Below are 144,179 nucleotides of genomic sequence, written 5' to 3'. Positions count from 1 at the left end.
AAAACTTATTTGCATATGGCTGGGTCCAAACTGGAATGGCATGGTGAGCAAAAAAAACAATGGATTTAGGCCCAGATCTCTGTCCTGGGGTGAATGTATGACATTGTTCTGCATTGTGTTCATCAACAGTTCTTTTTGCATTTGTCACCCCGAGTGGGACGGGTATGCTCAGACGTGAGTCCCGTGCTCTCCATGCCACTGGAATCAAGCTTTCCTGGCTGAACAGGGGTTAAACCCCGAAACCGGTCCTAGGATGCTTGTTTCCAGTACAGGGAGTACCTAGCCTGGCAGTTCGGGCTGGACTGTTTCCATAGGGCACAGGGTCAAGACTGATTTGCACATGGGTGGGTCCAAACTGGAATGGCATGGTGAGCAAAAAAACGATGGATTTAGGCCCAGATCTCTGTACTGGGGTGAATGTATGACTTTGTTCTGCATTCTGTCCATCAACAGATCTTTTTGCATTTGTCACCCTGAGTGGGACGGGTATGCTCAGACGTGAGTCCCGTGCTCTCCATGCCACTGGAATCAAGCTATCCTGGCTGAAGATGGGTGAAACCCTGAAACCGGTCCTAGGATGCTTGTTTCCAGTACAGGGAGTACCTGGCCTGGCAGTTCGGGCTGGACTGTTTCCACAGGGCACAGGGTCAAGACTGATTTGCATATGGCTGGGTCCAAACTGGAATGGCATGGTAAGCAAAAAAATGATGGACTTAGGCCCAGATCTCTGTACTGGGGTGAATGTATGACATTGTTCTGCATTCTGTCCATCAACAGTTCTTTTTGCATTTGTCACCCGAGTGGGACGGGTATGCTCAGACGTGAGTCCCGTGCTCTCCATGCCACTGGAATCAAGCTATCCTGGTTGAAGAGGGGTGAAACCCCGAAACCGGTCCTAGGATGCTTGTTTCCAGTCCAGGGAGTACCTGGCCTGGCAGTTCGGGCTGGACTGTTCCCACAGGGCACAGGGTCAAGACTGATTTGCATATGGCTGGGTCCAAACTGGAATGGCATGGTGAGCAAAACAAACAATGGATTTAGGCCCAGATCTCTGTACTGGGGTGAATGTATGACATTGTTCTGCATTCTGTTCATCAACAGTTCTTTTTGCATTTGTCACCCCGAGTGGGACGGGTATGCTCAGACGTGAGTCCCGTGCTCTCCATGCCACTGGAATCAAGCTATCCTGGCTGAAGAGGGGTGAAACCCCGAAACCGGTCCTAGGATGCTTGTTTCCAGTCCAGGGAGTACCTGGCCTGGCAGTTCGGGCTGGACTGTTCCCATAGGGCACAGGGTCAAGACTGATTTGCATATGGCTGGGTCGAAACTGGAATGGCATGGTGAGCAAAAAAGTGATGGATGTAGGCCCAGATCTCTGTACTGGGGTGAATGTATGACATTGTTCTGCATTCTGTCCATCAACAGTTCTTTTTGCATTTGTCACCCCGAGTGGGACGGGTATGCTCAGACGTGAGTCCCGTGCTCTCCATGCCACTGGAATCAAGCTATCCTGGCTGAAGAGGGGTGGCGCCCTGAAACAGGTCCTAGGATGCTTGTTTCCAGTACAGGGAGTACCTGGCCTGGCAGTTCGGGCTGGACTGTTGCCATAGGGCACAGGGTCAAGACTGATTTGCATATGGCTGGGTCCAAACTGGAATGGCATGGTGAGCAAACAAATGATGGATTTAGGCCCAGATCTCTGTACTGGGGTGAATGTATGCCATTGTTCTGCATTCTGTCCATCAACAGATCTTTTTGCATTTGTCACCCTGAGTGGGACGGGTATGCTCAGACGTGAGTCCCGTGCTCTCCATGCCACTGGAATCAAGCTATCCTGGCTGAAGAGGGGTGAAACCCCGAAACCGGTCCTAGGATGCTTGTTTCCAGTCCAGGGAGTACCTGGCCTGGCAGTTTGGGCTGGACTGTTCCCATAGGGCACAGGGTCAAGACTGATTTGCATATGGGTGGGTCCAAACTGGAATGGCATGGTGAGCAAAAAAACGATGGATGTAGGCCCAGATCTCTGTACTGGGGTGAATGTATGACTTTGTTCTGCATTCTGTCCATCAACAGATCTTTTTGCATTTGTCACCCTGAGTGGGACGGGTATGCTCAGACGTGAGTCCCGTGCTCTCCATGCCACTGGAATCAAGCTATCCTGGCTGAAGAGGGGTGAAACCCTGAAACCGGTCCTAGGATGCTTGTCTCCAGTCCAGGGAGTACCTGGCCTGGCAGTTCGGGCTGGACTGTTCCCACAGGGCACAGGGTCAAGACTGATTTGCATATGGCTGGGTCCAAACTGGAATGGCATGGTGAGCAAAAAAACGATGGATGTAGGCCCAGATCTCTGTACTGGGGTGAATGTATGACTTTGTTCTGCATTCTGTCCATCAACAGATCTTTTTGCATTTGTCACCCTGAGTGGGACGGGTATGCTCAGACGTGAGTCCCGTGCTCTCCATGCCACTGGAATCAAGCTAAACTGGCTGAAGAGGGGTGAAACCCTGAAACCGGTCCTAGGATGCTTGTTTCCAGTCCAGGGAGTACCTGGCCTGGCAGTTCGGGCTGGACTGTTCCCACAGGGCACAGAGTCAAGACTGATTTGCATATGGGTGGGTCCAAACTGGAATGGCATGGTGAGCAAAAAAACGATGGATTTAGGCACAGATCTCTGTACTGGGGTGACTGTATGACATTGTTCTGCATTCTGTCCATCAACAGATCTTTTTGCATTTGTCACCCTGAGTGGGACGGGTATGCTCAGACGTGAGTCCCGTGATCTCCATGCCACTGGAATCAAGCTATCCTGGCTGAAGAGTGGTGAAACCCTGAAACCGGTCCTAGGATGCTTGTTTCCAGTACAGGGAGTACCTGGCCTAGCAGTTCGGGCTGGACTGTTCCCACAGGGCACAGGGTCAAGACTGATTTGCATATGGCTGGGTCCAAACTGGAATGGCATGGTGAGAAAAAAAACGATGGATTTAGGCCCAGATCTCTGTTCTGGGGTGAATGTATGACATTGTTCTGCATTCTGTCCATCAACAGTCCTTTTTGCATTTGTCACCAGAGTGGGACTTGTATGCTCATACGTGTGTCCTGTGCTCTCCATGCCATTGGAATCAAGCTATCCTGGCTGAAGAGGGGTGAAACCCCTAAACCAGTCCTAGGATGCTTGTTTCCAGTTCAGGGAGTACCTGGCCTGGCAGTTCCGGCTAGACTGTTGCCATAGGGCACAGGGTCAAGACTGATTTGCATATGGGTGGGTCCAAACTGGAATGGCATGGTGAGCAAAAAAACGATGGATGTAGGCCCAGATCTCTGTACTGGGGTGAATGTATGACATTGTTCTGCATTCTGTCCATCAACAGATCTTTTTGCATTTGTCACCCTGAGTGGGACGGGTATGCTCAGACGTGAGTCCCGTGCTCTCCATGCCACTGGAATCAAGCTATCCTGGCTGAAGAGGGGTGAAACCCCGAAACCGGTCCTAGGATGCTTGTTTCCAGTCCAGGGAGTACCTGGCCTGGCAGTTCGGGCAGAACTGTTCCCATAGGGCACAGGATCAAGACTGATTTGCATTTGGCTGGGTCCAAACTGGAATGGCATGGTGAGCAAACAAACGATGGATTTAGGCCCAGATCTCTGTACTGGGGTGAATGTATGCCATTGTTCTGCATTCTGTCCATCAACAGATCTTTTTGCATTTGTCACCCTGAGTGGGACGGGTATGATCAGACGTGAGTCCCGTGCTCTCCATGCCACTGGAATCAAGCTATCCTGGCTTTGGAGGGGTGGAACCCCGAAACCGGTCCAAGGATGCTTGTTTCCAGTCCAGGGAGTACCTGGCCTGGCAGTTCGGGCTGGACTGTTGCCATAGGGCACAGGGTCAAGACTGATTTGCATAAGGCTGGGTCCAAACTGGAATGGCATTGTGAGCAAAAAAACGATGGACTTAGGCCCAGATCTCTGTACTGGGGTGAATGTATGACATTGTTCTGCATTCTGTCCATCAACAGTTCTTTTTGCATTTGTCACCCCGAGTGGGACGGGTATGCTCAGACGTGAGTCCCGTGCTCTCCATGCCACTGGAATCAAGCTATCCTGGTTGAAGAGGGGTGAAACCCCGAAACCGGTCCTAGGATGCTTGTTTCCAGTTAAGGGAGTACCTGGCCTGGCAGTTCGGGCTGGACAGTTCCCATAGGGCACAGGATCAAGACTGATTTGCATATGGCTGGGTCCAAACTGGAATGGCATGGTGAGCAAACAAATGATGGATTTAGGCCCAGATCTCTGTACTGGGGTGAATGTATGCCATTGTTCTGCATTCTGTCCATCAACAGATCTTTTTGCATTTGTCACCCTGAGTGGGACGGGTATGCTCAGACGTGAGTCCCGTGCTCTCCATGCCACTGGAATCAAGCTATCCTGGCTGAAGAGGGGTGAAACCCCGAAACCGGTCCTAGGATGCTTGTTTCCAGTCCAGGGAGTACCTGGCCTGGCAGTTTGGGCTGGACTGTTCCCATAGGGCACAGGGTCAAGACTGATTTGCATATGGGTGGGTCCAAACTGGAATGGCATGGTGAGCAAAAAAACGATGGATGTAGGCCCAGATCTCTGTACTGGGGTGAATGTATGACTTTGTTCTGCATTCTGTCCATCAACAGATCTTTTTGCATTTGTCACCCTGAGTGGGACGGGTATGCTCAGACGTGAGTCCCGTGCTCTCCATGCCACTGGAATCAAGCTATCCTGGCTGAAGAGGGGTGAAACCCTGAAACCGGTCCTAGGATGCTTGTCTCCAGTCCAGGGAGTACCTGGCCTGGCAGTTCGGGCTGGACTGTTCCCACAGGGCACAGGGTCAAGACTGATTTGCATATGGCTGGGTCCAAACTGGAATGGCATGGTGAGCAAAAAAACGATGGATGTAGGCCCAGATCTCTGTACTGGGGTGAATGTATGACTTTGTTCTGCATTCTGTCCATCAACAGATCTTTTTGCATTTGTCACCCTGAGTGGGACGGGCATGCTCAGACGTGAGTCCCGTGCTCTCCATGCCACTGGAATCAAGCTATCCTGGTTGAAGAGGGGTGAAACCCCGAAACCGGTCCTAGGATGCTTGTTACCAGTTAAGGGAGTACCTGGCCTGGCAGTTCGGGCTGGACAGTTCCCATAGGGCAAAGGATCAAGACTGATTTGCATATGGCTGGGTCCAAACTGGAATGGCATGGTGAGCAAACAAATGATGGATTTAGGCCCAGATCTCTGTACTGGGGTGAATGTATGCCATTGTTCTGCATTCTGTCCATCAACAGATCTTTTTGCATTTGTCACCCTGAGTGGGACGGGTATGCTCAGACGTGAGTCCCGTGCTCTCCATGCCACTGGAATCAAGCTATCCTGGCTGAAGAGGGGTGAAACCCCGAAACCGGTCCTAGGATGCTTGTTTCCAGTCCAGGGAGTACCTGGCCTGGCAGTTTGGGCTGGACTGTTCCCATAGGGCACAGGGTCAAGACTGATTTGCATATGGGTGGGTCCAAACTGGAATGGCATGGTGAGCAAAAAAACGATGGATGTAGGCCCAGATCTCTGTACTGGGGTGAATGTATGACTTTGTTCTGCATTCTGTCCATCAACAGATCTTTTTGCATTTGTCACCCTGAGTGGGACGGGTATGCTCAGACGTGAGTCCCGTGCTCTCCATGCCACTGGAATCAAGCTATCCTGGCTGAAGAGGGGTGAAACCCTGAAACCGGTCCTAGGATGCTTGTCTCCAGTCCAGGGAGTACCTGGCCTGGCAGTTCGGGCTGGACTGTTCCCACAGGGCACAGGGTCAAAACTTATTTGCATATGGCTGGGTCCAAACTGGAATGGCATGGTGAGCAAAAAAAACAATGGATTTAGGCCCAGATCTCTGTCCTGGGGTGAATGTATGACATTGTTCTGCATTGTGTTTATCAACAGTTGTTTTTGCATTTGTCACCCCGAGTGGGACGGGTATGCTCAGACGTGAGTCCCGTGCTCTCCATGCCACTGGAATCAAGCTTTCCTGGCTGAAGAGGGGTGAAACCCCGAAACCGATCCTAGGATGCTTGTTTCCAGTACAGGGAGTACCTAGCCTGGCAGTTCGGGCTGGACTGTTCCCATAGGGCACAGGGTCAAGACTGATTTGCACATGGGTGGGTCCAAACTGGAATGGCATGGTGAGCAAAAAAATGATGGATTTAGGCCCAGATCTCTGTACTGGGGTGAATGTATGACTTTGTTCTGCATTCTGTCCATCAACAGATCTTTTTGCATTTGTCACCCTGAGTGGGACGGGTATGCTCAGACGTGAGTCCCGTGCTCTCCATGCCACTGAAATCAAGCTATCCTGGCTGAAGATGGGTGAAACCCTGAAACCGGTCCTAGGATGCTTGTTTCCAGTACAGGGAGTACCTGGCCTGGCAGTTCGGGCTGGACTGTTTCCACAGGGCACAGGATCAAGACTGATTTGCATATGGCTGGGTCCAAACTGGAATGGCATGGTGAGCAAAAAAATGATGGACTTAGGCCCAGATCTCTGTACTGGGGTGAATGTATGACATTGTTCTGCATTCTGTCCATCAATAGTTCTTTTTGCATTTGTCACCCCGAGTGGGACGGGTATGCTCAGACGTGAGTCCCATGCTCTCCATGCCACTGGAATCAAGCTATCCTGGTTGAAGAGGGGTGAAACCCCGAAACCGGTCCTAGGATGCTTGTTTCCAGTTAAGGGAGTACCTGGCCTGGCAGTTCGGGCTGGACAGTTCCCATAGGGCACAGGATCAAGACTGATTTGCATATGGCTGGGTTCAAACTGGAATGGCATGGTGAGCAAACAAATGATGGATGTAGGCCCAGATCTCTGTACTGGGGTGAATGTATGACTTTGTTCTGCATTCTGTCTATCAACAGATCTTTTTGCATTTGTCACCCTGAGTGGGACGGGTATGCTCAGATGTGAGTCCCGTGCTCTCCATGCCACTGGAATCAAGCTAAACTGGCTGAAGAGGGGTGAAACCCTGAAACCGGTCCTAGGATGCTTGTTTCCAGTCCAGGGAGTACCTGGCCTGGCAGTTCGGGCTGGACTGTTCCCACAGGGCACAGGGTAAAAACTTATTTGCATATGGCTGGGTCCAAACTGGAATGGCATGGTGAGCAAAAAAAACAATGGATTTAGGCCCAGATCTCTGTCCTGGGGTGAATGTATGACATTGTTCTGCATTGTGTTCATCAACAGTTCTTTTTGCATTTGTCACCCCGAGTGGGACGGGTATGCTCAGACGTGAGTCCCGTGCTCTCCATGCCACTGGAATCAAGCTTTCCTGGCTGAACAGGGGTTAAACCCCGAAACCGGTCCTAGGATGCTTGTTTCCAGTACAGGGAGTACCTAGCCTGGCAGTTCGGGCTGGACTGTTTCCATAGGGCACAGGGTCAAGACTGATTTGCACATGGGTGGGTCCAAACTGGAATGGCATGGTGAGCAAAAAAACGATGGATTTAGGCCCAGATCTCTGTACTGGGGTGAATGTATGACTTTGTTCTGCATTCTGTCCATCAACAGATCTTTTTGCATTTGTCACCCTGAGTGGGACGGGTATGCTCAGACGTGAGTCCCGTGCTCTCCATGCCACTGGAATCAAGCTATCCTGGCTGAAGATGGGTGAAACCCTGAAACCGGTCCTAGGATGCTTGTTTCCAGTACAGGGAGTACCTGGCCTGGCAGTTCGGGCTGGACTGTTTCCACAGGGCACAGGGTCAAGACTGATTTGCATATGGCTGGGTCCAAACTGGAATGGCATGGTAAGCAAAAAAATGATGGACTTAGGCCCAGATCTCTGTACTGGGGTGAATGTATGACATTGTTCTGCATTCTGTCCATCAACAGTTCTTTTTGCATTTGTCACCCGAGTGGGACGGGTATGCTCAGACGTGAGTCCCGTGCTCTCCATGCCACTGGAATCAAGCTATCCTGGTTGAAGAGGGGTGAAACCCCGAAACCGGTCCTAGGATGCTTGTTTCCAGTCCAGGGAGTACCTGGCCTGGCAGTTCGGGCTGGACTGTTCCCACAGGGCACAGGGTCAAGACTGATTTGCATATGGCTGGGTCCAAACTGGAATGGCATGGTGAGCAAAACAAACAATGGATTTAGGCCCAGATCTCTGTACTGGGGTGAATGTATGACATTGTTCTGCATTCTGTTCATCAACAGTTCTTTTTGCATTTGTCACCCCGAGTGGGACGGGTATGCTCAGACGTGAGTCCCGTGCTCTCCATGCCACTGGAATCAAGCTATCCTGGCTGAAGAGGGGTGAAACCCCGAAACCGGTCCTAGGATGCTTGTTTCCAGTCCAGGGAGTACCTGGCCTGGCAGTTCGGGCTGGACTGTTCCCATAGGGCACAGGGTCAAGACTGATTTGCATATGGCTGGGTCGAAACTGGAATGGCATGGTGAGCAAAAAAGTGATGGATGTAGGCCCAGATCTCTGTACTGGGGTGAATGTATGACATTGTTCTGCATTCTGTCCATCAACAGTTCTTTTTGCATTTGTCACCCCGAGTGGGACGGGTATGCTCAGACGTGAGTCCCGTGCTCTCCATGCCACTGGAATCAAGCTATCCTGGCTGAAGAGGGGTGGCGCCCTGAAACAGGTCCTAGGATGCTTGTTTCCAGTACAGGGAGTACCTGGCCTGGCAGTTCGGGCTGGACTGTTGCCATAGGGCACAGGGTCAAGACTGATTTGCACATGGGTGGGTCCAAACTGGAATGGCATGGTGAGCAAAAAAACGATGGATTTAGGCCCAGATCTCTGTACTGGGGTGAATGTATGACTTTGTTCTGCATTCTGTCCATCAACAGATCTTTTTGCATTTGTCACCCTGAGTGGGACGGGTATGCTCAGACGTGAGTCCCGTGCTCTCCATGCCACTGGAATCAAGCTATCCTGGCTGAAGATGGGTGAAACCCTGAAACTGGTCCTAGGATTCTTGTTTCCAGTACAGGGAGTACCTGACCTGGCAGTTCGGGCTTGACTGTTTCAACAGGGCACAGGGTCAAGACTGATTTGCATATGGCTGGGTCCAAACTGGAATGGCATGGTGAGCAAAAAAATGATGGACTTAGGCCCAGATCTCTGTACTGGGGTGAATGTATGACATTGTTCTGCATTCTGTCCATCAACAGTTCTTTTTGCATTTGTCACCCGAGTGGGACGGGTATGCTCAGACGTCAGTCCCGTGCTCTCCATGCCACTGGAATCAAGCTATCCTGGTTGAAGAGGGGTGAAACCCCGAAACCGGTCCTAGGATGCTTGTTTCCAGTCCAGGGAGTACCTGGCCTGGCAGTTCGGGCTGGACTGTTCCCATAGGGCACAGGGTCAAGACTGATTTGCATATGGGTAAGTCCAAACTGGAATGGCATGGTGAGCAAAAAAACAATAGATGTAGGCCCAGATCTCTGTACTGGGGTGAATGTATGACTTGGTTCTGCATTCTGTCCATTAACAGATCTTTTTGCATTTGTCACCCTGAGTGGGACGGGTATGCTCAGACGTGAGTCCCGTGCTCTCCATGCCACTGGAATCAAGCTATCCTGGCTGAAGAGGGGTGAAACCCCGAAACCGGTCCTAGGATGCTTGTTTCCAGTCCAGGGAGTACCTGGCCTGGCAGTTCGGGCTGGACTGTTCCCACAGGGCACAGGGTCAAGACTGATTTGCATATGGCTGGGTCCAAACTGGAATGGCATGGTGAGCAAAACAAACAATGGATTTAGGCCCAGATCTCTGTACTGGGATGAATGTATGACATTGTTCTGCATTCTGTTCATCAACAGTTCTTTTTGCATTTGTCACCCCGAGTGGGACGGGTATGCTCAGACGTGAGTCCCGTGCTCTCCATGCCACTGGAATCAAGCTATCCTGGCTGAAGAGGGGTGAAACCCCGAAACCGGTCCTAGGATGCTTGTTTCCAGTACAGGGAGTACCTGGCCTGGCAGTTCGGGCTGGACTGTTCCCATAGGGCACAGGGTCAAGACTGATTTGCATATGGCTGGGTCGAAACTGGAATGGCATGGTGAGCAAAAAAGTGATGGATGTAGGCCCAGATCTCTGTACTGGGGTGAATGTATGACATTGTTCTGCATTCTGTCCATCAACAGTTCTTTTTGCATTTGTCACCCCGAGTGGGACGGGTATGCTCAGACGTGAGTCCCGTGCTCTCCATGCCACTGGAATCAAGCTATCCTGGCTAAAGAGGGGTAGCGCCCCGAAACCGGTCCTAGGATGCTTGTTTCCAGTCCAGGTAGTACCTGGCCTGGCAGTTCCGGCTGGACTGTTCCCATAGGGCACAGGGTCAAGACTGATTTGCATATGGCTGGGTCCAAACTGGAATGGCATGGTGAGCAAAAAAACAATGGATTTAGGCCCAGATCTCTATACTGGGGTGAATGTATGACATTGTTCTGCATTCTGTCCATCACCAGTGCTTTTTGCATTTGTCACCCCGAGTGGGACGGGTATGCTCAGACGTGAGTCCCGTACTCTCCATGCCACTGGAATCAAGCTATCCTGGCTGAAGAGGGGTGAGACCCCGAAACCGGTCCTAGGATGCTTCTTTCCAGTCCAGGGAGTACCTGGCCTGGCAGTTCGGGCTGGACTGTTCCCAGAGGGCACAGGGTCAAGACTGATTTGCATATGGCTGGGTCCAAACTGGAATGGCATGGTGAGCAAAAACACAATGGATTTAGTCCCAGATCTCTGTACTGGGGTGAATGTATGACATTGTTCTGCATTCTGTCTATCAACAGTCCTTTTTGCATTTGTCACCCCGAGTGGGACAGGTATGCTCAGACGTGAGTCCCGTGCTCTCCATGTCACTGGAATCAAGCTATCCTGGCTGAAGAGGGGGTGAAACCCCGAAACCGGTCCTAGGCAGCTTGTTTCCAGTCCAGGGAGTACCTGGCCTGCCAGTTCGGGCTGGACTGTTCCCATAGGGCACAGGGTCAAGACTGATTTGCATATGGCTGGGTTCAAACTGGAATGGCATGGTGAGCAAAAAAACGATGGATTTAGGCCCAGATCTCTGTACTGGGGTGAATGTATGACATTGTTCTGCATTCTGTCCATCAACAGTTCTTTTTGCATTTGTCACCCCGAGTGGGACGGGTATGCTCAGACGTGAGTCCCGTTCTCTCCATGCCACTGGAATCAAGCTATCCTGGCTGAAGAGGGGTGAAACCCCGAAACCGGTCCTAGGATGCTTGTTTCCAGTCCAGGGAGTACCTGGCCTGGCAGTTCGGGCTGGACTGTTCCCACAGGGCACAGAGTCAAGACTGATTTGCATATGGCTGGGTCCAAACTGGAATGGCATGGTGAGCAAAACAAACAATGGATTTAGGCCCAGATCTCTGTACTGGGGTGAATGAATGACATTGTTCTGCATTCTGTTCATCAACAGTTCTTTTTGCATTTGTCACCCCGAGTGGGACGGGTATGCTCAGACGTGAGTCCCGTGCTCTCCATGCCACTGGAATCAAGCTATCCTGGCTGAAGAGGGGTGAAACCCCAAAACCGGTCCTAGGATGCTTGTTTCCAGTACAGGGAGTACCTGGCCTGGCAGTTCGGGCTGGACTGTTCCCATAGGGCACAGGGTCAAGACTGATTTGCATATGGCTGGGTCGAAACTGGAATGGCATGGTGAGCAAAAAAGTGATGGATGTAGGCCCAGATCTCTGTACTGGGGTGAATGTATGACATTGTCCTGCATTCTGTCCATCAACAGTTCTTTTTGCATTTGTCACCCCGAGTGGGACGGGTATGCTCAGACGTGAGTCCCGTGCTCTCCATGCCACTGGAATCAAGCTATCCTGGCTGAAGAGGGGTGGCGCCCCGAAACCGGTCCTAGGATGCTTGTTTCCAGTACAGGGAGTACCTGGCCTGGCAGTTCGGGCTGGACTGTTGCCATAGGGCACAGGGTCAAGACTGATTTGCATATGGCTGGGTCCAAACTGGAATGGCATGGTGAGCAAACAAACGATGGATTTAGGCCCAGATCTCTGTACTGGGGTGAATGTATGCCATTGTTCTGCATTCTGTCCGTCAACAGATCTTTTTGCATTTGTCACCCTGAGTGGGACGGTTATGCTCAGACGTGAGTCCCGTGCTCTCCATGCCACTGGAATTAAGCTATCCTGGCTGAAGAGGGGTGAAACCCCAAAACCGGTCCTAGGATGCTTGTTTCCAGTCCAGGGAGTACCTGGCCTGGCAGTTCCGGCTGGACTGTTCCCATAGGGCACAGGGTCAAGACTGATTTGCATATAGCTGGGTCCAAACTGGAATGGCATGGTGAGCAAAAAAACAATGGATTTAGGCCCAGATCTCTATACTGGGGTGAATGTATGACATTGTTCTGCATTCTGTCGATCACCAGTTCTTTTTGCATTTGTCACCCCGAGTGGGACGGGTATGCTCAGACGTGAGTCCCGTACTCTCCATGCCACTGGAATCAAGCTATCCTGGCTGAAGAGGGGTGAGACCCCGAAACCGGTCCTAGGATGCTTGTTTCCAGTCCAGGGAGTACCTGGCCTGGCAGTTCGGGATGGACTGTTCCTAGAGGGCACAGGGTCAAGACTGATTTGCATATGGCTGGGTCCAAACTGGAATGGCATGGCGAGCAAAAACACAATGGATTTAGTCCCAGATCTCTGTACTGGGGTGAATGTATGACATTGTTCTGCATTCTGTCCATCAACAGTCCTTTTTGCATTTGTCACCCCGAGTGGGACGGGTATGCTCAGACGTGAGTCCCGTACTCTCCATGTCACTGGAATCAAGCTATCCTGGCTGAAGAGGGGGTGAAACCCCGAAACCGGTCCTAGGCGGCTTGTTTCCAGTCCAGGGAGTACCTGGCCTGCCAGTTCGGGCTGGACTGTTCCCATAGGGCACAGGGTCAAGACTGATTTGCATATGGCTGGGTTCAAACTGGAATGGCATGGTGAGCAAAAAAACGATGGATTTAGGCCCAGATCTCTGTACTGGGTTGAATGTATGACATTGTTCTGCATTCTGTCCATCAACAGTTCTTTTTGCATTTGTCACCCCGAGTGGGACGGGTATGCTCAGACGTGAGTCCCGTGCTCTCCATGCCACTGGAATCAAGCTATCCTGGCTGAAGAGGGGTGAAACCCCGAAACCGGTCCTAGGATGCTTCTTTCCAGTCCAGGGAGTACCTGGCCTGCCAGTTCGGGCTGGACTGTTCCCATAGGGCACAGGGTCAAGACTGATTTGCATATGGCTGGGTTCAAACTGGAATGGCATGGTGAGCAAAAAAACGATGGATTTAGGCCCAGATCTCTGTACTGGGGTGAATGTATGACATTGTTCTGCATTCTGTCCATCAACAGTTCTTTTTGCATTTGTCACCTCGAGTGGGACAGGTATGCTCAGACTTGAGTCCCGTGCTCTCCATGCCACTGGAATCAAGCTATCCTGGCTGAAGAGGGGTGAAACCCCAAAACCAGTCCTAGGATGCTTGTTTCCAGTCCAGGGAGTACCTGGCCAGGCAGTTCGGGCTGGACTGTTCCCATAGGGCACAGGGTCAAGACTGATTTGCATATGGGTGGGTCCAAACTGGAACGGCATGGTGAGCAAAAAACTATGGATTTAGGCACAGATCTCTGTACTGGGGTGAATGTATGACTTTTTCTGCATTCTGTCCATCAACAGATCTTTTTGCATTTGACACCCTGAGTGGGACGGGTATGCTCAGACGTGAGTCCCGTGCTCTCCATGCCACTGGAATCAAGCTATCCTGGCTGAAGAGGGGTGAAACCCTGAAACCGGTCCTAGGATGCTTGTTTCCAGTACAGGGAGTACCTGGCCTGGCAGTTCGGGCTGGACTGTTCCCACAGGGCACAGGGTCAAGACTGATTTGCATATGGCTGGGTCCAAACTGGAATGGCATGGTGAGCAAAAAAACGATGGACTTAGGCCCAGATCTCTGTACTGGGGTGAATGTATGACATTGTTCTGCATTCTGTCCATCAACAGATCTTTTTGCATTTGACACCCTGAGTGGGACGGGTATGCTCAGACGTGAGTCCTGTGCTCTCCATGCCACTGGAATCAAGCTATCCTGGCTGAAGCGGGGTGAAACCTCGAAACCGGTCCTAGGATGCTTGTTTCCAGTTTAGGGAGTACCTGGCCTGGCAGTTCGGGCTGGACAGTTCCCACAGGGCACAGGATCAAGACTGATTTGCATATGGCTGGGTCCAAACTGGAATGGCATGGTGAGCAAACAAACGATGGATTTAGGCCCAGATCTCTGTACTGGGGTGAATGTATGCCATTGTTCTGCATTCTGTCCATCAACAGATCTTTTTGCATTTGTCACCCTGAGTGGGACGGGTATGCTCAGACGTGAGTCCCGTGTTCTCCATGCCACTGGAATCAAGCTATCCTGGCTGAAGAGGGGTGAAACCCCGAAACCGGTCCTAGGATGCTTGTTTCCAGACCAGGGAGTACCTGGCCTGGCAGTTTGGGCTGGACTGTTCCCATAGGGCACAGGGTCAAGACTGATTTGCATATGGGTGGGTCCAAACTGGAATGGCATGGTGAGCAAAAAAACGATGGATGTAGGCCCAGATCTCTGTACTGGGGTGAATGTATGACTTTGTTCTGCATTCTGTCCATCAACAGATCTTTTTGCATTTGTCACCCTGAGTGGGATGGGTATGCTCAGACGTGAGTCCCATGCTCTCCATGCCACTGGAATCAAGCTATCCTGGCTGAAGAGGGGTGAAACCCTGAAACCGGTCCTAGGATGCTTGTTTCCAGTCCAGGGAGTACCCTGCCTGGCAGTTCGGGCTGGACTGTTCCCACAGGGCACAGGGTCAAAACTGATTTGCATATGGCTGGGTCCAAACTGGAATGGCATGGTGAGCAAACAAACAATGGATTTAGGCCCAGATCTCTGTACTGGGGTGAATGTATGCCATTGTTCTGCATTCTGTCCATCAACAGATCTTTTTGCATTTGTCACCCTTAGTGGGACGGGTATGCTCAGACGTGAGTCCCGTGCTCTCCATGCCACTGGAATCAAGCTATCCTGGCTGAAGAGGGGTGAAACCCTGAAACCAGTCCTAGGATGCTTGTTTCCAGTCCAGGGAGTACCTGGCCTGGCAGTTCGGGATGGACTGTTCCCATAGGGCACAGGGTCAAGACTGATTTGCATATGGCTGGGTCGAAACTGGAATGGCATGGTGAGCAAAAAAGTGATGGATGTAGGCCCAGATCTCTGTACTGGGGTGAATGTATGACATTGTTCTGCATTCTGTCCATCAACAGTTCTTTTTGCATTTGTCACCCCGAGTGGGACGGGTATGCTCAGACGTGAGTCCCGTGCTCTCCATGCCACTGGAATCAAGCTATCCTGGCTGAAGAGGGGTGGCGCCCCGAAACAGGTCCTAGGATGCTTGTTTCCAGTACAGGGAGTACCTGGCCTGGCAGTTCGGGCTGGACTGTTGCCATAGGGCACAGGGTCAAGACTGATTTGCATATGGCTGGGTCCAAACTGGAATGGCATGGTGAGCAAACAAACGATGGATTTAGGCCCAGATCTCTGTACTGGGGTGAATGTATGCCATTGTTCTGCATTCTGTCCATCAACAGATCTTTTTGCATTTGTCACCCTGAGTGGGACGGTTATGCTCAGACGTGAGTCTCGTGCTCTCCATGCCACTGGAATTAAGCTATCCTGTCTGAAGAGGGGTGAAACCCCAAAACCGGTCCTAGGATGCTTGTTTCCAGTCCAGGGAGTACCTGGCCTGGCAGTTCCGGCTGGACTGTTCCCATAGGGCACAGGGTCAAGACTGATTTGCACATGGGTGGGTCCAAACTGGAATGGCATGGTGAGCAAAAAAATGATGGACTTAGGCCCAGATCTCTGTACTGGGGTGAATGTATGACATTGTTCTGCATTCTGTCTATCAACAGTTCTTTTTGCATTTGTCACCCGAGTGGGACGGGTATGCTCAGACGTGAGTCCCGTGCTCTCCATGCCACTGGAATCAAGCTATCCTGGTTGAAGAGGGGTGAAACCCCGAAACCGGTCCTAGGATGCTTGTTTCCAGTCCAGGGAGTACCTGGCCTAGCAGTTCGGGCTGGACTGTTCCCATAGGGCACAGGGTCAAGACTGATTTGCATATGGGTGCGTCCAAACTGGAATGGCATGGTGAGCAAAAAAACAATGGATGTAGGCCCAGATCTCTGTACTGGGGTGAATGTATGACTTTGTTCTGCATTCTGTCCATCAACAGATCTTTTTGCATTTGTCACCCTGAGTGGGACGGGTATGCTCAGACGTGAGTCCCGTGCTCTCCATGCCACTGGAATCAAGCTATCCTGGCTGAAGAGGGGAGAAACCCCAAAACCGGTCCTAGGATGCTTGTTTCCAGTCCAGGGAGTACCTGGCCTAACAGTTCGGGCTGGACTGTTCCCACAGGGCACAGGGTCAAGACTGATTTGCATATGGCTGGGTCCAAACTGGAATGGCATGGTGAGCAAAACAAACAATGGATTTAGGCCCAGATCTCTGTACTGGGATGAATGTATGACATTGTTCTGCATTCTGTTCATCAACAGTTCTTTTTGCATTTGTCACCCCGAGTGGGACGGGTATGCTCAGACGTGAGTCCCGTGCTCTCCATGCCACTGGAATCAAGCTATCCTGGCTGAAGAGGGGTGAAACCCCGAAACCGGTCCTAGGATGCTTGTTTCCAGTACAGGGAGTACCTGGCCTGGCAGTTCGGGCTGGACTGTTCCCATAGGGCACAGGGTCAAGACTGATTTGCATATGGCTGGGTCGAAACTGGAATGGCATGGTGAGCAAAAAAGTGATGGATGTAGGCCCAGATCTCTGTACTGGGGTGAATGTATGACATTGTTCTGCATTCTGTCCATCAACAGTTCTTTTTGCGTTTGTCACCCCGAGTGGGACGGGTATGCTCAGACGTGAGTCCCGTGCTCTCCATGCCACTGGAATCAAGCTATCCTGGCTGAAGAGGGGTGGCGCCCCGAAACCGGTCCTAGGATGCTTGTTTCCAGTCCAGGTAGTACCTGGCCTGGCAGTTCCGGCTGGACTGTTCCCATAGGGCACAGGGTCAAGACTGATTTGCATATGGCTGGGTCCAAACTGGAATGGCATGGTGAGCAAAAAAACAATGGATTTAGGCCCAGATCTCTATACTGGGGTGAATGTATGACATTGTTCTGCATTCTGTCCATCACCAGTTCTTTTTGCATTTGTCACCCCGAGTGGGACGGGTATGCTCAGACGTGAGTCCCGTACTCTCCATGCCACTGGAATCAAGCTATCCTGGCTGAAGAGGGGTGAGACCCCGAAACCGGTCCTGGGATGCTTGTTTCCAGTCCAGGGAGTACCTGGCCTGGCAGTTCGGGCTGGACTGTTCCCAGAGGGCACAGGGTCAAGACTGATTTGCATATGGCTGGGTTCAAACTGGAATGGCATGGTGAGCAAAAAAACGATGGATATAGGCCCAGATCTCTGTACTGGGGTGAATGTATGACATTGTTCTGCATTCTGTCCATCAACAGTTCCTTTTGCATTTGTCCCCCCGAGTGGGACGGGTATGCTCAGACGTGAGTCCCGTGCTCTCCATGCCACTGGAATCAAGCTATCCTGGCTGAAGAGGGGTGGCGCCCCAAAACCGGTCCTAGGATGCTTGTTTCCAGTACAGGGAGTACCTGGCCTGGCAGTTCGGGCTGGACTGTTGCCATAGGGCACAGGGTCAAGACTGATTTGCATATGGCTGGGTCCAAACTGGAATGGCATGGTGAGCAAACAAACGATGGATTTAGGCCCAGATCTCTGTACTGGGGTGAATGTATGCCATTGTTCTGCATTCTGTCCATCAACAGATCTTTTTGCATTTGTCACCCTGAGTGGGACGGTTATGCTCAGACGTGAGTCCCGTGCTCTCCATGCCACTGGAATTAAGCTATCCTAGCTGAAGAGGGGTGAAACCCCAAAACCGGTCCTAGGATGCTTGTTTCCAGTCCAGGGAGTACCTGGCCTGGCAGTTCCGGCTGGACTGTTCCCATAGGGCACAGGGTCAAGACTGATTTGCATATGGCTGGGTCCAAACTGGAATGGCATGGTGAGCAAAAAAATAATGGATTTAGGCCCAGATCTCTATACTGGGGTGAATGTATGACATTGTTCTGCATTCTGTCGATCACCAGTTCTTTTTGCATTTGTCACCCCGAGTGGGACGGGTATGCTCAGACGTGAGTCCCGTACTCTCCATGCCACTGGAATCAAGCTATCCTGGCTGAAGAGGGGTGAGACCCCGAAACCGGTCCTAGGATGCTTGTTTCCAGTCCAGGGAGTACCTGGCCTGGCAGTTCGGGCTGGACTGTTCCCAGAGGGCACAGGGTCAAGACTGATTTGCATATGGCTGGGTCCAAACTGGAATGGCATGGTGAGCAAAAACACAATGGATTTAGTCCCAGATCTCTGTACTGGGGTGAATGTATGACATTGTTCTGCATTCTGTCCATCAACAGTCCTTTTTGCATTTGTCACCCCGAGTGGGACGGGTATACTCAGACGTGAGTCCCGTACTCTCCATGTCACTGGAATCAAGCTATCCTGGCTGAAGAGGGGGTGAAACCCCGAAACCGGTCCTAGGCGGCTTGTTTTCAGTCCAGGGAGTACCTGGCCTGCCAGTTCGGGCTGGACTGTTCCCATAGGGCACAGGGTCAAGACTGATTTGCATATGGCTGGGTTCAAACTGGAATGGCATGGTGAGCAAAAAAACGATGGATTTAGGCCCAGATCTCTGTACTGGGGTGAATGTATGACATTGTTCTGCATTCTGTCCATCAACAGTTCTTTTTGCATTTGTCACCCCGAGTGGGATGGGTATGCTCAGACGTGAGTCCCGTGCTCTCCATGCCACTGGAATCAAGCTATCCTGGCTGAAGAGGGGTGAAACCCCGAAACCGGTCCTAGGATGCTTCTTTCCAGTCCAGGGAGTACCTGGCCTGCCAGTTCGGGCTGGACTGTTCCCATAGGGCACAGGGTCAAGACTGATTTGCATATGGCTGGGTTCAAACTGGAATGGCATGGTGAGCAAAAAAATGATGGATTTAGGCCCAGATCTCTGTACTGGGGTGAATGTATGACATTGTTCTGCATTCTGTCCATCAACAGTTCTTTTTGCATTTGTCACCTCGAGTGGGACAGGTATGCTCAGACTTGATTCCCGTGCTCTCCATGCCACTGGAATCAAGCTATCCTGGCTGAAGAGGGGTGAAACCCCAAAACCAGTCCTAGGATGCTTGTTTCCAGTCCAGGGAGTACCTGGCCAGGCAGTTCGGGCTGGACTGTTCCCATAGGGCACAGGGTCAAGACTGATTTGCATATGGGTGGGTCCAAACTGGAATGGCATGGTGAGCAAAAAACTATGGATTTAGGCACAGATCTCTGTACTGGGGTGAATGTATGACTTTTTTCTGCATTCTGTCCATCAACAGATCTTTTTGCATTTGACACCCTGAGTGGGACGGGTATGCTCAGACGTGAGTCCCGTGCTCTCCATGCCACTGGAATCAAGCTATCCTGGCTGAAGAGGGGTGAAACCCTGAAACCGGTCCTAGGATGCTTGTTTCCAGTACAGGGAGTACCTGGCCTGGCAGTTCGGGCTGGACTGTTCCCACAGGGCACAGGGTCAAGACTGATTTGCATATGGCTGGGTCCAAACTGGAATGGCATGGTGAGCAAAAAAACGATGGACTTAGGCCCAGATCTCTGTACTGGGGTGAATGTATGACATTGTTCTGCATTCTGTCCATCAACAGATCTTTTTGCATTTGACACCCTGAGTGGGACGGGTATGCTCAGACGTGAGTCCTGTGCTCTCCATGCCACTGGAATCAAGCTATCCTGGCTGAAGAGGGGTGAAACCTCAAAACCGGTCCTAGGATGCTTGTTTCCAGTTTAGGGAGTACCTGGCCTGGCAGTTCGGGCTGGACAGTTCCCATAGGGCACAGGATCAAGACTGATTTGCATATGGCTGGGTCCAAACTGGAATGGCATGGTGAGCAAACAAACGATGGATTTAGGCCCAGATCTCTGTACTGGGGTGAATGTATGCCATTGTTCTGCATTCTGTCCATCAACAGATCTTTTTGCATTTGTCACCCTGAGTGGGACGGGTATGCTCAGACGTGAGTCCCGTGCTCTCCATGCCACTGGAATCAAGCTATCCTGGCTGAAGAGGGGTGAAACCCCGAAACCGGTCCATGAAAGCTTGTTTCCAGTCCAGGGAGTACCTGGCCTGGCAGTTTGGGATGGACTGTTCCCATAGGGCACAGGGTCAAGACTGATTTGCATATGGGTGGGTCCAAACTGGAATGGCATGGTGAGCAAAAAAACGATGGATGTAGGCCCAGATCTCTGTACTGGGGTGAATGTATGACTTTGTTCTGCATTCTGTCCATCAACAGATCTTTTTGCATTTGTCACCCTGAGTGGGACGGGTATGCTCAGACGTGAGTCCCATGCTCTCCATGCCACTGGAATCAAGCTATCCTGGCTGAAGAGGGGTGAAACCCTGAAACCGGTCCTAGGATGCTTGTTTCCAGTCCAGGGAGTACCTGGCCTGGCAGTTCGGGCTGGACTGTTCCCACAGGGCACAGGGTCAAAACTGATTTGCATATGGCTGGGTCCAAACTGGAATGGCATGGTGAGCAAAAAAAACAATGGATTTAGGCCCAGATCTCTGTACTGGGGTGAATGTATGACTTTGTTCTGCATTCTGTCCATCAACAGATCTTTTTGCATTTGTCACCCTGAGTGGGACGGGTATGCTCAGACGTGAGTCCCATGCTCTCCATGCCACTGGAATCAAGCTATCCTGGCTGAAGAGGGGTGAAACCCTGAAACCGGTCCTAGGATGCTTGTTTCCAGTCCAGGGAGTACCTGGCCTGGCAGTTCGGGCTGGACTGTTCCCACAGGGCACAGGGTCAAAACTGATTTGCATATGGCTGGGTCCAAACTGGAATGGCATGGTGAGCAAAAAAAACAATGGATTTAGGCCCAGATCTCTGTACTGGGGTGAATGTATGACATTGTTCTGCATTGTGTTCATCAACAGTTCTTTTTGCATTTGTCACCCCGAGTGGGACGGGTATGCTCAGACGTGAGTCCCGTGCTCTCCATGCCACTGGAATCAATCTTTCCTGGCTGAAGAGGGGTGAAACCCTGAAACCGGTCCTAGGATGCTTGTTTCCAGTACAGGGAGTACCTGGCCTGGCAGTTCGGGCTGGACTGTTCCCATAGGGCACAGGGTCAAGACTGATTTGCATATGGGTGGGTCCAAACTGGAATGGCATGGTGAGCAAAAAAATGATGGATTTAGGCCCAGATCTCTGTACTGGGGTGAATGTATGACTTTGCTCTGCATTCTGTCCATCAACAGATCTTTTTGCATTTGTCACCCTGAGTGGGACGGGTATGCTCAGACGTGAGTCCCGTGCTCTCCATGCCACTGGAATCAAGCTATCCTGGCTGAAGATGGGTGAAACCCTGAAACCGGTCCTAGGATGCTTGTTTCCAGTACAGGGAGTACCTGGCCTGGCAGTTCGGGCTGGACTGTTTCTACAGGGCACAGGGTCAAGACTGATTTGCATATGGCTGGGTCCAAACTGGAATGGCATGGTGAGCAAAAAAATGATGGACTTAGGCCCAGATCTCTGTACTGGGGTGAATGTATGACATTGTTCTGCATTCTGTCCATCAACAGTTCTTTTTGCATTTGTCACCCCGAGTGGGACGGGTATGCTCAGACGTGAGTCCCGTGCTCTCCATGCCGCTGGAATCAAGCTATCCTGGTTCAAGAGGGGTGAAACCCCGAAACCGGTCCTAGGATGCTTGTTTCCAGTCCAGGGAGTACCTGGCCTGGCAGTTCGGGCTGGACTGTTCCCATAGGGCACAGGGTCAAGACTGATTTGCATATGGGTGGGTCCAAACTGGAATGGCATGGTGAGCAAAAAAACGATGGAAGTAGGCCCAGATCTCTGTACTGGGGTGAATGTATGACTTTGTTCTGCATTCTGTCCATCAACAGATCTTTTTGCATTTGTCACCCTGAGTGGGACGGGTATGCTCAGACGTGAGTCCCGTGCTCTCCATGCCACTGGAATCAAGCTATCCTGGCTGAAGAGGGGTGAAACCCCGAAACTGGTCCTAGGATGCTTGTTTCCAGTCCAGGGAGTACCTGGCCTGGCAGTTCGGGCTGGACTGTTCCCACAGGGCACAGGGTCAAGACTGATTTGCATATGGCTGGGTCCAAACGGGAATGGCATGGTGAGCAAAAAAAACAATGGATTTAGGCCCAGATCTCTGTACTGGGGTGAAAGTATGACATTGTTCTGCATTCTGTCCATCAACAGATCTTTTTGCATTTGACACCCTGAGTGGGACAGGTATGCTCAGACGTGAGTCCTGTGCTCTCCATGCCACTGGAATCAAGCTATCCTGGCTGAAGAGGGGTGAAACCCCGAAACCGGTCCTAGGATGCTTGTTTCCAGTTTAGGGAGTACCTGGCCTGGCAGTTCGGGCTGGACAGTTCCCATAGGGCACAGGATCAAGACTGATTTGCATATGGCTGGGTCCAAACTGGAATGGCATAGTGAGCAAACAAACAATGGATTTAGGCCCAGATCTCTGTACTGGGGTGAATGTATGCCATTGTTCTGCATTCTGTCCATCAACAGATCTTTTTGCATTTGTCACCCTGAGTGGGATGGGTATGCTCAGACGTGAGTCCCGTGCTCTCCATGCCACTGGAATCAAGCTATCCTGGCTGAAGAGGGGTGAAACCCCGAAACCGGTCCTAGGATGCTTGTTTCCAATCCAGGGAGTACCTGGCCTGGCAGTTTGGGCTGGACTGTTCCCATAGGGCACGGGGTCAAGACTGATTTGCATATGGGTGGGTCCAAACTGGAATGGCATGGTGAGCAAAAAAACGATGGATGTAGGCCCAGATCTCTGTACTGGGGTGAATGTATGACTTTGTTCTGCATTCTGTCCATCAACAGATCTTTTTGCATTTGTCACCCTGAGTGGGACGGGTATGCTCAGACGTGAGTCCCATGCTCTCCATGCCACTGGAATCAAGCTATCCTGGCTGAAGAGGGGTGAAACCCTGAAACCGGTCCTAGGATGCTTGTTTCCAGTCCAGGGAGTACCTGGCCTGGCAGTTCGGGCTGGACTGTTCCCACAGGGCACAGGGTCAAAACTGATTTGCATATGGATGGGTCCAAACTGGAATGGCATGGTGAGCAAAAAAAACAATGGATTTAGGCCCAGATCTCTGTACTGGGGTTAATGTATGACATTGTTCTGCATTGTGTTCATCAACAGTTCTTTTTGCATTTGTCACCCCGAGTGGGACGGGTATGCTCAGACGTGAGTCCCGTGCTCTCCATGCCACTGGAATCAAGCTTTCCTGGCTGAAGAGGGGTGAAACCCCGAAACCGGCCCTAGGATGCTTGTTTCCAGTACAGGGAGTACCTGGCCTGGCAGTTCGGGCTGGACTGTTGCCATAGGGCACAGGGTCAAGACTGATTTGCATATGGGTGGGTCCAAACTGGAATGGCATGGTGAGCAAAAAAACGATGGACTTAGGCCCAGATCTCTGTACTGGGGTGAATGTATGACTTTGTTCTGCATTCTGTCCATCAACAGATCTTTTTGCATTTGTCACCCTGAGTGGGACGGGTATGCTCAGACGTGAGTCCTGTGCTCTCCATGCTACTGGAATCAAGCTATCCTGGCTGAAGAGGGGTGAAACCCCGAAACCGGTCCTAGGATGCTTGTTTCCAGTACAGGGAGTACCTGACCTGGCAGTTCGGGCTGAACTGTTGCCATAGGGCACAGGGTCAAGACTGATTTGCATATGGCTGGGTCCAAACTGGAATGGCATGGTGAGCAAAAAAACGATTGACTAAGGCCCAGATCTCTGTACTGGGGTGAATGTATGACATTGTTCTGCATTCTGTCCATCAACAGTTCTTTTTGCATTTGTCACCCCGAGTGGGACGGGTATGCTCAGATGTGAGTCCCGTGCTCTCCATGCCACTGGAATCAAGCTATCCTGGCTGAAGATGGGTGAAACCCTGAAACTGGTCCTAGGATGCTTGTTTCCAGTACAGGGAGTACCTGGCCTGGCAGTTCGGGCTGGACTGTTTCCACAGGGCACAGGGTCAAGACTGATTTGCATATGGCTGGGTCCAAACTGGAATGGCATGGTGAGCAAAAAAATGATGGACTTAGGCCCAGATCTCTGTACTGGGGTGAATGTATGACATTGTTCTGCATTCTGTCCATCAACAGTTCTTTTTGCATTTGTCACCCGAGTGGGACGGGTATGCTCAGACGTGAGTCCCGTGCTCTCCATGCCACTGGAATCAAGCTATCCTGGTTGAAGAGGGGTGAAACCCCGAAACCGGTCCTAGGATGCTTGTTTCCAGTCCAGGGAGTACCTGGCCTAGCAGTTCGGGCTGGACAGTTCCCATAGGGCACAGGGTCAAGACTGATTTGCATATGGCTGGGTCGAAACTGGAATGGCATGGTGAGCAAAAAAGTGATGGATGTAGGCCCAGATCTCTGTACTGGGGTGAATGTATGACATTGTTCTGCATTCTGTCCATCAACAGTTCTTTTTGCATTTGTCACCCCGAGTGGGACGGGTATGCTCAGACGTGAGTCCCGTGCTCTCCATGCCACTGGAATCAAGCTATCCTGGCTGAAGAGGGGTGGCGCCCCGAAACCGGTCCTAGGATGCTTGTTTCCAGTCCAGGTAGTACCTGGCCTGGCAGTTCCGGCTGGACTGTTCCCATGGGGCACAGGGTCAAGACTGATTTGCATATGGCTGGGTCCAAACTGGAATGGCATGGTGAGCAAAAAAACAATGGATTTAGGCCCAGATCTCTATACTGGGGTGAATGTATGACATTGTTCTGCATTCTGTCCATCACCAGTTCTTTTTGCATTTGTCACCCCGAGTGGGACGGGTATGCTCAGACGTGAGTCCCGTACTCTCCATGCCACTGGAATCAAGCTATCCTGGCTGAAGAGGGGTGAGACCCCGAAACCGGTCCTAGGATGCTTGTTTCCAGTCCAGGGAGTACCTGGCCTGGCAGTTCGGGCTGGACTGTTCCCAGAGGGCACAGGGTCAAGACTGATTTGCATATGGCTGGGTCCAAACTGGAATGGCATGGTGAGCAGAAACACAATGGATTTAGTCCCAGATCTCTGTACTGGGGTGAATGTATGACATTGTTCTGCATTCTGTCCATCAACAGTCCTTTTTGCATTTGTCACCCCGAGTGGGACGGGTATGCTCAGACGTGAGTCCCGTGCTCTCCATGTCACTGGAATCAAGCTATCCTGGCTGAAGAGGGGGTGAAACCCCGAAACCGGTCCTAGGCGGCTTGTTTCCAGTCCAGGGAGTACCTGCCCTGCCAGTTCGGGCTGGACTGTTCCCATATGGCAATGGGTCAAGACTGATTTGCATATGGCTGGGTTCAAACTGGAATGGCATGGTGAGCAAAAAAACGATGGATTTAGGGCCAGATCTCTGTACTGGGGTGAATGTATGACATTGTTCTGCATTCTGTCCATCAACAGTTCTTTTTGCATTTGTCACCCCGAGTGGGACGGGTATGCTCAGACGTGAGTCCCGTGCTCTCCATGCCACTGGAATCAAGCTATCCTGGCTGAAGAGGGGTGAAACCCCGAAACCGGTCCTAGGATGCTTGTTTCCAGTCCAGGGAGTACCTGGCCTGGCAGTTCGGGCTGGACTGTTCCCACAGGGCACAGAGTCAAGACTGATTTGCATATGGCTGGGTCCAAACTGGAATGGCATGGTGAGCAAAACAAACAATGGATTTAGGCCCAGATCTCTGTACTGGGGTGAATGTATGACATTGTTCTGCATTGTGTTCATCAACAGTTCTTTTTGCATTTGTCACCCCGAGTGGGACGGGTATGCTCAGACGTGAGTCCCGTGCTCTCCATGCCACTGGAATCAAGCTTTCCTGGCTGAAGAGGGGTGAAACCCTGAAACCGGTCCTAAGATGCTTGTTTCCAGTACAGGGAGTACCTGGCCTGGCAGTTCGGGCTGGACTGATCCCTTAGGGCACAGGGTCAAGACTGATTTGCATATGGGTGGGTCCAAACTGGAATGGCATGGTGAGCAAAAAAATGATGGATTTAGGCCCAGATCTCTGTACTGGGGTGAATGTATGACTTTGCTCTGCATTCTGTCCATCAACAGATCTTTTTGCATTTGTCACCCTGAGTGGGACGGGTATGCTCAGACGTGAGTCCCGTGCTCTCCATGCCACTGGAATCAAGCTATCCTGGCTGAAGATGGGTGAAACCCTGAAACCGGTCCTAGGATGCTTGTTTCCAGTACAGGGAGTACCTGGCCTGGCAGTTCGGGCTGGACTGTTTCCACAGGGCACAGGGTCAAGACTGATTTGCATATGGCTGGGTCCAAACTGGAATGCCATGGTGAGCAAAAAAATGATGGACTTAGGCCCAGATCTCTGTACTGGGGTGAATGTATGACATTGTTCTGCATTCTGTCCATCAACAGTTCTTTTTGCATTTGTCACCCCGAGTGGGACGGGTATGCTCAGACGTGAGTCCCGTGCTCTCCATGCCACTGGAATCAAGCTATCCTGGTTGAAGAGGGGTGAAACCCCGAAACCGGTCCTAGGATGCTTGTTTCCAGTCCAGGGAGTACCTGGCCTGGCAGTTCGGGCTGGACTGTTCCCATAGGGCACAGGGTCAAGACTGATTTGCATATGGGTGGGTCCAAACTGGAATGGCATGGTGAGCAAAAAAACGATGGAAGTAGGCCCAGATCTCTGTACTGGGGTGAATGTATGACTTTGTTCTGCATTCTGTCCATCAACAGATCTTTTTGCATTTGTCACCCTGAGTGGGACGGGTATGCTCAGACGTGAGTCCCGTGCTCTCCATGCCACTGGAATCAAGCTATCCTGGCTGAAGAGGGGTGAAACCCCAAAACCGGTCCTAGGATGCTTGTTTCCAGTCCAGGGAGTACCTGGCCTGGCAGTTCGGGCTGGACTGTTCCCACAGGGCACAGGGTCAAGACTGATTTGCATATGGCTGGGTCCAAACGGGAATGGCATGGTGAGCAAAAAAAACAATGGATTTAGGCCCAGATCTCTGTACTGGGGTGAATGTATGACATTGTTCTGCATTCTGTCCATCAACAGATCTTTTTGCATTTGACACCCTGAGTGGGACAGGTATGCTCAGACGTGAGTCCTGTGCTCTCCATGCCACTGGAATCAAGCTATCCTGGCTGAAGAGGGGTGAAACCCCGAAACCGGTCCTAGGATGCTTGTTTCCAGTTTAGGGAGTACCTGGCCTGGCAGTTCGGGCTGGACAGTTCCCATAGGGCACAGGATCAAGACTGATTTGCATATGGCTGGGTCCAAACTGGAATGGCATAGTGAGCAAACAAACAATGGATTTAGGCCCAGATCTCTGTACTGGGGTGAATGTATGCCATTGTTCTGCATTCTGTCCATCAACAGATCTTTTTGCATTTGTCACCCTGAGTGGGATGGGTATGCTCAGACGTGAGTCCCGTGCTCTCCATGCCACTGGAATCAAGCTATCCTGGCTGAAGAGGGGTGAAACCCCGAAACCGGTCCTAGGATGCTTGTTTCCAGTCCAGGGAGTACCTGGCCTGGCAGTTCGGGCTGGACTGTTCCCAGAGGGCACAGGGTCAAGACTGATTTGCATATGGCTGGGTCCAAACTGGAATGGCATGGTGAGCAAAAACACAATGGATTTAGTCCCAGATCTCTGTACTGGGGTGAATGTATGACATTGTTCTGCATTCTGTCCATCAACAGTCCTTTTTGCATTTGTCACCCCGAGTGGGACGGGTATGCTCAGACGTGAGTCCCGTACTCTCCATGTCACTGGAATCAAGCTATCCTGGCTGAAGAGGGGGTGAAACCCCGAAACCGGTCCTAGGCGGCTTGTTTTCAGTCCAGGGAGTACCTGGCCTGCCAGTTCGGGCTGGACTGTTCCCATAGGGCACAGGGTCAAGACTGATTTGCATATGGCTGGGTTCAAACTGGAATGGCATGGTGAGCAAAAAAATGATGGATTTAGGCCCAGATCTCTGTACTGGGGTGAATGTATGACATTGTTCTGCATTCTGTCCATCAACAGTTCTTTTTGCATTTGTCACCTCGAGTGGGACAGGTATGCTCAGACTTGAGTCCCGTGCTCTCCATGCCACTGGAATCAAGCTATCCTGGCTGAAGAGGGGTGAAACCCCAAAACCAGTCCTAGGATGCTTGTTTCCAGTCCAGGGAGTACCTGGCCAGGCAGTTCGGGCTGGACTGTTCCCATAGGGCACAGGGTCAAGACTGATTTGCATATGGGTGGGTCCAAACTGGAATGGCATGGTGAGCAAAAAACTATGGATTTAGGCACAGATCTCTGTACTGGGGTGAATGTATGACTTTTTTCTGCATTCTGTCCATCAACAGATCTTTTTGCATTTGACACCCTGAGTGGGACGGGTATGCTCAGACGTGAGTCCCGTGCTCTCCATGCCACTGGAATCAAGCTATCCTGGCTGAAGAGGGGTGAAACCCTGAAACCGGTCCTAGGATGCTTGTTTCCAGTACAGGGAGTACCTGGCCTGGCAGTTCGGGCTGGACTGTTCCCACAGGGCACAGGGTCAAGACTGATTTGCATATGGCTGGGTCCAAACTGGAATGGCATGGTGAGCAATAAAACGATGGACTTAGGCCCAGATCTCTGTACTGGGGTGAATGTATGACATTGTTCTGCATTCTGTCCATCAACAGATCTTTTTGCATTTGACACCCTGAGTGGGACGGGTATGCTCAGACGTGAGTCCTGTGCTCTCCATGCCACTGGAATCAAGCTATCCTGGCTGAAGAGGGGTGAAACCTCAAAACCGGTCCTAGGATGCTTGTTTCCAGTTTAGGGAGTACCTGGCCTGGCAGTTCGGGCTGGACAGTTCCCATAGGGCACAGGATCAAGACTGATTTGCATATGGCTGGGTCCAAACTGGAATGGCATGGTGAGCAAACAAACGATGGATTTAGGCCCAGATCTCTGTACTGGGGTGAATGTATGCCATTGTTCTGCATTCTGTCCATCAACAGATCTTTTTGCATTTGTCACCCTGAGTGGGACGGGTATGCTCAGACGTGAGTCCCGTGCTCTCCATGCCACTGGAATCAAGCTATCCTGGCTGAAGAGGGGTGAAACCCCGAAACCGGTCCTAGGATGCTTGTTTCCAGTCCAGGGAGTACCTGGCCTGGCAGTTTGGGCTGGACTGTTCCCATAGGGCACAGGGTCAAGACTGATTTGCATATGGGTGGGTCCAAACTGGAATGGCATGGTGAGCAAAAAAACGATGGATGTAGGCCCAGATCTCTGTACTGGGGTGAATGTATGACTTTGTTCTGCATTCTGTCCATCAACAGATCTTTTTGCATTTGTCACCCTGAGTGGGACGGGTATGCTCAGACGTGAGTCCCATGCTCTCCATGCCACTGGAATCAAGCTATCCTGGCTGAAGAGGGGTGAAACCCTGAAACCGGTCCTAGGATGCTTGTTTCCAGTCCAGGGAGTACCTGGCCTGGCAGTTCGGGCTGGACTGTTCCCACAGGGCACAGGGTCAAAACTGATTTGCATATGGCTGGGTCCAAACTGGAATGGCATGGTGAGCAAAAAAAACAATGGATTTAGGCCCAGATCTCTGTACTGGGGTGAATGTATGACTTTGTTCTGCATTCTGTCCATCAACAGATCTTTTTGCATTTGTCACCCTGAGTGGGACGGGTATGCTCAGACGTGAGTCCCATGCTCTCCATGCCACTGGAATCAAGCTATCCTGGCTGAAGAGGGGTGAAACCCTGAAACCGGTCCTAGGATGCTTGTTTCCAGTCCAGGGAGTACCTGGCCTGGCAGTTCGGGCTGGACTGTTCCCACAGGGCACAGGGTCAAAACTGATTTGCATATGGCTGGGTCCAAACTGGAATGGCATGGTGAGCAAAAAAAACAATGGATTTAGGCCCAGATCTCTGTACTGGGGTGAATGTATGACATTGTTCTGCATTGTGTTCATCAACAGTTCTTTTTGCATTTGTCACCCCGAGTGGGACGGGTATGCTCAGACGTGAGTCCCGTGCTCTCCATGCCACTGGAATCAATCTTTCCTGGCTGAAGAGGGGTGAAACCCTGAAACCGGTCCTAGGATGCTTGTTTCCAGTACAGGGAGTACCTGGCCTGGCAGTTCGGGCTGGACTGTTCCCATAGGGCACAGGGTCAAGACTGATTTGCATATGGGTGGGTCCAAACTGGAATGGCATGGTGAGCAAAAAAATGATGGATTTAGGCCCAGATCTCTGTACTGGGGTGAATGTATGACTTTGCTCTGCATTCTGTCCATCAACAGATCTTTTTGCATTTGTCACCCTGAGTGGGACGGGTATGCTCAGACGTGAGTCCCGTGCTCTCCATGCCACTGGAATCAAGCTATCCTGGCTGAAGATGGGTGAAACCCTGAAACCGGTCCTAGGATGCTTGTTTCCAGTACAGGGAGTACCTGGCCTGGCAGTTCGGGCTGGACTGTTTCCACAGGGCACAGGGTCAAGACTGATTTGCATATGGCTGGGTCCAAACTGGAATGGCATGGTGAGCAAAAAAATGATGGACTTAGGCCCAGATCTCTGTACTGGGGTGAATGTATGACATTGTTCTGCATTCTGTCCATCAACAGTTCTTTTTGCATTTGTCACCCCGAGTGGGACGGGTATGCTCAGACGTGAGTCCCGTGCTCTCCATGCCGCTGGAATCAAGCTATCCTGGTTGAAGAGGGGTGAAACCCCGAAACCGGTCCTAGGATGCTTGTTTCCAGTCCAGGGAGTACCTGGCCTGGCAGTTCGGGCTGGACTGTTCCCATAGGGCACAGGGTCAAGACTGATTTGCATATGGGTGGGTCCAAACTGGAATGGCATGGTGAGCAAAAAAACGATGGAAGTAGGCCCAGATCTCTGTACTGGGGTGAATGTATGACTTTGTTCTGCATTCTGTCCATCAACAGATCTTTTTGCATTTGTCACCCTGAGTGGGACGGGTATGCTCAGACGTGAGTCCCGTGCTCTCCATGCCACTGGAATCAAGCTATCCTGGCTGAAGAGGGGTGAAACCCCGAAACCGGTCCTAGGATGCTTGTTTCCAGTCCAGGGAGTACCTGGCCTGGCAGTTCGGGCTGGACTGTTCCCACAGGGCACAGGGTCAAGACTGATTTGCATATGGCTGGGTCCAAACGGGAATGGCATGGTGAGCAAAAAAAACAATGGATTTAGGCCCAGATCTCTGTACTGGGGTGAATGTATGACATTGTTCTGCATTCTGTCCATCAACAGATCTTTTTGCATTTGACACCCTGAGTGGGACAGGTATGCTCAGACGTGAGTCCTGTGCTCTCCATGCCACTGGAATCAAGCTATCCTGGCTGAAGAGGGGTGAAACCCCGAAACCGGTCCTAGGATGCTTGTTTCCAGTTTAGGGAGTACCTGGCCTGGCAGTTCGGGCTGGACAGTTCCCATAGGGCACAGGATCAAGACTGATTTGCATATGGCTGGGTCCAAACTGGAATGGCATAGTGAGCAAACAAACAATGGATTTAGGCCCATATCTCTGTACTGGGGTGAATGTATGCCATTGTTCTGCATTCTGTCCATCAACAGATCTTTTTGCATTTGTCACCCTGAGTGGGATGGGTATGCTCAGACGTGAGTCCCATGCTCTCCATGCCACTGGAATCAAGCTATCCTGGCTGAAGAGGGGTGAAACCCCGAAACCGGTCCTAGGATGCTTGTTTCCAATCCAGGGAGTACCTGGCCTGGCAGTTTGGGCTGGACTGTTCCCATAGGGCACGGGGTCAAGACTGATTTGCATATGGGTGGGTCCAAACTGGAATGGCATGGTGAGCAAAAAAACGATGGATGTAGGCCCAGATCTCTGTACTGGGGTGAATGTATGACTTTGTTCTGCATTCTGTCCATCAACAGATCTTTTTGCATTTGTCACCCTGAGTGGGACGGGTATGCTCAGACGTGAGTCCCATGCTCTCCATGCCACTGGAATCAAGCTATCCTGGCTGAAGAGGGGTGAAACCCTGAAACCGGTCCTAGGATGCTTGTTTCCAGTCCAGGGAGTACCTGGCCTGGCAGTTCGGGCTGGACTGTTCCCACAGGGCACAGGGTCAAAACTGATTTGCATATGGATGGGTCCAAACTGGAATGGCATGGTGAGCAAAAAAAACAATGGATTTAGGCCCAGATCTCTGTACTGGGGTTAATGTATGACATTGTTCTGCATTGTGTTCATCAACAGTTCTTTTTTCATTTGTCACCCCGAGTGGGACGGGTATGCTCAGACGTGAGTCCCGTGCTCTCCATGCCACTGGAATCAAGCTTTCCTGGCTGAAGAGGGGTGAAACCCCGAAACCGGTCCTAGGATGCTTGTTTCCAGTACAGGGAGTACCTGGCCTGGCAGTTCGGGCTGGACTGTTGCCATAGGGCACAGGGTCAAGACTGATTTGCATATGGGTGGGTCCAAACTGGAATGGCATGGTGAGCAAAAAAACGATGGACTTAGGCCCAGATCTCTGTACTGGGGTGAATGTATGACTTTGTTCTGCATTCTGTCCATCAACAGATCTTTTTGCATTTGTCACCCCGAGTGGGACGGGTATGCTCAGACGTGAGTCCTGTGCTCTCCATGCCACTGGAATCAAGCTATCCTGGCTGAAGAGGGGTGAAACCCCGAAACCGGTCCTAGGATGCTTGTTTCCAGTACAGGGAGTACCTGACCTGGCAGTTCGGGCTGAACTGTTGCCATAGGGCACAGGGTCAAGACTGATTTGCATATGGCTGGGTCCAAACTGGAATGGCATGGTGAGCAAAAAAACGATTGACTAAGGCCCAGATCTCTGTACTGGGGTGAATGTATGACATTGTTCTGCATTCTGTCCATCAACAGTTCTTTTTGCATTTGTCACCCCGAGTGGGACGGGTATGCTCAGATGTGAGTCCCGTGCTCTCCATGCCACTGGAATCAAGCTATCCTGGCTGAAGATGGGTGAAACCCTGAAACTGGTCCTAGGATGCTTGTTTCCAGTACAGGGAGTACCTGGCCTGGCAGTTCGGGCTGGACTGTTTCCACAGGGCACAGGGTCAAGACTGATTTGCATATGGCTGGGTCCAAACTGGAATGGCATGGTGAGCAAAAAAATGATGGACTTAGGCCCAGATCTCTGTACTGGGGTGAATGTATGACATTGTTCTGCATTCTGTCCATCAACAGTTCTTTTTGCATTTGTCACCCGAGTGGGACGGGTATGCTCAGACGTGAGTCCCGTGCTCTCCATGCCACTGGAATCAAGCTATCCTGGTTGAAGAGGGGTGAAACCCCGAAACCGGTCCTAGGATGCTTGTTTCCAGTACAGGGAGTACCTGGCCTAGCAGTTCGGGCTGGACAGTTCCCATAGGGCACAGGGTCAAGACTGATTTGCATATGGCTGGGTCGAAACTGGAATGGCATGGTGAGCAAAAAAGTGATGGATGTAGGCCCAGATCTCTGTACTGGGGTGAATGTATGACATTGTTCTGCATTCTGTCCATCAACAGTTCTTTTTGCATTTGTCACCCCGAGTGGGACGGGTATGCTCAGACGTGAGTCCCGTGCTCTCCATGCCACTGGAATCAAGCTATCCTGGCTGAAGAGGGGTGGCGCCCCGAAACCGGTCCTAGGATGCTTGTTTCCAGTCCAGGTAGTACCTGGCCTGGCAGTTCCGGCTGGACTGTTCCCATGGGGCACAGGGTCAAGACTGATTTGCATATGGCTGGGTCCAAACTGGAATGGCATGGTGAGCAAAAAAACAATGGATTTAGGCCCAGATCTCTATACTGGGGTGAATGTATGACATTGTTCTGCATTCTGTCCATCACCAGTTCTTTTTGCATTTGTCACCCCGAGTGGGACGGGTATGCTCAGACGTGAGTCCCGTACTCTCCATGCCACTGGAATCAAGCTATCCTGGCTGAAGAGGGGTGAGACCCCGAAACCGGTCCTAGGATGCTTGTTTCCAGTCCAGGGAGTACCTGGCCTGGCAGTTCGGGCTGGACTGTTCCCAGAGGGCACAGGGTCAAGACTGATTTGCATATGGCTGGGTCCAAACTGGAATGGCATGGTGAGCAGAAACACAATGGATTTAGTCCCAGATCTCTGTACTGGGGTGAATGTATGACATTGTTCTGCATTCTGTCCATCAACAGTCCTTTTTGCATTTGTCACCCCGAGTGGGACGGGTATGCTCAGACGTGAGTCCCGTGCTCTCCATGTCACTGGAATCAAGCTATCCTGGCTGAAGAGGGGGTGAAACCCCGAAACCGGTCCTAGGCGGCTTGTTTCCAGTCCAGGGAGTACCTGCCCTGCCAGTTCGGGCTGGACTGTTCCCATATGGCACAGGGTCAAGACTGATTTGCATATGGCTGGGTTCAAACTGGAATGGCATGGTGAGCAAAAAAACGATGGATTTAGGGCCAGATCTCTGTACTGGGGTGAATGTATGACATTGTTCTGCATTCTGTCCATCAACAGTTCTTTTTGCATTTGTCACCCCGAGTGGGACGGGTATGCTCAGACGTGAGTCCCGTGCTCTCCATGCCACTGGAATCAAGCTATCCTGGCTGAAGAGGGGTGAAACCCCGAAACCGGTCCTAGGATGCTTGTTTCCAGTCCAGGGAGTACCTGGCCTGGCAGTTCGGGCTGGACTGTTCCCACAGGGCACAGAGTCAAGACTGATTTGCATATGGCTGGGTCCAAACTGGAATGGCATGGTGAGCAAAACAAACAATGGATTTAGGCCCAGATCTCTGTTCTGGGGTGAATGTATGACATTGTTCTGCATTGTGTTCATCAACAGTTCTTTTTGCATTTGTCACCCCGAGTGGGACGGGTATGCTCAGACGTGAGTCCCGTGCTCTCCATGCCACTGGAATCAAGCTTTCCTGGCTGAAGAGGGGTGAAACCCTGAAACCGGTCCTAAGATGCTTGTTTCCAGTACAGGGAGTACCTGGCCTGGCAGTTCGGGCTGGACTGTTCCCTTAGGGCACAGGGTCAAGACTGATTTGCATATGGGTGGGTCCAAACTGGAATGGCATGGTGAGCAAAAAAATGATGGATTTAGGCCCAGATCTCTGTACTGGGGTGAATGTATGACTTTGCTCTGCATTCTGTCCATCAACAGTTCTTTTTGCATTTGTCACCCCGAGTGGGACGGGTATGCTCAGACGTGAGTCCCGTGCTCTCCATGCCACTGGAATCAAGCTATCCTGGTTGAAGAGGGGTGAAACCCCGAAACCGGTCCTAGGATGCTTGTTTCCAGTCCAGGGAGTACCTGGCCTGGCAGTTCGGGCTGGACTGTTCCCATAGGGCACAGGGTCAAGACTGATTTGCATATGGGTGGGTCCAAACTGGAATGGCATGGTGAGCAAAAAAACGATGGAAGTAGGCCCAGATCTCTGTACTGGGGTGAATGTATGACTTTGTTCTGCATTCTGTCCATCAACAGATCTTTTTGCATTTGTCACCCTGAGTGGGACGGGTATGCTCAGACGTGAGTCCCGTGCTCTCCATGCCACTGGAATCAAGCTATCCTGGCTGAAGAGGGGTGAAACCCCAAAACCGGTCCTAGGATGCTTGTTTCCAGTCCAGGGAGTACCTGGCCTGGCAGTTCGGGCTGGACTGTTCCCACAGGGCACAGGGTCAAGACTGATTTGCATATGGCTGGGTCCAAACGGGAATGGCATGGTGAGCAAAAAAAACAATGGATTTAGGCCCAGATCTCTGTACTGGGGTGAATGTATGACATTGTTCTGCATTCTGTCCATCAACAGATCTTTTTGCATTTGACACCCTGAGTGGGACAGGTATGCTCAGACGTGAGTCCTGTGTTCTCCATGCCACTGGAATCAAGCTATCCTGGCTGAAGAGGGGTGAAACCCCGAAACCGGTCCTAGGATGCTTGTTTCCAGTTTAGGGAGTACCTGGCCTGGCAGTTCGGGCTGGACAGTTCCCATAGGGCACAGGATCAAGACTGATTTGCATATGGCTGGGTCCAAACTGGAATGGCATAGTGAGCAAACAAACAATGGATTTAGGCCCAGATCTCTGTACTGGGGTGAATGTATGCCATTGTTCTGCATTCTGTCCATCAACAGATCTTTTTGCATTTGTCACCCTGAGTGGGATGGGTATGCTCAGACGTGAGTCCCGTGCTCTCCATGCCACTGGAATCAAGCTATCCTGGCTGAAGAGGGGTGAAACCCCGAAACCGGTCCTAGGATGCTTGTTTCCAGTCCAGGGAGTACCTGGCCTGGCAGTTTGGGATGGACTGTTCCCATAGGGCACGGGGTCAAGACTGATTTGCATATGGGTGGGTCCAAACTGGAATGGCATGGTGAGCAAAAAAACGATGGATGTAGGCCCAGATCTCTGTACTGGGGTGAATGTATGACTTTGTTCTGCATTCTGTCCATCAACAGATCTTTTTGCATTTGTCACCCTGAGTGGGACGGGTATGCTCAGACGTGAGTCCCATGCTCTCCATGCCACTGGAATCAAGCTATCCTGGCTGAAGAGGGGTGAAACCCTGAAACCGGTCCTAGGATGCTTGTTTCCAGTCCAGGGAGTACCTGGCCTGGCAGTTCGGGCTGGACTGTTCCCACAGGGCACAGGGTCAAAACTGATTTGCATATGGCTGGGTCCAAACTGGAATGGCATGGTGAGCAAAAAAAACAATGGATTTAGGCCCAGATCTCTGTACTGGGGTTAATGTATGACATTGTTCTGCATTGTGTTCATCAACAGTTCTTTTTGCATTTGTCACCCCGAGTGGGACGGGTATGCTCAGACGTGAGTCCCGTGCTCTCCATGCCACTGGAATCAAGCTTTCCTGGCTGAAGAGGGGTGAAACCCCGAAACCGGTCCTAGGATGCTTGTTTCCAGTACAGGGAGTACCTGGCCTGGCAGTTCGGGCTGGACTGTTGCCATAGGGCACAGGGTCAAGACTGATTTGCATATGGGTGGGTCCAAACTGGAATGGCATGGTGAGCAAAAAAACGATGGACTTAGGCCCAGATCTCTGTACTGGGGTGAATGTATGACTTTGTTCTGCATTCTGTCCATCAACAGATCTTTTTGCATTTGTCACCCTGAGTGGGACGGGTATGCTCAGATGTGAGTCCTGTGCTCTCCATGCCACTGGAATCAAGCTATCCTGGCTGAAGAGGGGTGAAACCCCGAAACCGGTCCTAGGATGCTTGTTTCCAGTACAGGGAGTACCTGACCTGGCAGTTCGGGCTGGACTGTTGCCATAGGGCACAGGGTCAAGACTGATTTGCATATGGCTGGGTCCAAACTGGAATGGCATGGTGAGCAAAAAAACGATGGACTAAGGCCCAGATCTCTGTACTGGGGTGAATGTATGACATTGTTCTGCATTCTGTCCATCAACAGTTCTTTTTGCATTTGTCACCCCGAGTGGGACGGGTATGCTCAGATGTGAGTCCCGTGCTCTCCATGCCACTGGAATCAAGCTATCCTGGCTGAAGATGGGTGAAACCCTGAAACTGGTCCTAGGATGCTTGTTTCCAGTACAGGGAGTACCTGGCCTGGCAGTTCGGGCTGGACTGTTTCCACAGGGCACAGGGTCAAGACTGATTTGCATATGGCTGGGTCCAAACTGGAATGGCATGGTGAGCAAAAAAATGATGGACTTAGGCCCAGATCTCTGTACTGGGGTGAATGTATGACATTGTTCTGCATTCTGTCCATCAACAGTTCTTTTTGCATTTGTCACCCGAGTGGGACGGGTATGCTCAGACGTGAGTCCCGTGCTCTCCATGCCACTGGAATCAAGCTATCCTGGTTGAAGAGGGGTGAAACCCCGAAACCGGTCCTAGGATGCTTGTTTCCAGTCCAGGGAGTACCTGGCCTAGCAGTTTGGGCTGGACTGTTCCCATAGGGCACAGGGTCAAGACTGATTTGCATATGGCTGGGTCGAAACTGGAATGGCATGGTGAGCAAAAAAGTGATGGATGTAGGCCCAGATCTCTGTACTGGGGTGAATGTATGACATTGTTCTGCATTCTGTCCATCAACAGTTCTTTTTGCATTTGTCACCCCGAGTGGGACGGGTATGCTCAGACGTGAGTCCCGTGCTCTCCATGCCACTGGAATCAAGCTATCCTGGCTGAAGAGGGGTGGCGCCCCGAAACCGGTCCTAGGATGCTTGTTTCCAGTCCAGGTAGTACCTGGCCTGGCAGTTCCGGCTGGACTGTTCCCATAGGGCACAGGGTCAAGACTGATTTGCATATGGCTGGGTCCAAACTGGAATGGCATGGTGAGCAAAAAATCAATGGATTTAGGCCCAGATCTCTATACTGGGGTGAATGTATGACATTGTTCTGCATTCTGTCCATCACCAGTTCTTTTTGCATTTGTCACCCCGAGTGGGACGGGTATGCTCAGACGTGAGTCCCGTACTCTCCATGCCACTGGAATCAAGCTATCCTGGCTGAAGAGGGGTGAGACCCCGAAACCGGTCCTAGGATGCTTGTTTCCAGTCCAGGGAGTACCTGGCCTGGCAGTTCGGGCTGGACTGTTCCCAGAGGGCACAGGGTCAAGACTGATTTGCATATGGCTGGGTCCAAACTGGAATGGCATGGTGAGCAAAAACACAATGGATTTAGTCCCAGATCTCTGTACTGGGGTGAATGTATGACATTGTTCTGCATTCTGTCCATCAACAGTCCTTTTTGCATTTGTCACCCCGAGTGGGACGGGTATGCTCAGACGTGAGTCCCGTGCTCTCCATGTCACTGGAATCAAGCTATCCTGGCTGAAGAGGGGGTGAAACCCCGAAACCGGTCCTAGGCGGCTTGTTTCCAGTCCAGGGAGTACCTGCCCTGCCAGTTCGGGCTGGACTGTTCCCATATGGCACAGGGTCAAGACTGATTTGCATATGGCTGGGTTCAAACTGGAATGGCATGGTGAGCAAAAAAACGATGGATTTAGGCCCAGATCTCTGTACTGGGGTGAATGTATGACATTGTTCTGCATTCTGTCCATCAACAGTTCTTTTTGCATTTGTCACCCCGAGTGGGACGGGTATGCTCAGATGTGATTCCCGTGCTCTCCATGCCACTGGAATCAAGCTATCCTGGCTGAAGAGGGGTGAAACCCCGAAACCGGTCCTAGGATGCTTGTTTCCAGTCCAGGGAGTACCTGGCCTGGCAGTTCGGGCTGGACTGTTCCCACAGGGCACAGAGTCAAGACTGATTTGCATATGGCTGGGTCCAAACTGGAATGGCATGGTGAGCAAAACAAACAATGGATTTAGGCCCAGATCTCTGTACTGGGGTGAATGTATGACATTGTTCTGCATTCTGTTCATCAACAGTTCTTTTTGCATTTGTCACCCCGAGTGGGACGGGTATGCTCAGACGTGAGTCCCGTGCTCTCCATGCCACTGGAATCAAGCTATCCTGGCTGAAGAGGGGTGAAACCCCAAAACCGGTCCTAGGATGCTTGTTTCCACTACAGGGAGTACCTGGCCTGGCAGTTCGGGCTGGACTGTTCCCATAGGGCACAGGGTCAAGATTTATTTGCATATGGCTGGGTCGAAACTGGAATGGCATGGTGAGCAAAAAAGTGATGGATGTAGGCCCAGATCTCTGTACTGGGGTGAATGTATGACATTGTTCTGCATTCTGTCCATCAACAGTTCCTTTTGCATTTGTCACCCCGAGTGGGACGGGTATGCTCAGACGTGAGTCCCGTGCTCTCCATGCCACTGGAATCAAGCTATCCTGGCTGAAGAGGGGTGGCGCCCCGAAACCGGTCCTAGGATGCTTGTTTCCAGTACAGGGAGTACCTGGCCTGGCAGTTCGGGCTGGACTGTTGCCATAGGGCACAGGGTCAAGACTGATTTGCATATGGCTGGGTCCAAACTGGAATGGCATGGTGAGCAAACAAACGATGGATTTAGGCCCAGATCTCTGTACTGGGGTGAATGTATGCCATTGTTCTGCATTCTGTCCATCAACATATCTTTTTGCATTTGTCACCCTGAGTGGGACGGTTATGCTCAGACGTGAGTCCCGTGCTCTTTATGCCACTGGAATTAAGCTATCCTGGCTGAAGAGGGGTGAAACCCCAAAACCGGTCCTAGGATGCTTGTTTCCAGTCCAGGGAGTACCTGGCCTGGCAGTTTAGGCTGGACTGTTCCCATAGGGCACAGGGTCAAGACTGATTTGCATATGGCTGGGTCCAAACTGGAATGGCATGGTGAGCAAAAAAACAATGGATTTAGGCCCAGATCTCTATACTGGGGTGAATGTATGACATTGTTCTGCATTCTGTCGATCACCAGTTCTTTTTGCATTTGTCACCCCGAGTGGGACGGGTATGCTCAGACGTGAGTCCCGTACTCTCCATGCCACTGGAATCAAGCTATCCTGGCTGAAGAGGGGTGAGACCCCGAAACCAGTCCTAGGATGCTTGTTTCCAGTCCAGGGAGTACCTGGCCTGGCAGTTCGGGCTGGACTGTTCCCAGAGGGCACAGGGTCAAGACTGATTTGCATATGGCTGGGTCCAAACTGGAATGGCATGGTGAGCAAAAACACAATGGATTTAGTCCCAGATCTCTGTACTGGGGTGAATGTATGACATTGTTCTGCATTCTGTCCATCAACAGTCCTTTTTGCATTTGTCACCCCGAGTGGGACGGGTATGCTCAGACGTGAGTCCCGTACTCTCCATGTCACTGGAATCAAGCTATCCTTGCTGAAGAGGGGGTGAAACCCCGAAACCGGTCCTAGGCGGCTTGTTTTCAGTCCAGGGAGTACCTGGCCTGCCAGTTCGGGCTGGACTGTTCCCATAGGGCACAGGGTCAAGACTGATTTGCATATGGCTGGGTTCAAACTGGAATGGCGAGCAAAAAAACGATGGATTTAGGCCCAGATCTCTGTACTGGGGTGAATGTATGACATTGTTCTGCATTCTGTCCATCAACAGTTCTTTTTGCATTTGTCACCCCGAGTGGGATGGGTATGCTCAGACGTGAGTCCCGTGCTCTCCATGCCACTGGAATCAAGCTATCCTGGCTGAAGAGGGGTGAAACCCCGAAACCGGTCCCAGGATGCTTCTTTCCAGTCCAGGGAGTACCTGGCCTGCCAGTTCGGGCTGGACTGTTCCCATAGGGCACAGGGTCAAGACTGATTTGCATATGGCTGGGTTCAAACTGGAATGGCATGGTGAGCAAAAAAATGATGGATTTAGGCCCAGATCTCTGTACTGGGGTGAATGTATGACATTGTTCTGCATTCTGTCCATCAACAGTTCTTTTTGCATTTGTCACCTCGAGTGGGACAGGTATGCTCAGACTTGAGTCCCGTGCTCTCCATGCCACTGGAATCAAGCTATCCTGGCTGAAGAGGGGTGAAACCCCAAAACCAGTCCTAGGATGCTTGTTTCCAGTCCAGGGAGTACCTGGCCAGGCAGTTCGGGCTGGACTGTTCCCATAGGGCACAGGGTCAAGACTGATTTGCATATGGGTGGGTCCAAACTGGAATGGCATGGTGAGCAAAAAACTATGGATTTAGGCACAGATCTCTGTACTGGGGTGAATGTATGACTTTTTTCTGCATTCTGTCCATCAACAGATCTTTTTGCATTTGACACCCTGAGTGGGACGGGTATGCTCAGACGTGAGTCCCGTGCTCTCCATGCCACTGGAATCAAGCTATCCTGGCTGAAGAGGGGTGAAACCCTGAAACCGGTCCTAGGATGCTTGTTTCCAGTACAGGGAGTACCTGGCCTGGCAGTTCGGGCTGGACTGTTCCCACAGGGCACAGGGTCAAGACTGATTTGCATATGGCTGGGTCCAAACTGGAATGGCATGGTGAGCAAAAAAACGATGGACTTAGGCCCAGATCTCTGTACTGGGGTGAATGTATGACATTGTTCTGCATTCTGTCCATCAACAGATCTTTTTGCATTTGACACCCTGAGTGGGACGGGTATGCTCAGACGTGAGTCCTGTGCTCTCCATGCCACTGGAATCAAGCTATCCTGGCTGAAGAGGGGTGAAACCTCAAAACCGGTCCTAGGATGCTTGTTTCCAGTTTAGGGAGTACCTGGCCTGGCAGTTCGGGCTGGACAGTTCCCATAGGGCACAGGATCAAGACTGATTTGCATATGGCTGGGTCCAAACTGGAATGGCATGGTGAGCAAACAAACGATGGATTTAGGCCCAGATCTCTGTACTGGGGTGAATGTATGCCATTGTTCTGCATTCTGTCCATCAACAGATCTTTTTGCATTTGTCACCCTGAGTGGGACGGGTATGCTCAGACGTGAGTCCCGTGCTCTCCATGCCACTGGAATCAAGCTATCCTGGCTGAAGAGGGGTGAAACCCCGAAACCGGTCCTAGGATGATTGTTTCCAGTCCAGGGAGTACCTGGCCTTGCAGTTTGGGCTGGACTGTTCCCATAGGGCACAGGGTCAAGACTGATTTGCATATGGGTGGGTCCAAACTGGAATGGCATGGTGAGCAAAAAAACGATGGATGTAGGCCCAGATCTCTGTACTGGGGTGAATGTATGACTTTGTTCTGCATTCTGTCCATCAACAGATCTTTTTGCATTTGTCACCCTGAGTGGGACGGGTATGCTCAGACGTGAGTCCCATGCTCTCCATGCCACTGGAATCAAGCTATCCTGGCTGAAGAGGGGTGAAACCCTGAAACCGGTCCTAGGATGCTTGTTTCCAGTCCAGGGAGTACCTGGCCTGGCAGTTCGGGCTGGACTGTTCCCACAGGGCACAGGGTCAAAACTGATTTGCAGATGGCTGGGTCCAAACTGGAATGGCATGGTGAGCAAAAAAAACAATAGATTTAGGCCCAGATCTCTGTACTGGGGTGAATGTATGACTTTGTTCTGCATTCTGTCCATCAACAGATCTTTTTGCATTTGTCACCCTGAGTGGGACGGGGATGCTCAGACGTGAGTCCCATGCTCTCCATGCCACTGGAATCAAGCTATCCTGGCTGAAGAGGGGTGAAACCCTGAAACCGGTCCTAGGATGCTTGTTTCCAGTCCAGGGAGTACCTGGCCTGGCAGTTCGGGCTGGACTGTTCCCACAGGGCACAGGGTCAAAACTGATTTGCATATGGCTGGGTCCAAACTGGAATGGCATGGTGAGCAAAAAAAAACAATGGATTTAGGCCCAGATCTCTGTACTGGGGTCGATGTATGACATTGTTCTGCATTGTGTTCATCAACAGTTCTTTTTGCATTTGTCACCCCGAGTGGGACGGGTATGCTCAGACGTGAGTCCCGTGCTCTCCATGCCACTGGAATCAAGCTTTCCTGGCTGAAGAGGGGTGAAACCCTGAAACCGGTCCTAGGATGCTTGTTTCCAGTACAGGGAGTACCTGGCCTGGCAGTTCGGGCTGGACTGTTCCCATAGGGCACCGGGTCAAGACTGGTTTGCATATGGGTGGGTCCAAACTGGAATGGCATGGTGAGCAAAAAAATGATGGATTTAGGCCCAGATCTCTGTACTGGGGTGAATGTATGACTTTGCTCTGCATTCTGTCCATCAACAGATCTTTTTGCATTTGTCACCCTGAGTGGGACGGGTATGCTCAGACGTGAGTCCCGTGCTCTCCATGCCACTTGAATCAAGCTATCCTGGCTGAAGATGAGTGAAACCCTGAAACCGGTCCTAGGATGCTTGTTTCCAGTACAGGGAGTACCTGGCCTGGCAGTTCGGGCTGGACTGTTTCCACAGGGCACAGGGTCAAGACTGATTTGCATATGGCTGGGTCCAAACTGGAATGGCATGGTGAGCAAAAAAATGATGGACTTAGGCCCAGATCTCTGTACTGGGGTGAATGTATGACATTGTTCTGCATTCTGTCCATCAACAGTTCTTTTTGCATTTGTCACCCCGAGTGGGACGGGTATGCTCAGACGTGAGTCCCGTGCTCTCCATGCCACTGGAATCAAGCTATCCTGGTTGAAGAGGGGTGAAACCCCGAAACCGGTCCTAGGATGCTTGTTTCCAGTCCAGGGAGTACCTGGCCTGGCAGTTCGGGCTGGACTGTTCCCATAGGGCACAGGGTCAAGACTGATTTGCATATGGGTGGGTCCAAACTGGAATGGCATGGTGAGCAAAAAAACGATGGAAGTAGGCCCAGATCTCTGTACTGGGGTGAATGTATAACTTTGTTCTGCATTCTGTCCATCAACAGATCTTTTTGCATTTGTCACCCTGAGTGGGACGGGTATGCTCAGACGTGAGTCCCGTGCTCTCCATGCCACTGGAATCAAGCTATCCTGGCTGAAGAGGGGTGAAACCCCGAAACCGGTCCTAGGATGCTTGTTTCCAGTCCAGGGAGTACCTGGCCTGGCAGTTCGGGCTGGACTGTTCCCACAGGGCACAGGGTCAAGACTGATTTGCATATGGCTGGGTCCAAACGGGAATGGCATGGTGAGCAAAAAAAACAATGGATTTAGGCCCAGATCTCTGTACTGGGGTGAATGTATGACATTGTTCTGCATTCTGTCCATCAACAGATCTTTTTGCATTTGACACCCTGAGTGGGACAGGTATGCTCAGACGTGAGTCCTGTGCTCTCCATGCCACTGGAATCAAGCTATCCTGGCTGAAGAGGGGTGAAACCCCGAAACCGGTCCTAGGATGCTTGTTTCCAGTTTAGGGAGTACCTGGCCTGGCAGTTCGGGCTGGACAGTTCCCATAGGGCACAGGATCAAGACTGATTTGCATATGGCTGGGTCCAAACTGGAATGGCATAGTGAGCAAACAAACAATGGATTTAGGCCCAGATCTCTGTACTGGGGTGAATGTATGCCATTGTTCTGCATTCTGTCCATCAACAGATCTTTTTGCATTTGTCACCCTGAGTGGGATGGGTATGCTCAGACGTGAGTCCCGTGCTCTCCATGCCACTGGAATCAAGCTATCCTGGCTGAAGAGGGGTGAAACCCCGAAACCGGTCCTAGGATGCTTGTTTCCAGTCCAGGGAGTACCTGGCCTGGCAGTTTGGGCTGGACTGTTCCCATAGGGCACGGGGTCAAGACTGATTTGCATATGGGTGGGTCCAAACTGGAATGGCATGGTGAGCAAAAAAACGATGGATGTAGGCCCAGATCTCTGTACTGGGGTGAATGTATGACTTTGTTCTGCATTCTGTCCATCAACAGATCTTTTTGCATTTGTCACCCTGAGTGGGACGGGTATGCTCAGACGTGAGTCCCATGCTCTCCATGCCACTGGAATCAAGCTATCCTGGCTGAAGAGGGGTGAAACCCTGAAACCGGTCCTAGGATGCTTGTTTCCAGTCCAGGGAGTACCTGGCCTGGCAGTTCGGGCTGGACTGTTCCCACAGGGCACAGGGTGAAAACTGATTTGCATATGGCTGGGTCCAAACTGGAATGGCATGGTGAGCAAAAAAAACAATGGATTTAGGCCCAGATCTCTGTACTGGGGTTAATGTATGACATTGTTCTGCATTGTGTTCATCAACAGTTCTTTTTGCATTTGTCACCCCGAGTGGGACGGGTATGCTCAGACGTGAGTCCCGTGCTCTCCATGCCACTGGAATCAAGCTTTCCTGGCTGAAGAGGGGTGAAACCCCGAAACCGGTCCTAGGATGCTTGTTTCCAGTACAGGGAGTACCTGGCCTGGCAGTTCGGGCTGGACTGTTGCCATAGGGCACAGGGTCAAGACTGATTTGCATATGGGTGGGTCCAAACTGGAATGGCATGGTGAGCAAAAAAACGATGGACTTAGGCCCAGATCTCTGTACTGGGGTGAATGTATGACTTTGTTCTGCATTCTGTCCATCAACAGATCTTTTTGCATTTGTCACCCTGAGTGGGACGGGTATGCTCAGACGTGAGTCCTGTGCTCTCCATGCCACTGGAATCAAGCTATCCTGGCTGAAGAGGGGTGAAACCCCGAAACCGGTCCTAGGATGCTTGTTTCCAGTACAGGGAGTACCTGACCTGGCAGTTCGGGCTGGACTGTTGCCATAGGGCACAGGGTCAAGACTGATTTGCATATGGCTGGGTCCAAACTGGAATGGCATGGTGAGCAAAAAAACGATGGACTAAGGCCCAGATCTCTGTACTGGGGTGAATGTATGACATTGTTCTGCATTCTGTCCATCAACAGTTCTTTTTGCATTTGTCACCCCGAGTGGGACGGGTATGCTCAGATGTGAGTCCCGTGCTCTCCATGCCACTGGAATCAAGCTATCCTGGCTGAAGATGGGTGAAACCCTGAAACTGGTCCTAGGATGCTTGTTTCCAGTACAGGGAGTACCTGGCCTGGCAGTTCGGGCTGGACTGTTTCCACAGGGCACAGGGTCAAGACTGATTTGCATATGGCTGGGTCCAAACTGGAATGGCATGGTGAGCAAAAAAATGATGGACTTAGGCCCAGATCTCTGTACTGGGGTGAATGTATGACATTGTTCTGCATTCTGTCCATCAACAGTTCTTTTTGCATTTGTCACCCGAGTGGGACGGGTATGCTCAGACGTGAGTCCCGTGCTCTCCATGCCACTGGAATCAAGCTATCCTGGTTGAAGAGGGGTGAAACCCCGAAACCGGTCCTAGGATGCTTGTTTCCAGTCCAGGGAGTACCTGGCCTAGCAGTTCGGGCTGGACTGTTCCCATAGGGCACAGGGTCAAGACTGATTTGCATATGGCTGGGTCGAAACTGGAATGGCATGGTGAGCAAAAAAGTGATGGATGTAGGCCCAGATCTCTGTACTGGGGTGAATGTATGACATTGTTCTGCATTCTGTCCATCAACAGTTCTTTTTGCATTTGTCACCCCGAGTGGGACGGGTATGCTCAGACGTGAGTCCCGTGCTCTCCATGCCACTAGAATCAAGCTATCCTGGCTGAAGAGGGGTGGCGCCCCGAAACCGGTCCTAGGATGCTTGTTTCCAGTCCAGGTAGTACCTGGCCTGGCAGTTCCGGCTGGACTGTTCCCATAGGGCACAGGGTCAAGACTGATTTGCATATGGCTGGGTCCAAACTGGAATGGCATGGTGAGCAAAAAAACAATGGTTTTAGGCCCAGATCTCTATACTGGGGTGAATGTATGACATTGTTCTGCATTCTGTCCATCACCAGTTCTTTTTGCATTTGTCACCCCGAGTGGGACGGGTATGCTCAGACGTGAGTCCCGTACTCTCCATGCCACTGGAATCAAGCTATCCTGGCTGAAGAGGGGTGAGACCCCGAAACCGGTCCTAGGATGCTTGTTTCCAGTCCAGGGAGTACCTGGCCTGGCAGTTCGGGCTGGACTGTTCCCAGAGGGCACAGGGTCAAGACTGATTTGCATATGGCTGGGTCCAAACTGGAATGGCATGGTGAGCAAAAACACAATGGATTTAGTCCCAGATCTCTGTACTGGGGTGAATGTATGACATTGTTCTGCATTCTGTCCATCAACAGTTCTTTTTGCATTTGTCACCCCGAGTGGGACGGGTATGCTCAGACGTGAGTCCCGTGCTCTCCATGCCACTGGAATCAAGCTATCCTGGCTGAAGAGGGGTGAAACCCCGAAACCGGTCCTAGGATGCTTGTTTCCAGTCCAGGGAGTACCTGGCCTGGCAGTTCGGGCTGGACTGTTCCCACAGGGCACATGGTCAAGACTGATTTGCATATGGCTGGGTCCAAACTGGAATGGCATGGTGAGCAAAACAAACAATGGATTTAGGCCCAGATCTCTGTACTGGGGTCAATGTATGACATTGTTCTGCATTCTGTTCATCAACAGTTCTTTTTGCATTTGTCACCCCGAGTGGGACGGGTATGCTCAGACGTGAGTCCCGTGCTCTCCATGCCACTGGAATCAAGCTATCCTGGCTGAAGAGGGGTGAAACCCCAAAACCGGTCCTAGGATGCTTGTTTCCAGTACAGGGAGTACCTGGCCTGGCAGTTCGGGCTGGACTGTTCCCATAGGGCACAGGGTCAAGATTGATTTGCATATGGCTGGGTCGAAATTGGAATGGCATGGTGAGCAAAAAAGTGATGGATGTAGGCCCAGATCTCTGTACTGGGGTGAATGTATGACATTGTTCTGCATTCTGTCCATCAACAGTTCCTTTTGCATTTGTCACCCCGAGTGGGACGGGTATGCTCAGACGTGAGTCCCGTGCTCTCCATGCCACTGGAATCAAGCTATCCTGGCTGAAGAGGGGTGGCGCCCCGAAACCGGTCCTAGGATGCTTGTTTCCAGTACAGGGAGTACCTGGCCTGGCAGTTCGGGCTGGACTGTTGCCATAGGGCACAGGGTCAAGACTGATTTGCATATGGCTGGGTCCAAACTGGAATGGCATGGTGAGCAAACAAACGATGGATTTAGGCCCAGATCTCTGTACTGGGGTGAATGTATGCCATTGTTCTGCATTCTGTCCATCAACAGATCTTTTTGCATTTGTCACCCTGAGTGGGACGGTTATGCTCAGACGTGAGTACCGTGCTCTCCATGCCACTGGAATTAAGCTATCCTGGCTGAAGAGGGGTGAAACCCCAAAACCGGTCCTAGGATGCTTGTTTCCAGTCCAGGGAGTACCTGGCCTGGCAGTTCCGGCTGGACTGTTCCCATAGGGCACAGGGTCAAGACTGATTTGCATATGGCTGGGTCCAAACTGGAATGGCATGGTGAGCAAAAAAACAATGGATTTAGACCCAGATCTCTATACTGGGGTGAATGTATGACATTGTTCTGCATTCTGTCGATCACCAGTTCTTTTTGCATTTGTCACCCCGAGTGGGACGGGTATGCTCAGACGTGAGTCCCGTACTCTCCATGCCACTGGAATCAAGCTATCCTGGCTGAAGAGGGGTGAGACCCCGAAACCAGTCCTAGGATGCTTGTTTCCAGTCCAGGGAGTACCTGGCCTGGCAGTTCGGGCTGGACTGTTCCCAGAGGGCACAGGGTCAAGACTGATTTGCATATGGCTGGGTCCAAACTGGAATGGCATGGTGAGCAAAAACACAATGGATTTAGTCCCAGATCTCTGTACTGGGGTGAATGTATGACATTGTTCTGCATTCTGTCCATCAACAGTCCTTTTTGCATTTGTCACCCCGAGTGGGACGGGTATGCTCAGACGTGAGTCCCGTACTCTCCATGTCACTGGAATCAAGCTATCCTGGCTGAAGAGGGGGTGAAACCCCGAAACCGGTCCTAGGCGGCTTGTTTTCAGTCCAGGGAGTACCTGGCCTGCCAGTTCGGGCTGGACTGTTCCCATAGGGCACAGGGTCAAGACTGATTTGCATATGGCTGGGTTCAAACTGGAATGGCATGGTGAGCAAAAAAACGATGGATTTAGGCCCAGATCTCTGTACTGGGGTGAATGTATGACATTGTTCTGCATTCTGTCCATCAACAGTTCTTTTTGCATTTGTCACCCCGAGTGGGATGGGTATACTCAGACGTGAGTCCCGTGCTCTCCATGCCACTGGAATCAAGCTATCCTGGCTGAAGAGGGGTGAAACCCCAAAACCGGTCCTAGGATGCTTCTTTCCAGTCCAGGGAGTACCTGGCCTGCCAGTTCGGGCTGGACTGTTCCCATAGGGCACAGGGTCAAGACTGATTTGCATATGGCTGGGTTTAAACTGGAATGGCATGGTGAGCAAAAAAATGATGGATTTAGGCCCAGATCTCTGTACTGGGGTGAATGTATGACATTGTTCTGCATTCTGTCCATCAACAGTTCTTTTTGCATTTGTCACCTTGAGTGGGACAGGTATGCTCAGACTTGAGTCCCGTGCTCTCCATGCCACTGGAATCAAGCTATCCTGGCTGAAGAGGGGTGAAACCCCAAAACCAGTCCTAGGATGCTTGTTTCCAGTCCAGGGAGTACCTGGCCAGGCAGTTCGGGCTGGACTGTTCCCATAGGGCACAGGGTCAAGACTGATTTGCATATGGGTGGGTCCAAACTGGAATGGCATGGTGAGCAAAAAACTATGGATTTAGGCACAGATCTCTGTACTGGGGTGAATGTATGACTTTTTTCTGCATTCTGTCCATCAACAGATCTTTTTGCATTTGACACCCTGAGTGGGACGGGTATGCTCAGACGTGAGTCCCGTGCTCTCCATGCCACTGGAATCAAGCTATCCTGGCTGAAGAGGGGTGAAACCCTGAAACCGGTCCTAGGATGCTTGTTTCCAGTACAGGGAGTACCTGGCCTGGCAGTTCGGGCTGGACTGTTCCCACAGGGCACAGGGTCAAGACTGATTTGCATATGGCTGGGTCACAACTGGAATGGCATGGTGAGCAAAAAAACGATGGACTTAGGCCCAGATCTCTGTACTGGGGTGAATGTATGACATTGTTCTGCATTCTGTCCATCAACAGATCTTTTTGCATTTGACACCCTGAGTGGGACGGGTATGCTCAGACGTGAGTCCTGTGCTCTCCATGCCACTGGAATCAAGCTATCCTGGCTGAAGAGGGGTGAAACCTCAAAACCGGTCCTAGGATGCTTGTTTCAAGTTTAGGGAGTACCTGGCCTGGCAGTTCGGGCTGGACAGTTCCCATAGGGCACAGGATCAAGACTGATTTGCATATGGCTGGGTCCAAACTGGAATGGCATGGTGAGCAAACAAACAATGGATTTAGGCCCAGATCTCTGTACTGGGGTGAATGTATGCCATTGTTCTGCATTCTGTCCATCAACAGATCTTTTTGCATTTGTCACCCTGAGTGGGACGGGTATGCTCAGACGTGAGTCCCATGCTCTCCATGCCACTGGAATCAAGCTATCCTGGCTGAAGAGGGGTGAAACCCTGAAACCGGTCCTAGGATGCTTGTTTCCAGTCCAGGGAGTACCTGGCCTGGCAGTTCGGGCTGGACTGTTCCCACAGGGCACAGGGTGAAAACTGATTTGCATATGGCTGGGTCCAAACTGGAATGGCATGGTGAGCAAAAAAAACAATGGATTTAGGCCCAGATCTCTGTACTGGGGTTAATGTATGACATTGTTCTGCATTGTGTTCATCAACAGTTCTTTTTGCATTTGTCACCCCGAGTGGGACGGGTATGCTCAGACGTGAGTCCCGTGCTCTCCATGCCACTGGAATCAAGCTTTCCTGGCTGAAGAGGGGTGAAACCCCGAAACCGGTCCTAGGATGCTTGTTTCCAGTACAGGGAGTACCTGGCCTGGCAGTTCGGGCTGGACTGTTGCCATAGGGCACAGGGTCAAGACTGATTTGCATATGGGTGGGTCCAAACTGGAATGGCATGGTGAGCAAAAAAACGATGGACTTAGGCCCAGATCTCTGTACTGGGGTGAATGTATGACTTTGTTCTGCATTCTGTCCATCAACAGATCTTTTTGCATTTGTCACCCTGAGTGGGACGGGTATGCTCAGACGTGAGTCCTGTGCTCTCCATGCCACTGGAATCAAGCTATCCTGGCTGAAGAGGGGTGAAACCCCGAAACCGGTCCTAGGATGCTTGTTTCCAGTACAGGGAGTACCTGACCTGGCAGTTCGGGCTGGACTGTTGCCATAGGGCACAGGGTCAAGACTGATTTGCATATGGCTGGGTCCAAACTGGAATGGCATGGTGAGCAAAAAAACGATGGACTAAGGCCCAGATCTCTGTACTGGGGTGAATGTATGACATTGTTCTGCATTCTGTCCATCAACAGTTCTTTTTGCATTTGTCACCCCGAGTGGGACGGGTATGCTCAGATGTGAGTCCCGTGCTCTCCATGCCACTGGAATCAAGCTATCCTGGCTGAAGATGGGTGAAACCCTGAAACTGGTCCTAGGATGCTTGTTTCCAGTACAGGGAGTACCTGGCCTGGCAGTTCGGGCTGGACTGTTTCCACAGGGCACAGGGTCAAGACTGATTTGCATATGGCTGGGTCCAAACTGGAATGGCATGGTGAGCAAAAAAATGATGGACTTAGGCCCAGATCTCTGTACTGGGGTGAATGTATGACATTGTTCTGCATTCTGTCCATCAACAGTTCTTTTTGCATTTGTCACCCGAGTGGGACGGGTATGCTCAGACGTGAGTCCCGTGCTCTCCATGCCACTGGAATCAAGCTATCCTGGTTGAAGAGGGGTGAAACCCCGAAACCGGTCCTAGGATGCTTGTTTCCAGTCCAGGGAGTACCTGGCCTAGCAGTTCGGGCTGGACTGTTCCCATAGGGCACAGGGTCAAGACTGATTTGCATATGGCTGGGTCGAAACTGGAATGGCATGGTGAGCAAAAAAGTGATTGATGTAGGCCCAGATCTCTGTACTGGGGTGAATGTATGACATTGTTCTGCATTCTGTCCATCAACAGTTCTTTTTGCATTTGTCACCCCGAGTGGGACGGGTATGCTCAGACGTGAGTCCCGTGCTCTCCATGCCACTGGAATCAAGCTATCCTGGCTGAAGAGGGGTGGCGCCCCGAAACCGGTCCTAGGATGCTTGTTTCCAGTCCAGGTAGTACCTGGCCTGGCAGTTCCGGCTGGACTGTTCCCATAGGGCACAGGGTCAAGACTGATTTGCATATGGCTGGGTCCAAACTGGAATGGCATGGTGAGCAAAAAAACAATGGTTTTAGGCCCAGATCTCTATACTGGGGTGAATGTATGACATTGTTCTGCATTCTGTCCATCACCAGTTCTTTTTGCATTTGTCACCCCGAGTGGGACGGGTATGCTCAGACGTGAGTCCCGTACTCTCCATGCCACTGGAATCAAGCTATCCTGGCTGAAGAGGGGTGAGACCCCGAAACCGGTCCTAGGATGCTTGTTTCCAGTCCAGGGAGTACCTGGCCTGGCAGTTCGGGCTGGACTGTTCCCAGAGGGCACAGGGTCAAGACTGATTTGCATATGGCTGGGTCCAAACTGGAATGGCATGGTGAGCAAAAACACAATGGATTTAGTCCCAGATCTCTGTACTGGGGTGAATGTATGACATTGTTCTGCATTCTGTCCATCAACAGTCCTTTTTGCATTTGTCACCCCGAGTGGGACGGGTATGCTCAGACGTGAGTCCCGTGCTCTCCATGTCACTGGAATCAAGCTATCCTGGCTGAAGAGGGGGTGAAACCCCGAAACCGGTCCTAGGCGGCTTGTTTCCAGTCCAGGGAGTACCTGCCCTGCCAGTTCGGGCTGGACTGTTCCCATATGGCACAGGGTCAAGACTGATTTGCATATGGCTGGGTTCAAACTGGAATGGCATGGTGAGCAAAAAAACGATGGATTTAGGCCCAGATCTCTGTACTGGGGTGAATGTATGACATTGTTCTGCATTCTGTCCATCAACAGTTCTTTTTGCATTTGTCACCCCGAGTGGGACGGGTATGCTCAGACGTGAGTCCCGTGCTCTCCATGCCACTGGAATCAAGCTATCCTGGCTGAAGAGGGGTGAAACCCCGAAACCGGTCCTAGGATGCTTGTTTCCAGTCCAGGGAGTACCTGGCCTGGCAGTTCGGGCTGGACTGTTCCCACAGGGCACATGGTCAAGACTGATTTGCATATGGCTGGGTCCAAACTGGAATGGCATGGTGAGCAAAACAAACAATGGATTTAGGCCCAGATCTCTGTACTGGGGTGAATGTATGACATTGTTCTGCATTCTGTTCATCAACAGTTCTTTTTGCATTTGTCACCCCGAGTGGGACGGGTATGCTCAGACGTGAGTCCCGTGCTCTCCATGCCACTGGAATCAAGCTATCCTGGCTGAAGAGGGGTGAAACCCCAAAACCGGTCCTAGGATGCTTGTTTCCAGTACAGGGAGTACCTGGCCTGGCAGTTCGGGCTGGACTGTTCCCATAGGGCACAGGGTCAAGATTGATTTGCATATGGCTGGGTCGAAATTGGAATGGCATGGTGAGCAAAAAAGTGATGGATGTAGGCCCAGATCTCTGTACTGGGGTGAATGTATGACATTGTTCTGCATTCTGTCCATCAACAGTTCCTTTTGCATTTGTCACCCCGAGTGGGACGGGTATGCTCAGACGTGAGTCCCGTGCTCTCCATGCCACTGGAATCAAGCTATCCTGGCTGAAGAGGGGTGGCGCCCCGAAACCGGTCCTAGGATGCTTGTTTCCAGTACAGGGAGTACCTGGCCTGGCAGTTCGGGCTGGACTGTTGCCATAGGGCACAGGGTCAAGACTGATTTGCATATGGCTGGGTCCAAACTGGAATGGCATGGTGAGCAAACAAACGATGGATTTAGGCCCAGATCTCTGTACTGGGGTGAATGTATGCCATTGTTCTGCATTCTGTCCATCAACAGATCTTTTTGCATTTGTCACCCTGAGTGGGACGGTTATGCTCAGACGTGAGTACCGTGCTCTCCATGCCACTGGAATTAAGCTATCCTGGCTGAAGAGGGGTGAAACCCCAAAACCGGTCCTAGGATGCTTGTTTCCAGTCCAGGGAGTACCTGGCCTGGCAGTTCCGGCTGGACTGTTCCCATAGGGCACAGGGTCAAGACTGATTTGCATATGGCTGGGTCCAAACTGGAATGGCATGGTGAGCAAAAAAACAATGGATTTAGACCCAGATCTCTATACTGGGGTGAATGTATGACATTGTTCTGCATTCTGTCGATCACCAGTTCTTTTTGCATTTGTCACCCCGAGTGGGACGGGTATGCTCAGACGTGAGTCCCGTACTCTCCATGCCACTGGAATCAAGCTATCCTGGCTGAAGAGGGGTGAGACCCCGAAACCAGTCCTAGGATGCTTGTTTCCAGTCCAGGGAGTACCTGGCCTGGCAGTTCGGGCTGGACTGTTCCCAATGGGCACAGGGTCAAGACTGATTTGCATATGGCTGGGTCCAAACTGGAATGGCATGGTGAGCAAAAACACAATGGATTTAGTCCCAGATCTCTGTACTGGGGTGAATGTATGACATTGTTCTGCATTCTGTCCATCAACAGTCCTTTTTGCATTTGTCACCCCGAGTGGGACGGGTATGCTCAGACGTGAGTCCCGTACTCTCCATGTCACTGGAATCAAGCTATCCTGGCTGAAGAGGGGGTGAAACCCCGAAACCGGTCCTAGGCGGCTTGTTTTCAGTCCAGGGAGTACCTGGCCTGCCAGTTCGGGCTGGACTGTTCCCATAGGGCACAGGGTCAAGACTGATTTGCATATGGCTGGGTTCAAACTGGAATGGCATGGTGAGCAAAAAAACGATGGATTTAGGCCCAGATCTCTGTACTGGGGTGAATGTATGACATTGTTCTGCATTCTGTCCATCAACAGTTCTTTTTGCATTTGTCACCCCGAGTGGGATGGGTATACTCAGACGTGAGTCCCGTGCTCTCCATGCCACTGGAATCAAGCTATCCTGGCTGAAGAGGGGTGAAACCCCAAAACCGGTCCTAGGATGCTTCTTTCCAGTCCAGGGAGTACCTGGCCTGCCAGTTCGGGCTGGACTGTTCCCATAGGGCACAGGGTCAAGACTGATTTGCATATGGCTGGGTTCAAACTGGAATGGCATGGTGAGCAAAAAAATGATGGATTTAGGCCCAGATCTCTGTACTGGGGTGAATGTATGACATTGTTCTGCATTCTGTCCATCAACAGTTCTTTTTGCATTTGTCACCTCGAGTGGGACAGGTATGCTCAGACTTGAGTCCCGTGCTCTCCATGCCACTGGAATCAAGCTATCCTGGCTGAAGAGGGGTGAAACCCCAAAACCAGTCCTAGGATGCTTGTTTCCAGTCCAGGGAGTACCTGGCCAGGCAGTTCGGGCTGGACTGTTCCCATAGGGCACAGGGTCAAGACTGATTTGCATATGGGTGGGTCCAAACTGGAATGGCATGGTGAGCAAAAAACTATGGATTTAGGCACAGATCTCTGTACTGGGGTGAATGTATGACTTTTTTCTGCATTCTGTCCATCAACAGATCTTTTTGCATTTGACACCCTGAGTGGGACGGGTATGCTCAGACGTGAGTCCCGTGCTCTCCATGCCACTGGAATCAAGCTATCCTGGCTGAAGAGGGGTGAAACCCTGAAACCGGTCCTAGGATGCTTGTTTCCAGTACAGGGAGTACCTGGCCTGGCAGTTCGGGCTGGACTGTTCCCACAGGGCACAGGGTCAAGACTGATTTGCATATGGCTGGGTCCAAACTGGAATGGCATGGTGAGCAAAAAAACGATGGACTTAGGCCCAGATCTCTGTACTGGGGTGAATGTATGACATTGTTCTGCATTCTGTCCATCAACAGATCTTTTTGCATTTGACACCCTGAGTGGGACGGGTATGCTCAGACGTGAGTCCTGTGCTCTCCATGCCACTGGAATCAAGCTATCCTGGCTGAAGAGGGGTGAAACCTCAAAACCGGTCCTAGGATGCTTGTTTCAAGTTTAGGGAGTACCTGGCCTGGCAGTTCGGGCTGGACAGTTCCCATAGGGCACAGGATCAAGACTGATTTGCATATGGCTGGGTCCAAACTGGAATGGCATGGTGAGCAAACAAACGATGGATTTAGGCCCAGATCTCTGTACTGGGGTGAATGTATGCCATTGTTCTGCATTCTGTCCATCAACAGATCTTTTTGCATTTGTCACCCTGAGTGGGACGGGTATGCTCAGACGTGAGTCCCGTGCTCTCCATGCCACTGGAATCAAGCTATCCTGGCTGAAGAGGGGTGAAACCCCGAAACCGGTCCTAGGATGATTGTTTCCAGTCCAGGGAGTACCTGGCCTGGCAGTTTGGGCTGGACTGTTCCCATAGGGCACAGGGTCAAGACTGATTTGCATATGGGTGGGTCCAAACTGGAATGGCATGGTGAGCAAAAAAACGATGGATGTAGGCCCAGATCTCTGTACTGGGGTGAATGTATGACTTTGTTCTGCATTCTGTCCATCAACAGATCTTTTTGCATTTGTCACCCTGAGTGGGACGGGTATGCTCAGACGTGAGTCCCATGCTCTCCATGCCACTGGAATCAAGCTATCCTGGCTGAAGAGGGGTGAAACCCTGAAACCGGTCCTAGGATGCTTGTTTCCAGTCCAGGGAGTACCTGGCCTGGCAGTTCGGGCTGGACTGTTCCCACAGGGCACAGGGTCAAAACTGATTTGCATATGGCTGGGTCCAAACTGGAATGGCATGGTGAGCAAAAAAAACAATAGATTTAGGCCCAGATCTCTGTACTGGGGTGAATGTATGACTTTGTTCTGCATTCTGTCCATCAACAGATCTTTTTGCATTTGTCACCCTGAGTGGGACGGGGATGCTCAGACGTGAGTCCCATGCTCTCCATGCCACTGAAATCAAGCTATCCTGGCTGAAGAGGGGTGAAACCCTGAAACCGGTCCTAGGATGCTTGTTTCCAGTCCAGGGAGTACCTGGCCTGGCAGTTCGGGCTGGACTGTTCCCACAGGGCACAGGGTCAAAACTGATTTGCATATGGCTGGGTCGAAACTGGAATGGCATGGTGAGCAAAAAAAAACAATGGATTTAGGCCCAGATCTCTGTACTGGGGTGAATGTATGACATTGTTCTGCATTGTGTTCATCAACAGTTCTTTTTGCATTTGTCACCCCGAGTGGGACGGGTATGCTCAGACGTGAGTCCCGTGCTCTCCATGCCACTGGAATCAAGCTTTCCTGGCTGAAGAGGGGTGAAACCCTGAAACCGGTCCTAGGATGCTTGTTTCCAGTACAGGGAGTACCTGGCCTGGCAGTTCGGGCTGGACTGTTCCCATAGGGCACAGGGTCAAGACTGATTTGCATATGGGTGGGTCCAAACTGGAATGGCATGGTGAGCAAAAAAATGATGGATTTAGGCCCAGATCTCTGTACTGGGGTGAATGTATGACTTTGCTCTGCATTCTGTCCATCAACAGATCTTTTTGCATTTGTCACCCTGAGTGGGACAGGTATGCTCAGACGTGAGTCCCGTGCTCTCCATGCCACTGGAATCAAGCTATCCTGGCTGAAGATGGGTGAAACCCTGAAACCGGTCCTAGGATGCTTGTTTCCAGTACAGGGAGTACCTGGCCTGGCAGTTCGGGCTGGACTGTTTCCACAGGGCACAGGGTCAAGACTGATTTGCATATGGCTGGGTCCAAACTGGAATGGCATGGTGAGCAAAAAAATGATGGACTTAGGCCCAGATCTCTGTACTGGGGTGAATGTATGACATTGTTCTGCATTCTGTCCATCAACAATTCTTTTTGCATTTGTCACCCCGAGTGGGACGGGTATGCTCAGACGTGAGTCCCGTGCTCTCCATGCCACTGGAATCAAGCTATCCTGGCTGAAGAGGGGTGAAACCCTGAAACCGGTCCTAGGATGCTTGTTTCCAGTACAGGGAGTACCTGGCCTGGCAGTTCGGGCTGGACTGTTCCCACAGGGCACAGGGTCAAGACTGATTTGCATATGGCTGGGTCCAAACTGGAATGGCATGGTGAGCAAAAAAACGATGGACTTAGGCCCAGATCTCTGTACTGGGGTGAATGTATGACATTGTTCTGCATTCTGTCCATCAACAGATCTTTTTGCATTTGACACCCTGAGTGGGACGGGTATGCTCAGACGTGAGTCCTGTGCTCTCCATGCCACTGGAATCAAGCTATCCTGGCTGAAGAGGGGTGAAACCTCAAAACCGGTCCTAGGATGCTTGTTTCCAGTTTAGGGAGTACCTGGCCTGGCAGTTCGGGCTGGACAGTTCCCATAGGGCACAGGATCAAGACTGATTTGCATATGGCTGGGTCCAAACTGGAATGGCATGGTGAGCAAACAAACGATGGATTTAGGCCCAGATCTCTGTACTGGGGTGAATGTATGCCATTGTTCTGCATTCTGTCCATCAACAGATTTTTTTGCATTTGTCACCCTGAGTGGGACGGGTATGCTCAGACGTGAGTCCCGTGCTCTCCATGCCACTAGAATCAAGCTATCCTGGCTGAAGAGGGGTGAAACCCTGAAACCGGTCCTAGGATGCTTGTTTCCAGTCCAGGGAGTACCTGGCCTGGCAGTTCGGGCTGGACTGTTCCCACAGGGCACAGGGTCAAAACTGATTTGCATATGGCTGGGTCCAAACTGGAATGGCATGGTGAGCAAAAAAAACAATAGATTTAGGCCCAGATCTCTGTACTGGGGTGAATGTATGACTTTGTTCTGCATTCTGTCCATCAACAGATCTTTTTGCATTTGTCACCCTGAGTGGGACGGGGATGCTCAGACGTGAGTCCCATGCTCTCCATGCCACTGGAATCAAGCTATCCTGGCTGAAGAGGGGTGAAACCCTGAAACCGGTCCTAGGATGCTTGTTTCCAGTCCAGGGAGTACCTGGCCTGGCAGTTCGGGCTGGACTGTTCCCACAGGGCACAGGGTCAAAACTGATTTGCATATGGCTGGGTCCAAACTGGAATGGCATGGTGAGCAAAAAAAAACAATGGATTTAGGCCCAGATCTCTGTACTGGGGTGAATGTATGACATTGTTCTGCATTGTGTTCATCAACAGTTCTTTTTGCATTTGTCACCCCGAGTGGGACGGGTATGCTCAGACGTGAGTCCCGTGCTCTCCATGCCACTGGAATCAAGCTTTCCTGGCTGAAGAGGGGTGAAACCCTGAAACCGGTCCTAGGATGCTTGTTTCCAGTAAAGGGAGTACCTGGCCTGGCAGTTCGGGCTGGACTGTTCCCATAGGGCACAGGGTCAAGACTGATTTGCATATGGGTGGGTCCAAACTGGAATGGCATGGTGAGCAAAAAAATGATGGATTTAGGCCCAGATCTCTGTACTGGGGTGAATGTATGACTTTGCTCTGCATTCTGTCCATCAACAGATCTTTTTGCATTTGTCACCCTGAGTGGGACGGGTATGCTCAGACGTGAGTCCCGTGCTCTCCATGCCTCTGGAATCAAGCTATCCTGGCTGAAGATGGGTGAAACCCTGAAACCGGTCCTAGGATGCTTGTTTCCAGTGCAGGGAGTAACTGGCCTGGCAGTTCGGGCTGGACTGTTTCCACAGGGCACAGGGTCAAGACTGATTTGCATATGGCTGGGTCCAAACTGGAATGGCATGGTGAGCAAAAAAATGATGGACTTAGGCCCAGATCTCTGTACTGGGGTGAATGTATGACATTGTTCTGCATTCTGTCCATCAACAGTTCTTTTTGCATTTGTCACCCCGAGTGGGACGGGTATGCTCAGACGTGAGTCCCGTGCTCTCCATGCCACTGGAATCAAGCTATCCTGGTTGAAGAGGGGTGAAACCCCGAAACCGGTCCTAGGATGCTTGTTTCCAGTCCAGGGAGTACCTGGCCTGGCAGTTCGGGCTGGACTGTTCCCATAGGGCACAGGGTCAAGACTGATTTGCATATGGGTGGGTCCAAACTGGAATGGCATGGTGAGCAAAAAAACGATGGAAGTAGGCCCAGATCTCTGTACTGGGGTGAATGTATGACTTTGTTCTGCATTCTGTCCATCAACAGATCTTTTTGCATTTGTCACCCTGAGTGGGACGGGTATGCTCAGACGTGAGTCCCGTGCTCTCCATGCCACTGGAATCAAGCTATCCTGGCTGAAGAGGGGTGAAACCCCGAAACCGGTCCTAGGATGCTTGTTTCCAGTCCAGGGAGTACCTGGCCTGGCAGTTCGGGCTGGACTGTTCCCACAGGGCACAGGGTCAAGACTGATTTGCATATGGCTGGGTCCAAACGGGAATGGCATGGTGAGCAAAAAAAACAATGGATTTAGGCCCAGATCTCTGTACTGGGGTGAATGTATGACATTGTTCTGCATTCTGTCCATCAACAGATCTTTTTGCATTTGACACCCTGAGTGGGACGGGTATGCTCAGACGTGAGTCCTGTGCTCTCCATGCCACTGGAATCAAGCTATCCTGGCTGAAGAGGGGTGAAACCCCGAAACCGGTCCTAGGATGCTTGTTTCCAGTTTAGGGAGTACCTGGCCTGGCAATTCGGGCTGGACAGTTCCCATAGGGCACAGGATCAAGACTGATTTGCATATGGCTGGGTCCAAACTGGAATGGCATAGTGAGCAAACAAACAATGGATTTAGGCCCAGATCTCTGTACTGGGGTGAATGTATGCCATTGTTCTGCATTCTGTCCATCAACAGATCTTTTTGCATTTGTCACCCTGAGTGGGATGGGTATGCTCAGACGTGAGTCCCGTGCTCTCCATGCCACTGGAATCAAGCTATCCTGGCTGAAGAGGGGTGAAACCCCGAAACCGGTCCTAGGATGCTTGTTTCCAGTCCAGGGAGTACCTGGCCTGGCAGTTTGGGCTGGACTGTTCCCATAGGGCACAGGGTCAAGACTGATTTGCATATGGGTGGGTCCAAACTGGAATGGCATGGTGAGCAAAAAAACGATGGATGTAGGTCCAGATCTCTGTACTGGGGTGAATGTATGACTTTGTTCTGCATTCTGTCCATCAACAGATCTTTTTGCATTTGTCACCCTGAGTGGGACGGGTATGCTCAGACGTGAGTCCCATGCTCTCCATGCCACTGGAAGCAAGCTATCCTGGCTGAAGAGGGGTGAAACCCTGAAACCGGTCCTAGGATGCTTGTTTCCAGTCCAGGGAGTACCTGGCCTGGCAGTTCGGGCTGGACTGTTCCCACAGGGCACAGGGTCAAAACTGATTTGCATATGGCTGGGTCCAAACTGGAATGGCATGGTGAGCAAAAAAAACAATGGATTTAGGCCCAGATCTCTGTACTGGGGTTAATGTATGACATTGTTCTGCATTGTGTTCATCAACAGTTCTTTTTGCATTTGTCACCCCGAGTGGGACGGGTATGCTCAGACGTGAGTCCCGTGCTCTCCATGCCACTGGAATCAAGCTTTCCTGGCTGAAGAGGGGTGAAACCCCGAAACCGGTCCTAGGATGCTTGTTTCCAGTACAGGGAGTACCTGGCCTGGCAGTTCGGGCTGGACTGTTGCCATAGGGCACAGGGTCAAGACTGATTTGCATATGGGTGGGTCCAAACTGGAATGGCATGGTGAGCAAAAAAACGATGGACTTAGGCCCAGATCTCTGTACTGGGGTGAATGTATGACTTTGTTCTGCATTCTGTCCATCAACAGATCTTTTTGCATTTGTCACCCTGAGTGGGACGGGTATGCTCAGACGTGAGTCCTGTGCTCTCCATGCCACTGGAATCAAGCTATCCTGGCTGAAGAGGGGTGAAACACCGAAACCGGTCCTAGGATGCTTGTTTCCAGTACAGGGAGTACCTGACCTGGCAGTTCGGGCTGGACTGTTGCCATAGGGCACAGGGTCAAGACTGATTTGCATATGGCTGGGTCCAAACTGGAATGGCATGGTGAGCAAAAAAACGATGGACTAAGGCCCAGATCTCTGTACTGGGGTGAATGTATGACATTGTTCTGCATTCTGTCCATCAACAGTTCTTTTTGCATTTGTCACCCCGAGTGGGACGGGTATGCTCAGATGTGAGTCCCGTGCTCTCCATGCCACTGGAATCAAGCTATCCTGGCTGAAGAGGGGTGAAACCCTGAAACCGGTCCTAGGATGCTTGTTTCCAGTCCAGGGAGTACCTGGCCTGGCAGTTCGGGCTGGACTGTTCCCACAGGGCACAGGGTCAAAACTTATTTGCATATGGCTGGGTCCAAACTGGAATGGCATGGTGAGCAAAAAAAACAATGGATTTAGGCCCAGATCTCTGTACTGGGGTGAATGTATGACATTGTTCTGCATTCTGTCCATCAACAGTTCTTTTTGCATTTGTCACCCCGAGTGGGACGGGTATGCTCAGACGTGAGTCCCGTGCTCTCCATGCCACTGGAATCAAGCTATCCTGGCTGAAGAGGGGTGGCGCCCCGAAACCGGTTCTAGGATGCTTGTTTCCAGTACAGGGAGTACCTGGCCTGGCAGTTCGGGCTGGACTGTTGCCATAGGTCACAGGGTCAAGAATGATTTGCATATGGCTGGGTCCAAACTGGAATGGCATGGTGAGCAAACAAACGATGGATTTAGGCCCAGATCTCTGTACTGGGGTGAATGTATGCCATTGTTCTGCATTCTGTCCATCAACAGATCTTTTTGCATTTGTCACCCTGAGTGGGATGGGTATGCTCAGACGTGAGTCCCGTGCTCCCCATGCCACTGGAATCAAGCTATCCTGGCTGAAGAGGGGTGAAACCCCAAAAACGGTCCTAGGATGCTTGTTTCCAGTCCAGGGAGTACCTGGCCTGGCAGTTCCGGCTGGACTGTTCCCATAGGGCACAGGGTCAAGACTGATTTGCATATGGCTGGGTCCAAACTGGAATGGCATGGTGAGCAAAAAAACAATGGATTTAGGCCCAGATCTCTATACTGGGGTGAATGTATGACATTGTTCTGCATTCTGTCCATCACCAGTTCTTTTTGCATTTGTCACCCCGAGTGGGACGGGTATGCTCAGACGTGAGTCCCGTACTCTCCATGCCACTGGAATCAAGCTATCCTGGCTGAAGAGGGGTGAGACCCCGAAACCGGTCCTAGGATGCTTGTTTCCAGTCCAGGGAGTACCTGGCCTGGCAGTTCGGGCTGGACTGTTCCCAGAGGGCACAGGGTCAAGACTGATTTGCATATGGCTGGGTGCAAACTGGAATGGCATGGTGAGCAAAAACACAATGGATTTAGTCCCAGATCTCTGTACTGGGGTGAATGTATGACATTGTTCTGCATTCTGTCCATCAACAGTCCTTTTTGCATTTGTCACCCCGAGTGGGACGGGTATGCTCAGACGTGAGTCCCGTGCTCTCCATGTCACTGGAATCAAGCTATCCTGGCTGAAGAGGGGGTGAAACCCCGAAACCGGTCCTAGGCGGCTTGTTTCCAGTCCAGGGAGTACCTGGCCTGCCAGTTCGGGCTGGACTGTTCCCATATGGCACAGGGTCAAGACTGATTTGCATATGGCTGGGTTCAAACTGGAATGGCATGGTGAGCAAAAAAACGATGGATTTAGGCCCAGATCTCTGTACTGGGGTGAATGTATGACATTGTTCTGCATTCTGTCCATCAACAGTTCTTTTTGCATTTGTCACCCCGAGTGGGACGGGTATGCTCAGACGTGATCCCGTGCTCTCCATGCCACTGGAATCAAGCTATCCTGGCTCAAGAGGGGTGAAACCCCAAAACCGGTCCTAGGATGCTTGTTTCCAGTACAGGGAGTACCTGGCCTGGCAGTTCGGGCTGGACTGTTCCCATAGGGCACAGGGTCAAGATTGATTTGCATATGGCTGGGTCGAAACTGGAATGGCATGGTGAGCAAAAAAGTGATGGATGTAGGCCCAGATCTCTGTACTGGGGTGAATGTATGACATTGTTCTGCATTCTGTCCATCAACAGTTCCTTTTGCATTTGTCACCCCGAGTGGGACGGGTATGCTCAGACGTGAGTCCCGTGCTCTCCATGCCACTGGAATCAAGCTATCCTGGCTGAAGAGGGGTGGCGCCCCGAAACCGGTCCTAGGATGCTTGTTTCCAGTACAGGGAGTACCTGGCCTGGCAGTTCGGGCTGGACTGTTGCCATAGGGCACAGGGTCAAGACTGATTTGCATATGGCTGGGTCCAAACTGGAATGGCATGGTGAGCAAACAAACGATGGATTTAGGCCCAGATCTCTGTACTGGGGTGAATGTATGCCATTGTTCTGCATTCTGTCCATCAACAGATCTTTTTGCATTTGTCACCCTGAGTGGGACGGGTATGCTCAGACGTGAGTCCCGTGCTCTCCATGCCACTGGAATTAAGCTATCCTGGCTGAAGAGGGGTGAAACCCCAAAACCGGTCCTAGGATGCTTGTTTCCAGTCCAGGGAGTACCTGGCCTGGCAGTTCCGGCTGGACTGTTCCCATAGGGCACAGGGTCAAGACTTATTTGCATATGGCTGGGTCCAAAATGGAATGGCATGGTGAGCAAAAAAACAATGGATTTAGGCCCAGATCTCTATACTGGGGTGAATGTATGACATTGTTCTGCATTCTGTCGATCACCAGTTCTTTTTGCATTTGTCACCCCGAGTGGGACGGGTATGCTCAGACGTGAGTCCCGTACTCTCCATGCCACTGGAATCAAGCTATCCTGGCTGAAGAGGGGTGAGACCCCGAAACCGGTCCTAGGATGCTTGTTTCCAGTCCAGGGAGTACCTGGCCTGGCAGTTCGGGCTGGACTGTTCCCAGAGGGCACAGGGTCAAGACTGATTTGCATATGGCTGGGTCCAAACTGGAATGGCATGGTGAGCAAAAACACAATGGATTTAGTCCCAGATCTCTGTACTGGGGTGAATGTATGACATTGTTCTGCATTCTGTCCATCAACAGTCCTTTTTGCATTTGTCACCCCGAGTGGGACGGGTATGCTCAGACGTGAGTCCCGTACTCTCCATGTCACTGGAATCAAGCTATCCTGGCTGAAGAGGGGGTGAAACCCCGAAACCGGTCCTAGGCGGCTTGTTTTCAGTCCAGGGAGTACCTGGCCTGCCAGTTCGGGCTGGACTGTTCCCATAGGGCACAGGTTCAAGACTGATTTGCATATGGCTGGGTTCAAACTGGAATGGCATGGTGAGCAAAAAAACGATGGATTTAGGCCCAGATCTCTGTTCTGGGGTGAATGTATGACATTGTTCTGCATTCTGTCCATCAACAGTTCTTTTTGCATTTGTCACCCCGAGGGGGATGGGTATGCTCAGACGTGAGTCCCGTGCTCTCCATGCCACTGGAATCAAGCTATCCTGGCTGAAGAGGGGTGAAACCCCGAAACCGGTCCTAGGATGCTTCTTTCCAGTCCAGGGAGTACCTGGCCTGCCAGTTCGGGCTGGACTGTTCCCATAGGGCACAGGGTCAAGACTGATTTGCATATGGCTGGGTTCAAACTGGAATGGCATGGTGAGCAAAAAAATGATGGATTTAGGCCCAGATCTCTGTACTGGGGTGAATGTATGACATTGTTCTGCATTCTGTCCATCAACAGTTCTTTTTGCATTTGTCACCTCGAGTGGGACAGGTATGCTCAGACTTGAGTCCCGTGCTCTCCATGCCACTGGAATCAAGCTATCCTGGCTGAAGAGGGGTGAAACCCCAAAACCAGTCCTAGGATGCTTGTTTCCAGTCCAGGGAGTACCTGGCCAGGCAGTTCGGGCTGGACTGTTCCCATAGGGCACAGGGTCAAGACTGATTTGCATATGGGTGGGTCCAAACTGGAATGGCATGGTGAGCAAAAAACTATGGATTTAGGCACAGATCTCTGTACTGGGGTGAATGTATGACTTTTTTCTGCATTCTGTCCATCAACAGATCTTTTTGCATTTGACACCCTGAGTGGGACGGGTATGCTCAGACGTGAGTCCCGTGCTCTCCATGCCACTGGAATCAAGCTATCCTGGCTGAAGAGGGGTGAAACCCTGAAACCGGTCCTAGGATGCTTGTTTCCAGTACAGGGAGTACCTGGCCTGGCAGTTCGGGCTGGACTGTTCCCACAGGGCACAGGGTCAAGACTGATTTGCATATGGCTGGGTCCAAACTGGAATGGCATGGTGAGCAAAAAAACGATGGACTTAGGCCCAGATCTCTGTACTGGGGTGAATGTATGACATTGTTCTGCATTCTGTCCATCAACAGATCTTTTTGCATTTGACACCCTGAGTGGGACGGGTATGCTCAGACGTGAGTCCTGTGCTCTCCATGCCACTGGAATCAAGCTATCCTGGCTGAAGAGGGGTGAAACCTCAAAACCGGTCCTAGGATGCTTGTTTCCAGTTTAGGGAGTACCTGGCCTGGCAGTTCGGGCTGGACAGTTCCCATAGGGCACAGGATCAAGACTGATTTGCATATGGCTGGGTCCAAACTGGAATGGCATGGTGAGCAAACAAAGGATGGATTTAGGCCCAGATCTCTGTACTGGGGTGAATGTATGCCATTGTTCTGCATTCTGTCCATCAACAGATTTTTTTGCATTTGTCACCCTGAGTGGGACGGGTATGCTCAGACGTGAGTCCCGTGCTCTCCATGCCACTGGAATCAAGCTATCCTGGCTGAAGAGGGGTGAAACCCCGAAACCGGTCCTAGGATGATTGTTTCCAGTCCAGGGAGTACCTGGCCTGGCAGTTTGGGCTGGACTGTTCCCATAGGGCACAGGGTCAAGACTGATTTGCATATGGGTGGGTCCAAACTGGAATGGCATGGTGAGCAAAAAAATGATGGATGTAGGCCCAGATCTCTGTACTGGGGTGAATGTATGACTTTGTTCTGCATTCTGTCCATCAACAGATCTTTTTGCATTTGTCACCCTGAGTGGGACGGGTATGCTCAGACGTGAGTCCCATGCTCTCCATGCCACTGGTGTTGTAAATTGAAACAACGATGTGATTAAGCATTTACTAAAGACATTAATTCCCCTCTTATAGATCATGTTTTCTCTGTTATGTTGACCGAAGTTTGGACTCCATTTTGTATTGTCATGCTTCCACGTGTTCCCCACGAGAAGAGTCCAACCTCTGTGTTAGTTGCTCTTGTAATCTGCCTAGTAACAGTCTGTAAATAGCTCCTTTGTCCATCTGGCACATGCCCAGGCTTGACCACATCTGTTATCAGTTAGCCTTGCTTGACCATGTTTTCGCGGGCTCAAGGAGTGTGTTAGCTCCGCCCACATATTGATTCAGTATCGAAAATGACCATAAATGGTAATGTTCTTCGGCCTCATGTTGTATCCACCCACTTATGAGCCCCTCTATTGTGTATAAAAGGGGACCGTGTACGCAAGTTCTGTGTGCTACTCTATGCAATACTGAAGAGTGTTGTGTGGATTGTAGGACCACCCTTAAGGGTTAATAAATGCTGTCTTTGTACTTTGCAGTTTCCGTGCCAACTTCCTTGTAGATTCCATTACAGGAGAGCGAACCCTTGTGTCCTGCGGGCCTAGCTGGGGCCTGTATTCATCAATTGGCGCCCGTCACGTGGGGCTCATCGGCGACTCGGATGCTCGAAGGACTGGTCGCGACGAAGGTGAGGAATTTGGCCGGGGACGTGATCACTGCCAGCGGCGTCTTAGCCCTGGCATCCCGAGGTTTTTCTTCCTTCCCTTCCGAGCTGACCGTCTGGGTGGCGCCGGTCCTCGACTGAGACCTCTTCTGTCGGTCCTGCCGTGAAAGCCGTTTGGGCGATTGTGGAGCTTGGCAGTTGGAATCTGGACTCTTGATTGGTAAGAACCGGTGTACGGTACTTGCTCCGAGTTTTTGAAGCCTGGTCCGGCTATTTGAGTTTGATTTGTGATGACTAGTCATATTTTGTATTTGTCTTTGTGAAAATATATGCGTTGCAACACATATAGGCAGGTAATGTGGAGAGATTTCTCCGGAGCTGTGTAACTTTGAACGGCGCAACGATTAAGTGCCATTTTTCTATAATATTGCATATTTTGCATTATTTCTGAGCATGCCTGCTTTCAGCGCACTCCGTAAGTGGTGTTGCTGTTTTGGGAACCGGTTGAACCTCGAGGAATCTGCTCCAGCTCCCCCAGAGGGGACTCCTAATAGGGATATGTATGTGAAGCATGGTCTTTCTTCCATAATGTACAGCACAGTATGGAGGAAATATACTAAAAAAGATCCTGAGTTACGATGGCCTTTGTATGGATCGTTTGATATACGTAAGATTGAGTATGTGGAACAGTGTATGTGCAAGCGGCGTGCTCGTCAGGATATGTTTGAGTGTGTGCGGGTGTGGGTGAAGGAGGTGCGTGAGCGAGAGAAGCGTGAGAAAGCGCTGTTTGATAAGGAACAACGGAAGAATGATCATGTGCGAGCACAGGAAGCGAGGCGTCGGGAGGACAAAGAACAAACGGAGAGACAAGAGAAAGAGCGTAGGCTGCAAGTTTCGGGTCAATATGCTGTTCGGCAGCCACTTTATCCTGTCCTTAATAATCTTGATGATGATTTTTATTTACTAGATCGCTCTCCGCCCCCTTATGTCGGCGCATCTGCTCCAAGGCCGCAAGATTCTGTCCCGGGTCCGGGTAAGGTAGATACGCGGTCCATGTTATCGGCTGAGCATATGGCTGAGCTTCGGCAAATTTCCTTCCGTGCACTTAAGGGTAAGGTGTCCGTGGATGAATTGTTCCATACTTGGGGGTCGTGGCAGGATAGAGAGAGATTGTATTTTTTGAACCATTTCGCTGAGGAAGTGATTGCTGCTTTTCGGAAATATTCTAGTGTCTTTGAGCCTGAAGAAGTGACATCGGATGCTAAAGCATTGCATGATGGTGTTTTTTCTCCCTCTAAGGCTCCTGATACGGCTCGGCGGTTATTCGCCTTGCGGGACGCGGTGCTGGCCCATAGAGAAAAAGCGCGCCAACGAGCAGGGGAGGAGACGCAGTCGGATTCGTGTACCGCAGAAGGCCACTCATCCACCTCTCAATCAGATAAGAGCGATCTAGTGCATGCTAAGCCAATGCGCGAGGCGGCGCCTTTGTATGTTCCTCCTAAAGGAGCGGGGACTAGCTCGGACATTACCTCCCCCGATGCTAAGGGATATTTTGTGTATAATTGGGTTTATACTCCGTGGCATAGAGCTGATGTCATGGCATTAAATAATGCGCTGCCTGACCCCCGCAAGAATCCAGCGGCCTTCTACGAAGAAGTCGAGGGGGCCTTGAATTCTTGCGTTATGACTTTAGCAGATATCGATTTGTTCTTTGGCCTTATTCTACCACCGGATATGTGGCGATCTGTCCGAAAGGTAGATGATACAGTTGCCTTTAAGGCCCGGTGGTCTGACCTTGAGGATGAGGATAGGGAGCGGAAGCCCGCGCAGAAACCGCCCCAGAATATTTTAGATCTCCCTGCTGCTATTGTGGCTAAGCTGAAGACAATTATCCCCCCTAAAAAGATTGATTGGAATATGTTAGCTGCATGTAAACAGAAAGTTGACGAGTCAGTTGCGGACTTCTTTACGCGCTTTGAGGAGACGTTTCATGATTTTAGTGGCCAGTCGCTTACTGACGAAACGGGCCGCCACCTTTTTGCGGATAAATATGTGGCTAATCTGCTGCCGGCAGTTGCGGCCCGTTTAAAAGCGAGCGAGAGTTCTTGGTCCTCCGCTACACCGACGGCCCTCCTGACTATCGCCCAGTATTATGAGCGTCAGGAGCAAGAAGCAAAGGGCCAGGAGGAAAAGAAATCGAAAGATTTGAAAACAAAGGTGATGTTGGCACAAGTCTATGGCCCGCCCCGGCGGGGTAGTAATAGAGGTAGGGGAGGATCTTATGGTCCTCCCTCGGGCCGATCTGACTTAAATAGGAACCAATGTGCGTATTGTAAGCAATCGGGTCATTGGGCTAGGGACTGCCCGGTGTTGCATGCATCGCGTCAGGGGCATACCTATGGTGGCCCGCGAGGTAGAGGGGGTTTCTCGAACTTTCGAGGGAATTCTAATGAACAGGCTCGTTTTGACTCTGCTGGGCAGCACCGCGATAGATCAAACGTTTTTGATCGCCAGCATCAGTACCAAGCGTCGGGGATTGACCGGTCGGGGTACCATGACTCTCAGCATGCATAGGGATGCGTTGGATGGGGGTTAGAATCAGTTGAGGTGCCGGTTGATCAGAAGGGTCCTTATGTATCGGCTGAGGTTTTGGGCTCTACTGATCAGTTCCTAGTGGATACAGGAGCGACACGTAGTGCACTGTCTAAGCAATTGGTTCCGGGGGCTCCCCCATCCGGCTTAATGGTCACATCGGTAGGGTTTGACGGTACACTCTCCCGAAGCCCTCTTTCGCAGCCCCTCATGTTTAAGGTTGATTCTTTTTCTGCACCCTGTCCGTTTCTGCTTGCCCCGTACACACCGGACAACATTATGGGTCTTGATATGTTAAAGCATTTTAGGGCTACGATCCGTTGCTCCCCTGCTGGTGTACGGGTAATATTGAATGACAATCACCCCCGATCAGAACGAATGTGTACGATGTCAGAGGATGCGCTGTTAGCTACCCTCCCTCGTGCTTTGTGGGCAACTTCGGATACTGATGTGGGACAAATGGTGATTCCACCGGTCCACATTAGCGTCCAGGAGGGGGCGGTGTTGCCGCGCCTCCCACAGTACCGTATTTCCCAGGAGGGGGAGGAGGCTCTCATACAGATAGTGCAGGATTTGATGGCGGTAGGGGTAGTGGAGGAAGTCCCCTACAACATTTGTAACAGTCCGATCCTTCCCATACTGAAAAAGGAAACGGATGCCAGAGTTTATCGGTTTATCATTGATTTGAGAGAAGTGAACAAGATCGTGATACCTCAGTACCCAGTGGTTTCCGATATCACGACGTTGCTTACTTTGGTCCCACCTACGGCGACTATGTTCTCTGTGATCGATTTGAAGAATGCCTTCTTTTCCATTCCCATTCACTCTGATAGCCGATATCTTTTTGGGTTTACATTAAATAATAGATCTTATCGTTTTTGTAGGATTCCCCAGGGCTACACAGAAAGCCCTAGCATTTACAGTCAGGCTTTGAAAAGACAATTGGATTCTTTTGTTCTGCTCGAGGGTGTCGCCCTCATTCAATATGTCGATGACATCTTGCTGGCGGCTGACACCCTGGAGTTGTGTGAAAAAAGTACGTTATCCTTACTTTCCTTTTTAGCATCCCACAATCATAAGGTATCTAGGAAGAAATTGCAATTCTGTAGACCAAAGGTGACTTATTTGGGTCACCTTTTGTCTAAGGAGGGACGTGCACTCACACCGAATCGTATCCAAGTAATTCTGGATACACCGAGACCGTCCACACAGAAGGATGTGCGTGCATTTCTGGGTCTTGTTTCTTTTTGTAGACAGTGGATATTGGGGTTTTCGCACATAGCTAAGCCATTATTAGCCCTCTTGACAAAGGACACGCCTATCCCAATCCCTTGGTCAGATGAGTGTGATACTGCTTTTCAGCAACTACGACAGGCCCTTTGTTCAGCACCAGTGTTAGGGACCCCTGATTATGCAAAATCCTTTTCGTTGTATGTGCATGAGAGAGATGGATGTGCATTGTCAGTTTTAGTGCAGATGCACGGCGATAAGCAGCGCCCTTGTGCATATTTTTCGGCTGTACTTGATCCTGTCGCCCGAGCATTACCGGGGTGTTTTCGCTCGGTTGCGGCGACAGCTGTGTCAATACGCCAAAGTGAGGGAATTGTGTTATCTCATAAGTTGTTGGTATTAGTCCCCCATGCTGTCGATGCCCTGCTCAATCAAACGAAGACGCAGCATTTGACCAGTGCCCGTTTAACGAGATATGAGTTGACGCTTTTGGCTCCTCATATTACGTTAAAAAGGTGCGTAACGTTAAACCCGGCAACATTGTTGCCATACCCCGAAACCCAGCCTGAGGCGCGGAAAGCGCATGATTGTATTCTCGTGACTGAGGAACAAACAAAGGGTCGTATTGATCTCCAGGATACGCCCTTTCCAGATGTAGCTGGAGAACTGTGGGTGGATGGATCCTGTCTGAAGCTACCAGATGGTACGACTTCAGCAGCATATGCAATTACCACATTACAAACGATAGTGGAGACGGCACGAATACCACAGAAATCAGCTCAAGCAGCGGAACTGATAGCATTAACACGAGCATGTGAGCTCAGTACAGGACTATGTGTGAATGTTTATACAGATAGCCGCTATGCCTTCGGAGTAGCGCATGACTTCGGCCTACTCTGGAAGGAGAGAGGGTTTCTAACGTCACATGGAGTACAGATAATGCATGGAGAGTTAGTTCATAATCTTTTAACTGCATTGACATACCCAAAGAAAATTGCCATCGTTAAGTGTAGCGCCCATAGGAAAGTAGTTGATAAAGTTGGAGAAGGGAATGCGTTGGCAGATCGAGTAGCACGGGAGACTGCGATGCAGCCCGGTGCTACTGCCGTGTATGTAGTAAAGACACAGGTGGAAAGATGGCATGATGCGAAGGAGGGAGTGCGAGAAATGCAAAGGACCGCTTCTGACAAAGAGCGGGAACAATGGGCTAGTGAGGGAGAATTGGATGATGAGGGTTGCTGGAGAAATAAGCAGATGGATAGATGGAAATTACCCACGGCTTTTGTACAGCCTATGGTTCAGATGGCACATGGGCTAGCACATGTTGGAGCTTCCGCAATTGTGAAATTGCTTACCCAAGTCTGGGAGCATCCAGAGATTGCTAGCACAGCGAAGAGGGTGGTGCAGACCTGTATGATCTGCCTGAGGTATAACCCAGGAAAGGGTACTCGAACTCCAGCAGGAGGGTTTGTGACACCTACTGCGCCCTCCTTCGAGGTTTTGCAGATGGATTACATCCAGCTTGAGCGCTGTAACAATCTGAAGTATGTTCTAGTAGTGGTCTGCGCTTTCAGAAAATGGGTTGAAGCGTACCCTACGAAAGACAATACTGCAATGACTACTGCGAAGTTGCTGCTGAAAGAGTTCTTCCCTCGATATGGCGTCTGTAGACTTCTGTGGAGTGATAACGGCCCTCACTTTGTAGCGGATGTTATAAAGTATGTCTTGAAGGGCCTAGGCATCACTCAGAAGTTCCACGCCGTGTTTCACCCTCAGTCTGCAGGCCTAGTTGAGAAGTATAATGGTACACTGAAGCTTAAGATCGCTAAAATTCAAGCTTCAACGTCTTTGACTTGGCCAGACGCTCTGCCACTGGCGTTATTGTCAATTAGATCGGTACCACACTCTCGAACTGGCCTTACACCTTATGAAATTGTTTTCGGACGCCCAATGAATATTTGGGGTCCACCAAGACCTAAGGCTATGTATGATGTACCTTGTGTAATGATGAGCGATTATCTGGCACAGTTAACGGATAACTTGGTTTCTATCCATCAACAGGTCCGAGAGGCGCTCCCTGATCGGTCTACCGGTGAAGGACATGGTCTCCGGCCTGGGGACCACGTGATGGTGAAAGTTTTCGACAGGACGAACAGCTTGGAACCGAGATGGGTGGGTCCTGAGCAGGTCCTCCTCGCAACAAGGACGGCTGTGCGAGTCTCCAACAGAAAGAATTGGATCCATTCCCTGCACTGTAGGAAGGTGCCGCCCGGATTGGTGGAACCTGCCGTGCTGACCGATCAACGAGAAATCTTGGCTGCAGAGACAGGCCGTGCTGCGGAGCCAAACGCCACTGAGGAGCTCTTTCCGGACCACGCGACTCCTGGAGGAAGGCGATATCATCTTCGACCAAGGAAGTGAGTTTTCCAGTACCGGGACATACTGTCAGAACGGCCCTTGGGTTAGTGAAACGGAGAGCCGATGAGGCAAGGGGGGGGGGATCAGCCCTGCATTAGTGTAGCGACACCCGTCTTGGCCCGCTGGTGAAGAAATCAACCGCTGCCCAAGGGGAAGAGTTCTGACAGACTTTTAGTTTCAGGAAGATATTGGGTTTTATTTTTGCTTTGATATGGAGAAAAAGAAAATCCTTTGTGCATTAGGGTTCATGTTGACAGTAGCCATTGTTGGGATAACCACATGGTTCGTGGAGGATGTAACTCCCGCTCGGAAGATTCTTGTGTTGACAACTCCGGTGCCTGAGGAGCACTACTTTTATACATTACCGTATCAAGAGTTGAAGCATCGACAATCTTACTTGAATAACACTTTCATCCAGATGCTGCATCATACCCACGTTGCTACGAATGCTACGAACTGTTGGATATGTGGGATGATGCCAGCTCATCAGAAGAAAGGAGGAACGCCATTTATACCACTTCCTTTCTCTCATAATGGCTCTTGTAGAGCATGGTATACTTTGCTTTTTGCTACTCGGAAACCGACAGTGGGACGATTGCTCTTCAGACTCAATAAAGAATGCCATCAAGAAATAAAATGGGTATCCACAAGCGAATGGGAAAATTTGGGAGTGGGAAGAGTACCGACCAGACAATGAATCCATTCCCTACATCTTTACGAACACAAGAGACACTGTGGGAAAGGACAAATTTGTGATTCAAGTAGCACAAGCTCAAGCGGACCTATGTGTCCAGAGTGTGGGTTTTATCCCTGTTGGTGTTAGTGATTGTATTACTGTTCTAAACATTGACGGGTTGAACAATAGTACCTTTTTAGCATCTCATAATACGTACTTTGTGTGTGGAAATAAAGGTTATTACCGTCTGCCGGCTGGGTGGTCTGGGGTATGCTATGTATCATTTCTATTACCTCCTGTATTCCTAGCTCCCGCATCTTATCATAAGGATCTGAAATTATTGAATAATGTGACTGTAAATAGGTATAAACGTACTTTATCACTTGACGATGTAGATCAGACTGATACCAGTCTGCAGCAGTATATTGATTTTAACTTAGGATTGTTTTTCTTTGTTGGAGCTGCCCTGAACAGTAGGAAGATCCGAAGATTAACAAGAGTGGTAGAAGCTGTAACAAATCAGACTGCTGCTGCACTTGGGAATCTTACGGAGGAATTGCAAATTACTAGAATTGTTGCATTGCAGAATCGTATGGTATTAGACGTTATGCTAGCTGACAGAGGAGGAGCATGTAAAATTATTGGAAGTAGCTGTTGTGTGTTCATCCCTGATCATACGCCATCAGTTTATAATGCCATCAATAAACTGCATAAAATTGCAGCTGAGATCCATACAGAAAACGGCACTTGGTCCTTTTCTGGATGGTTTTGGGCGTTAATTACTGCCTGGAGATGGAAGGTTCTAACTGGTCTCTGCATTATTGTAGCGGTTCTGTTTTCATGCTGTATCTGCGTTCAGTGTGGTCCTTTACTCTGCTCATTATGTGTATCATTCTGTATCCCTGATAAGAAAGCTATTGCCGATGTTGCTCACCAGAAACGTTTAGCTAAAGCAGTTGAGGAAATGATGACAATTGACATCCATGATGATTATCCTAACAAACCGGATGTCTTCAGTAAATGCTGAAAGGGTCGTCTGTTGTAAATTGAAACAACGATGTGATTAAGCATTTACTAAAGACATTAATTCCCCTCTTATAGATCATGTTTTCTCTGTTATGTTGACCGAAGTTTGGACTCCATTTTGTATTGTCATGCTTCCACGTGTTCCCCACGAGAAGAGTCCAACCTCTGTGTTAGTTGCTCTTGTAATCTGCCTAGTAACAGTCTGTAAATAGCTCCTTTGTCCATCTGGCACATGCCCAGGCTTGACCACATCTGTTATCAGTTAGCCTTGCTTGACCATGTTTTCGCGGGCTCAAGGAGTGTGTTAGCTCCGCCCACATATTGATTCAGTATCGAAAATGACCATAAATGGTAATGTTCTTCGGCCTCATGTTGTATCCACCCACTTATGAGCCCCTCTATTGTGTATAAAAGGGGACCGTGTACGCAAGTTCTGTGTGCTACTCTATGCAATACTGAAGAGTGTTGTGTGGATTGTAGGACCACCCTTAAGGGTTAATGAATGCTGTCTTTGTACTTTGCAGTTTCCGTGCCAACTTCCTTGTAGATTCCATTACAGGAGAGCGAACCCTTGTGTCCTGCGGGCCTAGCTGGGGCCTGTATTCATCACTGGAATCAAGCTATCCTGGCTGAAGAGGGGTGAAACCCTGAAACCGGTCCTAGGATGCTTGTTTCCAGTCCAGGGAGTACCTGGCCTGGCAGTTCGGGCTGGACTGTTCCCACAGGGCACAGGGTCAAAACTGATTTGCATATGGCTGGGTCCAAACTGGAATGGCATGGTGAGCAAAAAAAACAATAGATTTAGGCCCAGATCTCTGTACTGGGGTGAATGTATGACTTTGTTCTGCATTCTGTCCATCAACAGATCTTTTTGCATTTGTCACCCTGAGTGGGACGGGGATGCTCAGACGTGAGTCCCATGCTCTCCATGCCACTGGAATCAAGCTATCCTGGCTGAAGAGGGGTGAAACCCTGAAACCGGTCCTAGGGTGCTTGTTTCCAGTCCAGGGAGTACCTGGCCTGGCAGTTCGGGCTGGACTGTTCCCACAGGGCACAGGGTCAAAACTGATTTGCATATGGCTGGGTCCAAACTGGAATGGCATGGTGAGCAAAAAAAACAATGGATTTAGGCCCAGATCTCTGTACTGGGGTGAATGTATGACATTGTTCTGCATTGTGTTCATCAACAGTTCTTTTTGCATTTGTCACCCCGAGTGGGACGGGTATGCTCAGACGTGAGTCCCGTGCTCTCCATGCCACTGGAATCAAGCTTTCCTGGCTGAAGAGGGGTGAAACCCTGAAACCGGTCCTAGGATGCTTGTTTCCAGTACAGGGAGTACCTGGCCTGGCAGTTCGGGCTGGACTGTTCCCATAGGGCACAGGGTCAAGACTGATTTGCATATGGGTGGGTCCAAACTGGAATGGCATGGTGAGCAAAAAAATGATGGATTTAGGCCCAGATCTCTGTACTGGGGTGAATGTATGACTTTGCTCTGCATTCTGTCCATCAACAGATCTTTTTGCATTTGTCACCCTGAGTGGGACGGGTATGCTCAGACGTGAGTCCCGTGCTCTCCATGCCACTGGAATCAAGCTATCCTGGCTGAAGATGGGTGAAACCCTGAAACCGGTCCTAGGATGCTTGTTTCCAGTACAGGGAGTACCTGGCCTGGCAGTTCGGGCTGGACTGTTTCCACAGGGCACAGGGTCAAGACTGATTTGCATATGGCTGGGTCCAAACTGGAATGGCATGGTGAGCAAAAAAATGATGGACTTAGGCCCAGATCTCTGTACTGGGGTGAATGTATGACATTGTTCTGCATTCTGTCCATCAACAGTTCTTTTTGCATTTGTCACCCCGAGTGGGACGGGTATGCTCAGACGTGAGTCCCGTGCTCTCCATGCCACTGGAATCAAGCTATCCTGGCTGAAGAGGGGTGAAACCCCGAAACCGGTCCTAGGATGCTTGTTTCCAGTACAGGGAGTACCTGGCCTGGCAGTTCGGGCTGGACTGTTCCCACAGGGCACAGGGTCAAGACTGATTTGCATATGGCTGGGTCCAAACGGGAATGGCATGGTGAGCAAAAAAAACAATGGATTTAGGCCCAGATCTCTGTACTGGGGTGAATGTATGACATTGTTCTGCATTCTGTCCATCAACAGATCTTTTTGCATTTGACACCCTGAGTGGGACGGGTATGCTCAGACGTGAGTCCTGTGCTCTCCATGCCACTGGAATCAAGCTATCCTGGCTGAAGAGGGGTGAAACCCCGAAACCGGTCCTAGGATGCTTGTTTCCAGTTTAGGGAGTACCTGGCCTGGCAATTCGGGCTGGACAGTTCCCATAGGGCACAGGATCAAGACTGATTTGCATATGGCTGGGTCCAAACTGGAATGGCATAGTGAGCAAAAAAACAATGGATTTAGGCCCAGATCTCTGTACTGGGGTGAATGTATGCCATTGTTCTGCATTCTGTCCATCAACAGATCTTTTTGCATTTGTCACCCTGAGTGGGATGGGTATGCTCAGACGTGAGTCCCATGCTCTCCATGCCACTGGAATCAAGCTTTCCTGGCTGAAGAGGGGTGAAACCCCGAAACCGGTCCTAGGATGCTTGTTTCCAGTACAGGGAGTACCTGGCCTGGCAGTTCGGGCTGGACTGTTGCCATAGGGCACAGGGTCAAGACTGATTTGCATATGGGTGGGTCCAAACTGGAATGGCATGGTGAGCAAAAAAACGAAGGACTTAGGCCCAGATATCTGTACTGGGGTGAATGTATGACTTTGTTCTGCATTCTGTCCATCAACAGATCTTTTTTGCATTTGTCACCCTGAGTGGGACGGGTATGCTCAGACGTGAGTCCTGTGCTCTCCATGCCACTGGAATCAAGCTATCCTGGCTGAAGAGGGATGAAACCCAGAAACCGGTCCTAGGATGCTTGTTTCCAGTACAGGGAGTACCTGACCTGGCAGTTCGGGCTGGACTGTTGCCATAGGGCACAGGGTCAAGACTGATTTGCATATGGCTGGGTCCAAACTGGAATGGCATGGTGAGCAAAAAAACGATGGACTAAGGCCCATATCTCTGTACTGGGGTGAATGTAGGACATTGTTCTGCATTCTGTCCATCAACAGTTCTTTTTGCATTTGTCACCCCGAGTGGGACGGGTATGCTCAGATGTGAGTCCCGTGCTCTCCATGCCACTGGAATCAAGCTATCCTGGCTGAAGAGGGGTGAAACCCTGAAACCGGTCCTAGGATGCTTGTTTCCAGTCCAGGGAGTACCTGGCCTGGCAGTTCGGGCTGGACTGTTCCCACAGGGCACAGGGTCAAAACTTATTTGCATATGGCTGGGTCCAAACTGGAATGGCATGGTGAGCAAAAAAAACAATGGATTTAGGCCCAGATCTCTGTACTGGGGTGAATGTATGACATTGTTCTGTATTCTGTCCATCAACAGTTCTTTTTGCATTTGTCACCCCGAGTGGGACGGGTATGCTCAGACGTGAGTCCCGTGCTCTCCATGCCACTGGAATCAAGCTATCCTGGCTGAAGAGGGGTGGTGCCCCGAAACCGGTCCGAGGATGCTTGTTTCCAGTACAGGGAGTACCTGGCCTGGCAGTTCGGGCTGGACTGTTGCCATAGGGCACAGGGTCAAGAATGATTTGCATATGGCTGGGTCCAAACTGGAATGGCATGGTGAGCAAACAAACGATGGATTTAGGCCCAGATCTCTGTACTGGGGTGAATGTATGCCATTGTTCTGCATTCTGTCCATCAACAGATCTTTTTGCATTTGTCACCCTGAGTGGGACGGGTATGCTCAGACGTGAGTCCCGTGCTCTCCATGCCACTGGAATCAAGCTATCCTGGCTGAAGAGGGGTGAAACCCCAAAAACGGTCCTAGGATGCTTGTTTCCAGTCCAGGGAGTACCTGGCCTGGCAGTTCCGGCTGGACTGTTCCCATAGGGCACAGGGTCAAGACTGATTTGCATATGGCTGGGTCCAAACTGGAATGGCATGGTGAGCAAAAAAACAATGGATTTAGGCCCAGATTTCTATACTGGGGTGAATGTATGACATTGTTCTGCATTCTGTCCATCACCAGTTCTTTTTGCATTTGTCACCCCGAGTGGGACGGGTATGCTCAGACGTGAGTCCCGTACTCTCCATGCCACTGGAATCAAGCTATCCTGGCTGAAGAGGGGTGAGACCCCGAAACCGGTCCTAGGATGCTTGTTTCCAGTCCAGGGAGTACCTGGCCTGGCAGTTCGGGCTGGACTGTTCCCAGAGGGCACAGGGTCAAGACTGATTTGCATATGTCTGGGTCCAAACTGGAATGGCATGGTGAGCAAAAACACAATGGATTTAGTCCCAGATCTCTGTACTGGGGTGAATGTATGACATTGTTCTAGATTCTGTCCATCAACAGTCCTTTTTGCATTTGTCACCCCGAGTGGGACGGGTATGCTCAAACGTGAGTCCCGTGCTCTCCATGTCACTGGAATCAAGCTATCCTGGCTGAAGAGGGGGTGAAACCCCGAAACCGGTCCTAGGCGGCTTGTTTCCAGTCCAGGGAGTACCTGGCCTGCCAGTTCGGGCTGGACTGTTCCCATAGGGCACAGGGTCAAGACTGATTTGCATATGGCTGGGTCCAAACGGGAATGGCATGGTGAGCAAAAAAAACAATGGATTTAGGCCCAGATCTCTGTACTGGGGTGAATGTATGACATTGTTCTGCATTCTGTCCATCAACAGATCTTTTTGCATTTGACACCCTGAGTGGGACGGGTATGCTCAGACGTGAGTCCTGTGCTCTCCATGCCACTGGAATCAAGCTATCCTGGCTGAAGAGGGGTGAAACCCCGAAACCGGTCCTAGGATGCTTGTTTCCAGTTTAGGGAGTACCTGGCCTGGCAGTTCGGGCTGGACAGTTCCCATAGGGCACAGGATCAAGACTGATTTGCATATGGCTGGGTCCTAACTGGAATGGCATAGTGAGCAAACAAACAATGGATTTAGGCCCAGATCTCTGTACTGGGGTGAATGTGTGCCATTGTTCTGCATTCTGTCCATCAACAGATCTTTTTGCATTTGTCACCCTGAGTGGGATGGGTATGCTCAGACGTGAGTCCCGTGCTCTCCATGCCACTGGAATCAAGCTATCCTGGCTGAAGAGGGGTGAAACCCCGAAACCGGTCCTAGGATGCTTGTTTCCAGTCCAGGGAGTACCTGGCCTGGCAGTTTGGGCTGGACTGTTCCCAAAGGGCACAGGGTCAAGACTGATTTGCATATGGGTGGGTCCAAACTGGAATGGCATTGTGAGCAAAAAAACGATGGATGTAGGCCCAGATCTCTGTACTGGGGTGAATGTATGACTTTGTTCTGCATTCTGTCCATCAACAGATCTTTTTGCATTTGTCACCCTGAGTGGGACGGGTATGCTCAGACGTGAGTCCCATGCTCTCCATGCCACTGGAATCAAGCTATCCTGGCTGAAGAGGGGTGAAACCCTGAAACCGGTCCTAGGATGCTTGTTTCCAGTCCAGGGAGTACCTGGCCTGGCAGTTCGGGCTGGACTGTTCCCACAGGGCACAGGGTCAAAACTGATTTGCATATGGCTGGGTCCAAACTGGAATGGCATGGTGAGCAAAAAAAACAATGGATTTAGGCCCAGATCTCTGTACTGGGGTTAATGTATGACATTGTTCTGCATTGTGTTCATCAACAGTTCTTTTTGCATTTGTCACCCCGAGTGGGACGGGTATGCTCAGACGTGAGTCCCGTGCTCTCCATGCCACTGGAATCAAGCTATCCTGGCTGAAGAGGGGTGAAACCCCGAAACCGGTCCTAGGATGCTTGTTTCCAGTACAGGGAGTACCTGACCTGGCAGTTCGGGCTGGACTGTTGCCATAGGGCACAGGGTCAAGACTGATTTGCATATGGCTGGGTCCAAACTGGAATGGCATGGTGAGCAAAAAAACGATGGACTAAGGCCCAGATCTCTGTACTGGGGTGAATGTATGACATTGTTCTGCATTCTGTCCATCAACAGTTCTTTTTGCATTTGTCACCCCGAGTGGTACGGGTATGCTCAGATGTGAGTCCCGTGCTCTCCATGCCACTGGAATCAAGCTATCCTGGCTGAAGAGGGGTGAAACCCTGAAACCGGTCCTAGGATGCTTGTTTCCAGTCCATGGAGTACCTGGCCTGGCAGTTCGGGCTGGACTGTTCCCACAGGGCACAGGGTCAAAACTTATTTGCATATGGCTGGGTCCAAACTGGAATGGCATGGTGAGCAAAAAAAACAATGGATTTAGGCCCAGATCTCTGTACTGGGGTGAATGTATGACATTGTTCTGCATTCTGTCGATCAACAGGTCTTTTTGCATTTGTCACCCCGAGTGGGACGGGTATGCTCAGACGTGAGTCCCGTGCTCTCCATGCCACTGGAATCAAGCTATTCTGGCTGAAGAGGGGTGGCGCCCCGAAACCGGTCCTAGGATGCTTGTTTCCAGTACAGGGAGTACCTGGCCTGGCAGTTCGGGCTGGACTGTTGCCATAGGGCAGAGGGTCAAGAATGATTTGCATATGGCTGGGTCCAAACTGGAATGGCATGGTGAGCAAACAAACGATGGATTTAGGCCCAGATCTCTATACTGGGGTGAATGTATGACATTGTTCTGCATTCTGTCCATCAACAGTTCTTTTTGCATTTGTTATCCCGAGTGGGACGGGTATGCTCAGACGTGAGTCCCGTACTCTCCATGCCACTGGAATCAAGCTATCCTGGCTGAAGAGGGGTGAGACCCCGAAACCGGTCCTAGGATGCTTGTTTCCAGTCCAGGGAGTACCTGGACTGGCAGTTCGGGCTGGACTGTTCCCAGAGGGCACAGGGTCAAGACTGATTTGCATATGTCTGGGTCCAAACTGGAATGGCATGGTGAGCAAAAACACAATGGATTTAGTCCCAGATCTCTGTACTGGGGTGAATGTATGACATTGTTCTAGATTCTGTCCATCAACAGTCCTTTTTGCATTTGTCACCCCGAGTGGGACGGGTATGCTCAGACGTGAGTCCCGTGCTCTCCATGTCACTGGAATCAAGCTATCCTGGCTGACGAGGGGGTGAAAGCCCGAAACCGGTCCTAGGCGGCTTGTTTCCAGTCCAGGGAGTACCTGGCCTGCCAGTTCGGGCTGGACTGTTCCCATAGGGCACAGGGTCAAGACTGATTTGCATATGGCTGGGTTCAAACTGGAATTGCATGGTGAGCAAAAATACGATGGATTTAGGCCCAGATCTCTGTACTGGGGTGAATGTATGACATTGTTCTGCATTCTGTCCATCAACAGTTCTTTTTGCATTTGTCACCCCGAGTGGGACGGGTATGCTCAGACGTGAGTCCCGTGCTCTCCATGCCACTGGAATCAAGCTATCCTGGCTGAAGAGGGGTGAAACCCCGAAACCGGTCCTAGGATGCTTCTTTCCAGTCCAGGGAGTACCTGGCCTGCCAGTTTGGGCTGGACTGTTCCCATAGGGCACAGGGTCAAGACTGATTTGCATATGGCTGGGTTCAAACTGGAATGGCATGGTGAGCAAAAAAACGATGGATTTAGGCCCAGATCTCTGTACTGGGGTGAATGTATGACATTGTTCTGCATTCTGTCCATCAACAGTTCTTTTTGCATTTGTCACCTCGAGTGGGACGGGTATGCTCAGACTTGAGTCCCGTGCTCTCCATGCCACTGGAATCAAGCTATCCTGGCTGAAGAGGGGTGAAACCCCGAAACCAATCCTAGGATGCTTGTTTCCAGTCCAGGGAGTACCTGGCCAGGCAGTTCGGGCTGGACTGTTCCCATAGGGCACAGGGTCAAGACTGATTTGCATATGGGTGGGTCCAAACTGGAATGGCATGGTGAGCAAAAAACTATGGATTTAGGCACAGATCTCTGTACTGGGGTGAATGTATGACTTTGTTCTGCATTCTGTCCATCAACAGATCTTTTTGCATTTGACACCCTGAGTGGGACGGGTATGCTCAGACGTGAGTCCCGTGCTCTCCATGCCACTGGAATCAAGCTATCCTGGCTGAAGAGGGGTGAAACCCCGAAACCGGTCCTAGGATGCTTGTTTCCAGTTTAGGGAGTACCTGGCCTGCCAGTTCGGGCTGGACTGTTCCCATAGGGCACAGGGTCAAGACTGATTTGCATATGGCTGGGTTCAAACTGGAATTGCATGGTGAGCAAAAATACGATGGATTTAGGCCCAGATCTCTGTACTGGGGTGAATGTATGACATTGTTCTGCATTCTGTCCATCAACAGTTCTTTTTGCATTTGTTATCCCGAGTGGGACGGGTATGCTCAGACGTGAGTCCCGTACTCTCCATGCCACTGGAATCAAGCTATCCTGGCTGAAGAGGGGTGAGACCCCGAAACCGGTCCTAGGATGCTTGTTTCCAGTCCAGGGAGTACCTGGACTGGCAGTTCGGGCTGGACTGTTCCCAGAGGGCACAGGGTCAAGACTGATTTGCATATGTCTGGGTCCAAACTGGAATGGCATGGTGAGCAAAAACACAATGGATTTAGTCCCAGATCTCTGTACTGGGGTGAATGTATGACATTGTTCTAGATTCTGTCCATCAACAGTCCTTTTTGCATTTGTCACCCCGAGTGGGACGGGTATGCTCAGACGTGAGTCCCGTGCTCTCCATGTCACTGGAATCAAGCTATCCTGGCTGACGAGGGGGTGAAAGCCCGAAACCGGTCCTAGGTGGCTTGTTTCCAGTCCAGGGAGTACCTGGCCTGCCAGTTCGGGCTGGACTGTTCCCATAGGGCACAGGGTCAAGACTGATTTGCATATGGCTGGGTTCAAACTGGAATTGCATGGTGAGCAAAAATACGATGGATTTAGGCCCAGATCTCTGTACTGGGGTGAATGTATGACATTGTTCTGCATTCTGTCCATCAACAGTTCTTTTTGCATTTGTCACCCCGAGTGGGACGGGTATGCTCAGACGTGAGTCCCGTGCTCTCCATGCCACTGGAATCAAGCTATCCTGGCTGAAGAGGGGTGAAACCCCGAAACCGGTCCTAGGATGCTTCTTTCCAGTCCAGGGAGTACCTGGCCTGCCAGTTTGGGCTGGACTGTTCCCATAGGGCACAGGGTCAAGACTGATTTGCATATGGCTGGGTTCAAACTGGAATGGCATGGTGAGCAAAAAAACGATGGATTTAGGCCCAGATCTCTGTACTGGGGTGAATGTATGACATTGTTCTGCATTCTGTCCATCAACAGTTCTTTTTGCATTTGTCACCTCGAGTGGGACGGGTATGCTCAGACTTGAGTCCCGTGCTCTCCATGCCACTGGAATCAAGCTATCCTGGCTGAAGAGGGGTGAAACCCCGAAACCAATCCTAGGATGCTTGTTTCCAGTCCAGGGAGTACCTGGCCAGGCAGTTCGGGCTGGACTGTTCCCATAGGGCACAGGGTCAAGACTGATTTGCATATGGGTGGGTCCAAACTGGAATGGCATGGTGAGCAAAAAACTATGGATTTAGGCACAGATCTCTGTACTGGGGTGAATGTATGACTTTGTTCTGCATTCTGTCCATCAACAGATCTTTTTGCATTTGACACCCTGAGTGGGACGGGTATGCTCAGACGTGAGTCCCGTGCTCTCCATGCCACTGGAATCAAGCTATCCTGGCTGAAGAGGGGTGAAACCCCGAAACCGGTCCTAGGATGCTTGTTTCCAGTTTAGGGAGTACCTGGCCTGGCAGTTCGGGCTGGACAGTTCCCATAGGGCACAGGATCAAGACTGATTTGCATATGGCTGGGTCCAAACTGGAATGGCATGGTGAGCAAACAAACGATGCATTTAGGCCCAGATCTCTGTACTGGGGTGAATGTATGCCATTGTTCTGCATTCTGTCCATCAACAGATCTTTTTGCATTTGTCACCCTGAGTGGGACGGGTATGCTCAGACGTGAGTCCCGTGCTCTCCATGCCACTGAAATCAAGATATCCTGGCTGAAGAGGGGTGAAACCCCGAAACCGGTCCTAGGATGCTTGTTTCCAGTCCAGAGAGTACCTGGCCTGGCAGTTTGGGCTGGACTGTTCCCATAGGGCACAGGGTCAAGACTGATTTGCATATGGGTGGGTCCAAACTGGAATGGCATGGTGAGCAAAAAAACGATGGATGTAGGCCCAGATCTCTGTACTGTGGTGAATGTATGACTTTGTTCTGCATTCTGTCCATCAACAGATCTTTTTGCATTTGTCACCCTGAGTGGGACGGGTATGCTCAGACGTGAGTCCCATGCTCTCCATGCCACTGGAATCAAGCTATCCTGGCTGAAGAGGGGTGAAACCCTGAAACCGGTCCTAGGATGCTTGTTTCCAGTCCAGGGAGTACCTGGCTTGGCAGTTCGGGCTGGACTGTTCCCACAGGGCACAGGGTCAAAACTGATTTGCATATGGCTGGGTCCAAACTGGAATGGCATGGTGAGCAAAAAAAACAATGGATTTAGGCCCAGATCTCTGTACTGGGGTGAATGTATGACATTGTTCTGCATTGTGTTCATCAACAGTTCTTTTTGCATTTGTCACCCCGAGTGGGACGGGTATGCTCAGACGTGAGTCCCGTGCTCTCCAGGCCACTGGAATCAAGCTTTCCTGGCTGAAGAGGGGTGAAACCCCGAAACCGGTCCTAGGATGCTTGTTTCCAGTACAGGGAGTACCTGGCCTGGCAGTTCGGGCTGGACTGTTCCCATAGGGCACAGGGTCAAGACTGATTTGCATATGGGTGGGTCCAAACTGGAATGGCATGGTGAGCAAAAAAACGATGGATTTAGGCCCAGATCTCTGTACTGGGGTGAATGTATGACATTGTTCTAGATTCTGTCCATCAACAGTCCTTTTTGCATTTGTCACCCCGAGTGGGACAGGTATGCTCAGATGTGAGTCCCGTGCTCTCCATGTCACTGGAATCAAGCTATCCTGGCTGAAGAGGGGGTGAAACCCCGAAACCGGTCCTAGGCGGCTTGTTTCCAGTCCAGGGAGTACCTGGCCTGCCAGTTCGGGCTGGACTGTTCCCATAGGGCACAGGGTCAAGACTGATTTGCATATGGCTGGGTTCAAACTGGAATTGCATGGTGAGCAAAAATACGATGGATTTAGGCCCAGATCTCTGTACTGGGGTGAATGTATGACATTGTTCTGCATTCTGTCCATCAACAGTTCTTTTTGCATTTGTCACCCCGAGTGGGTCGGGTATGCTCAGACGTGAGTCCCGTGCTCTCCATGCCACTGGAACCAAGCTATCCTGGCTGAAGAGGGGTGAAACCCCGAAACCGGTCCTAGGATGCTTCTTTCCAGTCCAGGGAGTACCTGGCCTGGCAGTTCGGGCTGGACTGTTCCCACAGGGCACAGGGTCAAAACTTATTTGCATATGGCTGGGTCCAAACTGGAATGGCATGGTAAGCAAACAAACGATGGATTTAGGCCCAGATCTCTGTACTGGGGTGAATGTATGCCATTGTTCTGCATTCTGTCCATCAGCAGATCTTTTTGCATTTGTCACCCTGAGTGGGACGGGTATGCTCAGACGTGAGTCCCGTGCTCTCCATGCCACTGGAATCAAGCTATCCTGGCTGAAGAGGGGTGAAACCCCAAAACCGGTCCTAGGATGCTTGTTTCCAGTCTAGGGAGTACCTGGCCTGGCAGTTCCGGCTGGACTGTTCCCATAGGGCACAGGGTCAAGACTGATTTGCATATGGCTGGGTCCAAACTGGAATGGCATGGTGAGCAAAAAAACAATGGATTTAGGCCCAGATCTCTATACTGGGGTGAATGTATGACATTGTTCTGCATTCTGTCCATCACCAGTTCTTTTTGCATTTGTCACCCCGAGTGGGACGGGTATGCTCAGACGTGAGTCCCGTACTCTCCATGCCACTGGAATCAAGCTATCCTGGCTGAAGAGGGGTGAGACCCCGAAACCGGTCCTAGGATGCTTGTTTCCAGTCCAGGGAGTACCTGGCCTGGCAGTTCGGGCTGGACTGTTACCAGAGGGCACAGGGTCAAGACTGATTTGCATATGTCTGGGTCCAAACTGGAATGGCATGGTGAGCAAAAACACAATGGATTTAGTCCCAGATCTCTGTACTGGGGTGAATGTATGACATTGTTCTAGATTCTGTCCATCAACAGTCCTTTTTGCATTTGTCACCCCGAGTAGGACGGGTATGCTCAGACGTGAGTCCCGTGCTCTCCATGTCACTGGAATCAAGCTATCCTGGCTGAAGAGGGGTGAAACCCCGAAACCGGTCCTAGGATGCTTGTTTCCAGTCCAGAGAGTACCTGGCCTGGCAGTTTGGGCTGGACTTTTCCCATAGGGCACAGGGTCAAGACTGATTTGCATATGGCTGGGTTCAAACTGGAATTGCATGGTGAGCAAAAATACGATGGATTTAGGCCCAGATCTCTGTACTGGGGTGAATGTATGACATTGTTCTGCATTGTGTTCATCAACAGTTCTTTTTGCATTTGTCACCCCGAGTGGGACGGGTATGCTCAGACGTGAGTCCCGTGCTCTCCATGCCACTGGAATCAAGCTTTCCTGGCTGAAGAGGGGTGAAACCCCGAAACCGGTCCTAGGATGCTTGTTTCCAGTACAGGGAGTACCTGGCCTGGCAGTTCGGGCTGGACTGTTCCCATAGGGCACAGGGTCAAGACTGATTTGCATATGGGTGGGTCCAAACTGGAATGGCATGGTGAGCAAAAAAACGATGGATTTAGGCCCAGATCTCTGTACTGGGGTGAATGTATGACATTGTTCTAGATTCTGTCCATCAACAGTCCTTTTTGCATTTGTCACCCCGAGTGGGACGGGTATGCTCAGACGTGAGTCCCGTGCTCTCCATGTCACTGGAATCAAGCTATCCTGGCTGAAGAGGGGGTGAAACCCCGAAACCGGTCCTAGGCGGCTTGTTTCCAGTCCAGGGAGTACCTGGCCTGCCAGTTCGGGCTGGACTGTTCCCATAGGGCACAGGGTCAAGACTGATTTGCATATGGCTGGGTTCAAACTGGAATTGCATGGTGAGCAAAAATACGATGGATTTAGGCCCAGATCTCTGTACTGGGGTGAATGTATGACATTGTTCTGCATTCTGTCCATCAACAGTTCTTTTTGCATTTGTCACCCCGAGTGGGACGGGTATGCTCAGACGTGAGTCCCGTGCTCTCCATGCCACTGGAATCAAGCTATCCTGGCTGAAGAGGGGTGAAACCCCGAAACCGGTCCTAGGATGCTTCTTTCCAGTCCAGGGAGTACCTGGCCTGGCAGTTCGGGCTGGACTGTTCCCACAGGGCACAGGGTCAAAACTTATTTGCATATGGCTGGGTCCAAACTGGAATGGCATGGTGAGCAAAAAAAACAATGGATTTAGGCCCAGATCTCTGTACTGGGGTGAATGTATGACATTGTTCTGCATTCTGTCCATCAACAGTTCTTTTTGCATTTGTCACCCCGAGTGGGACGGGTATGCTCAGACGTGAGTCCCGTGCTCTCCATGCCACTGGAATCAAGCTATCCTGGCTGAAGAGGGAAGGCGCCCCGAAACCGGTCCTAGGATGCTTGTTTCCAGTACAGGGAGTACCTGGCCTGGCAGTTCGGGCTGGACTGTTGCCATAGGGCACAGGGTCAAGAATGATTTGCATATGGCTGGGTCCAAACTGGAATGGCATGGTGAGCAAACAAACGATGGATTTAGGCCCAGATCTCTGTACTGGGGTGAATGTATGCCATTGTTCTGCATTCTGTCCATCAACAGATCTTTTTGCATTTGTCACCCTGAGTGGGACGGGTATGCTCAGACGTGAGTCCCGTGCTCTCCATGCCACTGGAATCAAGCTATCCTGGCTGAAGAGGGGTGAAACCCCAAAACCGGTCCTAGGATGCTTGTTTCCAGTCCAGGGAGTACCTGGCCTGGCAGTTCCGGCTGGACTGTTCCCATAGGGCACAGGGTCAAGACTGATTTGCATATGGCTGGGTCCAAACTGGAATGGCATGGTGAGCAAAAAAACAATGGATTTAGGCCCAGATCTCTATACTGGGGTGAATGTATGACATTGTTCTGCATTCTGTCCATCACCAGTTCTTTTTGCATTTGTCACCCCGAGTGGGACGGGTATGCTCAGACGTGAGTCCCGTACTCTCCATGCCACTGGAATCAAGCTATCCTGGCTGAAGAGGGGTGAGACCCCGAAACCGGTCCTAGGATGCTTGTTTCCAGTCCAGGGAGTACCTGGCCTGGCAGTTCGGGCTGGACTGTTCCCAGAGGGCACAGGGTCAAGACTGATTTGCATATGTCTGGGTCCAAACTGGAATGGCATGGTGAGCAAAAACACAATGGATTTAGTCCCAGATCTCTGTACTGGGGTGAATGTATGACATTGTTCTAGATTCTGTCCATCAACAGTCCTTTTTGCATTTGTCACCCCGAGTGGGACGGGTATGCTCAGACGTGAGTCCCGTGCTCTCCATGTCACTGGAATCAAGCTATCCTGGCTGAAGAGGGGGTGAAACCCCGAAACCGGTCCTAGGCGGCTTGTTTCCAGTCCAGGGAGTACCTGGCCTGCCAGTTCGGGCTGGACTGTTCCCATAGGGCACAGGGTCAAGACTGATTTGCATATGGCTGGGTTCAAACTGGAATTGCATGGTGAGCAAAAATACGATGGATTTAGGCCCAGATCTCTGTACTGGGGTGAATGTATGACATTGTTCTGCATTCTGTCCATCAACAGTTCTTTTTGCATTTGTCACCCCGAGTGGGACGGGTATGCTCAGACGTGAGTCCCGTGCTCTCCATGCCACTGGAATCAAGCTATCCTGGCTGAAGAGGGGTGAAACCCCGAAACCGGTCCTAGGATGCTTCTTTCCAGTCCAGGGAGTACCTGGCCTGCCAGTTTGGGCTGGACTGTTCCCATAGGGCACAGGGTCAAGACTGATTTGCATATGGCTGGGTTCAAACTGGAATGGCATGGTGAGCAAAAAAACGATGGATTTAGGCCCAGATCTCTGTACTGGGGTGAATGTATGACATTGTTCTGCATTCTGTCCATCAACAGTTCTTTTTGCATTTGTCACCTCGAGTGGGACGGGTACGCTCAGACTTGAGTCCCGTGCTCTCCATGCCACTGGAATCAAGCTATCCTGGCTGAAGAGGAGTGAAACCCCGAAACCGGTCCTAGGATGCTTGTTTCCAGTCCAGGGAGTACCTGGCCAGGCAGTTCGGGCTGGACTGTTCCCATAGGGCACAGGGTCAAGACTGATTTGCATATGGCTGGGTTCAAACTGGAATGGCATGGTGAGCAAAAAAACGATGGATTTAGGCGCAGATCTCTGTACTGGGGTGAATGTATGAAATTGTTCTGCATTCTGTCCATCAACAGTTCTTTTTGCATTTGTCACCCCGAGTGGGACGGGTATGCTCAGACGTGAGTCCCGTGCTCTCCATGCCACTGGAATCAAGCTATCCTGGCTGAAGAGGGGTGGCGCCCCAAAACCGGTCCTAGGATGCTTGTTTCCAGTACAGGGAGTAACTGGCCTGGCAGTTCGGGCTGGACTGTTGCCATAGGGCACAGGGTCAAGAATGATTTGCATATGGCTGGGTCCAAACTGTAATGGGATGGTGAGCAAAAAACTATGGATTTAGGCACAGATCTCTGTACTGGGGTGAATGTATGACTTTGTTCTGCATTCTGTCCATCAACAGATCTTTTTGCATTTGACACCCTGAGTGGGACGGGTATGCTCAGACGTGAGTCCCCTGCTCTCCATGCCACTGGAATCAAGCTATCCTGGCTGAAGAGGGGTGAAACCCCGAAACCGGTCCTAGGATGCTTGTTTCCAGTTTAGGGAGTACCTGGCCTGGCAGTTCGGGCTGGACAGTTCCCATAGGGCACAGGATCAAGACTGATTTGCATATGGCTGGGTCCAAACTGGAATGGCATGGTGAGCAAACAAACGATGCATTTAGGCCCAGATCTCTGTACTGGGGTGAATGTATGCCATTGTTCTGCATTCTGTCCATCAACAGATCTTTTTGCATTTGTCACCCTGAGTGGGACGGGTATGCTCAGACGTGAGTCCCGTGCTCTCCATGCCACTGGAATCAAGATATCCTGGCTGAAGAGGGGTGAAACCCCGAAACCGGTCCTAGGATGCTTGTTTCCAGTCCAGAGAGTACCTGGCCTGGCAGTTTGGGCTGGACTGTTCCCATAGGGCACAGGGTCAAGACTGATTTGCATTTGGGTGGGTCCAAACTGGAATGGCATGGTGAGCAAAAAAACGATGGATGTAGGCCCAGATCTCTGTACTGGGGTGAATGTATGACTTTGTTCTGCATTCTGTCCATCAACAGATCTTTTTGCATTTGTCACCCTGAGTGGGACGGGTATGCTCAGACGTGAGTCCCATGCTCTCCATGCCACTGGAATCAAGCTATCCTGGCTGAAGAGGGGTGAAACCCTGAAACCGGTCCTAGGATGCTTGTTTCCAGTCCAGGGAGTACCTGGCTTGGCAGTTCGGGCTGGACTGTTCCCACAGGGCACAGGGTCAAAACTGATTTGCATATGGCTGGGTCCAAACTGGAATGGCATGGTGAGCAAAAAAAACTATGGATTTAGGCCCAGATCTCTGTACTGGGGTGAATGTATGACATTGTTCTGCATTGTGTTCATCAACAGTTCTTTTTGCATTTGTCACCCCGAGTGGGACGGGTATGCTCAGACGTGAGTCCCGTGCTCTCCATGCCACTGGAATCAAGCTTTCCTGGCTGAAGAGGGGTGAAACCCCGAAACCGGTCCTAGGATGCTTGTTTCCAGTACAGGGAGTACCTGGCCTGGCAGTTCGGGCTGGACTGTTCCCATAGGGCACAGGGTCAAGACTGATTTGCATATGGGTGGGTCCAAACTGGAATGGCATGGTGAGCAAAAAAACGATGGATTTAGGCCCAGATCTCTGTACTGGGGTGAATGTATGACATTGTTCTAGATTCTGTCCATCAACAGTCCTTTTTGCATTTGTCACCCCGAGTGGGACGGGTATGCTCAGACGTGAGTCCCGTGCTCTCCATGTCACTGGAATCAAGCTATCCTGGCTGAAGAGGGGGTGAAACCCCGAAACCGGTCCTAGGCGGCTTGTTTCCAGTCCAGGGAGTACCTGGCCTGGCAGTTCGGGCTGGACTGTTCCCATAGGGCACAGGGTCAAGACTGATTTGCATATGGCTGGGTTCAAACTGGAATTGCATGGTGAGCAAAAATACGATGGATTTAGGCCCAGATCTCTGTACTGGGGTGAATGTATGACATTGTTCTGCATTCTGTCCATCAACAGTTCTTTTTGCATTTGTCACCCCGAGTGGGACGGGTATGCTCAGACGTGAGTCCTGTGCTCTCCATGCCACTGGAATCAAGCTATCCTGGCTGAAGAGGGCTGAAACCCCGAAACCGGTCCTAGGATGCTTCTTTCCAGTCCAGGGAGTACCTGGCCCGGCAGTTCGGGCTGGACTATTCCCACAGGGCACAGGGTCAAAACTTATTTGCATATGGCTGGGTCCAAACTGGAATGGCATGGTGAGCAAAAAAAACAATGGATTTAGACACAGATCTCTGTACTGGGGTGAATGTATGACATTGTTCTGCATTCTGTCCATCAACAGTTCTTTTTGCATTTGTCACCCCGAGTGGGACGGGTATGCTCAGACGTGAGTCCCGTGCTCTCCATGCCACTGGAATCAAGCTATCCTGGCTGAAGAGGGGTGGCGCCCCAAAACCGGTCCTAGGATGCTTGTTTCCAGTACAGGGAGTAACTGGCCTGGCAGTTCGGGCTGGACTGTTGCCATAGGGCACAGGGTCAAGAATGATTTGCATATGGCTGGGTCCAAACTGGAATGGCATGGTGAGCAAACAAACGATGGATTTAGGCCCAGATCTCTGTACTGGGGTGAATGTATGCCATTGTTCTGCATTCTTTCCATCAACAGATCTTTTTGCATTTGTCACCCTGAGTGGGACGGGTATGCTCAGACGTGAGTCCCGTGCTCTCCATGCCACTGGAATCAAGCTACCCTGGCTGAAGAGGGGTGAAACCCCAAAACCGGTCCTAGGATGCTTGTTTCCAGTCCAGGGAGTACCTGGCCTGGCAGTTCCGGCTGGACTGTTCCCATAGGGCACAGGGTCAAGACTGATTTGCATATGGCTGGGTCCAAACTGGAATGGCATGGTGAGCAAAAAAACAATGGATTTAGGCCCAGATCTCGTGAATGTATGACATTGTTCTGCATTCTGTCCATCACCAGTTCTTTTTGCATTTGTCACCCCGAGTGGGACGGGTATGCTCAGACGTGAGTCCCGTACTCTCCATGCCACTGGAATCAAGCTATCCTGGCTGAAGAGGGGTGAGACCCCGAAACCGGTCCTAGGATGCTTGTTTCCAGTCCAGGGAGTACCTGGCCTGGCAGTTCGGGCTGGACTGTTCCCAGAGGGCACAGGGTCAAGACTGATTTGCATATGTCTGGGTCCAAACTGGAATGGCATGGCGAGCAAAAACACAATGGATTTAGTCCCAGATCTCTGTACTGGGGTGAATGTATGACATTGTTCTAGATTCTGTCCATCAACAGTCCTTTTTGCATTTGTCACCCCGAGTGGGACGGGTATGCTCAGACAGGAGTCCCGTGCTCTCCATGTCACTGGAATCAAGCTATCCTGGCTGAAGAGGGGGTGAAACCCCGAAACCGGTCCTAGGCGGCTTGTTTCCAGTCCAGGGAGTACCTGGCCTGCCAGTTCGGGCTGGACTGTTCCCATAGGGCACAGGGTCAAGACTCATTTGCATATGGCTGGGTTCAAACTGGAATTGCATGGTGAGCAAAAATACGATGGATTTAGGCCCAGATCTCTGTACTGGGGTGAATGTATGACATTGTTCTGCATTCTGTCAATCAACAGTTCTTTTTGCATTTGTCACCCCGAGTGGGACGGGTATGCTCAGACGTGAGTCCCGTGCTCTCCATGCCACTGGAATCAAGCTATCCTGGCTGAAGAGGGGTGAAACCCCAAAACCGGTCCTAGGATGCTTCTTTCCAGTCCAGGGAGTACCTGGCCTGCCAGTTTGGGCTGGACTGTTCCCATAGGGCACAGGGTCAAGACTGATTTGCATATGGCTGGGTTCAAACTGGAATGGCATGGTGAGCAAAAAAACGATGGATTTAGGCCCAGATCTCTGTACTGGGGTGAATGTATGACATTGTTCTGCATTCTGTCCATCAACAGATCTTTTTGCATTTGTCACCCTGAGTGGGACGGGTATGCTCAGACGTGAGTCCCGTGCTCTCCATGCCACTGGAATCAAGATTTCCTGGCTGAAGAGGGGTGAAACCCCGAAACCGGTCCTAGGATGCTTGTTTCCAGTCCAGAGAGTACCTGGCCTGGCAGTTTGGGCTGGACTGTTCCCATAGGGCACAGGGTCAAGACTGATTTGCATATGGGTGGGTCCAAACTGGAATGGCATGGTGAGCAAAAAAACGATGGATGTAGGCCCAGATCTCTGTAATGGGGTGAATGTATGACTTTGTTCTGCATTCTGTCCATCAACAGATCTTTTTGCATTTGTCACCCTGAGTGGGACGGGTATGCTCAGACGTGAGTCCCATGCTCTCCATGCCACTGGAATCAAGCTATCCTGGCTTAAGAGGGGTGAAACCCTGAAACCGGTCCTAGGATGCTTGTTTCCAGTCCAGGGAGTACCTGGCTTGGCAGTTCGGGCTGGACTGTTCCCACAGGGCACAGGGTCAAAACTGATTTGCATATGGCTGGGTCCAAACTGGAATGGCATGGTGAGCAAAAAAAACTATGGATTTAGGCCCAGATCTCTGTACTGGGGTGAATGTATGACATTGTTCTGCATTGTGTTCATCAACAGTTCTTTTTGCATTTGTCACCCCGAGTGGGACGGGTATGCTCAGACGTGAGTCCCGTGCTCTCCATGCCACTGGAATCAAGCTTTCCTGGCTGAAGAGGGGTGAAACCCCGAAACCGGTCCTAGGATGCTTGTTTCCAGTACAGGGAGTACCTGGCCTGGCAGTTCGGGCTGGACTGTTCCCATAGGGCACAGGGTCAAGACTGATTTGCATATGGGTGGGTCCAAACTGGAATGGCATGGTGAGCAAAAAAACGATGGATTTAGGCCCAGATCTCTGTACTGGGGTGAATGTATGACATTGTTCTAGATTCTGTCCATCAACAGTCCTTTTTGCATTTGTCACCCCGAGTGGGACGGGTATGCTCAGACGTGAGTCCCGTGCTCTCCATGTCACTGGAATCAAGCTATCCTGGCTGAAGAGGGGGTGAAACCCCGAAACCGGTCCTAGGCGGCTTGTTTCCAGTCCAGGGAGTACCTGGCCTGCCAGTTCGGGCTGGACTGTTCCCATAGGGCACAGGGTCAAGACTGATTTGCATATGGCTGGGTTCAAACTGGAATTGCATGGTGAGCAAAAATACGATGGATTTAGGCCCAGATCTCTGTACTGGGGTGAATGTATGACATTGTTCTGCATTCTGTCCATCAACAGTTCTTTTTGCATTTGTCACCCCGAGTGGGACGGGTATGCTCAGACGTGAGTCCTGTGCTCTCCATGCCACTGGAATCAAGCTATCCTGGCTGAAGAGGGGTGAAACCCCGAAACCGGTCCTAGGATGCTTCTTTCCAGTCCAGGGAGTACCTGGCCTGGCAGTTCGGGCTGGACTGTTCCCACAGGGCACAGGGTCAAAACTTATTTGCATATGGCTGGGTCCAAACTGGAATGGCATGGTGAGCAAAAAAAACAATGGATTTAGGCCCAGATCTCTGTACTGGGGTGAATGTATGACATTGTTCTGCATTCTGTCCATCAACAGTTCTTTTTGCATTTGTCACCCCGAGTGGGACGGGTATGCTCAGACGTGAGTCCCGTGCTCTCCATGCCACTGGAATCAAGCTATCCTGCCTGAAGAGGGGTGGCGCCCCAAAACCGGTCCTAGGATGCTTGTTTCCAGTACAGGGAGTACCTGGCCTGGCAGTTCGGGCTGGACTGTTGCCATAGGGCACAGGGTCAAGAATGATTTGCATATGGCTGGGTCCAAACTGGAATGGCATGGTGAGCAAACAAACGATGGATTTAGGCCCAGATCTCTGTACTGGGGTGAATGTATGCCATTGTTCTGCATTCTGTCCATCAACAGATCTTTTTGCATTTGTCACCCTGAGTGGGGCGGGTATGCTCAGACGTGAGTCCCGTGCTCTCCATGCCACTGGAATCAAGCTATCCTGGCTGAAGAGGGGTGAAACCCCGAAACCGGTCCTAGGATGCTTCTTTCCAGTCCAGGGAGTACCTGGCCTGGCAGTTCGGGCTGGACTGTTCCCACAGGGCACAGGGTCAAAACTTATTTGCATATGGCTGGGTCCAAACTGGAATGGCATGGTGAGCAAAAAAAACAATGGATTTAGGCCCAGATCTCTGTACTGGGGTGAATGTATGACATTGTTCTGCATTCTGTCCATCAACAGTTCTTTTTGCATTTGTCACCCCGAGTGGGACGGGTATGCTCAGACGTGAGTCCCGTGCTCTCCATGCCACTGGAATCAAGCTATCCTGGCTGAAGAGGGGTGGCGCCCCAAAACCGGTCCTAGGATGCTTGTTTCCAGTACAGGGAGTACCTGGCCTGGCAGTTCAGGCTGGACTGTTGCCATAGGGCACAGGGTCAAGAATGATTTGCATATGGCTGGGTCCAAACTGGAATGGCATGGTGAGCAAATAAACGATGGATTTAGGCCCAGATCTCTGTACTGGGGTGAATGTATGCCATTGTTCTGCATTCTGTCCATCAACAGATCTTTTTGCATTTGTCACCCTGAGTGGGACGGGTATGCTCAGACGTGAGTCCCGTGCTCTCCATGCCACTGGAATCAAGCTATCCTGGCTGAAGAGGGGTGAAACCCCAAAACCGGTCCTAGGATGCTTGTTTCCAGTCAAGGGAGTACCTGGCCTGGCAGTTCCGGCTGGACTGTTCCCATAGGGCACAGGGTCAAGACTGATTTGCATATGGCTGGGTCCAAACTGGAATGGCATGGTGAGCAAAAAAACAATGGATTTAGGCCCAGATCTCGTGAATGTATGACATTGTTCTGCATTCTGTCCATCACCAGTTCTTTTTGCATTTGTCACCCCGAGTGGGACGGGTATGCTCAGACGTGAGTCCCGTACTCTCCATGCCACTGGAATCAAGCTATCCTGGCTGAAGAGGGGTGAGACCCCGAAACCGGTCCTAGGATGCTTGTTTCCAGTCCAGGGAGTACCTGGCCTGGCAGTTCGGGCTGGACTGTTCCCAGAGGGCACAGGGTCAAGACTGATTTGCATATGTCTGGGTCCAAACTGGAATGGCATGGTGAGCAAAAACACAATGGATTTAGTCCCAGATCTCTGTACTGGGGTGAATGTATGACATTGTTCTAGATTCTGTCCATCAACAGTCCTTTTTGCATTTGTCACCCCGAGTGGGACGGGTATGCTCAGACAGGAGTCCCGTGCTCTCCATGTCACTGGAATCAAGCTATCCTGGCTGAAGAGGGGGTGAAACCCCGAAACCGGTCCTAGGCGGCTTGTTTCCAGTCCAGGGAGTACCTGGCCTGCCAGTTCGGGCTGGACTGTTCCCATAGGGCACAGGGTCAAGACTCATTTGCATATGGCTGGGTTCAACTGGAATTGCATGGTGAGCAAAAATACGATGGATTTAGGCCCAGATCTCTGTACTGGGGTGAATGTATGACATTGTTCTGCATTCTGTCCATCAACAGTTCTTTTTGCATTTGTCACCCCGAGTGGGACGGGTATGCTCAGACGTGAGTCCCGTGCTCTCCATGCCACTGGAATCAAGCTATCCTGGCTGAAGAGGGGTGAAACCCCGAAACCGGTCCTAGGATGCTTCTTTCCAGTCCAGGGAGTACCTGGCCTGCCAGTTTGGGCTGGACTGTTCCCATAGGGCACAGGGTCAAGACTGATTTGCATATGGCTGGGTTCAAACTGGAATGGCATGGTGAGCAAAAAAACGATGGATTTAGGCCCAGATCTCTGTACTGGGGTGAATGTATGACATTGTTCTGCATTCTGTCCATCAACAGTTCTTTTTGCATTTGTCACCTCGAGTGGGACGGGTATGCTCAGACTTGAGTCCCGTGCTCTCCATGCCACTGGAATCAAGCTATCCTGGCTGAAGAGGGGTGAAACCCCGAAACCGGTCCTAGGATGCTTGTTTCCAGTCCAGGGAGTACCTGGCCAGGCAGTTCGGGCTGGACTGTTCCCATAGGGCACAGGGTCAAGACTGATTTGCATATGGGTGGGTCCAAACTGGAATGGCATGGTGAGCAAAAAACTATGGATTTAGGCACAGATCTCTGTACTGGTGTGAATGTATGACTTTGTTCTGCATTCTGTCCATCAACAGATCTTTTTGCATTTGACACCCTGAGTGGGACGGGTATGCTCAGACGTGAGTCCCGTGCTCTCCATGCCACTGGAATCAAGCTATCCTGGCTGAAGAGGGGTGAAACCCCAAAACCGGTCCTAGGATGCTTGTTTCCAGTTTAGGGAGTACCTGGCCTGGCAGTTCGGGCTGGACAGTTCCCATAGGGCACAGGATCAAGACTGATTTGCATATGGCTGGGTCCAAACTGGAATGGCATGGTGAGCAAACAAACGATGCATTTAGGCCCAGATCTCTGTACTGGGGTGAATGTATGCCATTGTTCTGCATTCTGTCCATCAACAGATCTTTTTGCATTTGTCACCCTGAGTGGGACGGGTATGCTCAGACGTGAGTCCCGTGCTCTCCATGCCACTGGAATCAAGATATCCTGGCTGAAGAGGGGTGAAACCCCGAAACCGGTCCTAGGATGCTTGTTTCCAGTCCAGAGAGTACCTGGCCTGGCAGTTTGGGCTGGACTGTTCCCATAGGGCACAGGGTCAAGACTGATTTGCATATGGGTGGGTCCAAACTGGAATGGCATGGTGAGCAAAAAAACGATGGATGTAGGCCCAGATCTCTGTACTGGGGTGAATGTATGACTTTGTTCTGCATTCTGTCCATCAACAGATCTTTTTGCATTTGTCACCCTGAGTGGGACGGGTATGCTCAGACGTGAGTCCCATGCTCTCCATGCCACTGGAATCAAGCTATCCTGGCTGAAGAGGGGTGAAACCCTGAAACCGGTCCTAGGATGCTTGTTTCCAGTCCAGGGAGTACCTGGCTTGGCAGTTCGGGCTGGACTGTTCCCACAGGGCACAGGGTCAAAACTGATTTGCATATGGCTGGGTCCAAACTGGAATGGCATGGTGAGCAAAAAAAACAATGGATTTAGGCCCAGATCTCTGTACTGGGGTGAATGTATGACATTGTTCTGCATTGTGTTCATCAACAGTTCTTTTTGCATTTGTCACCTCGAGTGGGACGGGTATGCTCAGACGTGAGTCCCGTGCTCTCCATGCCACTGGAATCAAGCTTTCCTGGCTGAAGAGGGGTGAAACCCCGAAACCGGTCCTAGGATGCTTGTTTCCAGTACAGGGAGTACCTGGCCTGGCAGTTCGGGCTGGACTGTTCCCATAGGGCACAGGGTCAAGACTGATTTGCATATGGGTGGGTCCAAACTGGAATGGCATGGTGAGCAAAAAAACGATGGATTTAGGCCCAGATCTCTGTACTGGGGTGAATGTATGACATTGTTCTAGATTCTGTCCATCAACAGTCCTTTTTGCATTTGTCACCCCGAGTGGGACGGGTATGCTCAGACGTGAGTCCCGTGCTCTCCATGTCACTGGAATCAAGCTATCCTGGCTGAAGAGGGGGTGAAACCCCAAAACCGGTCCTAGGATGCTTGTTTCCAGTACAGGGAGTACCTGGCCTGGCAGTTCGGGCTGGACTGTTGCCATAGGGCACAGGGTCAAGAATGATTTGCATATGGCTGGGTCCAAACTGGAATGGCATGGTGAGCAAACAAACAATGGATTTAGGCCCAGATCTCTGTACTGGGGTGAATGTATGACATTGTTCTAGATTCTGTCCATCAACAGTTCTTTTTGCATTTGTCACCTCGAGTGGGACGGGCATGCTCAGACGTGAGTCCCATGCTCTCCATGCCACTGGAATCAAGCTATCCTGGCTGAAGAGGGGTGAAACCCCGAAACCGGTCCTAGGATGCTTGTTTCCAGTCCAGGGAGTACCTGGCCTGGCAGTTCGGGCTGGACTGTTCCCAGAGGGCACAGGGTCAAGACTGATTTGCATATGTCTGGGTCCAAACTGGAATGGCATGGTGAGCAAAAACACAATGGATTTAGTCCCAGATCTCTGTACTGGGGTGAATGTATGACATTGTTCTAGATTCTGTCCATCAACAGTCCTTTTTGCATTTGTCACCCCGAGTGGGACGGGTATGCTCAGACAGGAGTCCCGTGCTCTCCATGTCACTGGAATCAAGCTATCCTGGCTGAAGAGGGGGTGAAACCCCGAAACCGGTCCTAGACGGCTTGTTTCCAGTCCAGGGAGTACCTGGCCTGCCAGTTCGGGCTGGACTGTTCCCATAGGGCACAGGGTCAAGACTCATTTGCATATGGCTGGGTTCAAACTGGAATTGCATGGTGAGCAAAAATACGATGGATTTAGGCCCAGATCTCTGTACTGGGGTGAATGTATGACATTGTTCTGCATTCTGTCCATCAGCAGTTCTTTTTGCATTTGTCACCCCGAGTGGGACGGGTATGCTCAGACGTGAGTCCCGTGCTCTCCATGCCACTGGAATCAAGCTATCCTGCCTAAAGAGGGGTGAAACCCCGAAACCGGTCCTAGGATGCTTCTTTCCAGTCCAGGGAGTACCTGGCCTGCCAGTTTGGGCTGGACTGTTCCCATAGGGCACAGGGTCAAGACTGATTTGCATATGGCTGGGTTCAAACTGGAATGGCATGGTGAGCAAAAAAACGATGGATTTAGGCCCAGATCTCTGTACTGGGGTGAATGTATGACATTGTTCTGCATTCTGTCCATCAACAGTTCTTTTTGCATTTGTCACCTCGAGTGGGACGGGTATGCTCAGACTTGAGTCCCGTGCTCTCCATGCCACTGGAATCAAGCTATCCTGGCTGAAGAGGGGTGAAACCCCGAAACCGGTCCTAGGATGCTTGTTTCCAGTCCAGGGAGTACCTGGCCAGGCAGTTCGGGCTGGACTGTTCCCATAGGGCACAGGGTCAAGACTGATTTGCATATGGGTGGGTCCAAACTGGAATGGCATGGTGAGCAAAAAACTATGGATTTAGGCACAGATCTCTGTACTGGGGTGAATGTATGACTTTGTTCTGCATTCTGTCCATCAACAGATCTTTTTGCATTTGACACCCTGAGTGGGACGGGTATGCTCAGACGTGAGTCCCGTGCTCTCCATGCCACTGGAATCAAGCTATCCTGGCTGAAGAGGGGTGAAACCCCGAAACCGGTCCTAGGATGCTTGTTTCCAGTTTAGGGAGTACCTGGCCTGGCAGTTCGAGCTGGACAGTTCCCATAGGGCACAGGATCAAGACTGATTTGCATATGGCTGGGTCCAAACTGGAATGGCATGGTGAGCAAACAAACGATGCATTTAGGCCCAGATCTCTGTACTGGGGTGAATGTATGCCATTGTTCTGCATTCTGTCCATCAACAGTTCTTTTTGCATTTGTCACCCCGAGTGGGACGGGTATCCTCAGACGTGAGTCCCGTGCTCTCCATGCCACTGGAATCAAGATATCCTGGCTGAAGAGGGGTGAAACCCCGAAACCGGTCCTAGGATGCTTGTTTCCAGTCCAGAGAGTACCTGGCCTGGCAGTTTGGGCTGGACTGTTCCCATAGGGCACAGGGTCAAGACTGATTTGCATATGGGTGGGTCCAAACTGGAATGGCATGGTGAGCAAAAAAACGATGGATGTAGGCCCAGATCTCTGTACTGGGGTGAATGTATGACTTTGTTCTGCATTCTGTCCATCAACAGATCTTTTTGCATTTGTCACCCTGAGTGGGACGGGTATGCTCAGACGTGAGTCCCATGCTCTCCATGCCACTGGAATCAAGCTATCCTGGCTGAAGAGGGGTGAAACATTGAAACCGGTCCTAGGATGCTTGTTTCCAGTCCAGGGAGTACCTGGCTTGGCAGTTCGGGCTGGACTGTTCCCACAGGGCACAGGGTCAAAACTGATTTGCATATGGCTGGGTCCAAACTGGAATGGCATGGTGAGCAAAAAAAACAATGGATTTAGGCCCAGATCTCTGTACTGGGGTGAATGTATGACATTGTTCTGCATTGTGTTCATCAACAGTTCTTTTTGCATTTGTCACCCCGAGTGGGACGGGTATGCTCAGACGTGAGTCCCGTGCTCTCCATGACACTGGAATCAAGCTTTCCTGGCTGAAGAGGGGTGAAACCCCGAAACCGGTCCTAGGATGCTTGTTTCCAGTACAGGGAGTACCTGGCCTGGCAGTTCGGGCTGGACTGTTCCCATAGGGCACAGGGTCAAGACTGATTTGCATATGGGTGGGTCCAAACTGGAATGGCATGGTGAGCAAAAAAACGATGGATTTAGGCCCAGATCTCTGTACTGGGGTGAATGTATGACATTGTTCTAGATTCTGTCCATCAACAGTCCTTTTTGCATTTGTCACCCCGAGTGGGACGGGTATGCTCAGACGTGAGTCCCGTGCTCTCCATGTCACTGGAATCAAGCTATCCTGGCTGAAGAGGGGGTGAAACCCCGAAACCGGTCCTAGGCGGCTTGTTTCCAGTCCAGGGAGTACCTGGCCTGCCAGTTCGGGCTGGACTGTTACCATAGGGCACAGGGTCAAGACTGATTTGCATATGGCTGGGTTCAAACTGGAATTGCATGGTGAGCAAAAATACGATGGATTTAGGCCCAGATCTCTGTACTGGGGTGAATGTATGACATTGTTCTGCATTCTGTCCATCAACAGTTCTTTTTGCATTTGTCACCCCGAGTGGGACGGGTATGCTCAGACGTGAGTCCCGTGCTCTCCATGCCACTGGAATCAAGCTATCCTGGCTGAAGAGGGGTGAAACCCCGAAACCGGTCCTAGGATGCTTCTTTCCAGTCCAGGGAGTACCTGGCCTGCCAGTTCGGGCTGGACTGTTCCCATAGGGCACAGGGTCAAGACTGATTTGCATATGGCTGGGTTCAAACTGGAATGGCATGGTGAGCAAAAAAACGATGGATTTAGGCCCAGATCTCTGTACTGGGGTGAATGTATGACATTGTTCTGCATTCTGTCCATCAACAGTTCTTTTTGCATTTGTCACCTCGAGTGGGACGGGTATGCTCAGACTTGAGTCCCGTGCTCTCCATGCCACTGGAATCAAGCTATCCTGGCTGAAGAGGGGTGAAACCCCGAAACCGGTCCTAGGATGCTTGTTTCCAGTCCAGGGTGTACCTGGCCAGGCAGTTCGGGCTGGACTGTTCCCATAGGGCACAGGGTCAAGACTGATTTGCATATGGGTGGGTCCAAACTGGAATGGCATGGTGAGCAAAAAACTATGGATTTAGGCACAGATCTCTGTACTGGGGTGAATGTATGACATTGTTCTGCATTCTGTCCATCAACAGTTCTTTTTGCATTTGTCACCCCGAGTGGGACGGGTATGCTCAGACGTGAGTCCCGTGCTCTCCATGCCACTGGAATCAAGCTATCCTGGCTGAAGAGGGGTGAAACCCCGAAACCGGTCATAGGATGCTTGTTTCCAGTCCAGGGAGTACCTGGCATGGCAGTTCGGGCAGAACTGTTCCCATAGGGCACAGGGTCAAGACTGATTTGCATATGGCTGGGTCCAAACTGGAATGGCATGGTGAACAAAAAAACGATGGATTTAGGCCCAGATCTCTGTACTGGGGTGAATGTATGACAATGTTCTGCATTCTGTCCATCAACAGTTCTTTTTGCAATTGTCACCTCGAGTGGGACGGGTATGCTCAGACGTATATCCCGTGCTCTCCATGCCACTGGAATCAAGCTATCCTGGCTGAAGAGGGGTGAAACCCCGAAACCGGTCCTAGGATGCTTTTTTCCAGTCCAGGGAGTACCTGGCCATGCAGTTCGGGCTGGACTGTTCCCACAGGGCACAGGCTCAAGACTGATTTGCATATGGCTGGGTCCAAACTGGAATGGCATGGTGAGCAAAAAAACGATGGATTTAGGCCCAGATCTCTGTTCTGGGGTGAATGTATGACATTGTTCTGCATTCTGTCCATCAACAGTTCCTTTTGCATTTGTCACCAGAGTGGGACGGGTATGCTCAGACGTGAGTCCTGTGCTCTCCATGCCACTGGAATCAAGCTATCCTGGCTGAAGAGGGGTGGCGCCCCGAAACCGGTCCTAGGATGCTTGTTTCCAGTACAGGGAGTACCTGGCCTGGCAGTTCGGGCTGGACTGTTGCCATAGGGCACAGGGTCAAGACTGATTTGCATATGGCTGGTTCCAAACTGGAATGGCACGGTGAGCAACCAAACGATGGATTTAGGCCCAGATCTCTGTACTGGGGTGAATGTATGCCATTGTTCTGCATTCTGTCCATCAACAGATCTTTTTGCATTTGTCACCCTGAGTGGGACGGGTATGCTCAGACGTGAGTCCCGTGCTCTCCATGCCACTGGAATCAAGCTATCTGGGCTGAAGAGGGGTGAAACCCCAAAACCGGTCCTAGGATGCTTGTTTCCAGTCCAGGGAGTACCTGGCCTGGCAGTTCCGGCTGGACTGTTCCCATAGGGCACAGGGCCAAGACTGATTTGCATATGGCTGGGTCCAAACTGGAATGGCATGGTGAGCAAAAAAACAATGGATTTAGGCCCAGATCTCTATACTGGGGTGAATGTATGACATTGTTCTGCATTCTGTCCATCACCAGTTCTTTTTGAATTTGTCACCCCGAGTGGGACGGGTATGCTCAGACGTGAGTCCCGTACTCTCCATGCCACTGGAATCAAGCTATCCTGGCTGAAGAGGGGTGAGACCCCGAAACCGGTCCTAGGATGCTTGTTTCCAGTCCAGGGAGTACCTGGCCTGGCAGTTCGGGCTTTACTGTTCCCAGAGGGCACAGGGTCAAGACTGATTTGCATATGGCTGGGTCCAAACTGGAATGGCATGGTGAGCAAAAACACAATGGATTTAGGCCCAGATCTCTGTACTGGGGTCAATGTATGACATTGTTCTGCATTCTGTCCATCAACAGTTCTTTTTGCATTTGTCACCCCGAGTGGGACGGGTATGCTCAGACGTGAGTCCCGTGCTCTCCATGCCACTGGAATCAAGCTATCCTGGCTGAAGAGGGGGTGAAACCCCGAAACCGGTCCTAGGATGCTTCTTTCCAGTCCAGGGAGTACCTGGCCTGCCAGTTCGGGCTGGACTGTTCCCATAGGGCACAGGGTCAAGACTGATTTGCATATGGCTGGGTTCAAACTGGAATGGCATGGTGAGCAAAAAAACGATGGATTTAGGCCCAGATCTCTGTACTGGGGTGAATGTATGACATTGTTCTGCATTCTGTCCATCAACAGTTCTTTTTGCATTTGTCACCTCGAGTGGGACGGGTATGCTCCGACTTGAGTCCCATGCTCTCCATGCCATTGAAATCAAGCTATCCTGGCTGAAGAGGGGTGAAACCCCGAAATCGGTCCTAGGATGCTTGTTTCCAGTCCAGGGAGTACCTGGCCAGGCAGTTCGGGCTGGAATGTTACCATAGGGCACAGGGTCAAGACTGATTTGCATATGGGTGGGTCCAAACTGGAATGGCATGGTGAGCAAAAAAACGATGGATTTAGGCACAGATCTCTGTACTGGGGTGAATGTATGACTTTGTTCTGCATTCTGTCCATCAACAGATCTTTTTGCATTTGTCACCCTGAGTGGGACGGGTATGCTCAGACGTGAGTCCCGTACTCTCCATGCCACTGGAATCAAGCTATCCTGGCTGAAGAGGGGTGAAACCCCGAAACCGGTCCTAGGATGCTTGTTTCCAGTCCAGAGAGTACCTGGCCTGGCAGTTCGGGCTGGACTGCTGCCATAGGGCACAGGGTCAAGACTGATTTGCATATGGCTGGGTCGAAACTGGAATGGCATGGTGAGCAAAAAAACGATGGATTTTGGCCCAGATCTCTGTACTGAGGTGAATGTATGATATTGTTCTGCATTCTGTCCATCAACAGTTCTTTTTGCATTTGTCACCCCGAGTGGGACGGGTATGCTCAGACGTGAGTCCCGTGCTCTCCATTTCACTGGAATCAAGCTATCCTGGCTGAAGAGGGGTGAAACCCCGAAACCGGTCCTAGGATGCTTGTTTCCAGTCCAGGGAGTACCTGGCCTGGCAGTTAGGGCAGAACTGTTCCCATAGGGCACAGGGTCAAGACTGATTTGCATATGGCTGGGTCCAAACTGGAATGCCATGGTGAGCAAAAAAATGATGGATTTAGGCCCAGATCTCTGTTCTGGGGTGAATGTATGACATTGTTCTGCATTCTGTCCATCAACAGTTCTTTTTGCATTTGTCACCAGAGTGGGACGGGTATGCTCAGACGTGAGTCCTGTGCTCTCCATGCCACTGGAATGAAGCTATCCTGGCTGAAGAGGGGTGAAAACCCGAAACCGGTCCTAGGATGCTTGTTTCCAGTACAGGGAGTACCTGGCCTGGCAGTTCGGGCTGGACTGTTGCCATAGGGCACAGGGTCAAGACTGATTTGCATATGGCTGGGTCCAAACTGGAATGGCATGGTGAGCAAACAAACGATGGATTTAGGCCCAGATCTCTGTACTGGGGTGAATGTATGCCATTGTTCTGCATTCTGTCCATCAGCAGATCTTTTTGCATTTGTCACCCCGAGTGGGACGGGTATGCTCAGACGTGAGTCCCATGCTCTCCATGCCACTGGAATCAAGCTATCCTGGCTGAAGAGGGGTGAAACCCCAAAACCGGTCCTAGGATGCTTGTTTCCAGTCCAGGGAGTACCTGGCCTGGCAGTTCCGGCTGGACTGTTCCCATAGGGCACAGGGTCAAGACTGATTTGCATATGGCTAGGTCCAAACTGGAATGGCATGGTGAGCAAAAAAACAATGGATTTAGGCCCTGATCTCTATTCTGGAGTGAATGTATGACATTGTTCTGCATTCTGTCCATCACCAGTTCTTTTTGTATTTGTCACCCCGAGTGGGACGGGTATGCTCAGACGTGACACCCGTACTCTCCATGCCACTGGAATCAAGCTATCCTGGCTGAAGAGGGGTGAAACCCCGAAACCGGTCCTAGGATGCTTGTTTCCAGTCCAGGGAGTACCTGGCCAGGCAGTTCGGGCTGGACTGTTCCCATAGGGCACAGGGTCAAGACTGATTTGCATATGGGTGGGTCCAAACTGGAATGGCATGGTGAGCAAAAAACTATGGATTTAGGCACAGATCTCTGTACTGGGGTGAATGTATGACGTTGTTCTGCATTCTGTCCATCAACAGATCTTTTTGCATTTGACACCCTGAGTGGGACGGGTATGCTCAGACGTGAGTCCCGTGCTCTCCATGCCACTGGAATCAAGCTATCCTGGCTGAAGAGGGGTGAAACCCCGAAACCGGTCCTAGGATGCTTGTTTCCAGTTTAGGGAGTACCTGGCCTGGCAGTTCGAGCTGGACAGTTCCCATAGGGCACAGGATCAAGACTGATTTGCATATGGCTGGGTCCAAACTGGAATGGCATGGTGAGCAAACAAACGATGCATTTAGGCCCAGATCTCTGTACTGGGGTGAATGTATGCCATTGTTCTGCATTCTGTCCATCAACAGTTCTTTTTGCATTTGTCACCCCGAGTGGGACGGGTATCCTCAGACGTGAGTCCCGTGCTCTCCATGCCACTGGAATCAAGATATCCTGGCTGAAGAGGGGTGAAACCCCGAAACCGGTCCTAGGATGCTTGTTTCCAGTCCAGAGAGTACCTGGCCTGGCAGTTTGGGCTGGACTGTTTTCATAGGGCACAGGGTCAAGACTGATTTGCATATGGGTGGGTCCAAACTGGAATGGCATGGTGAGCAAAAAAACGATGGATGTAGGCCCAGATCTCTGTACTGGGGTGAATGTATGACTTTGTTCTGCATTCTGTCCATCAACAGATCTTTTTGCATTTGTCACCCTGAGTGGGACGGGTATGCTCAGACGTGAGTCCCATGCTCTCCATGCCACTGGAATCAAGCTATCCTGGCTGAAGAGGGGTGAAACATTGAAACCGGTCCTAGGATGCTTGTTTCCAGTCCAGGGAGTACCTGGCTTGGCAGTTCGGGCTGGACTGTTCCCACAGGGCACAGGGTCAAAACTGATTTGCATATGGCTGGGTCCAAACTGGAATGGCATGGTGAGCAAAAAAAACAATGGATTTAGGCCCAGATCTCTGTACTGGGGTGAATGTATGACATTGTTCTGCATTGTGTTCATCAACAGTTCTTTTTGCATTTGTCACCCCGAGTGGGACGGGTATGCTCAGACGTGAGTCCCGTGCTCTCCATGACACTGGAATCAAGCTTTCCTGGCTGAAGAGGGGTGAAACCCCGAAACCGGTCCTAGGATGCTTGTTTCCAGTACAGGGAGTACCTGGCCTGGCAGTTCGGGCTGGACTGTTCCCATAGGGCACAGGGTCAAGACTGATTTGCATATGGGTGGGTCCAAACTGGAATGGCATGGTGAGCAAAAAAACGATGGATTTAGGCCCAGATCTCTGTACTGGGGTGAATGTATGACATTGTTCTAGATTCTGTCCATCAACAGTCCTTTTTGCATTTGTCACCCCGAGTGGGACGGGTATGCTCAGACGTGAGTCCCGTGCTCTCCATGTCACTGGAATCAAGCTATCCTGGCTGAAGAGGGGGTGAAACCCCGAAACCGGTCCTAGGCGGCTTGTTTCCAGTCCAGGGAGTACCTGGCCTGCCAGTTCGGGCTAGACTGTTACCATAGGGCACAGGGTCAAGACTGATTTGCATATGGCTGGGTTCAAACTGGAATTGCATGGTGAGCAAAAATACGATGGATTTAGGCCCAGATCTCTGTACTGGGGTGAATGTATGACATTGTTCTGCATTCTGTCCATCAACAGTTCTTTTTGCATTTGTCACCCCGAGTGGGACGGGTATGCTCAGACGTGAGTCCCGTGCTCTCCATGCCACTAAAATCAAGCTATCCTGGCTGAAGAGGGGTGAAACCCCGAAACCGGTCCTAGGATGCTTCTTTCCAGTCCAGGGAGTACCTGGCCTGCCAGTTCGGGCTGGACTGTTCCCATAGGGCACAGGGTCAAGACTGATTTGCATATGGCTGGGTTCAAACTGGAATGGCATGGTGAGCAAAAAAACGATGGATTTAGGCCCAGATCTCTGTACTGGGGTGAATGTATGACATTGTTCTGCATTCTGTCCATCAACAGTTCTTTTTGCATTTGTCACCTCGAGTGGGACGGGTATGCTCAGACTTGAGTCCCGTGCTCTCCATGCCACTGGAATCAAGCTATCCTGGCTGAAGAGGGGTGAAACCCCGAAACCGGTCCTAGGATGCTTGTTTCCAGTCCAGGGTGTACCTGGCCAGGCAGTTCGGGCTGGACTGTTCCCATAGGGCACAGGGTCAAGACTGATTTGCATATGGGTGGGTCCAAACTGGAATGGCATGGTGAGCAAAAAACTATGGATTTAGGCACAGATCTCTGTACTGGGGTGAATGTATGACATTGTTCTGCATTCTGTCCATCAACAGTTCGTTTTGCATTTGTCACCCCGAGTGGGACGGGTATGCTCAGACGTGAGTCCCGTGCTCTCCATGCCACTGGAATCAAGCTATCCTGGCTGAAGAGGGGTGAAACCCCGAAACCGGTCATAGGATGCTTGTTTCCAGTCCAGGGAGTACCTGGCATGGCAGTTCGGGCAGAACTGTTCCCATAGGGCACAGGGTCAAGACTGATTTGCATATGGCTGGGTCCAAACTGGAATGGCATGGTGAACAAAAAAACGATGGATTTAGGCCCAGATCTCTGTACTGGGGTGAATGTATGACAATGTTCTGCATTCTGTCCATCAACAGTTCTTTTTGCAATTGTCACCTCGAGTGGGACGGGTATGCTCAGACGTATATCCCGTGCTCTCCATGCCACTGGAATCAAGCTATCCTGGCTGAAGAGGGGTGAAACCCCGAAACCGGTCCTAGGATGCTTTTTTCCAGTCCAGGGAGTACCTGGCCATGCAGTTCGGGCTGGACTGTTCCCACAGGGCACAGGCTCAAGACTGATTTGCATATGGCTGGGTCCAAACTGGAATGGCATGGTGAGCAAAAAAACGATGGATTTAGGCCCAGATCTCTGTTCTGGGGTGAATGTATGACATTGTTCTGCATTCTGTCCATCAACAGTTCTTTTTGCATTTGTCACCAGAGTGGGACGGGTATGCTCAGACGTGAGTCCTGTGCTCTCCATGCCACTGGAATCAAGCTATCCTGGCTGAAGAGGGGTGGCGCCCCGAAACCGGTCCTAGGATGCTTGTTTCCAGTACAGGGAGTACCTGGCCTGGCAGTTCGGGCTGGACTGTTGCCATAGGGCACAGGGTCAAGACTGATTTGCATATGGCTGGTTCCAAACTGGAATGGCACGGTGAGCAACCAAACGATGGATTTAGGCCCAGATCTCTGTACTGGGGTGAATGTATGCCATTGTTCTGCATTCTGTCCATCAACAGATCTTTTTGCATTTGTCACCCTGAGTGGGACGGGTATGCTCAGACGTGAGTCCCGTGCTCTCCATGCCACTGGAATCAAGCTATCTGGGCTGAAGAGGGGTGAAACCCCAAAACCGGTCCTAGAATGCTTGTTTCCAGTCCAGGGAGTACCTGGCCTGGCAGTTCCGGCTGGACTGTTCCCATAGGGCACAGGGCCAAGACTGATTTGCATATGGCTGGGTCCAAACTGGAATGGCATGGTGAGCAAAAAAACAATGGATTTAGGCCCAGATCTCTATACTGGGGTGAATGTATGACATTGTTCTGCATTCTGTCCATCACCAGTTCTTTTTGAATTTGTCACTCCGAGTGGGACGGGTATGCTCAGACGTGAGTCCCGTACTCTCCATGCCACTGGAATCAAGCTATCCTGGCTGAAGAGGGGTGAGACCCCGAAACCGGTCCTAGGATGCTTGTTTCCAGTCCAGGGAGTACCTGGCCTGGCAGTTCGGGCTTTACTGTTCCCAGAGGGCACAGGGTCAAGACTGATTTGCATATGGCTGGGTCCAAACTGGAATGGCATGGTGAGCAAAAACACAATGGATTTAGGCCCAGATCTCTGTACTGGGGTCAATGTATGACATTGTTCTGCATTCTGTCCATCAACAGTTCTTTTTGCATTTGTCACCCCGAGTGGGACGGGTATGCTCAGACGTGAGTCCCGTGCTCTCCATGCCACTGGAATCAAGCTATCCTGGCTGAAGAGGGGGTGAAACCCCGAAACCGGTCCTAGGATGCTTCTTTCCAGTCCAGGGAGTACCTGGCCTGCCAGTTCGGGCTGGACTGTTCCCATAGGGCACAGGGTCAAGACTGATTTGCATATGGCTGGGTTCAAACTGGAATGGCATGGTGAGCAAAAAAACGATGGATTTAGGCCCAGATCTCTGTACTGGGGTGAATGTATGACATTGTTCTGCATTCTGTCCATCAACAGTTCTTTTTGCATTTGTCACCTCGAGTGGGACGGGTATGCTCCGACTTGAGTCCCATGCTCTCCATGCCATTGAAATCAAGCTATCCTGGCTGAAGAGGGGTGAAACCCCGAAATCGGTCCTAGGATGCTTGTTTCCAGTCCAGGGAGTACCTGGCCAGGCAGTTCGGGCTGGAATGTTACCATAGGGCACAGGGTCAAGACTGATTTGCATATGGGTGGGTCCAAACTGGAATGGCATGGTGAGCAAAAAAACGATGGATTTAGGCACAGATCTCTGTACTGGGGTGAATGTATGACTTTGTTCTGCATTCTGTCCATCAACAGATCTTTTTGCATTTGTCACCCTGAGTGGGACGGGTATGCTCAGACGTGAGTCCCGTACTCTCCATGCCACTGGAATCAAGCTATCCTGGCTGAAGAGGGGTGAAACCCCGAAACCGGTCCTAGGATGCTTGTTTCCAGTCCAGAGAGTACCTGGCCTGGCAGTTCGGGCTGGACTGCTGCCATAGGGCACAGGGTCAAGACTGATTTGCATATGGCTGGGTCGAAACTGGAATGGCATGGTGAGCAAAAAAACGATGGATTTTGGCCCAGATCTCTGTACTGAGGTGAATGTATGATATTGTTCTGCATTCTGTCCATCAACAGTTCTTTTTGCATTTGTCACCCCGAGTGGGACGGGTATGCTCAGACGTGAGTCCCGTGCTCTCCATTTCACTGGAATCAAGCTATCCTGGCTGAAGAGGGGTGAAACCCCGAAACCGGTCCTAGGATGCTTGTTTCCAGTCCAGGGAGTACCTGGCCTGGCAGTTAGGGCAGAACTGTTCCCATAGGGCACAGGGTCAAGACTGATTTGCATATGGCTGGGTCCAAACTGGAATGCCATGGTGAGCAAAAAAATGATGGATTTAGGCCCAGATCTCTGTTCTGGGGTGAATGTATGACATTGTTCTGCATTCTGTCCATCAACAGTTCTTTTTGCATTTGTCACCAGAGTGGGACGGGTATGCTCAGACGTGAGTCCTGTGCTCTCCATGCCACTGGAATGAAGCTATCCTGGCTGAAGAGGGGTGAAAACCCGAAACCGGTCCTAGGATGCTTGTTTCCAGTACAGGGAGTACCTGGCCTGGCAGTTCGGGCTGGACTGTTGCCATAGGGCACAGGGTCAAGACTGATTTGCATATGGCTGGGTCCAAACTGGAATGGCATGGTGAGCAAACAAACGATGGATTTAGGCCCAGATCTCTGTACTGGGGTGAATGTATGCCATTGTTCTGCATTCTGTCCATCAGCAGATCTTTTTGCATTTGTCACCCCGAGTGGGACGGGTATGCTCAGACGTGAGTCCCATGCTCTCCATGCCACTGGAATCAAGCTATCCTGGCTGAAGAGGGGTGAAACCCCAAAACCGGTCCTAGGATGCTTGTTTCCAGTCCAGGGAGTACCTGGCCTGGCAGTTCCGGCTGGACTGTTCCCATAGGGCACAGGGTCAAGACTGATTTGCATATGGCTAGGTCCAAACTGGAATGGCATGGTGAGCAAAAAAACAATGGATTTAGGCCCTGATCTCTATTCTGGAGTGAATGTATGACATTGTTCTGCATTCTGTCCATCACCAGTTCTTTTTGTATTTGTCACCCCGAGTGGGACGGGTATGCTCAGACGTGACACCCGTACTCTCCATGCCACTGGAATCAAGCTATCCTGGCTGAAGAGGGGTGAGACCCCAAAACCGGTCCTAGGATGCTTGTTTCCAGTCCAGGGAGTACCTGGCCTGGCAGTTCGGCCTGGACTGTTCCCAGAGGGCACAGGGTCAAGACTGAATTGCATATGGCTGGGTCCAAACTGGAATGGCATGGTGAGCAAAAACACAATGGATTTAGGCCCAGATCTCTGTACTCGGGTGAATGTATGACATTGTTCTGCATTCTGTCCATCAACAGTTCTTTTTGCATTTGTCACCCCGAGTGGGACGGGTATGCTCAGACGTGAGTCCCGTGCTCTCCATGTCACTGGAATCAAGCTATCCTGGCTGAAGAGGGGGTGAAACCCCAAAACCTGTCCTAGGCGGCTTGTTTCCAGTCCAGGGAGTACCTGGCCTGCCAGTTCGGGCTGGACTGTTCCCATAGGGCACAGGGTCAAGAATGATTTGCATATGGCTGGGTTCAAACTGGAATGGCATGGTGAGCAAAAAAACGATGGATTTAGGCCCAGATCTCTGTACTGGGTACTGGGGTGAATGTATGACATTGTTCTGCATTCTGTCCATCAACAGTTCTTTTTGCATTTGTCACCCCGAGTGGGATGGGTATGCTCAGACGTGAGTCCCGTGCTCTCCATGCCACTGGAAACAAGCTATCCTGGCTGAAGAGGGGGTGAAACCCCGAAACCGGTCCCAGAATGCTTCTTTCCAGTCCAGGGAATACCTGGCCTGCCAGTTCGGGCTGGACTGTTCCCATAGGGCACAGGGTCAAGACTGATTTGCATATGGCTGGGTTCAAACTGGAATGGCATGGTGAGCAAAAAAACGATGGATTTAGGCCCAGATCTCTGTACTGGGGTGAATGTATGACATTGTTCTGCATTCTGTCCATCAACAGTTCTTTTTGCATTTGTCACCTCGAGTGGGACGGGTATGCTCAGACTTGAGTCCCGTGCTCTCCATGCCACTAGAATCAAGCTATCCTGGCTGAAGAGGGGTGAAACCCCGAAACCGGTCCTAGGATGCTTGTTTCCAGTCCAGGGAGTACCTGGCCAGGCAGTTCGGGCTGGACTGTTCCCATAGGGCACAGGGTCAAGACTGATTTGCATATGGGTGGGTCCAAACTGGAATGGCATGGTGAGCAAAAAAACGATGGATTTAGGCACAGATCTCTGTACTGGGGTGAATGTATGACATTGTTCTGCATTCTGTCCATCAACAGATCTTTTTGCATTTGTCACCCTTAGTGATACGGGTATGCTCAGACGTGAGTCCCGTGCTCTCCATGCCACTGGAATCAAGCTATCCTGGCTGAAGAGGGGTGAAACCCCTAAACCAGTCCTAGGATGCTTGTTTCCAGTTTAGGGAGTACCTGGCCTGGCAGTTCGGGCTGGACAGTTCCCATAGGGCACAGGATCAAGACTGATTTGCATATGGCTGGGTCCAAACTGGAATGGCATGGTGAGCAAACAAACAATGGATTTAGGCCCAGATCTCTGTACTGGGGTGAATGTATGCCATTGTTCTGCATTCTGTCCATCAACAGATCTTTTTGCATTTGTCACCCTGAGTGGGACGGGTATGCTCAGACGTGAGTCCCATGCTCTCCATGCCACTGGAATCAAGCTATCCTGGCTGAAGAGGGGTGAAACCCCGAAACCGGTCCTAGGATGCTTGTTTCCAGTCCAGGGAGTACCTGGCCTGGCAGTTCGGGCTGGACTGTTCCCATAGGGCACAGGGTCAGGACTGATTTGCATATGGGTGGGTCCAAACTGGAATGGCATGGAGAGCAAAAAAACGATGGATGTAGGCCCAGATCTCTGTACTGGGGTGAATGTATGACATTGTTCTGCATTCTGTCCATCAACAGATCTTTTTGCATTTGTCACCCTGAGTGGGATGGGTATGCTCAGACGTGAGTCCCGTGCTCTCCATGCCACTGGAATCAAGCTATCCTGGCTGAAGAGGGGTGAAACCCCGAAACCGGTCCTAGGATGCTTGTTTCCAGTCCAGGGAGTACCTGGCCTGGCAGTTCAGGCAGAACTGTTCCCATAGGGCACAGGATCAATACTGATTTGCATATGGCTGGGTCCAAACTGGAATGGCATGGTGAGCAAACAAACGATGGATTTAGGCCCAGATCTCTATACTGGGGTGAATGTATGCCATTGTTCTGCATTCTGTCCATCAACAGATCTTTTTGCATTTGTCACCCTGAGTGGGACGGGTATGCTCAGACGTGAGTCCCGTGCTCTCCATGCCACTGGAATCAAGCTATCCTGGCTGAAGAGGGGTGAAACCCCGAAACCGGTCCTAGGATGCTTGTTTCCAGTTTAGGGAGTACCTGGCCTGGCAGTTCGGGCTGGACAGTTCCCATAGGGCACAGGATCAAGACTGATTTGCATATGGCTGGGTCCAACCTGGAATGGCATGGTGAGCAAACAAACAATGGATTTAGGCCCAGATCTCTGTACTGGGGTGAATGTATGCCATTGTTCTGCATTCTGTCCATCAACAGATCTTTTTGCATTTGTCACCCTGAGTGGGACGGGTATGCTCAGACGTGATTCCCGTGCTCTCCATGCCACTGGAATCAAGCTATCCTGGCTGAAGAGGGGTGAAACCCCGAAACCGGTCCAAGGATGCTTGGTTCCAGTCCAGGGAGTACCTGGCCTGACAGTTCGGGCTGGACTGTTCCCATAGGGCACAGGGTCAAGACTGATTTGCATATGGGTGGGTCCAAACTGGAATGACATGGTGAGCAAAAAAACGATGGATTTAGGCCCAGATCTCTGTACTGGGGTGAATGTATGACATTGTTCTGCATTCTGTCCATCAACAGATCTTTTTGCATTTGTCACCCTGAGTGGGACGGGTATGCTCAGACGTGAGTCCCATGCTCTCCATGCCACTGGAATCAAGCTATCCTGGCTGAAGAGGGGTGAAACCCCGAAACCGGTCCTAGGATGCTTGTTTCCAGTCCAGGGAGTACCTGGCCTGGCAGTTCGGGCAGAACTGTTCCCATAGGGCACAGGGTCAAGACTGATTTGCATATGGCTGGGTCCAAACTGGAATGGCATGGTGAGCAAAAAAACGATGGATTTAGGCCCAGATCTCTGTACTGGGGTGAATGTATGACATTGTTCTGCATTCTGTCCATCAACAGTTCTTTTTGCATTTGTCACCTCGAGTGGGACGGGTATGCTCAGACGTGAATCCCTTGCTCTCCATGCCACTGGAATCAAGCTATCCTGGCTGAAGAGGGGTGAAACCCCGAAACCGGTCCTAGGATGCTTGTTTCCAGTCCAGAGAGTACCTGGCCTGGCAGTTCGGGCTGGACTGTTGCCATTGGGAACAGGGTCAAGACTGATTTGCATATGGCTGGGTCAAAACTGGAATGGCATGGTGAGCAAAAAAACGATGGATTTTGGCCCAGATCTCTGTACTGGGGTGAATGTATGATATTGTTCTGCATTCTGTCCATCAACAGTTCTTTTTGCATTTGTCACCCCGAGTGGGACGGGTATGCTCAGACGTGAGTCCCGTGCTCTCCATTCCACTGGAATCAAGCTATCCTGGCTGAAGAGGGGTGAAACCCCAAAACCGGTCCTAGGATGCTTGTTTCCAGTCCAGGGAGTACCTGGCCTGGCAGTTAGGGCAGAACTGTTCCCATAGGGCACAGGGTCATGACTGATTTGCATATGGCTGGGTCCAAACTGGAATGCCATGGTGAGCAAAAAAATGATGGATTTAGGCCCAGATCTCTGTTCTGGGGTGAATGTATGACATTGTTCTGCATTCTGTCCATCAACAGTTCTTTTTGCATTTGTCACCAGAGTGGGACGGGTATGCTCAGACGTGAGTCCTGTGCTCTCCATGCCACTGGAATCAAGCTATCCTGGCTGAAGAGGGGTGAAACCCCGAAACCGGTCCTAGGATGCTTGTTTCCAGTACAGGGAGTACCTGGCCTGGCAGTTCGGGCTGGACTGTTGCCATAGGGCACAGGGTCAAGACTGATTTGCATATGGCTGGGTCCAAACTGGAATGGCATGGTGAGCAAAAAAACAATGGACTTAGGCCCAGATCTCTGTACTGGGGTGAATGTATGACATTGTTCTGCATTCTGTCCATCAACAGTTCTTTTTGCATTTGTCACCAGAGTGGGACGGGTATGCTCAGACGTGAGTCCTGTGCTCTCCATGCCACTGGAATCAAGCTATCCTGGCTGAAGAGGGGTGAAACCCCGAAACCGGTCCTAGGATGCTTGTTTCCAGTACAGGGAGTACCTGGCCTGGCAGTTCGGGCTGGACTGTTGCCATAGGGCACAGGGTCAAGACTGATTTGCATATGGCTGGGTCCAAACTGGAATGGCATGGTGAGCAAAAAAACGATGGACTTAGGCCCAGATCTCTGTACTGGGGTGAATGTATGACATTGTTCTGCATTCTGTCCATCAACAGTTCTTTTTTTATTTGTCACCCCGAGTGGGACGGGTATGCTCAGATGTGAGTCCCGTGCTCTCCATGCCACTGGAATCAAGCTATCCTGGTTGAAGAGGGGTGAAACCCCGAAACCAGTCCTAGGATGCTTGTTTCCAGTCCAGGGAGTACCTGGCCTGGCAGTTTGGGCTGGACTGTTCCCATAGGGCACAGGATCAAGACTGATTTGAATATGGCTGGGTCCAAACTGGAATGGGATGGTGAGCAAACAAACGATGGATTTAGGCCCAGATCTCTGTACTGGGGTGAATGTATGCCATTGTTCTGCATTCTGTCCATCAGCAGATCTTTTTGCATTTGTCACCCCGAGTGGGACGGGTATGCTCAGACGTGAGTCCCATGCTCTCCATGCCACTGGAATCAAGCTATCCCGGCTGAAGAGGGGTGAAACCCCAAAACCGGTCCTAGGATGCTTGTTTCCAGTCCAGGGAGTACCTGGCCTGGCAGTTCCGGCTGGACTGTTCCCATAGGGCACAGGGTCAAGACTGATTTGCATATGGCTAGGTCCAAACTGGAATGGCATGGTGAGCAAAAAAACAATGGATTTAGGCCCTGATCTCTATTCTGGAGTGAATGTATGACATTGTTCTGCATTCTGTCCATCACCAGTTCTTTTTGTATTTGTCACCCCGAGTGGGACGGGTATGCTCAGACGTGACACCCGTACTCTCCATGCCACTGGAATCAAGCTATCCTGGCTGAAGAGGGGTGAGACCCCGAAACCAGTCCTAGGATGCTTGTTTCCAGTCCAGGGAGTACCTGGCCTGGCAGTTCGGCCTGGACTGTTCCCAGAGGGCACAGGGTCAAGACTGAATTGCATATGGCTGGGTCCAAACTGGAATGGCATGGTGAGCAAAAACACAATGGATTTAGGCCCAGATCTCTGTACTCGGGTGAATGTATGACATTGTTCAGCATTCTGTCCATCAACAGTTCTTTTTGCATTTGTCACCCCGAGTGGGACGGGTATGCTCAGACGTGAGTCCCGTGCTCTCCATGTCACTGGAATCAAGCTATCCTGGCTGAAGAGGGGGTGAAACCCCAAAACCTGTCCTAGGCGGCTTGTTTCCAGTCCAGGGAGTACCTGGCCTGCCAGTTCGGGCTGGACTGTTCCCATAGGGCACAGGGTCAAGACTGATTTGCATATGGCTGGGTTCAAACTGGAATGGCATGGTGAGCAAAAAAACGATGGATTTAGGCCCAGATCTCTGTACTGGGTACTGGGGTGAATGTATGACATTGTTCTGCATTCTGTCCATCAACAGTTCTTTTTGCAGTTGTCACCCCGAGTGGGACGGGTATGCTCAGACGTGAGTCCCGTGCTCTCCATGCCACTGGAAACAAGCTATCCTGGCTGAAGAGGGGGTGAAACCCCGAAACCGGTCCCAGGATGCTTCTTTCTAGTCCAGGGAATACCTGGCCTGCCAGTTCGGGCTGGACTGTTCCCATAGGGCACAGGGTCAAGACTGATTTGCATATGGCTGGGTTCAAACTGGAATGGCATGGTGAGCAAAAAAACGATGGATTTAGGCCCAGATCTCTGTACTGGGGTGAATGTATGACATTGTTCTGCATTCTGTCCATCAACAGTTCTTTTTGCATTTGTCACCTCGAGTGGGACGGGTATGCTCAGACTTGAGTCCCGTGCTCTCCATGCCACTAGAATCAAGCTATCCTGGCTGAAGAGGGGTGAAACCCCGAAACCGGTCCTAGGATGCTTGTTTCCAGTCCGGGGAGTACCTGGCCAGGCAGTTCGGGCTGGACAGTTCCCATAGGGCACAGGATCAAGACTGATTTGCATATGGCTGGGTCCAAACTGGAATGGCATGGTGAGCAAACAAACAATGGATTTAGGCCCAGATCTCTGTACTGGGGTTAATGTATGCCATTGTTCTGCATTCTGTCCATCAACAGATCTTTTTGCATTTGTCACCCTGAGTGGGACGGGTATGCTCAGACGTGAGTCCCGTGCTCTCCATGCCACTGGAATCAAGCTATCCTGGCTGAAGAGGGGTGAAACCCCGAAACCGGTCCTAGGATGCTTGTTTCCAGTCCAGGGAGTACCTGGCCTGGCAGTTCGGGCTGGACTGTTCCCATAGGGCACAGGGTCAAGACTGATTTGCATATGGGTGGGTCCAAACTGGAATGGCATGGAGAGCAAAAAAACGATGGATGTAGGCCCAGATCTCTGTACTGGGGTGAATGTATGACATTGTTCTGCATTCTGTCCATCAACAGATCTTTTTGCATTTGTCACCCTGAGTGGGATGGGTATGCTCAGACGTGAGTCCCGTGCTCTCCATGCCACTGGAATCCAGCTATCCTGGCTGAAGAGGGGTGAAACCCCGAAACCGGTCCTAGGATGCTTGTTTCCAGTTTAGGGAGTACCTGGCCTGGCAGTTCGGGCTGGACAGTTCCCATAGGGCACAGGATCAAGACTGATTTGCATATGGCTGGGTCCAACCTGGAATGGCATGGTGAGCAAACAAACAATGGATTTAGTCCCAGATCTCTGTACTGGGGTGAATGTATGCCATTGTTCTGCATTCTGTCCATCAACAGATCTTTTTGCATTTGTCACCCTGAGTGGGACGGGTATGCTCAGACGTGATTCCCGTGCTCTCCATGCCACTGGAATCAAGCTATCCTGGCTGAAGAGGGGTGAAACCCCGAAACCGGTCCAAGGATGCTTGGTTCCAGTCCAGGGAGTACCTGGCCTGGCAGTTCGGGCTGGACTGTTCCCATAGGGCACAGGGTCAAGACTGATTTGCATATGGGTGGGTCCAAACTGGAATGACATGGTGAGCAAAAAAACGATGGATTTAGGCCCAGATCTCTGTACTGGGGTGAATGTATGACATTGTTCTGCATTCTCTCCATCAACAGATCTTTTTGCATTTGTCACCCTGAGTGGGACGGGTATGCTGAGACGTGAGTCCCATGCTCTCCATGCCACTGGAATCAAGCTATCCTGGCTGAAGAGGGGTGAAACCCCGAAACCGGTCCTAGGATGCTTGTTTCCAGTCCAGGGAGTACCTGGCCTGGCAGTTCGGGCAGAACTGTTCCCATAGGGCACAGGGTCAAGACTGATTTGCATATGGCTGGGTCCAAACTGGAATGGCATGGTGAGCAAAAAAACGATGGATTTAGGCCCAGATCTCTGTACTGGGGTGAATGTATGACATTGTTCTGCATTCTGTCCATCAACAGTTCTTTTTGCATTTGTCACCTCGAGTGGGACGGGTATGCTCAGACGTGAATCCCTTGCTCTCCATGCCACTGGAATCAAGCTATCCTGGCTGAAGAGGGGTGAAACCCCGAAACCGGTCCTAGGATGCTTGTTTCCAGTCCAGAGAGTACCTGGCCTGGCAGTTCGGGCTGGACTGTTGCCATAGGGCACAGGGTCAAGACTGATTTGCATATGGCTGGGTCAAAACTGGAATGGCATGGTGAGCAAAAAAACGATGGATTTTGGCCCAGATCTCTGTACTGGGGTGAATGTATGATATTGTTCTGCATTCTGTCCATCAACAGTTCTTTTTGCATTTGTCACCCCGAGTGGGACGGGTATGCTCAGACGTGAGTCCCGTGCTCTCCATTCCACTGGAATCAAGCTATCCTGGCTGAAGAGGGGTGAAACCCCAAAACCGGTCCTAGGATGCTTGTTTCCAGTCCAGGGAGTACCTGGCCTGGCAGTTAGGGCAGAACTGTTCCCATAGGGCACAGGGTCATGACTGATTTGCATATGGCTGGGTCCAAACTGGAATGCCATGGTGAGCAAAAAAATGATGGATTTAGGCCCAGATCTCTGTTCTGGGGTGAATGTATGACATTGTTCTGCATTCTGTCCATCAACAGTTCTTTTTGCATTTGTCACCAGAGTGGGACGGGTATGCTCAGACGTGAGTCCTGTGCTCTCCATGCCACTGGAATCAAGCTATCCTGGCTGAAGAGGGGTGAAACCCCGAAACCGGTCCTAGGATGCTTGTTTCCAGTACAGGGAGTACCTGGCCTGGCAGTTCGGGCTGGACTGTTGCCATAGGGCACAGGGTCAAGACTGATTTGCATATGGCTGGGTCCAAACTGGAATGGCATGGTGAGCAAAAAAACAATGGACTTAGGCCCAGATCTCTGTACTGGGGTGAATGTATGACATTGTTCTGCATTCTGTCCATCAACAGTTCTTTTTGCATTTGTCACCAGAGTGGGACGGGTATGCTCAGACGTGAGTCCTGTGCTCTCCATGCCACTGGAATCAAGCTATCCTGGCTGAAGAGGGGTGAAACCCCGAAACCGGTCCTAGGATGCTTGTTTCCAGTACAGGGAGTACCTGGCCTGGCAGTTCGGGCTGGACTGTTGCCATAGGGCACAGGGTCAAGACTGATTTGCATATGGCTGGGTCCAAACTGGAATGGCATGGTGAGCAAAAAAACGATGGACTTAGGCCCAGATCTCTGTACTGGGGTGAATGTATGACATTGTTCTGCATTCTGTCCATCAACAGTTCTTTTTTTATTTGTCACCCCGAGTGGGACGGGTATGCTCAAACGTGAGTCCCGTGCTCTCCATGCCACTGGAATCAAGCTATCCTGGTTGAAGAGGGGTGAAACCCCGAAACCAGTCCTAGGATGCTTGTTTCCAGTCCAGGGAGTACCTGGCCTGGCAGTTTGGGCTGGACTGTTCCCATAGGGCACAGGAACAAGACTGATTTGAATATGGCTGGGTCCAAACTGGAATGGGATGGTGAGCAAACAAACGATGGATTTAGGCCCAGATCTCTGTACTGGGGTGAATGTATGCCATTGTTCTGCATTCTGTCCATCAGCAGATCTTTTTGCATTTGTCACCCCGAGTGGGACGGGTATGCTCAGACGTGAGTCCCATGCTCTCCATGCCACTGGAATCAAGCTATCCCGGCTGAAGAGGGGTGAAACCCCAAAACCGGTCCTAGGATGCTTGTTTCCAGTCCAGGGAGTACCTGGCCTGGCAGTTCCGGCTGGACTGTTCCCATAGGGCACAGGGTCAAGACTGATTTGCATATGGCTAGGTCCAAACTGGAATGGCATGGTGAGCAAAAAAACAATGGATTTAGGCCCTGATCTCTATTCTGGAGTGAATGTATGACATTGTTCTGCATTCTGTCCATCACCAGTTCTTTTTGTATTTGTCACCCCGAGTGGGACGGGTATGCTCAGAGGTGACACCCGTACTCTCCATGCCACTGGAATCAAGCTATCCTGGCTGAAGAGGGGTGAGACCCCGAAACCGGTCCTAGGATGCTTGTTTCCAGTCCAGGGAGTACCTGGCCTGGCAGTTCGGCCTGGACTGTTCCCAGAGGGCACAGGGTCAAGACTGAATTGCATATGGCTGGGTCCAAACTGGAATGGCATGGTGAGCAAAAACACAATGGATTTAGGCCCAGATCTCTGTACTGGGGTGAATGTATGACATTGTTCAGCATTCTGTCCATCAACAGTTCTTTTTGCATTTGTCACCCCGAGTGGGATGGGTATGCTCAGACGTGAGTCCCGTGCTCTCCATGTCACTGGAATCAAGCTATCCTGGCTGAAGAGGGGGTGAAACCCCAAAACCTGTCCTAGGCGGCTTGTTTCCAGTCCAGGGAGTACCTGGCCTGCCAGTTCGGGCTGGACTGTTCCCATAGGGCACAGGGTCAAGACTGATTTGCATATGGCTGGGTTCAAACTGGAATGGCATGGTGAGCAAAAAAACGATGGATTTAGGCCCAGATCTCTGTACTGGGTACTGGGGTGAATGTATGACATTGTTCTGCATTCTGTCCATCAACAGTTCTTTTTGCAGTTGTCACCCCGAGTGGGACGGGTATGCTCAGACGTGAGTCCCGTGCTCTCCATGCCACTGGAAACAAGCTATCCTGGCTGAAGAGGGGGTGAAACCCCGAAACCGGTCCCAGGATGCTTCTTTCTAGTCCAGGGAATACCTGGCCTGCCAGTTCGGGCTGGACTGTTCCCATAGGGCACAGGGTCAAGACTGATTTGCATATGGCTGGGTTCAAACTGGAATGGCATGGTGAGCAAAAAAACGATGGATTTAGGCCCAGATCTCTGTACTGGGGTGAATGTATGACATTGTTCTGCATTCTGTCCATCAACAGTTCTTTTTGCATTTGTCACCTCGAGTGGGACGGGTATGCTCAGACTTGAGTCCCGTGCTCTCCATGCCACTAGAATCAAGCTATCCTGGCTGAAGAGGGGTGAAACCCCGAAACCGGTCCTAGGATGCTTGTTTCCAGTCCGGGGAGTACCTGGCCAGGCAGTTCGGGCTGGACAGTTCCCATAGGGCACAGGATCAAGACTGATTTGCATATGGCTGGGTCCAAACTGGAATGGCATGGTGAGCAAACAAACAATGGATTTAGGCCCAGATCTCTGTACTGGGGTGAATGTATGCCATTGTTCTGCATTCTGTCCATCAACAGATCTTTTTGCATTTGTCACCCTGAGTGGGACGGGTATGCTCAGACGTGAGTCCCGTGCTCTCCATGCCACTGGAATCAAGCTATCCTGGCTGAAGAGGGGTGAAACCCCGAAACCGGTCCTAGGATGCTTGTTTCCAGTCCAGGGAGTACCTGGCCTGGCAGTTCGGGCTGGACTGTTCCCATAGGGCACAGGGTCAAGACTGATTTGCATATGGGTGGGTCCAAACTGGAATGGCATGGAGAGCAAAAAAACGATGGATGTAGGCCCAGATCTCTGTACTGGGGTGAATGTATGACATTGTTCTGCATTCTGTCCATCAACAGATCTTTTTGCATTTGTCACCCTGAGTGGGATGGGTATGCTCAGACGTGAGTCCCGTGCTCTCCATGCCACTGGAATCAAGCTATCCTGGCTGAAGAGGGGTGAAACCCCGAAACCGGTCCTAGGATGCTTGTTTCCAGTCCAGGGAGTACCTGGCCTGGCAGTTCAGGCAGAACTGTTCCCATAGGGCACAGGATCAATACTGATTTGCATATGGCTGGGTCCAAACTGGAATGGCATGGTGAGCAAACAAACGATGGATTTAGGCCCAGATCTCTGTACTGGGGTGAATGTATGCCATTGTTCTGCATTCTGTCCATCAACAGATCTTTTTGCATTTGTCACCCTGAGTGGGACGGGTATGCTCAGACGTGAGTCCCGTGCTCTCCATGCCACTGGAATCAAGCTATCCTGGCTGAAGAGGGGTGAAACCCCGAAACCGGTCCTAGGATGCTTGTTTCCAGTTTAGGGAGTACCTGGCCTGGCAGTTCGGGCTGGACAGTTCCCATAGGGCACAGGATCAAGACTGATTTGCATATGGCTGGGTCCAACCTGGAATGGCATGGTGAGCAAACAAACAATGGATTTAGGCCCAGATCTCTGTACTGGGGTGAATGTATGCCATTGTTCTGCATTCTGTCCATCAACAGATCTTTTTGCATTTGTCACCCTGAGTGGGACGGGTATGCTCAGACGTGATTCCCGTGCTCTCCATGCCACTGGAATCAAGCTATCCTGGCTGAAGAGGGGTGAAACCCCGAAACCGGTCCAAGGATGCTTGGTTCCAGTCCAGGGAGTACCTGGCCTGGCAGTTCGGGCTGGACTGTTCCCATAGGGCACAGGGTCAAGACTGATTTGCATATGGGTGGGTCCAAACTGGAATGACATGGTGAGCAAAAAAACGATGGATTTAGGCCCAGATCTCTGTACTGGGGTGAATGTATGACATTGTTCTGCATTCTGTCCATCAACAGATCTTTTTGCATTTGTCACCCTGAGTGGGACGGGTATGCTCAGACGTGAGTCCCATGCTCTCCATGCCACTGGAATCAAGCTATCCTGGCTGAAGAGGGGTGAAACCCCGAAACCGGTCCAAGGATGCTTGGTTCCAGTCCAGGGAGTACCTGGCCTGGCAGTTCGGGCTGGACTGTTCCCATAGGGCACAGGGTCAAGACTGATTTGCATATGGGTGGGTCCAAACTGGAATGACATGGTGAGCAAAAAAACGATGGATTTAGGCCCAGATCTCTGTACTGGGGTGAATGTATGACATTGTTCTGCATTCTCTCCATCAACAGATCTTTTTGCATTTGTCACCCTGAGTGGGACGGGTATGCTGAGACGTGAGTCCCATGCTCTCCATGCCACTGGAATCAAGCTATCCTGGCTGAAGAGGGGTGAAACCCCGAAACCGGTCCTAGGATGCTTGTTTCCAGTCCAGGGAGTACCTGGCCTGGCAGTTCGGGCAGAACTGTTCCCATAGGGCACAGGGTCAAGACTGATTTGCATATGGCTGGGTCCAAACTGGAATGGCATGGTGAGCAAAAAAACGATGGATTTAGGCCCAGATCTCTGTACTGGGGTGAATGTATGACATTGTTCTGCATTCTGTCCATCAACAGTTCTTTTTGCATTTGTCACCTCGAGTGGGACGGGTATGCTCAGACGTGAATCCCTTGCTCTCCATGCCACTGGAATCAAGCTATCCTGGCTGAAGAGGGGTGAAACCCCGAAACCGGTCCTAGGATGCTTGTTTCCAGTCCAGAGAGTACCTGGCCTGGCAGTTCGGGCTGGACTGTTGCCATAGGGCACAGGGTCAAGACTGATTTGCATATGGCTGGGTCAAAACTGGAATGGCATGGTGAGCAAAAAAACGATGGATTTTGGCCCAGATCTCTGTACTGGGGTGAATGTATGATATTGTTCTGCATTCTGTCCATCAACAGTTCTTTTTGCATTTGTCACCCCGAGTGGGACGGGTATGCTCAGACGTGAGTCCCGTGCTCTCCATTCCACTGGAATCAAGCTATCCTGGCTGAAGAGGGGTGAAACCCCAAAACCGGTCCTAGGATGCTTGTTTCCAGTCCAGGGAGTACCTGGCCTGGCAGTTAGGGCAGAACTGTTCCCATAGGGCACAGGGTCATGACTGATTTGCATATGGCTGGGTCCAAACTGGAATGCCATGGTGAGCAAAAAAATGATGGATTTAGGCCCAGATCTCTGTTCTGGGGTGAATGTATGACATTGTTCTGCATTCTGTCCATCAACAGTTCTTTTTGCATTTGTCACCAGAGTGGGACGGGTATGCTCAGACGTGAGTCCTGTGCTCTCCATGCCACTGGAATCAAGCTATCCTGGCTGAAGAGGGGTGAAACCCCGAAACCGGTCCTAGGATGCTTGTTTCCAGTACAGGGAGTACCTGGCCTGGCAGTTCGGGCTGGACTGTTGCCATAGGGCACAGGGTCAAGACTGATTTGCATATGGCTGGGTCCAAACTGGAATGGCATGGTGAGCAAAAAAACAATGGACTTAGGCCCAGATCTCTGTACTGGGGTGAATGTATGACATTGTTCTGCATTCTGTCCATCAACAGTTCTTTTTGCATTTGTCACCAGAGTGGGACGGGTATGCTCAGACGTGAGTCCTGTGCTCTCCATGCCACTGGAATCAAGCTATCCTGGCTGAAGAGGGGTGAAACCCCGAAACCGGTCCTAGGATGCTTGTTTCCAGTACAGGGAGTACCTGGCCTGGCAGTTCGGGCTGGACTGTTGCCATAGGGCACAGGGTCAAGACTGATTTGCATATGGCTGGGTCCAAACTGGAATGGCATGGTGAGCAAAAAAACGATGGACTTAGGCCCAGATCTCTGTACTGGGGTGAATGTATGACATTGTTCTGCATTCTGTCCATCAACAGTTCTTTTTTTATTTGTCACCCCGAGTGGGACGGGTATGCTCAAACGTGAGTCCCGTGCTCTCCATGCCACTGGAATCAAGCTATCCTGGTTGAAGAGGGGTGAAACCCCGAAACCAGTCCTAGGATGCTTGTTTCCAGTCCAGGGAGTACCTGGCCTGGCAGTTTGGGCTGGACTGTTCCCATAGGGCACAGGAACAAGACTGATTTGAATATGGCTGGGTCCAAACTGGAATGGGATGGTGAGCAAACAAACGATGGATTTAGGCCCAGATCTCTGTACTGGGGTGAATGTATGCCATTGTTCTGCATTCTGTCCATCAGCAGATCTTTTTGCATTTGTCACCCCGAGTGGGACGGGTATGCTCAGACGTGAGTCCCATGCTCTCCATGCCACTGGAATCAAGCTATCCCGGCTGAAGAGGGGTGAAACCCCAAAACCGGTCCTAGGATGCTTGTTTCCAGTCCAGGGAGTACCTGGCCTGGCAGTTCCGGCTGGACTGTTCCCATAGGGCACAGGGTCAAGACTGATTTGCATATGGCTAGGTCCAAACTGGAATGGCATGGTGAGCAAAAAAACAATGGATTTAGGCCCTGATCTCTATTCTGGAGTGAATGTATGACATTGTTCTGCATTCTGTCCATCACCAGTTCTTTTTGTATTTGTCACCCCGAGTGGGACGGGTATGCTCAGAGGTGACACCCGTACTCTCCATGCCACTGGAATCAAGCTATCCTGGCTGAAGAGGGGTGAGACCACGAAACCGGTCCTAGGATGCTTGTTTCCAGTCCAGGGAGTACCTGGCCTGGCAGTTCGGCCTGGACTGTTCCCAGAGGGCACAGGGTCAAGACTGAATTGCATATGGCTGGGTCCAAACTGGAATGGCATGGTGAGCAAAAACACAATGGATTTAGGCCCAGATCTCTGTACTGGGGTGAATGTATGACATTGTTCAGCATTCTGTCCATCAACAGTTCTTTTTGCATTTGTCACCCCGAGTGGGATGGGTATGCTCAGACGTGAGTCCCGTGCTCTCCATGTCACTGGAATCAAGCTATCCTGGCTGAAGAGGGGGTGAAACCCCAAAACCTGTCCTAGGCGGCTTGTTTCCAGTCCAGGGAGTACCTGGCCTGCCAGTTCGGGCTGGACTGTTCCCATAGGGCACAGGGTCAAGACTGATTTGCATATGGCTGGGTTCAAACTGGAATGGCATGGTGAGCAAAAAAACGATGGATTTAGGCCCAGATCTCTGTACTGGGTACTGGGGTGAATGTATGACATTGTTCTGCATTCTGTCCATCAACAGTTCTTTTTGCAGTTGTCACCCCGAGTGGGACGGGTATGCTCAGACGTGAGTCCCGTGCTCTCCATGCCACTGGAAACAAGCTATCCTGGCTGAAGAGGGGGTGAAACCCCGAAACCGGTCCCAGGATGCTTCTTTCTAGTCCAGGGAATACCTGGCCTGCCAGTTCGGGCTGGACTGTTCCCATAGGGCACAGGGTCAAGACTGATTTGCATATGGCTGGGTTCAAACTGGAATGGCATGGTGAGCAAAAAAACGATGGATTTAGGCCCAGATCTCTGTACTGGGGTGAATGTATGACATTGTTCTGCATTCTGTCCATCAACAGTTCTTTTTGCATTTGTCACCTCGAGTGGGACGGGTATGCTCAGACTTGAGTCCCGTGCTCTCCATGCCACTAGAATCAAGCTATCCTGGCTGAAGAGGGGTGAAACCCCGAAACCGGTCCTAGGATGCTTGTTTCCAGTCCGGGGAGTACCTGGCCAGGCAGTTCGGGCTGGACAGTTCCCATAGGGCACAGGATCAAGACTGATTTGCATATGGCTGGGTCCAAACTGGAATGGCATGGTGAGCAAACAAACAATGGATTTAGGCCCAGATCTCTGTACTGGGGTGAATGTATGCCATTGTTCTGCATTCTGTCCATCAACAGATCTTTTTGCATTTGTCACCCTGAGTGGGACGGGTATGCTCAGACGTGAGTCCCGTGCTCTCCATGCCACTGGAATCAAGCTATCCTGGCTGAAGAGGGGTGAAACCCCGAAACCGGTCCTAGGATGCTTGTTTCCAGTCCAGGGAGTACCTGGCCTGGCAGTTCGGGCTGGACTGTTCCCATAGGGCACAGGGTCAAGACTGATTTGCATATGGGTGGGTCCAAACTGGAATGGCATGGAGAGCAAAAAAACGATGGATGTAGGCCCAGATCTCTGTACTGGGGTGAATGTATGACATTGTTCTGCATTCTGTCCATCAACAGATCTTTTTGCATTTGTCACCCTGAGTGGGATGGGTATGCTCAGACGTGAGTCCCGTGCTCTCCATGCCACTGGAATCAAGCTATCCTGGCTGAAGAGGGGTGAAACCCCGAAACCGGTCCTAGGATGCTTGTTTCCAGTCCAGGGAGTACCTGGCCTGGCAGTTCAGGCAGAACTGTTCCCATAGGGCACAGGATCAATACTGATTTGCATATGGCTGGGTCCAAACTGGAATGGCATGGTGAGCAAACAAACGATGGATTTAGGCCCAGATCTCTGTACTGGGGTGAATGTATGCCATTGTTCTGCATTCTGTCCATCAACAGATCTTTTTGCATTTGTCACCCTGAGTGGGACGGGTATGCTCAGACGTGAGTCCCGTGCTCTCCATGCCACTGGAATCAAGCTATCCTGGCTGAAGAGGGGTGAAACCCCGAAACCGGTCCTAGGATGCTTGTTTCCAGTTTAGGGAGTACCTGGCCTGGCAGTTCGGGCTGGACAGTTCCCATAGGGCACAGGATCAAGACTGATTTGCATATGGCTGGGTCCAACCTGGAATGGCATGGTGAGCAAACAAACAATGGATTTAGGCCCAGATCTCTGTACTGGGGTGAATGTATGCCATTGTTCTGCATTCTGTCCATCAACAGATCTTTTTGCATTTGTCACCCTGAGTGGGACGGGTATGCTCAGACGTGATTCCCGTGCTCTCCATGCCACTGGAATCAAGCTATCCTGGCTGAAGAGGGGTGAAACCCCGAAACCGGTCCAAGGATGCTTGGTTCCAGTCCAGGGAGTACCTGGCCTGGCAGTTCGGGCTGGACTGTTCCCATAGGGCACAGGGTCAAGACTGATTTGCATATGGGTGGGTCCAAACTGGAATGACATGGTGAGCAAAAAAACGATGGATTTAGGCCCAGATCTCTGTACTGGGGTGAATGTATGACATTGTTCTGCATTCTGTCCATCAACAGATCTTTTTGCATTTGTCACCCTGAGTGGGACGGGTATGCTCAGACGTGAGTCCCATGCTCTCCATGCCACTGGAATCAAGCTATCCTGGCTGAAGAGGGGTGAAACCCCGAAACCGGTCCTAGGATGCTTGTTTCCAGGGAGTACCTGGCCTGGCAGTTCGGGCAGAACTGTTCCCATAGGGCACAGGGTCAAGACTGATTTGCATATGGCTGGGTCCAAACTGGAATGGAATAATGAACAAAAAAACGATGGATTTAGGCCCAGATCTCTGTACTGGGGTGAATGTATGACATTGTTCTGCATTCTGTCCATCAACAGTTCTTTTTGCATTTGTCACCTCGAGTGGGACGGGTATGCTCAGACGTGAATCCCTTGCTCTCCATGCCACTGGAATCAAGCTATCCTGGCTGAAGAGGGGTGAAACCCCGAAACCGGTCCTAGGATGCTTGTTTCCAGTCCAGGGAGTACCTGGCCAGGCAGTTCGGGCTGGACTGTTCCCACAGGGCACAGGGTCAAGACTGATTTGCATATGGCTGGGTCCAAACTGGAATGGCATGGTGAGCAAAAAAACGATGGATTTAGGCCCAGATCTCTGTTCTGGGGTGAATGTATGATATTGTTCTGCATTCTGTCCATCAACAGTTCTTTTTGCATTTGTCACCCCGAGTGGGACGGGTATGCTCAGACGTGAGTCCCGTGCTCTCCATGCCACTGGAAACAAGCTATCCTGGCTGAAGAGGGGGTGAAACCCCGAAACCGGTCCTAGGATGCTTCTTTCCAGTCCAGGGAGTACCTGGCCTGGCAGTTCGGGCTGGACTGTTCCCATAGGGCACAGGGTCAAGACTGATTTGCATATGGCTGGGTTCAAACTGGAATGGCATGGTGAGCAAAAAAACGATGGATTTAGGCCCCGATCTCTGTACTGGGGTGAATGTATGACATTGTTCTGCATTCTGTCCATCAACAGTTCTTTTTGCATTTGTCACCTCGAGTGGGACGGGTATGCTCAGACTTGAGTCCCGTGCTCTCCATGCCACTGGAATCAAGCTATCCTGGCTGAAGAGGGGTGAAACCCCGAAACCGGTCCAAGGATACTTGTTTCCAGTCCAGGGAGTACCTGGCCAGGCAGTTCGGGCTGGACTGTTCCTATAGGGCACAGGGTCAAGACTGATTTGCATATGGGTGGGTCCAAACTGGAATGGCGTTGTGAGCAAAAAAACGATGGATTTAGACACAGATCTCTGTACTGGGGTGAATGTATGACATTGTTCTGCATTCTGTCCATCAACAGATCTTTTTGCATTTGTCACCCTGAGTGAGACAGGTATGCTCAGACGTGAGTCCCGTGCTCTCCATACCACTGGAATCAAGCTTTCCTGGCTGAAGAGGGGTGAAACCCTGAAACCGGTCCTAGGATGCTTGTTTCCAGTACAGGGAGTACCTGGCCTGGCAGTTCGGGCTGGGCTGTTCCCACAGGGCACAGGGTCAAGACTGATTTGCATATGGCTGGGTCCAAACTGGAATGGCATGGTGAGCAAAAAAACGATGGATTTAGGCCCAGATCTCTGTTCTGGGGTGAATGTATGACATTGTTCTGCATTCTGTCCATCAACAGTTCTTTTTGCATTTGTCACCAGAGTGGGACTTGTATGCTCAGACGTGAGTCCTGTGCTCTCCATGCCACTGGAATCAAGCTATCCTGGCTGAAGAGGGGTGAAACCCCTAAACCAGTCCTAGGATGCTTGTTTCCAGTCCAGGGAGTACCTGGCCTGGCAGTTCGGGCTGGACTGTTGCCATAGGGCACAGGGTCAAGACTGATTTGCATATGGCTGGGTCCAAACTGGAATGGCATGGTGAGCAAAAAAACAATGGACTTAGGCCCAGATCTCTGTACTGGGGTGAATGTATGCCATTGTTCTGCATTCTGTCCATCAACAGATCTTTTTGCATTTGTCACCCTGAGTGGGACGGGTATGCTCAGACGTGAGTCCCATGCTCTCCATGCCACTGGAATCAAGCTATCCTGGCTGAAGAGGGGTGAAACCCTGAAACCGGTCCTAGGATGCTTGTTTCCAGTCCAGGGAGTACCTGGCCTGGCAGTTCGGGCAGAACTTTTCCCATAGGGCACAGGATCAAGACTGATTTGCATTTGGCTGGGTCCAAACTGGAATGGCATGGTGAGCAAAAAAACGATGGATGTAGGCCCAGATCTCTGTACTGGGGTGAATGTATGACATTGTTCTGCATTCTGTCCATCAACAGATCTTTTTGCATTTGTCACCCTGAGTGGGACGGGTATGCTCAGACGTGAGTCCCGTGCTCTCCATGCCACTGGAATCAAGCTATCCTGGCTGAAGAGGGGTGAAACCCCGAAACCGGTCCTAGGATGCTTGTTTCCAGTCCAGGGAGTACCTGGCCTGGCAGTTCCGGCAGAACTGTTCCCATAGAGCACAGGGTCAAGACTGATTTGCATATGGCTGGGTCCAAACTGGAATGGCATGGTGAACAAAAAAACGATGGATTTAGGCCCAGATCTCTGTACTGGGGTGAATGTATGACATTGTTCTGCATTCTGTCCATCAACAGTTCTTTTTGCATTTGTCACCTCGAGTGGGACGGGTATGCTCAGACGTGAATCCCTTGCTCTCCATGCCACTGGAATCAGGCTATCCTGGCTGAAGAGGGGTGAAACCCCGAAACCGGTCCTAGGATGCTTGTTTCCAGTCCAGGGAGTACCTGGCCAGGCAGTTCGGGCTGGACTGTTCCCACAGGGCACAGGGTCAAGACTGATTTGCATATGGCTGGGTCCAAACTGGAATGGCATGGTGAGCAAAAAAACGATGGATTTAGGCCCAGATCTCTGTTCTGGGGTGAATGTATGACATTGTTCTGCATTCTGTCCATCAACAGTTCTTTTTGCACTTGTCACAAGAGTGGGACGGGTATGCTCAGACGTCAGTCCTGTGCTCTCCATGCCACTGGAATCAAGCTATCCTGGCTGAAGAGGGGTGAAACCCCGAAACCGGTCCTAGGATGCTTGTTTCCAGTACAGGGAGTACCTGGCCTGGCAGTTCGGGCTGGACTGTTGCCATAGGGCACAGGGTCAAGACTGATTTGCATATGGCTGGGTCCAAACTGGAATGGCATGGTAAGCAAAAAAACAATGGACTTAGGCCCAGATCTCTGTACTGGGGTGAATGTATGACATTGTTGTGCATTCTGTCCATCAACAGTTCTTTTTGCATTTGTCACCCCGAGTGGGACGGGTATGCTCAGACGTGAGTCCCGTGCTCTCCATGCCACTGGAATCAAGCTATCCTGGTTGAAGAGGGGTGAAACCCCGAAACCAGTCCTAGGATGCTTGTTTCCAGTCCAGGGAGTACCTGGCCTGGCAGTTCGGGCTGGACTGTTCCCATAGGGCACAGGATCAAGACTGATTTGCATATGGCTGGGTCCAAACTGGAATGGCATGGTGAGCAAACAAACGATGGATTTAGGCCCAGATCTCTGTACTGGGGTGAATGTATGCCATTGTTCTGCATTCTGTCCATCAACAGATCTTTTTGCATTTGTCACCCTGAGTGGGACGGGTATGCTCAGACGTGAGTCCCGTGCTCTCCATGTCACTGGAATCAAGCTATCCTGGCTGAAGAGGGGGTGAAACTCCGAAACCGGTCCTAGGATGCTTGTTTCCAGTCCAGGGAGTACCTGGCCAGGCAGTTCGGGCTGGACTGTTCCCACAGGGCACAGGGTCAAGAATGATTTGCATATGGCTGGGTCCAAACTGGAATGGCATGGTGAGCAAAAAAACGATGGATTTAGGCCCAGATCTCTGTTCTGGGGTGAATGTATGACATTGTTCTGCAATCTGTCCATCAACAGTTCTTTTTGCATTTGTCACAAGAGTGGGACGGGTATGCTCAGACGTCAGTCCTGTGCTCTCCATGCCACTGGAATCAAGCTATCCTGGCTGAAGAGGGGTGAAACCCCGAAACCGGTCCTAGGATGCTTGTTTCCAGTACAGGGAGTACCTGGCCTGGCAGTTCGGGCTGGACTGTTGCCATAGGGCACAGGGTCAAGACTGATTTGCATATGGCTGGGTCCAAACTGGAATGGCATGGTAAGCAAAAAAACAATGGACTTAGGCCCAGATCTCTGTACTGGGGTGAATGTATGACATTGTTCTGCATTCTGTCCATCAACAGTTCTTTTTGCATTTGTCACAAGAGTGGGACGGGTATGCTCAGACGTCAGTCCTGTGCTCTCCATGCCACTGGAATCAAGCTATCCTGGCTGAAGAAGGGTGAAACCCCGAAACCAGTCGTCGGATGCTTGTTTCCAGTCTAGGGAGTACCTTGCCTGGCAGTTCGGGCTGGACTGTTCCCATAGGGCACAGGATCAAGACTGATTTGCATATGGCTGGGTCCAAACTGGAATGGCATGGTGAGCAAACAAACGATGGATTTAGGCCCAGATCTCTGTACTGGGGTGAATGTATGCCATTGTTCTGAATTCTGTCCATCAACAGATCTTTTTGCATTTGTCACCCTGAGTGGGACGGGTATGCTCAGACGTGAGTCCCGTGCTCTCCATGTCACTGGAATCAAGCTATCCTGGCTGAAGAGGGGGTGAAACTCCGAAACCGGTCCTAGGATGCTTGTTTTCAGTCCAGGGAGTACCTGGCCTGCCAGTTCGGGCTGGACTGTTCCCATAGGGCACAGGGTCAAGACTGATTTGCATATGGCTGGGTTCAAACTGGAAAGGCATGGTGAGCAAAAAAACGATGGATTTAGGCGCAGATCTCTGTACTGGGGTGAATGTATGAAATTGTTCTGCATTCTGTCCATCAACAGTTCTTTTTGCAGTTGTCACCCCGAGTGGGACGGGTATGGTCAGACGTGAGTCCCATGCTCTCCATGCCACTGGAATCAAGCTATCCTGGCTGAAGAGGGGGTGAAACCCCGAAACCGGTCCTAGGATGCTTGTTTCCAGTCCAGGGAGTACCTGGCCTGCCAGTTCGGGCTGGACTGTTCCCATAGGGCACAGGGTCAAGACTGATTTGCATATGGCTGGGTTCAAACTGGAATGGCATGGTGAGCAAAAAAACGATGGATTTAGGCCCAGATCTCTGTACTGGGGTGAATGTATGACATTGTTCTGCATTCTGTCCATCAACAGTTCTTTTTGCATTTGTCACCCCGAGTGGGACGGGTATGCTCAGGCGTGAGTCCCGTGCTCTCCATGCCACTGGAATCAAGCTATCCTGACTGAAGAGTAGTGAAACCCCGAAACCGGTCCTAGGCGGCTTGTTTCCAGTTCATGGAGTACCTGGCCTGGCAGATCGGGCTGGACTGTTCCTATAGGGCACAGGGTCAAGACTGATTTGCATATGGCTGGGTCCAAACTGGAATGGCATGGTGAGCAAAAAAACGATGGATTTAGGCCCAGATCTCTATACTGGGGTGAATGTATGACATTGTTCTGCATTCTGTCCATCAACAGTTCTTTTTGCATTTGTCACCCCGTGTGGGACGGGTATGCTCAGACGTGAGTCCCGTACTCTCCATGCCACTGGAATCAATCTATCCTGGCTGAAGAGGGGTGAGACCCCGAAACCGGTCCTAGGATGCTTGTTTCCAGTCCAGGGAGTACCTGGCCTGGCAGTTCGGGCTGGACTGTTCCCAGAGGGCACAGGGTCAAGACTGATTTGCATATTCCTGGGTCCAAACTGGGATGGCATGGTGAGCAAAAAAACGATGGATTTAGGCCCAGATCTCTATACTGGGGTGAATGTATGACATTGTTCTGCATTCTGTCCATCACCAGTTCTTTTTGCATTTGTCACCCCGAGTGGGACGGGTATGCTCAGACGTGAGTCCCGTACTCTCCATGCCACTGGAATCAAGCTATCCTGGCTGAAGAGGGGTGAGACCCCGAAACCGGTCCTAGGATTTTTGTTTCCAGTCCAGGGAGTACCTGGCCTGGCAGTTCGGCCTGGACTGTTCCCAGAGGGCACAGGGTCAAGACTGAATTGCATATGGCTGGGTCCACACTGGAATGGCATGGTGAGCAAAAACACAATGGATTTAGGCCCAGATCTCTGTACTCGGGTGAATGTATGACATTGTTATGCATTCTGTCCATCAACAGTTCTTTTTGCATTTGTCACCCCGAGTGGGACGGGTATGCTCAGACGTGAGTCCCGTGCTCTCCATGTCACTGGAATCAAGCTATCCTGGCTGAAGAGGGGGTGAAACCCCAAAACCTGTCCTAGGCGGCTTGTTTCCAGTCCAGGGAGTACCTGGCCTGCCAGTTCGGGCTGGACTGTTCCCATAGGGCACAGGGTCAAGACTGATTTGCATATGGCTGGGTTCAAACTGGAATGGCATGGTGAGCAAAAAAACGATGGATTTAGGCCCAGATCTCTGTACTGGGTACTGGGGTGAATGTATGACATTGTTCTGCATTCTGTCCATCAACAGTTCTTTTTGCATTTGTCACCCGGAGTGGGACGGGTATGCTCAGACGTGAGTCCCGTGCTCTCCATGCCACTGGAAACAAGCTATCCTGGCTGAAGAGGGGGTGAAACCCCGAAACCGGTCCCAGGATGCTTCTTTCCAGTCCAGGGAATACCTGGCCTGCCAGTTCGGGCTGGACTGTTCCCATAGGGCACAGGGTCAAGACTGATTTGCATATGGCTGGGTTCAAACTGGAATGGCATGGTGAGCAAAAAAACGATGGATTTAGGCCCAGATCTCTGTACTAGGGTGAATGTATGACATTGTTCTGCATTCTGTCCATCAACAGTTCTTTTTGCATTTGTCACCTCGAGGGGGACGGGTATGCTCAGACTTGAGTCCCGTGCTCTCCATGCCACTAGAATCAAGCTATCCTGGCTGAAGAGGGGTGAAACCCCGAAACCGGTCCTAGGATGCTTGTTTCCAGTCCGGGGAGTACCTGGCCAGGCAGTTCGGGCTGGACTGTTCCCATAGGGCACAGGGTCAAGACTGATTTGCATATGGGTGGGTCCAAACTGGAATGGCATGGTGAGCAAAAAAACGATGGATTTAGGCACAGATCTCTGTACTGGGGTGAATGTATGACATTGTTCTGCATTCTGTCCATCAACAGATCTTTTTGCATTTGTCACCCTTAGTGATACGGGTATGCTCAGATGTGAGTCCCGTGCTCTCCATGCCACTGGAATCAAGCTATCCTGGCTGAAGAGGGGTGAAACCCCTAAACCAGTCCTAGGATGCTTGTTTCCAGTTTAGGGAGTACCTGGCCTGGCAGTTCGGGCTGGACAGTTCCCATAGGGCACAGGATCAAGACTGATTTGCATATGCTGGGTCCAAACTGGAATGGCATGGTGAGCAAACAAACAATGGATTTAGGCCCAGATCTCTGTACTGGGGTGAATGTATGCCATTGTTCTGCATTCTGTCCATCAACAGATCTTTTTGCAATTGTCACCCTGAGTGGGACGGGTATGCTCAGACTTGAGTCCCGTGCTCTCCATGCCACTGGAATCAAGCTATCCTGGCTGAAGAGGGGTGAAACCCCGAAACCGGTCCTAGGATGCTTGTTTCCAGTCCAGGGAGTACCTGGCCTGGCAGTTCGGGCTGGACTGTTCCCATAGGGCACAGGGTCAAGACTGATTTGCATATGGGTGGGTCCAAACTGGAATGGCATGGAGAGCAAAAAAACGATGGATGTAGGCCCAGATCTCTGTACTGGGGTGAATGTATGACATTGTTCTGCATTCTGTCCATCAACAGATCTTTTTGCATTTGTCACCCTGAGTGCGATGGGTATGCTCAGACGTGAGTCCCGTGCTCTCCATGCCACTGGAATCAAGCTATCCTGGCTGAAGAGGGGTGAAACCCCGAAACCGGTCCTAGGATGCTTGTTTCCAGTCCAGGGAGTACCTGGCCTGGCAGTTCAGGCAGAACTGTTCCCATAGGGCACAGGATCAATACTGATTTGCATATGGCTGGGTCCAAACTGGAATGGCATGGTGAGCAAACAAACGATGGATTTAGGCCCAGATCTCTGTACTGGGGTGAATGTATGCCATTGTTCTGCATTCTGTCCATCAACAGATCTTTTTGCATTTGTCACCCTGAGTGGGACGGGTATGCTCAGACGTGAGTCCCGTGCTCTCCATGCCACTGGAATCAAGCTATCCTGGCTGAAGAGGGGTGAAACCCCGAAACCGGTCCTAGGATGCTTGTTTCCAGTTTAGGGAGTACCTGGCCTGGCAGTTCGGGCTGGACAGTTCCCATAGGGCACAGGATCAAGACTGATTTGCATATGGCTGGGTCCAACCTGGAATGGCATGGTGAGCAAACAAACAATGGATTTAGGCCCAGATCTCTGTACTGGGGTGAATGTATGCCATTGTTCTGCATTCTGTCCATCAACAGATCTTTTTGCATTTGTTACCCTGAGTGGGACGGGTATGCTCAGACGTGATTCCCGTGCTCTCCATGCCACTGGAATCAAGCTATCCTGGCTGAAGAGGGGTGAAACCCCGAAACCGGTCCAAGGATGCTTGGTTCCAGTCCAGGGAGTACCTGGCCTGGCAGTTCGGGCTGGACTGTTCCCATAGGGCACAGGGTCAAGACTGATTTGCATATGGGTGGGTCCAAACTGGAATGACATGGTGAGCAAAAAAACGATGGATTTAGGCCCAGATCTCTGTACTGGGGTGAATGTATGACATTGTTCTGCATTCTGTCCATCAACAGATCTTTTTGCATTTGTCACCCTGAGTGGGACGGGTATGCTCAGACGTGAGTCCCATGCTCTCCATGCCACTGGAATCAAGCTATCCTGGCTGAAGAGGGGTGAAACCCCGAAACCGGTCCTAGGATGCTTGTTTCCAGTCCAGGGAGTACCTGGCCTGGCAGTTCGGGCAGAACTGTTCCCATAGGGCACAGGGTCAAGACTGATTTGCATATGGCTGGGTCCAAACTGGAATGGAATAATGAACAAAAAAACGATGGATTTAGGCCCAGATCTCTGTACTGGGGTGAATGTATGACATTGTTCTGCATTCTGTCCATCAACAGTTCTTTTTGCATTTGTCACCTCGAGTGGGACGGGTATGCTCAGACGTGAATCCCTTGCTCTCCATGCCACTGGAATCAAGCTATCCTGGCTGAAGAGGGGTGAAACCCCGAAACCGGTCCTAGGATGCTTGTTTCCAGTCCAGGGAGTACCTGGCCAGGCAGTTCGGGCTGGACTGTTCCCACAGGGCACAGGGTCAAGACTGATTTGCATATGGCTGGGTCCAAACTGGAATGGCATGGTGAGCAAAAAAACGATGGATTTAGGCCCAGATCTCTGTTCTGGGGTGAATGTATGATATTGTTCTGCATTCTGTCCATCAACAGTTCTTTTTGCATTTGTCACCCCGAGTGGGACGGGTATGCTCAGACGTGAGTCCCGTGCTCTCCATGCCACTGGAAACAAGCTATCCTGGCTGAAGAGGGGGTGAAACCCCGAAACCGGTCCTAGGATGCTTCTTTCCAGTCCAGGGAGTACCTGGCCTGGCAGTTCGGGCTGGACTGTTCCCATAGGGCACAGGGTCAAGACTGATTTGCATATGGCTGGGTTCAAACTGGAATGGCATGGTGAGCAAAAAAACGATGGATTTAGGCCCAGATCTCTGTACTGGGGTGAATGTATGACATTGTTCTGCATTCTGTCCATCAACAGTTCTTTTTGCATTTGTCACCTCGAGTGGGACGGGTATGCTCAGACTTGAGTCCCGTGCTCTCCATGCCACTGGAATCAAGCTATCCTGGCTGAAGAGGGGTGAAACCCCGAAACCGGTCCAAGGATACTTGTTTCCAGTCCAGGGAGTACCTGGCCAGGCAGTTCGGGCTGGACTGTTCCCATAGGGCACAGGGTCAAGACTGATTTGCATATGGGTGGGTCCAAACTGGAATGGCGTTGTGAGCAAAAAAACGATGGATTTAGACACAGATCTCTGTACTGGGGTGAATGTATGACATTGTTCTGCATTCTGTCCATCAACAGATCTTTTTGCATTTGTCACCCTGAGTGAGACGGGTATGCTCAGACGTGAGTCCCGTGCTCTCCATGCCACTGGAATTAAGCTTTCCTGGCTGAAGAGGGGTGAAACCCTGAAACCGGTCCTAGGATGCTTGTTTCCAGTACAGGGAGTACCTGGCCTGGCAGTTCGAACTGGGCTGTTCCCACAGGGCACAGGGTCAAGACTGATTTGCATATGGCTGGGTCCAAACTGGAATGGCATGGTGAGCAAAAAAACGATGGATTTAGGCCCAGATCTCTGTTCTGGGGTGAATGTATGACATTGTTCTGCATTCTGTCCATCAACAGTTCTTTTTGCATTTGTCACCAGAGTGGGACTTGTATGCTCAGACGTGAGTCCTGTGCTCTCCATGCCACTGGAATCAAGCTATCCTGGCTGAAGAGGGGTGAAACCCCTAAACCAGTCCTAGGATGCTTGTTTCCAGTCCAGGGAGTACCTGGCCTGGCAGTTCGGGCTGGACTGTTGCCATAGGGCACAGGGTCAAGACTGATTTGCATATGGCTGGGTCCAAACTGGAATGGCATGGTGAGCAAAAAATCAATGGACTTAGGCCCAGATCTCTGTACTGGGGTGAATGTATGACATTGTTCTGCATTCTGTCCATCAACAGTTCTTTTTGCATTTGTCACCCCGAGTGGGACGGGTATGCTCAGACGTGAGTCCCGTGCTCTCCATGCGACTGGAATCAAGCTATCCTGGTTGAAGAGGGGTGAAACCCCGAAACCGGTCCTAGGATGCTTGTTTCCAGTTTAGGGAGTACCTGGCCTGGCAGTTCGGGCTGGACAGTTCCCATAGGGCACAGGATCAAGACTGATTTGCATATGGCTGGGTCCAAACTGGAATGGCATGGTGAGCAAACAAACAATGGATTTAGGCCCAGATCTCTGTACTGGGGTGAATGTATGCCATTGTTCTGCATTCTGTCCATCAACAGATCTTTTTGCATTTGTCACCCTGAGTGGGACGGGTATGCTCAGACGTGAGTCCCATGCTCTCCATGCCACTGGAATCAAGCTATCCTGGCTGAAGAGGGGTGAAACCCTGAAACCGGTCCTAGGATGCTTGTTTCCAGTCCAGGGAGTACCTGGCCTAGCAGTTCGGGCAGAACTTTTCCCATAGGGCACAGGATCAAGACTGATTTGCATTTGGCTGGGTCCAAACTGGAATGGCATGGTGAGCAAAAAAACGATGGATGTAGGCCCAGATCTCTGTACTGGGGTGAATGTATGACATTGTTCTGCATTCTGTCCATCAACAGATCTTTTTGCATTTGTCACCCTGAGTGGGACGGGTATGCTCAGACGTGAGTCCCGTGCTCTCCATGCCACTGGAATCAAGCTATCCTGGCTGAAGAGGGGTGAAACCCCGAAACCGGTCCTAGGATGCTTGTTTCCAGTCCAGGGAGTACCTGGCCTGGCAGTTCGGGCAGAACTGTTCCCATAGAGCACAGGGTCAAGACTGATTTGCATATGGCTGGGTCCAAACTGGAATGGCATGGTGAACAAAAAAACGATGGATTTAGGCCCAGATCTCTGTACTGGGGTGAATGTATGACATTGTTCTGCATTCTGTCCATCAACAGTTCTTTTTGCATTTGTCACCTCGAGTGGGACGGGTATGCTCAGACGTGAATCCCTTGCTCTCCATGCCACTGGAATCAAGCTATCCTGGCTGAAGAGGGGTGAAACCCCGAAACCGGTCCTAGGATGCTTGTTTCCAGTCCAGGGAGTACCTGGCCAGGCAGTTCGGGCTGGACTGTTCCCACAGGGCACAGGGTCAAGACTGATTTGCATATAGCTGGGTCCAAACTGGAATGGCATGGTGAGCAAAAAAACGATGGATTTAGGCCCAGATCTCTGTTCTGGGGTGAATGTATGACATTGTTCTGCATTCTGTCCATCAACAGTTCTTTTTGC

This window comes from Triturus cristatus, chromosome 1_1 (assembly GCF_964204655.1).
Source record: "Triturus cristatus chromosome 1_1, aTriCri1.1, whole genome shotgun sequence".
In the NCBI taxonomy this organism is placed as follows: domain Eukaryota; kingdom Metazoa; phylum Chordata; class Amphibia; order Caudata; family Salamandridae; genus Triturus; species Triturus cristatus.
The sequence above is the reverse complement of the archived record's forward strand: the minus strand, read 5'-3'. Positions refer to the sequence as shown.